Below are 116168 nucleotides of genomic sequence, written 5' to 3'. Positions count from 1 at the left end.
GGTGGATACTGGGACAAAGTGATTGGCCAAAACAAACACTTTAGGGCGGGACATAGAGGCTCAAAAGTACAGACACCTTCAGATCAACTATTTGCCCCTTTGGCATCTATCCAGGTAGTTGGGTTACAGTCTCTCACAAAACATTTTTTAAGAAAAGGTTATCTGTTTTTATTTATTGAGTGGTCCCAAGAACCCACAGCATCTTGACATATAATTATCATCACTGTCAGATAGAGGTAACATAATACCAAAACAGGAATTGCTTACTGTGGCAATAGTTAATAAGCAGCAATTACATTTTTTACAAGAGAGGGACATATATTGTGTTTTCATGCATTCTTAATTAAATATAAGTAAATAGATAATGCTGGTCCTTATTCACATCTGATAAAAAATAATTTCATGATTATGAATCTCTCATGCATCTGTGTGAAACTCCTTTGCACAACTCTTCAAACAGCAATCAGTCCTTATCCATCTATTAAAGATGTCACCTCTGTGTTGCTATTTGCAAGTAAGAGGCCAAAGGCATGTAATGAAAGGAAGAGATCATTATTAAGCATTTCTGAGTTGGAAAATGATGGAAACAAGACTAGGTCTCAACCTGGTATGTGGCTGTTGCGGTTCAGACAAAAAGAACAACATGGCATGGAAAAAATTGATTGAGTACAAAAATGTTTCTGGTTATTTGTGAGTTCAGGTTACATTCTGTATTGGCTCTTCTGTCAGTGAAGAATGTTGCATAAAAGCTGTACAAAATTGAATGTCCAACTTTGTCATGCCTAGATGATGATGAGACTGTAGGTCTTACATATCAACAACAATTGATGGACACGGAATGCATACAAAAATAATACAAATGACGATAACATTTTATACGGTATTTTAATATTATGTATTGTATTTAAAAAAGTGGAAAAGGTGCAGAATTCCACAAGATTTGTTTTCTCTTGTTAAACAATCTTTGTAGAAATGAAACAATACATGCTGTGATATGCCTCCTTGCCTGTTTTGGCACCTATTATATGTAAAGTATTAACAAATGACATAGGCAAAGCACAATTTGAGCTCATGCAGCTCATATTGATAGCTGTGCTTTATATTTTGTTTCTATTGTGTAATGACTGATTGAAATAATACATTAATTTGACAACAGGTTGTGTTGTTTGATGGAAATATTTGCTTTTGTTGCATGTTTTTAATGTTTTGTGAGTGTTAGAGCATTTCACTTTCACTTTCACCTCAGGCCTTTGTGTGAATTGTTTTTGAAAGTGTAACCTCTGAATGGACAACTGCAAGCAAATGAGAAAAATTGTAACTTGAAATGTCTGACATGTTCATCAAAGAGTATGTTTAGACATAATTTGTATGTGTGCGGCGAGTGTGAAAGTGGGTGTGTTGCATGGATAATTATCAGTTGCTCCAGTGGGCTAATTATAGTAGATATACAGTCTACGGTAATGACTGGAGTTTGGGTGTTTTATCACCTATTTAGCTGAGTACAACTGTCCTGACAGAAACAGCTTTATTATGCCTGGATGGCATTGCAGGTTTTTTTCCTGAATGCTCAAACACTAACAGTGACAAACATTTGGATACCTATGTGTACGTGTGTTTACTTGATGTTTATGAGCTGCACACAGAAAGAGCCAAAAGCCAAGTGGATTTCAATTATCCTATTAGTGTGTGTAGGGAGTGCTTTGTGTGCTTGTTCAAATGATGATTTGCATGTACTGGCACACAAATCAAAGCTTGTATTGACAAAAAGATTTTGAAGAATTTTGCAAGAATTGTTTGCTTTTGTTGGTTTTATGTAAGGTTTTGTGTAAGGTGTGTAGAACTTTGCAAAGACAGCATACAGTTTCAAACATAGTGCCCAAACAATCAGTGAAAACTGTAATGCCATAATCACTGGTTGAAAAAACATGTTGTAGAATATTTGTTGTTACAACAATTAACTAAATTAACTTAATGATGTTTTCACATTTGGGCAGTTTAACATTTTTATGTCAGCTCAGGGTGAATCAGCATCTTTTAGGCCATGATGTCTGGAGGTTGGCGAGTATGCTGATCAAGGATTAAAGGATTTATCTTTGTCATTATACAATACAGCATTGCATGATAAAATGCTACACTATGCACACAGAAAAAGATAAAAAGATGTTTAAAATATTTAAGTTAGAATAGGATACAAACTATAAAATACGCAATAAAATAGAACAAACTAATGACGTGATGGAGATATGTGATTAAATGATATATTGACCGCCCAACTGGATATGTTTCCAGTTTTCATTTCCAAATTCTGGTCACCTTATTCCATAGTGATAAGCCTACTGTTGACACATGAAAGATGTGCTCTCACTTGTGGAGCACACCAGAATAATCAATGTAACAGAAACAGCTGAACAGTTGTTAAATGGATAATTGCATCCTGTTGCAACTTTGTATGATTACATTGTGGAGTGTGCAATGGTGAAATTGAGCCACAATTAGTAACTGCATGTATAGTTCACTGCAAATCTATGTAATGAATGGTGGTAGAAATGCTTCTGCCTGGTCTCTTATTTAGACTACCTAACATCTATCATTTGCTCTTATACTGCACAAAACGTCTTATTAAATTTTAATTTAAAATGCATTCACCACATAATCACCAAATAGTGTGAATTGTAGTCCTGCAGGCTGACCTGAGTGGGCTGTCATCTTTGAGCATCTTGGTGGGCAATAGTGGGAGATCAGGCTGTAGAAGGAGCACACCCCAGGATTTCTGTGGAGACTTGTATGTGACAGAACATGTGGGCCACAGCGCCCTCTACAGGCTTTAAGTACCACATTACCTGCAGGCTGTTCTGCAGGCTGTTCCACCTGAGGGTGGTGGGTATTATAGTTCACTTTACATTGTCTGTCAAATAACTGGAAATAGAAATAACAGATACAGTATGAAACAGTAGATGAAGCAGACTTATTGTCTTGAAACTTCAGACAGGCCCATTCATATGTAGTGCAAATAATTTGTTTTTAAAATGAAGCAGTCAACATCCTGGATCATTCTGAGTTTCACAGAATACTCTCTTGTCTGTCCCACAGACACAAAGTCATATAGTGATGATTTATGACACAGTATGTGCACCTGTAAATATTAGTGGAGCATTGTCTTTTGTTTTGTTGTTTTTGGAAAAAGCTGAGACACTTAGAACTTGCTTGGTGTGAACAGCTGGTTCAGCACCACATGAAATGTATCCAGATAACAACAGCGACATCGTGTGGTGTAACTCTTAATTACAGCCAGGTTTGAGCACAGTTGTACTTAATTTGAGCATCATTATGAGTTTCTGAGAAACACCCAACAATTCCTTTTCTAGTATGAAAAGGATTACCAACTGAGCAATGTGGGCAACCCTAACCCCAAACTCCAAGGCCCCCAAAGGCCTCATATTATACTATTAATGGTTAAATAAATAAGTAGTTATAGTCATATTTCTTTTATTATTGCATCTGTCTGCCCTGGGAGAGGAACCCCTCCTCACTTGCTCTTCCTGAGGTTTCTTCCTTTATTCCCCCGAGTTTTTCCTTTACACTGTGAGGGTCCAAAAACAGAGGGTGTCATATGTTGTAAAGCCCTCTGAGGCAAATTGCGTTTGTGATTTTGGCCTATATGAATAAAATTAAAGTTTGTAGGTGATTTTTTTTTTTTAAATATCAGGTATTGTATTTGATATGTTTGTGGATATTCACCCATCCGAACAGTTGAAAATGAATAATCCACACACACAAATTGAAAGTATTTATTGAACAAATGGACATTGAACAATGAAGAAACAGTAGACAGATTAAGGATGTTGGCACCAAAATGGTCTTGCTCAGAGTTTGATGACTTACTGTATTTGGCTGATATCTCCAAACAGGCTTTAATTGTTAAGGCAACAGAAGATCTTTGCTCCAAGTCGTGTAAAAATGTGAGGTATTCTTAGCTCGTTTTAGTGTCTACAACAGATTTACAAAAAGAAGAAACAGTTTTCACATATTTGCATAATTCTTTTAAAACACAAGTTATAGTATAGCACAGAATCCTGGTACAGTACATGGTTGATTATCATATAGGAAAAAAAACAACATAAAGCAAAAATAACAAAAATTAAAAAAATAAAAGATAATTAACATTGCAATAAATTTGTTCTCTGGAGCCCCAAATTTACACATAAAAAAATCTATAAACTCCAAGACCAGTTGGGCGAACTGATATATAAAGTTGTCAGAAAGAGTAGTATTGCTTCAACCAACAGAACTTGCTCAGTCGGCAACCACGTTAACAACATTAAATAACATTAAATTAGCAAGAGGGGATCCACTGTATACAGCAAGGTTTGCACAATTATACACACTTGTGTCCAGCTACAACAAAGAAACTTTTTATTTTATTAAAACTATCTCCACTAGTTGTGTTTCTAAAAAATATTACATACAGCTGTGGGGGGCTTTGTACAGAGAAAAAGAAAACTTTATTCTTATGAAATACTTTAAACCCTGTGATTTATACTGGATACAAAAGGAGTTTTTAGGTTTTATATTTATCTCTAAAATATTTTTAATCAGAAGAAGCATCTTGGTAAATTGCAGCATTGAAAAAAAAGGGATCTATGTAGTTTGGGATGGGATATTACCATTATAGTGCATTATGGAAGCTATGGCAATATACTATATGGACTTTTTAAATTCATCTATGCAAGCATGCACTATAAACATCAGAATATTTCAGCAAAGTGGTGTAATTACAGCACTATGGTTAGCACCTTAGATAATCTTACTTAGCACCATGCACTAGAGAGAGGATGGGATAGAAGATGGGGGTTTTGTTTTGATGCATGGATCCACTCTCCTCTCTCCTGTGGCTCAGTTCTCCTCTAAGGAATGCCTGTACCTGTAGTGTGTCTACTGTAAGTGGGGTAGAGGAACTCCTGGTCCCAGAGACTCCTGGTCCCATGTGGTGCAGAGTAAATAATAATAATGATACCCTTCTATCTCTTATCCTAAGTAAAGAAGCAAGGGACTGATACTCCACACTCCACAGTTGTAAAGAAATTAATAAAACACTATGAGAACTCGAGCTCCACACTTGTATTTTCACTCTGACCGCTAATCTCCACAACCGCAGATATTCTCCCTAATCATCAGTGGCATCCGCTTCGATAATGTATGAGTTATAAGTATAGTAATAAGTATTTAATGCACTTACTCTCCACGTGGACGGCTTGTGTGCATCAGTGTGTGGCTTCCGACGCTACTTCTGAGAGATGACACTGATTTTCCCACGTTAGGGAGTAAACTGAAAGCCACAATCTCCCATTTGTATTCCTAGTAAATGCATATGCTCAGTTTAAGCACATGAGCCTGCCTCTGGATTAATTCACATGGGCAAAATCACAAAGTGATGAGCACCAAAGGCAAATAAAATGGCACCCCTGAAAAATCCTTCCATATAAGTTTAAAATAACAAATTATCTTCTCATTTTCTATTGCACTTGAAGATTATTTCTTTACATAAGATATACATGTATAAAAGTTAATAATAAGCATATGTACATTTAATTGATCCCAATTACTTAAATTCTTCTCTTCTAAAAGAATTGAATTCCTGGTATTTCCAAAAAAAAAGTACACACAGTATACAGACTGTATACAGTTATAAAAATAAGTTACTATAATGTCCGCTGATTAACTTGGCCTTGGTCTCCCTTCACTTAGCAATGTTCTCGAGAGAAAGTGTGGCATAGAGCCTTTTTTTCTCCAAGCAGGCGTACATATGGAAATCCTTCTTGAAGAGCCACATGGAGAAGCTATTAGTGCAAGAACTCCCCTGCTCCTCCTCAGCTCTTCTTTGTCCCCCCCAGCTTCCTCGTGCTCCCTCCCTCTGTGTCTGCAGTCCAATGGGAGTTTGGAAGAGTGAAGCAGGATCTGTTTGGAGGGAGGCTTGGATTATTCTGCCATGGCCTGGAGGAGACTGCGCCGATCTCCACGCCCGCATGAGGGTGTCATCTAGGGGTGATGATGCATCCCTCCATGCTCAGAACTGAAGCCCTCACAGGAAGCATACAGGACCTACTTCTAGGTGGTAGTGTGAGCCAGGTGAAGTCTTAGGAAGGTTGTAGATGTCGACCACAGGGAGCAGGGAGGGATCCAGGGAGTGGAACACAAAATGGGTTTGGTGCCAGCGGCCATCTTTTATCTGTAATCCAAATACACACGTTATGTTTTAGTCCAAAACATGGATGTTACAATTAGGGCAATAAGTCTGAATGTCAAAAATGATGTCAACTAAAGCGCACAACGCCAGATGACATCATGTCGGTCCTACCCAGCAGGAATCTTCTAGGACCTCTGGTTCAAGCTCTCCTCCCACTTCGAACACCTCCCCACTCCAAGCTTTGAATCTCACAGAGGACCGGGCAGCCGGCTGATTCTCAGCTGACCTCCAAACAGAGATGTTCAGGCAGTGGATGATGATGTGTTGTTCTGCTTCTGAGCTCAGCAGGTGCAGGAAGTTCATCTGGACACGACCAACGCTGATTACTGGCTGCTCAAACAGAGAGAAGAGGCGCTGGTTAACAAGTCTGGTATGTACTCATGTGCATAGTCATTCTCTAAATTGTGTAATCTTGTAGACTTTGCTGATGTCATTGGGGTTGTTTTTGTGTCTTAAATACCTTGGCCACCGTTATCGGTTTTAGGCAAGTCTGTCCACCTCCAGTAAAGTTGCAGGAGACTTCTATTGTATCTGACGAGCAGCCCAGGTTCGGGTCCATCCAATAAGTGCCTGAAAATACAAACACATTTGGGGTAATTAGTATCTAAACATGCAAACGCTCTCAGTCTTTGTCTCAAACACACACACGTCCTCACCATCGTTTAACTTCTGTTCACAGCTGTGCAGGTCCCTGCAGATGCGGGCGGGGTTGTCCCGAGTGCCCAGTGGGTTCTTCAGGCTCTGGATCAGGTTACTGAGGTAGTGGAGGGTCTTAAAGATCTCTGCGCCCTGGTCCAGCATCGGCAGGTCCATCACTGGCTTATTCTGGAGGACAAAAAAAAACGATGAGTCTGTACAGCTTGCAACACATTTAAAGATGTAACAAAACAGGGAAATGTCAACGTCACACTCCACTAACCTCAGTCCTGAGTGGGGTGTGTGAATCCATAAACAAAACACCATCTTCCTTCTGCAGCGAGATAACAGAATCTTATATCTTATTTCACCAGTGCCAGTCTATCTTTCTGGGCAACACATTACAGCATATTCTAACTGCTTTAAAGGAATAATTCATCCCCGAAATAACCATTTGTTTATCAATAACTCATCCGCTGTTATGTTGAATTCGTGAAGATAACCCTAACCCTTCTCACATGCCTCCACAGTGAACGAAGAATCCAAAAACTGAGAAAATTCTTAATGAATTGAAGTCATAGGAGTCCACATTAAACAACAGCAAAACTGGATTGAAACATCATTTACAAGCTCTTACACAACTCATGCAGTATTATCCAAGTCTCATATACCCAGTCGTGTGCTCAGTACTTCCCAAACAGACAGACCTTTCCGATGGGGAACAGAGCTGAAAGTAAAACTTAATGTATGCTTTCTTAAAAGCCAGACTACATTGAAACAAACAGTAATTTTACCTCGCTGAACACGGGAGCTGCTGGTTCACTCATTATTTGAACAGTTTGTGTTAATGTTTGACTTTGGTGAATCCTAACTAACCCATTAAAACACCAAAGTCACACAATAACACAAACAAACTAGCTGATCGAGGCAGCAGTGGGCCAGCTGCTCCTGTGATCAGCAAGGTAAAATGACTGTTTTTGTCAATGGAGTCTGGCTTTGAAGAGAGCATCGATAAGTTTCACTTTTAGTTCAGTTTCCTGTTGGAAAGGGCTGTCTGTTTGGGAAGCACTGAACATACAACTGGATAAATGAGACTTGGATTATACTGCACGAGTAGTGTGACAATTTGAAAACTGATGTTTTGATATAGTTTTGCTGTTGTTAAACGTGGACCCTATGACATCAACTCATCAAAAATGTTCTCAATTGTTTTTGGATTCTCCATTCACTGCGGAGTCATGCAAGAAAAACAAAGTTTTCTTCACAAATTCAATGTTACACAGTGTGAGTAATCAATATATACAAATGTTCATTTGGGTGTGAAGTATTCCTTTAAACCTTATTGGATATAATAAAAGAAGCAAAGATAAGGTGACTTACAAATGAAAGAGGGATGCCTGGGCGACCCTGAAGGGGGAAAAAAAGTTATTTAGACAATGAATGATGCAACTTAAATATATGACATTATCTTTGATTGACATTTAGTCAAACCTATAAAGGTGGATAACTTACTGGAGGTCCAGGGGGTCCACGAGGTCCAGGAGACCCCTAATAAAGTAGAAAAACACACATGATGCATGAGGTTTCCTGTTGTCCATCAAACATCCACAGAAAACACAAATGATCTGTAACAATAGGAAATGTCACACTGTGCAAACATACCCTCGGGCCCTGCAATCCCTGTTCAGAGAGAAAAAAGACACATTTTTAGCCTTAAAATACTGTCGTTAAATCAGCTTTTAACACAGTAGACAACGTAAAAAAGTGTAAAATAACAGAAAAGAATACATGTGGGAAGAAATCTAGAAGACTTACAGTTTCTCCACGATTGCCCTTCTCTCCTCTAGGACCCTGTAAAGAGACGTACACAGTAAGTTGGCTGAAGAATAACAGCAGAGAGGAATGTTAAAGCTTATCTAAATCTGTATAATACATACTGCGCTTCCATTGGGGCCAATAATTCCCATAGCACCTACAACTCCTCCTCTGCCCTGATGGAGAAAGAAAACAATGCATGAAATAAAACATGGGGTTCAGCGCATTTCAACAGTGTAATCTAGACCATTGCTCTACTTACCATTGCACCCTGAGGCCCCTTTGGTCCCCGTATGCCCTTTGGCCCGAAGTCTCCTGGAGGCCCCTGAAAAGAGCAAGGATAAATATTTATACAGTCTCATCACACACACACTGTACACCTGTTTAAAACTGTAGTACTTGATGTCAGCTTTGCAAAATGTCGTCTTACACACCGACTCCTATCTCTAACTATATCTACGTCTCATCATGGAAAATCTGACATCCACTAACTGTTTCCATGTTGAAGACAATGTTTCCAGCTGTCCTAACACATTTTGGCTTTGGGTTCTCTGAAGTGAATTCAATACAATAGGATAGCTTTGTTTTTTTACTGCCACTCAACTAGACACAGTTGGATTGTGTTCCTGTCACACGATGGAAACTTTGCTTCACACTAGCAGTTGTTTAAAATCATACAAAATTACATAGAAGCACACAAGGTTTTGACAGTGGTGATTGTCGGATTGTTTTAGAAAGGAGCAACACAAACTGGTCATTAGCAGGAAGAAAAGAGGACATTTTGTTGGCTTTCTTTAAAGTTTGCTGTTTGTCAATTGGATCTGGTGATGAGACAGAGCAGTCTGGCAACATGCTGATGCTGTCACATAGAGTAACTGTCAGTGTTTCCTTACTGAATATGTATAGTTACAGATTAGCTAATGTTAATTTATTTTAAGTAAGTGTAAAATGGGATGTATACCATTATGCAGTAACAGAACAGACAGGCAAAAGATAAATTATTGTCACTGTGACGAGCTCCTCTGAGCCAACACCAGGGGCTGGATGTATCGACGATGTGTACTGGTACTTGGTTGGTATTTATGAAGAATAAATGTATGGTGAGAATGTGCGCACTTAACGCATACTTCAGACCAGGCACGCACACGGTTTTAGCTGAGATAACTGCGGATCATGTGATGAGGGAGAAATTGAATATGAATTGAGAGACGGGCAGCATTTTTTTTAACGTTCATTTCCTTGGTTGTGTCATTATTTTAAAATTTACTTTTATCATTATTTTTATCCATATTTGAGCCATCATCATCCTGTTAATGACCTTTTAACTTTATCCTACAATGTGAAGTAGCTACTATGTACTGTCTGTTTCAGCATAAGCAATATGAATGAATCATAGATCATCTTCTTTGTTTGATGTGTAGTAATGGTGATGACTGACATTTTACCCCGATGAGGGTTGCAAAAACATTTGATTTGATAAGTGGATGCTACAAATACTCACGTGATGACAACTACTGTGGCACCACGACGATGTGACACCAGCCTATTAAGTGGTGGAGCGGGCACGGGTAACCATATGGAAATGGGGTTTTAAAGGGAGAGTTCACTCCCAAATCAAAAATATATTTTGTCCTCTTACCTGTAGTGCTATTTATCAATTTAGATAGTTTTGGTGTAAATTGCCAAGTGTTGGAGATATCTGCAGTAGAGATGCCTGCCTTCTCTCCAGTATAATGGAACTAGGTGGTGAATTTCTGTCTTTGTGCATACAGACAGTTTTAGTTGTAAATCTACACAGTTTTATGCATCTGGCCCAGGTGGTGCACTGTCAAAACTATAACTGAATTCCAAAACAAGCTATTTTTGCAAAGGTTAACTACTTAGACAGTAATCTACTTCCTGGAAAGACGCCCAGGTTTAATTACTGTCCAAAAAGGGCTCCTTCTAACAAAGCCATTTCTAAAGATATAACAATACTTCAGTGGTTCATTTAATGCTTAGTAGTCCCTCAGTGACTGATCTGTTTACCAAGAGGCAACAAAGGCTCTGTCAGCCCCTGTTGGCTGTGTTCCACTTTTTAAAGGTGAAGGTTTAGGATCAAAACACAGGTTGGTTTTAAATGGCCATGTTGTGGAGTTGAGTTTAAAATGTCTGTGTCTGCTTGGTGCTGAACGTACCCTTGGTCCAAAAACTCCCAGAATTCCCGGAAAACCTGGTTCCCCTGCATCACCCTGAACAAGAATTACATCAACAATTAGAAACACAGAATCTATAAAATGTCATAAAATCATATAATTTATGGTGTCTGTAAGTCATTGCCATCATTATGTTACTCACAGGTTGTCCTTTAGGTCCCTGGTCTCCCTTTGGCCCTGGCATTCCCATTCCACCTTTGAAGCCTCTTTTCCCTGAAGGTCCATTTTGGCCTCGAAGACCCTGCTCACCCTGGATAGATGAATAAATGATCAACCAACTGATGGGCAGTTAAATAATTATTTCTGCATTCATCTGATAATCGAAGCAGTCGTACCAAATTATCCCTAGCACAGCAGCACATTGTATCTTACTCACTCACTAACATGGCATTACAGTTATTCAGCATATTACTTATCCCTCCTACCTTTGGTCCAAAGGTCCCCTGATCTCCTGGGAGTCCTGGAACGCCAGTTTTACCACGTGAGCCAGCTTTGCCAGGGAGACCAGCCTCCCCATCATCACCATGTTCTCCCTAGATTCATATTAAGAAAGTAAAATGAGTAAAATTCATCGCAAAAATTAACAATTCATTATTTTATTTGATTTTTTAGGCAGGACCTATGGATGGATAAGAGCTTTCCATTTTGGTCACTCTTTAAGCTTTGTTTAACTTTTAACACAAGACATCTATTATTTAACACAGAGCCTGATAACATTCATGGGCCCAAGAGGATAAACCATTTAGAGTTTAAAGGGACAGTTCATCCCAAAATAAAAAATACCTATTTTTTTTAATTTTACCTGTTGTGTTATTTATCAGTCTAGATTGTTTTGGTGTGAGTTGCTGAGTGCTGGAGATATTGACTGCAGAGATTTCTGCTTTCTCTCTCATATAATGGAACTAGATGGCACTCGCTTGTGGTGCTCAAAGTGCAAAAAAAAAAAAAAATTGTAAATGTGGGAACTATTTCATTTCTACCGAACTACACAACCATATCACAGCGCTACTGTGAGCTCATCTGACACCACTAAGCTAGCTAATGTTACAGCTCAGCCGAGGAGAATGCTATTAATGTTTCCATCTGGCAGTGTCATGAACACGAGCCTCTCGTCCATAAGTAGATGCACTCTTCCTTCTGCGTGGTGATACAGTTGGCGGGTGTAGTTTGGCAGAAAGAAACTAGTTCCTAAATGAAACTGCTCACAACAAGGTCTGTGGATTATCTTGAGTAACCAGGTCATGATTTCTGGAATAAGACGTTATGGTTGAGTTTTTCGAACGTATTTTTTTGGTGCTTTGAGCACCACGAGCTGAGTGCCATCTAGTTCCATTATACTATATGAGAGAAGGCAGACATCTCTATGGCTGATATCTCCAACACTGCAACTCACACTAAAACAATCTAGATTGATAAATAGAGAAAAATAGACAAAAAATATGTATTTTTGATTTTAGGGTGAACTTTCCCTTTAATGTCTTTCCTCTAATACCATTCTAAGGACAAATGTTGTATTTTTTTCCAGCCCTATTACAGGTTAATTCTCTAAAAGCAAATTCATCACGTTGTTGTGTGTTCTGTCCAACACATTTGCAGAGATTTCTTTGTTTGTCTCACCGGCATGCCTTTACTGCCATCCTTTCCTGAAATTCCATCCGCCCCGGGCACACCCTCCAGTCCCTCGCGGCCCACCACACCTCTGGGACCCGGAGGACCACCTCCACCCTGAGGAGAAGGAAGGACTTATCAGAAACCTTGACCGAGCATGACAGTGTGGTCATCCATCTTTACTTGACTGAATTAACCTGTTGCCAGGTAACTCTATTCATAACATTTGTTTATGCCTCGTTCCCAAGTATTCTAGCCATGAATTCAAATTTTTTAAAGGCTGAGCAAAACATTTGTCTTTTGTAAGGATATATTACATAAGTCATGGAAGCAGGTTTGAAGAAGGTTGACTTACCTCTTGTCCTCTGGTTCCTTTCTGTCCCAGCTGACCCTTTTTGCCTTTCTGACCCTAAAGAGAGGGACAATGTTTTAAAGGTGAAAAAGGATTATTGGTTATAATGTCCCATGTAATGTTTGTCACTGCCAATGACCTACAGTCACATTTAACCAGGTGTTAGTACCCAGCATGGCATTTCTTTCTCAAGCCAAAAGAAGCAAATGACAGCATATTACTACTGTATTATTACAGTATTTTCAGGCTGATTAATGACCTCCTTATTAGATGTTTCTGTTGGAATTCTGCTACGTTAGCTAACTTTCTCACTTTGCCAAAGACATGCTGATGTTGTTGCTGGTAATGAATGTCAGTAAAATTGGTTACATAATGCTTTTTTAGTCCATTACTCCATAAATTAACAGTTCAAACATACCTAAAACTCCCATTAACCAAAGCTAATGCAATACAGACAATACATAGGGATGCATATAATTTTTAACTGTTCAAACATGCACGCAGAGGAACAATCACCTTCTGCCTCACACAGCAAAGACACAAAATGTTTTTATTTTGACATCCTTACTTGATCTCCTTTGGCACCTTTGGGTCCTTGTTGCCCACGAGGTCCAGGCTGACCCTGAAATTGCCAGTTATGTTAATGAAAGCACATAAAGACAACCTGTGTCAGCATGCTTGCTGGTTGTTTATCTAGACTTAATGACAGAACTGTGTATGGAAATCACAAGTTTTGACACTCACAGGTTGTCCAGGAGCTCCAGACCTGCCCCTCTCGCCATCCACACCAACTAGACCCTGAGAAAGAGTAACATAATATAATCTCATGAACTTGTATACCCAAATAAATCATTTTAAAACCACCTGCAGTGACGGTACTTACTACATATCCCGGATCTCCTGATTCCCCTCTTTCTCCTCTGTCACCTGGAGTACCCTGATAAAACAAGAAATATATGAGCAAACTGCAAATGACTTGATTTCTGCCATCTTATAGCAGACAAACAGTAGCAGGAGGGAGAAAAGTAAGTCAGGTGTGACTTACTATGTCACCTGGAGGACCAGGAGGACCCTCTACTTTCCCATCATCCCCCTGTTCGCCCTGTGGATAGAAGTCAGAACAATGAACATTTAGACATTTCATATGGAGGACAAGCATCCCTGACATTTCAGTACACTGTATCTAGCTTTTGAAACATCTCCTGAAATGTTGCTTATGCACACCTTCTTTTAGATGCGTTTATATCATTACAGGAAAAATCCGACAGCCTCCCGATGTGTGTAAAGTGACATCTCTTTGCCAAATAAAAGCTGCGATATTATAACAATGCACTGTCTTTGATGAAGGCACTAAGGCTTCAAATCAAGGGTGATCAGTACAAGCTGCTTACAGAGAGAGATGTATGCGAGATGCTTGTTTGTGATCAATCCAAGCTGGTGCTTGCATATACTTGGAACAGAATGAGCTCAGATGTAGGATATAGCATAAGATAAAGAGGATGTGTATGAGATCAGTGTTACGCATAAGTGAACGAGGTGTACCTTTTCACCTTTTGGTCCTGGAGGCCCCATGGGGCCCTGTGATCCCTGATGGCCCTGCAAAGACAGACACAATACATTATGTTATGTGAAATGATGCACTAAATACTAATAACCATAAGAGGCGTCTTTAATGTTTAATGTCCATCCACATGCAGACACCTACTTTTAATACGGTCATCTTACCTCATAACCTGCAATACCAGGTTCCCCCTGTTGACCCATTCGACCAGGAGCTCCCTAAAGACAACAAATGTTGTGTCCTCAGTCACATTATGTAGAAATTTAGATGGCATTCAAACATATTATGAAAACTGTTTACAAAAATGAATGATAAACATGTATATAATTACTGTTCCACTTTACCACGTGTCCGATGGTTCCTCTGGACCCCTTCGGCCCAACAAAACCTGGTGGTCCAGTCTTCCCCACTGTCCCAGTCTCCCCAAGGTGACCTTGTTGACCTTTTGCACCCTAAACATTCACAAAGAATAAGTTACAGAACAGCTAAACACACAGCATTTCTATGTCACTGCGTGTGTATACGTTTGGTTTCTGAGGGATTAAACTGCCATCAGAGAGTATTTGACTTTAATACCTTTGACCCTTGTTTGCCTCTTTCCCCGATTTTGCCAGGTTTCCCTTCTGGGCCCTTCAGAGAGAAAGCAAAATTAGGAAACAGCTTAAAGTGGAAAACGACAACTTTACAACATCCCGCCCAACACAGGACACACTGCATTTTGTTTTCCATAGTTACTTCGGTTGTTCCACAATACGCCATTTCCATTGTTGATAGAAACTGCAAAGAACTTAAACTGATATGATAGCTACTTTGGAAAACAAAAGCTCTTCCTGTTTTGGTTGGGCAAAATTGAGCCTTCATTTCCCGGGAGATCATACGCAGTGGCAGATATAATTGCAAATTGAAAGCAAGGCTAATAGAGAACCAGTCTAAATGCTGATGATGTCATTATTCTATAGCCATTACATTGTGCAATCAACATTTACTTCATTATGACAAGTTAAAGCAAAAAACGTGTGTTGAAATTGGACAGACCACTTACTCTAACGCCAGTGAGTCCAGGACTTCCAGGTGGGCCTTCCTTTCCCTTTAGCCCAATTTCACCTTTTTCTCCGTTGTCGCCCTCTTGACCCATGTCGCCTTTTTCACCCTGAGCGGACGCACATAAAAACATCTATTAAAGTTAAAATTACTAGTGCAGAACATGGCAGCATTTGGAGTTGTTGTCTTCATAATATCCTAATAACACAACATGAGGTATATTTAGGGTAACACGTCACCTTGGTTCCATCCGGACCAGCTGGACCAGCTTCTCCCTCTAGGCCTGGCTCTCCCTGTTATCATACACATATAAAAGTTAATGAAATGAATGGCTCCATCTGTTAGAAATGCAGAGTATTGGATAGTTCAACGTACCCTCTGTCCCATTAGTCCCTGCTCTCCGATGTTCCCAGCAGGTCCGATGGCTCCCTGACACACATGGACGCAAAAACATGAGCATCATTTATTTATCTGATATTAATCAATGTAGTTTTAAACCTGTCTTTGATCAGATTAGGCATGCAATAGTTTACATTCTAAGGTATATTTATATCCTGCAATGTAAAAACTGCAACAATATATTGTCTCACCTTCTCCCCTGGCTCGCCTGGCAGTCCTGGTTCCCCCACCTTGCCCGGAGGACCCTTTATAAATACATAGAGGATGGAAGATAGAAAAAAGTAGAATGATTTTGGATGAAAATTAAGGACTTATGAGTCTTTGGCATTAGATATGTACGATATGTCAAGGGTGAGTTCCATTACGGATTGTAATGGGAGAGAAAGAGAAAGTAGACATCTTTGTAATGTGGGTTAATTAGTGTAATTGGACAGATTTCCTTCAATCAGAGAGCGTTACTGATTTGCTGGGGTAGGGTGAACAACAGATGTCACATATTTAATCATTTAGCCTTCACAATGTCCTTTGTGTGAATGTGTGCGGATTAACGCCAGTAACCTTATCCACATGGAATATGCATGCATGCATGCGTCTAAATGTGTGTGCAGGCGTGTTTTTGCAAGATTTCTCACCTTTTGACCAATTTCTCCCAACAGTCCCAAAGTCCCTGGAGGCCCAGGTGGTCCCTATGAGATGGCAACACAAAAACTTGAATGACTAAAAACCAACTGGGGTTATTTCATGCTTATCAACATCAAATCTTCTTTATTAAAGACAAAAAATAGGAAATCTCTGGCTAATGTTGATTGCGGATGAGCCAACAGCAGATACATCAGTAAACCATCTGCACACAGTTTGGCTCTGAGTACAATGACTTAGTGTGTCACTAATTAGACTTCAAAAACTTTTAGACTTTGCCATGAATACTTCTTAATTTCAACGCATATGAATAATGCTTGCTCCCTGGTTGACTTTACTCCAGTCCAAACAATAGTGATGGTATAACTAAAGTCACCTGTGTGGTCTTTAATACGTGATATTTCAAAGATAGTTATCAACAGGGCTCAGAAGTGTATTTGTAAAAGCAGCTGTGCAACACAATACATGAGACAATGGAAAAATGATTAGGAGGAAAAAAGGTGATTTTGAACAATGTATATATGAGGGGGGATTCACATTTATAGAAGGTCGGCTGCGAAACTCCATTTTGTCGTCCTATTGTGACTAAATCTTTATTATCAACTTATTTAAAACAATAGACATAACTACCGTCTCTGTCAACTATAGAATTTTGGACTCCTGTTTTGAAGCCTCGAGTTCAGCATTTCAGCCGTCACCATCATTTTTTTTTGAGTCAGAAGTGACTATAATTTGAACGAGATAGTGAAAATGCAGAAGAGCGAGTGGTGGATGTGACTCGTAGAATGAAGCGATCCCTCACAGACAGCCAGTCACTCAAACCAGCCACACCCTTATATTTGTGTAACTTTGGGCCTTAATAAAATGTAAATGTGTCAGTTATATAAAAATTCACCCTTCGTACAGTTGTCATGAATGTTAGAATTAGCTATAGAGACCAAAACCATTGTATGTACCGGCTTGGAAACACGTTTATTTCTGTTTTAAAGTCTTAACATTTAACATGGGGGTCTGTAGGGATTTAATCCAATTTGGAGGCAGCCTCAAGTGGCCATTTGATGAACTGCAGTTTTTGGCACTTCTGCATTGATGTCATTTTCAGCCTTGGAGGTCGCCACCTGGTGCCAACATACCATCATATAAACTAAGCACAAAAAGTAAGGAAATTTGTGTTTGGTAGATTATTTCTTTGGTGTAACAATGCTTCTTGGCAATAAATCTTAAACCGTTGGAAAGCCTGTTTATTTGCCTTTTAAATGGTGCCACATGTGTAAGGAACATGCATTTGTGGGATGAGCAGCAGAGCTGAGTATGTGAGTTGCGCCCATGAAAAATTGGGCAATTGGGTCATGTTTTTTATTTAAAAGCCTCTGGGCTTTAGTTTTATAATAAATACATATTTTAATATTGATATGGCTTTGAGATGAAGGGTATCAGGTCATTATCAGTGCAAAGTTGAACTAAATCCAAAGAATATGTGAAAATTTAAATGAAATTAAGTAGACCCCCAACACTGAAATCCAACCTCTGTTTCTGTTGTAGGTATAAACACTCAGCTGCTCACTCAAACTGCTCAGTTGGCTTAATAAGATAGTAATAGTGGGTAACAGTGAGATAGTAATAGCTAGAGATCCATGTTTCGTTAATTGAAAACAGGAAAATATTTGCCTGTTATTCATTTGTATCAGAGAAAAAAAGGAATGGGTGCCTCTCTTTAAAAGTGCTGATGCATCATTTTTGTTTTAGTGTGCATCATATAAAACCACAAGAAGGACAGCAAGTCTTTTGCAGTAAATACTTTATCGGTCATGGCAATAATCACATATATTTTCCCTGCAAGATCAGCAATTTAGCAGTTCTCTTAAAGCTGTTTCTTTTTTTAATAACGACTCTATTCCGTCAGTCACCCTGCATGCCTGCAGTTCACTCTCCTGCCACTACACAGCAGATGTGTGAAGGATGAGACAAGCCTCTGGCTGCTCTAGAGGAAATATTTAATATAAGGGAATATATTTTTAATAACTACTAAAACATGTCTCGTAAAACTTCCCCCTGGCTGCGATATTTTGGAGCGCACAGGGCTGGGCAGAGAGAACCAGGGGGCTGTTTGTTGCCAGAGAGAATCTAATAAAACTAGTACTGTAAGTATGATTATGAAGAAAGGAAGGGAAAAGTTCGATGAGCTTGAGAGAGAATACTGTAAGAGACTGGGCCTAAACAAAGAAAACAGAAGGAGACAGGGAAAGAGACTGAGGTGGGTGAGCATGTTAAGATATGTCTGTTGTAAAGATGTAGAGAAGATGAGGTAAAAGGAGAGAAATATATCAAAGGATGGACAGGTGGTTGGAGGGTCATACCGGCTCGCCTGGCATTCCCTTGTCCCCGGGAGGCCCTGAGGGCCCTTGGATACCCTGGAGACAGAAGGGTCAGTGAGTTCAGAATACATGTAGATGCCCGCACATATCTCACATTCATAAAACACTACATGCATCCGTCAGCAACATAATATAGCTCACATAACAGTGTAGGTCTAGATTTGAATATGCATTTATAACAAAATAATATAAACTATTATACAGCATTCACAGACATTAAACTGTATACAGACTTTAAAGCTTGTTGTTCTGGGATCCATGTGTGCATTAAAGGAATACTTCACCCCTCAACTGACCATTTGTATCTAAATTACTCACCCTGGGTTACATTATATTTATGAAGAAAACTTAGCTTTTTGCATGCCTCCATGGTGAAAGAAAAATCCAAAAAATTGAGAAAATTCTTGATGAATTTAAGTTATGGGGGTCAGTGTTACACAACAGTAACACTATATCAAAACTTTTTTTAAACATTTTTTTTTTTACAAACTCTCACACCACTCGTGTAGTATAATCCTGCTGCTCCGGTGTTCAGTGAGGCAAAATGACTGTTTTTGTTAATGGAGTCTGGCTTTGAAGAGAGCATTCTTAAGTTTCACTTTCAGTTCAGTTCGCCGTCACGATCTGTCTGTTTGGGGAGTATTGGACATACGACTGGATAAATGAGACTTGGATTACACTGCACAAGTTGTGTGAGACTTGGTTAATGGATATTTCGATATAGTTTTGCTGTTGTTAAATGTGGACCCCTATGACTTCAATTCATCAAGAATTTTCTCCGCTTTTGGATTCTTTATTCACCGCAGGCATACAAGAAAATCAAAGTTTTCTTCACAAATTCAGTGTATCATGGGGTAATTAATTGATATACAAATGGTTATTTGGGGGGTGAACTATTCCTTTAAGTCTCTTAAGTAGTATATGTACATTATATCTATGTATATAGTGAACTCACAGGAAAACCTTTAGGCCCAGTGTCCCCTGGCTCTCCGATCTTTCCCTGTGGGGACACAGTAAAAGGAAGAATATGTCAGACAGGATAAAGACATGTTATTTATGTAACAATAATACATTAGTACAATATCTGACCATGGCACAGCACAAAGCAAAGAGGGGAGAGAGGAGTTGTGGCAGTGTGGTCACTAAAGCTTAACTTGACCTTGATTTTCACTGAGTGATGGCAAGTGCACTTGTTTGATAAACTACTGTAAAACCTTTCAGAATTTTTTATATAAAATCTTTTCTCTTATTTTTGTCATCCCATGTGTTTCTCTGTCTCTTTCTATTTGCCCATGAGTTAATGTGCTGATGCTGCATTCAAATTTTCGGCAATTTATGCTCAAATAAAATCCAAAAGTGGGGTTTAATAGCAGGCTGAGTAAATATTCTCTAATCGCACCACAGGGCAGTGCATTCAGTGCAGTCACGGATGTAAATCTGACCCACAGCCTGTAGAAACCTTCCAAGGACAGATCTCTCCTCCAAAGTCATATGTTGTATCTGACTGTGGGCCTCCACGCTGCTGGTACCATGTAGGTCTTGTAAATCACTCTGATGCTTCACCTCTCCAGGGGAACATAAGTACCAAAAATATATGAGATTAAGGAATGGAAAAGAAGAGAAGTACCCCACCTGTGGTCCAGGGAAACCTATTTTGCCTGGAGGACCATCAGCACCCTGTGGAGAGAGGGAAGGATGAGAGATAGCCGCGCACTGAGAAATGTCAGTTTACTGTATGTCCTGGTTGGAGAAGATGTGCAGCTTACTATTTTTGGTGAACAAATACATTTTCCGTCTTAAGAATCCATTATGCATGCAGGAGGAAGCATTAGAGCACGATTAAATGCTAATTTATGGTCATTACTCTTGTGTCTGCACAGTTTGACAGTGTGAAGATGTCTTGTTTTGTATATCAACAACGAAATTCCAATAAATGCACACAACCATGTCAGATTTCTTACCGGCTTGCCCTCTAACCCCATCTCTCCTGTTGGTCCGTCAGGCCCAATCGCTCCCTGTAACACAAGACAGCTGTCACTTCACCAACAGAGGTCACTGTAACACAGCCAGACAGCCGCAAAGTACTGTAAATAAACATCTTTGTATAGTGTGTGTGATGCCCTTAATACCCCCATGTCAGAGGCAGAGTGAGGGCCTGTAAACTACACTTATTAGGATAAATAAGGAAGTATGTGTGTAGAGGTGGATGTGTGGAGAGAGGGACAGTGTAGAAATAGCTACAGGTCTCTCTGTAGGGTGTTACACATGGCAGTGCAAGTTACTGGTCTATGACTTGCATTATTTTAATGATCAGGGCGCAAAGTCTGGGCACGCATAGATACATACCGTTCACACTGTAACACACACACACACACACACACACACACACACACACTGTCAAAACAGTCTGACTGTTTATATTACATGGTTGCAACTGTCAAACATAATCAATCTAAAGTGCTTAGAGGCCTGCTAGTCCAGTGAGCAGTGTTAATAAATGGGAGCCAGGCAGTGGACCAATACGTTCCATCTGCTCTGCACCTGCACAACTTTCTCATCTATACAGTGATGCTGGCTCACTGACGCTGTGAAGATCCTTTAATAATGTGATACTCTAAGGGTAAGGGTTAGCTAAAAGTAACTCTAAATAACAAGTGATTTTCTCAGGATTATCATGTTATTATTATATCCCAAGAGAGAGCCACACAGGCTGCCTTGCTGTGTGAGTAGTCGATGACTGGGCACAGTGGGAGTTTGGCCCGTGGAGAACGGCACTAGCTGAAGTGCTGTAAGCCTATTATACATAGAGCTGGATAAGCAGTGCTCATTAACATTCCTGTCTGGGGTACCTGCTACCCACTGCTTGAGTTTACATAGCTGGATTAACTGATGGATGTTTAGGGAAAATATTTCACCCGACCAGGCCACGGAAAGGCACATTCACTCAAATATTATGATTCAAAGTTAATTACCTGCATTGATTTGTAACACAAGTTTCAAACAAAAGGCGGAAAAAGGAGCACCAGGAGCACGGTTTCAAAACAATCAAAAACATCTATTTCAACTAGCTCAACATTAAGCGCCGAGAGGAAGGGATGATGAGATTAATATGCTCTTCAGTTTGGAAAACATTAAATGGGGATTTGTAGGTCAGGCGTCGTGAGGAGTTATTAGATACAAAGCACGATTCGTCACACTGGTGACTCCTCATGGCTGACATCCACAAATTTGAATCCACAAGGCTTTCATACAAGAAAATAAAACATGAACATAGAAAAACAGAGATGATAGTGGCTCCAGCTTCCTCACTGGTCTGATGCCAACATGCACTTTTATCTCTGCTCTCTGACTCAACAATATTTCCAACTTCCAGTGCTAATGTTTCTGAGAATGAGGCCAGATGTTGCATTGTTGTTAACATTCAAGCTTTGTGCCTCAAGGCAAGTAACTAACATTTAAAAGACATAATATGATGTTTAAGTCTATGTAAAGATTGTATAAAGTCATTTAGGAATATGTTTTTTTTTTTATTGAGTGGCGCCACCAAGGGGTGGCCAAGAGGGGCCACGGCAACCAGGATACAATCACTGCCCTCCACTGGCACCTCCTCGCAAAATAATCTAATATAATTGGAGGCATCTGTGTTGTGTTTTTAAATTTGAGTAGGCTCGTTCCCAGTAAATGTTTTTTCCTTACAATCAATCTACTCCTTCGAATCAAAGCTGTTTGTTTGCCTTTTTAACGTTCCCCCAGACATATTTTTAAAAATGTAAAAATACTCTGCTGTGATTAATATTTTGTTTAACATGGAGACAGGTCTGACTATAGGAGACTTGTGCTAAGTTGACTGGTGAAAAAAGCAGTGCAGATCAAGATGGCTGGAAACATCTGAGAGATGCAGCCACATATGTTGAAGCCTCAGTCAGACCCAGACTCAGATGAGGAGTCTTTTGTGCTTTAAATTTGGCGACAAGCAGATGTGTGTGAATGGCAAGTGTAGTAAGCATCTCCTGTTTGTTTATATAGTATGTTAGCTTGCATGTAAAGCTTGCAGTGGCTGACACAACGTTAGTGATTGTGAAAGATACAATAATATCTGCTGCAATGTCACGGTGTGTTCACATTGTCAGATTGTTATTATGCAATTATGTACTCGATGTGTAAACAACATTTGTAGAAAGATACACTCTGTCTGGCTGATGTTTTTATGTTACGTGTAATAGGTCCGCTCTGTGCTGGAGATTTCAGATTACTTTGCCTAAGCTGTGTCACAGTCTGTTTCCCTGTCAAATAATGTTAGATAGTAGACAGCGATTTGCTTCTGTATTTGTGACGCACCTAATCTAGCTCAAGATTTTAGGGAAGTGCACAAACATCACCCCTTTCAGTGGACAAATGTAAAGATAGAAGCCAGTACAGTCAAGGTCAGACATTTTAGGCGACATAAACAGAAGAAAAGGGCAACTAGCCTTTCTGAGGAACAATGAATCACTTAACACATGTATATTATACAGACACATGACGCATTTCAGCAGGGTTGTTTCAGATCTCAAAACTTTAACTGTACTGGTATTAGTCTATGCACATCAGATAATTAGTAACATTATTGTAAAATATGGAAACCAAAGTATATCAGTGTGCAACTCTCATATTGATGTAGTTTTCAAGCAGCCTTTATACTGCAACAGAATTCCTGAAAATCAGTTATGGTTTTGGGTTTTGGTGTGCCACCCAAAGATTTTCAGTTGCCCCATCTGGTCACATTTATGAAAAATTTCTTGGGGCACCACTTGTTTTATTCAGAGTTCAAATAACCTTATGAATGACACAAACCTTCATGGACGTCTGAAACTGTCTTAGCTTAGACTTTATAGTGTGTTGGTTCTTATAGACTCAGTGAGCAGATTAGCCCTCTTAGCATCTCTTAAATGAAGTTCTGTTTTTTTGTTTACTTGTTACATTAAATGGAAATTTGTTTGACCAGGCAAATAACGGATAAAAACTTAAACTCTAAAACCTGTGTCATCTCGTGTGCAGACTCAGCTTGTGTGGTGGTTGGGGGCTGGGGATGAGACGTCAGCGTGTGTCTGTGGCTGCACACATTTACTGTCTGTGAGGGAACCATCTCTGTCTCCTGGCTTGCAACACTCAGGTTTCTCAGCTTGGACTACCCAACATAAGTCATGAAGCAGCAGGCAGATTTACAGGCACTGGAAGCTGCTGACAGCAGTATTAATTGAAAACACAGCTTGAGACATGAGGGTGTGTCCAGGCCAACCACAGCGAGGCCCATCTCCCATGGACGCCTCAGATAGAAAAGTTCAAGCCAATTTATCCCACTTTCCAGCTGGCTTAGTGGACCACAGCGATAAAAGACATCTTTTAAAAACCTCTGAAAAAGGCTGGCTTCTGAAGAGAGCACAGAAAGGATGGAGGATATTATTACATCGCCAGTAGAAGCTGAGGTGTGACAGCTGACCCCAAAAACATCCATTTTACTTCGTTCTGCAACATTTCCATAGTTACAGCTATCACTGTTATTGTCATTAACTTCTTAGAGTCCACTTGAATATCCTCGCTCAACAAGAATTAATTCACTGTATGTTGTTCTACAGGTGTTATGTTGTTGGTGATATTTAGCCATCTAAAATTACAACTGACATCTTCTTGTTTTCATGTCTTGCAAAATATTCTGGGGTTGTATATGATTTCACTTTTATTGAGACTAAAAAAGATTTTGCTAAATCTCAGGTGATAACTGGCCTATGTATCTACAGTATATTCATCTTCTTTTTGTTGATGGCTCTTTGGTTATTTTACATTTATGCTGACAAACTTCTTTTCCACAGCAAACTGTTAAACATGTTTAAAAAGGAAAAGCACCAATGTATCTAATGACACTGACTGTTTCAATTGCTGTGCCAATTGAGCGCTGGTGAGCCACCAAAATGGAATGCGGCCATAATTAAAGCTTTTACTTAACCTGTGATTGACCAGTCAGAATTTCTTCAATGATTTCAATATTCATTATGTAAATGGGATACTCTACCCCTAAATGACCACTTGCAAACCAATTACTCACCCTGTGTTACACTGAATATGGGAAGAAAACGTTTTTCTCGTATGCCTAATCTAAATATGAAGAAAAATCTTGATGATTGAAGTCATAGGTTTCTGCATTTAACAACAGTGAAACTATACCAAAACATCTGTTTACAAACTCTCACAAAACTTGTGCAGTATAATCCAAGTCTCATTTACCCAGTCGTACACTCAGTACTTCCCAAACAGACAGCCTTGTCTGATGGGGGAAACTGAACTAAAAGTGAAACTTATTGCTACTCTCTTCAAAGCCAGACTCCATTGACAAAAACAATAATTTTTCCTTACTGAACACTAAAGCTGCTGGTGTACCACTGCCTTAATTGGTAGTATGTTTGTGTTAATGTGTGACTTTGATGAATCCAAACGTACTCTTTAAAATACCAAAGTCACACAGTAACACAAACAAACAAACTGATCGAGGCAGCTGCAGACCAGCAGCTGCCATGTTCATGTGATGTAAAATTACTGTTTTTGTCAACGGAGTTTGGCTTTGAATAGAGAGGCGATAAGTTGCACTTTTAGTTTAGTTCCCCGTTGGAGAAGGCTGTCTGTTTGGGAAGTACTCAGCATAGGACAGAATAAATGTGACTTGTTTATACTGAAGGAGTTGTGTGAGAGTTTATTAAGGGATGTTTTCAGATATTTTGACTTCTGTTCATTAAGAACTCTCACAATATTTGCATTCTCTGTTTACCAGTGGCATGCAAGTGACTAATTGATATACATATGGTCAGTTGTGGGGGTAATGTATTCCTTCAAGTTCCTGTATTTTGCATTTTCAGCTCTAATATGAGAGCACATATGATAATGTGCTCTCATATTAGAGCTGAAAATGCAAAATACAGTGATGTACAGTACAGACATAATGTGTTGTCAGTGTAGTGCTAATGTGAAGCAAGCACATTTGAGGATTTCATACATTAGATGTCTAAATGACTGTATATCGCTGTGATGTGATGAATAATTGTAAAATAAATGTTTATTTTTTAACATAAACTAACAGTCCTTTCAAAACTTGAGCACTTTTGGGAGAAATGAAAAATGACTTCTGTTCCAAAGCTGATTCTAAGTCTAAAAGCTGCTATTGTGGTTTTTCTGAATGGTGTTTTATGAGTTTGAAACCATCTGCTATCCCAGAATGATTCAAAATCTTTGCTTTGCTAATCCTCCCATAAATCACCTTTCCCCAGTTTACTAAATTTATCTGCAAAGCGAGCTCCAGAGTAGCCACAATCACATTTTCCACGACATGTCATGTAGCTGGATTGACAGCGGGTCCTTCCTTCAACCAGTAGTCATTGTTCCATTTTTATGGAATAAAAAAAAAAGCTGTTTGTTTTACATCACTGGAGCTCTTCCAGCAGTTATAATGAGCCCTGACTTCTGAAAGGATGGAACAAACTCAAGCTTTGACTCTGAACCCGAGAGCACGTTATGCAAGCGCGCATGTCCATTAAACACACATGACCTCAGTTCAGAGGCAGTTCCATATCACTTCATTATGTTCACCCACTACGGTTTTTCCAACGGCAGTAGCACATGGCTCCCACATACACACATTCACACACTACAGAATGCACAAAAACAGCAAAGAGATGTGTGTCCACACTCTTTTACAAACTGTATGAGGTGGAGAACTATGATACACTGACTGCAGAACACCAGTCAACAGCTAAGCTGCAAAAACAACAGGTGTGAGGCTTCTTTAAACGTACCCGTAAGCCTTTGGGTCCTCTGGTACCGGCTGGCCCAACTGCCCCAGAAGGGCCCTGACGAACAAAGAAAAGGGGAATAAAGAGGGGAAAAGGGAAGGAGAGATAAAGTGAAGGTTTACACTGACAGAGCACAGAGCCCCTTGGTTGTTGACCCAGGGGGGCAGCCTGACCTCGGGAACACACTATGGGGTTTGTTGTTAGATCTGTCACTCACACCAATTAAAGGGCTTGCTCTGGAATCCTGTCCTGCTGCACCCCAGAGCCCCATATTTATGTTTGTTTTGGTGGCTCAGTGGCCCCCACCTTCGACCAGTGCTCAGCCCACACTCTGTCAAACCTGACCGTGGCAAGGACAGAGCAAGAGAAGGCAAGGGCAGCTTCTAATTGGTTATAGGTGTTGCGCTTTTGACTGACAGGAGGGTAATGCAGGTTCAGCAGGAGGCTGCCAGCTCTCATAATGCTCAGAGAAACCTTTGCTGCAGACTGTGGCTTGTTGACACAACTGTCATCTAAAAAGATACCACAGTTACTCAAAGACATCTTTGTTCATCTGTTAACCTTCTAGCTATTATTTTTTTGGTCAGTTTTCTCTGACACAGCCATCTTTGCTAGTCTAAGCCTCGGGGAAAAAAACTACATATTTATTATCACACAGCTCATTGACAGTACACTGTCATCTGCAAAAATAATCAAGTGAAAAGAAGGGAGAAAAAAGCAAAACGGGCAAAAGAGTGGTGACTTACTGGTCTTCCTGGTGGTCCAGTAGGCCCGGTCTCACCTGGTGTCCCTGGGTGACCCTATTATATGTATACAGACAAACACACATGCAGCACATAGATTACAACTGACACAAAATACTTTTATATAAATTAAACTATGATACCGTAAACCTTCAAATGGGACTTTATTTTACAGGTTTTAGACACAAACGCTAAATAAACAAAAAGTGAGGGCAAAATATTTTGATTGTCCCCTGGTGACTAGCTACAGTATAGGTCATAAACCCTGCTCCCTACATGTTAGCGAATGAGACATGGGCCTAACTAAAAGTACACATCAAATAATTTTTGTCCAAAGACAGATTCTGTTAATTTAGGTAGTTGGGCTGATGTATGTTCAAATGTTCCTTTTTCTGATAAGTTTGGTTTTGCGTAGACATTTGATGCTAGTATGCTCGTAATCAATGGCGCTGCTCACAGTTGGGTCAGGTGGATGTATAGACGGGAACTCGATACCACGACTCCACCTCCCAATTGCTACTGTGCAGACCCTGGCTCCACATGACAAAAATGGCAGTGCTCATATCTGGGATATTTTGGCTTCATTCTTGGACGCTGGAAGGACGTGGAGACACGTTGTCCATCTTTATATACAGTCTACGGTACAAACATACATCTGCAGAAACGCTCAGCACACTGGAGAGCAAATCTACTGTAACAATAAGAGACAATGGGGAAAAGAGAAAAACAGACAGCCTGAGGAGATGATTTTATATCTGAAAACATACAGCTTTTGGCTGCTTTTCTTTCTCCTTTATTGGACCTCATTTTTTTGGCCGGACCATTTGTAAAAGCATAACTATGTAATAGGGACTATTTTCAGTCAGACCGCTCAGATCAGCTGAGTGCAATAAAACCTATCCAATATGTAAACCCACAGCACAGTAGACGGCTCTGATCTCACGCATCCACGGGAAAAGAAATCATAAATGCCTGCTGTGTGAGCTCTCTGTTAGCAGCTATAGACGTCTGCTGGTCAGCTCCCTTCACTTTGTATGATGCAGTCTTTTCCAGAGGGTCTGTTTCTGTTTTGCAGCTGAGAGAGTGGGACAACGGAGAACTTCCTTATGAGTGTGTGAGAGAGTGTGTGTGTTTGTGTGTGGTTATGTCCCGAGAGAAATCCAACTGGCTCTCGGCCAGCAGGAAACTTCTCTCTGTTTCAGCAAGAATGATGACTACATTTTTTATCCGCTCCAGCCGGTCATACAGTATACATTAGCCAGTCCATATCAGATATAGACACAACATGACAGAGAGGCCACTTGCTCCGTGTGGAAGGTGTGTGACAGCGGCAGAGTAAGGCCTACGGAACACAACACCTTTACGGGCGCTCAGGTGTTCTGTAAACTGAAGAAAAAATAGAAATCAATGTCTGAAAATGAGTCATAAGCTTTTTCCATTTCTAATTCTTTTCAGCTGATCCCAGTAGCATTTGGTGTTTCAGACTGAGAGGTCAGCACTTCCTGTGGCCATTAAATATCATCGTGGATGTATATCAATGGACATGATCCACTTAAACTATTTTCTTCTTTGTTTAAAACAGTCATGAGTTTTCCCAGCTAAAGGCCTCCTGCCAAGTGCTAGACCATTACTTTGAAATCATTGTCTGTAATCGTCCATGAGATGATGTACCGCCTTTCCCGCTCTGGCATATTCTTATGATTTATTCCCGTGGGAATAACACACGCAGTTTAGTTTAAGATGACCATTTCTTAGGATTTTCTCAATAAAATCGCTTCCAGAAAATCATGCGTATGCTCATATTTGATCCTTTTTACATGTTATAAAATATAAATCCCTCCACTCTGTCTTGCTCATTGTGTCTTACCGTTGATCCCTTTTCTCCAGGTGGCCCGGGATGGCCCATCTCCCCTCGATCCCCCTAAAGATACATTAGCACAACATTCAGTCTTCAAAGTCACCTTGTGGGGATTTAAAGGGACAGTTCACCCTAAAATCAAAAAATACATATTTTTTTCTCTTACCTGTAGAGCTATTTATCAATCTAGATTGTTTGGTGTGAGCTGTCAGGTGTCAGGAAAAATGTCTGCCTTCTCTTTAAAGTAATGGAACTAGATGGCACTAGGCTTGTGGTGCTCAAAGTGTCAAATATATAAATACATTTTAAAAACATTACAAAAACTCAACAGCAATGTCTTTTTCCAGAAATTATGACCCAGTTACTCCACAGACTTTCTTGTGAGCAGTTTTGAGTAGGAACTAACTAAGGTCTGTGGATTACCTTGGGTAACCAGGTCATGATTTCTGGAAAGAGGCGTTGCTGTTGAGTTTTTCAAATGTATTTTTGCCACTTTGAGCACCACAAGCTGAGTGTCATTGAGTTCCATAATATCTTAGAGAAGGCAGACATCTCTACAGCTGATATCTCCAACACTCAGTACCTCACACCAAAACAATCTAGACTGATAAATAGTACTACAGCTAGGAGGGAAAATGATGTAGTTTGATTTTAGGGTGTACTGTCCCTTTAAATGAATACATTTACAAGGAAGTAAGAAGTTATTCACCTTCTCTCCTGCCAGTCCTGCCTCTCCAACAGGTCCGATGAAACCCACCAAACCCTGAAATACACACACTCAGTGTTGGATGGACAAATGGACAGACACTGGGAAAAACGGATGTGGCTATGTCAGCATTTCTTACTCTTTCTCCCATGGCTCCAACTTTTCCTGTGACACCGGTCTCTCCCTGAAGGAACAAATTGATTACTTGTCAGTTTTCTGAATAATTATATAAATATTTTATATTTTTAGAAAAAGAGAGACAAATCAGGAGTGAGTATTGACTTTGTTTACCTTCACTCCCTCTGGCCCAACCTTCCCAGGAAATCCTTTTCTGCCCATTCTACCCTGAAAAAAGGACGAGGATGAATGGTGAATTACAGAAGTTTACCCGCATCATTGACATTGATCACAAATTCACGATGAATAAACAGGATCTACTTCCTATGAGATGATAGTTTGAGGAGAGAGCTGGGATGGAGGCCGCAGCTGTGCATGCTGCTGAAACGTGCAGTGGCGTGTACAGGTAATGCTGACAGTACATTCTGGCAGGCTGTGAAAGTCTTCAATGACTGTAATGTTCCTTTTGCACAGACAGTAATTCCCAGGGTTAAGAGGGGGGCTAAGTGCCTTTTGTTTTTTTACCAGCAATAAGTCCAGGTCAGAGATGTCTAAGCCAAACTCCTAAAGACTGAGTGACTCAACAATTCCAAAGTTTTAATCCAGAAAGGTTGGCAGCTTTCATAAGATAGTACAGGCTAACGCTGTATTTCACTCAGAAGCACACAATAAAAGCCGATTCTTGTAGCAACATGAGAATTAAAATGGGCTGTCACCTGATATAGATTTATGTCTGCGTGTGACCGCATTAACTACAAAAAGAAACAAAAGCCTGGGGAAAGAATAGAAACTGCATCAAGAAAGAGGGATGAGGAGCAACTGAGAAGGTGAGGGAGAGGGTAACAAAAAGGAGACAGAAGGTAAAGAGAGGGTGTCATTCGGTGCAGAGCAGTGAAGCTAAAAGACAGCTGGCTGAGGAGGAGGACGAGGTGGAGGAGGACCTGTGGCACCTGGCCAGAGATCAATCACAGCTCCTGAAGGAGTCATACACCACTTCCCCTCAGATGGAGGAGAGAGGGCGTTAGAGAATGAGACGAGTGGGTTGGAGACAGAGGGTGGAGGGGGCTAGAGTGAAGATAGTACAGGATGACTGGGAGGAGGTAGAGGTAAAGAGATAAATTGATGGAGAAAAACAGGTAGGATTTAAGAAATAAAGTCAAGAAATATTTTATTTCTGCAGTGGCCCATTAACATCTAGCACTTTATAGCAGCTATAAATCTTGCCACCTATAAACATGGGGATGGCAGCTATCACCCCCTGGTGGCCAAGAATATGGATTGCATGTAGTCCTTCATTGTGAGAGGACTGTCTCCCAGGTTGAGCTATAACGACCTCCATAAAACTCCAGCCGAACATATCTACAGCCTCTCTCCAAGCAAATCAAGAAAAACCCATAACCTCATCCATGACCTACTTTATTACCTCGGATAAATTTCAGATTAACTCTCACTGTGAAACACCAAACTTCTGAATGCACAATTGAAATGAAGCAATTAAATTATACTGTATACTGTATAGGGGGCTGGGATTTAAAGCAAGCTACACATGCTTTAGAGTGAGCCATATATTGATCGCAGCAGGCTGATACGACACATCCAATGCTTTTTCCATTTACTCATGTGGAGCTGCACCACATGTATGGATTTCATTGTTCTGCTAACTACAAGACGGTAAATTTGCTGCACTGCAAAGCATGCAAACAGATTTAGCTTTGTTTGGTTTCCACAGACTCAGCAATACTTTTATCCCTTCCTCTCTCGCTCTCTCTTTGATTTTTTTCCCCACAGGTACAAAAAGAATATGGATGGAAACCACAATGATGCACATGACAGATGATTGTCCTGCACCAGATACAGAACTTACATAACAGACCCAATGTTTCACCATGACTAAACACACATAACTGTTATTTTCTCACATGCTATACTAAGCTCTCTCCTTCTTCTCCTCCAGCCAGGCAACACCAGGTGTTTATCTTATAACTCACCTCCAGTCCTGTTGGGCCTGGTGGTCCGATCGGGCCCTCATCTCCCTGGAAACAGATGATATTGATCTTAGCATGAATTATGTTTGGGGACATAAAGCAGCCCTCAGCAAAGAGAAGCCTTGTGCCATAAAACTTTTAATGCTTCTCAGAGCTTTGGGGTCCCTCTGATGTGGGTAGTGTCTGATAGTCTTACCTCCAAGCCAGGCACCCCTCGTGGCCCCGGTAAACCTCTGGCCCCTGGTTTTCCCTAGATGGGTAAAGAGCGGTGATATTAATGCTAATGTGTAAAAGTAAATGTGCTATTTAAACAGATGTTATAACCACGAGTGGCATGGCCCACCACTTGAGTCCACGCTAAAATATCTCAACAACTATTGGATGGATTATGATGAAATTTTGTACAAACATTCACAGAGCAGGAGGAAACTATAAAGGTATACTATGCAGGATTTTCCCAAAGAACAATGTATAGACTTGTACAAGAGTAATCCCTCTCAATCATCACTTAAAACCCCCTAAAAGTGTGTGGCAATGTGTTTATCTGCATAGAGTCTGCACTTTGCCTGTATTTTCTTTTTTTTTCTTTTCTTTTTTTTACTATTTTAGCAGCATGCATCCCTGAGGAATTAACAAAAATCAGTAACCAACAATACCTGCAAAGTGTACCTTTAAGATTTTAGTGATCGCCTGACTTTTCCCTCCAACATCATCATCAGGTCAAATTATTACTTTGTCCCACACTTTGATTTACGACCAAATGCCTACAAAACTAATGACACTCCCTCAGCCTCAGCTGTAATTTGCTTTTAGCGCTAATTAGCAAACGTTAGCACACTAAAGTAGGATGGTGAACATTGTTACCCTGCTACATATCAGCATTGTAAGCATTATCATTGTGAGCGTGTTATCATGCTGATGTTAGCAGAGGTACTAATATGAGTGCAGACTCTCCGTCTTGTTATCCCTTATGTTTGTGAACATACTCCAGTTAATCAATTACTTAGCCACAATGATGGTTTACTAACCTTTGCTCCTTCAAGACCGTTCTCTCCTGGTGGTCCCATGTCACCAGGGAAACCCTGTCATCGTCAATTACAAAAAAAAAAGAGATTTCTATTGTGTGTCTGAAATATAGAATCACACATACAATCCAGCCATGTAAATACAAACCTCAGGGCCTGGTGGACCAGGTGGACCAGTAGGGCCTCTATCCCCTTGCTTGCCCTGTGACAATGAAAACAGAAAAGAAGAAGACAAAAAAAGTCTTAATGTAATACTTTGCACAATACAGTCATTCGCTTTCTTGCCAAGACTTTTGTGAGAAGATCTTTACCCTGCCTATACTTTTAGAGCTTTAGAGGTGATGGTAGGTGGATTTTGTCACCCTCAGGTAGAGCCAGGCTAAACTTCCTTCCACACCAAGAATGATAATTATAATAATAACTAGAAATTTCATAAATTGGGGTGTGAATGTGAGCTTTAATGGTTGTCTGTCTCTATGTGTCAGCCCTGTGATAGTCTGGATCTGTCCAGGGTGTACCCATCCTCTTGTCCAATGTCAACTGGGATAGGCTCCAGCCCCCACGTGACGCTGACAAGGACAAGTGGCCACAAATAATAGATAAATGGATTTTAAAAATTGTTCTGACTCAAGTGGATGGTTGAGTCCACAGCACAATGAGCGATTGAATGAATGATAGGAACACTGACACTGAAATCCAGCTGGAATGTGCAGTGTGTGCACGGCGGCATTGTTTCCAGAACGTAATTGTTCATCAGTGTGGATGCTCACATCATTATTGTTACAGTCATCATACTTGGTGTGGATGGCCCTTAACTCTTTCCCCTTGCTTCTGGTCTTTATGCTAAGCTAAGCTAACCATCTACTGGCTGTAGCCTTAAATTAAACGGACACATAAGTGAGTGATGTCGATCTTCAATGAAATACTCAGCAAGAAAGTAAGAAAACAAAGAAACATGTATCCCAAGATCTTTTACATAAAAAGCATTGCGTCCACATTTAAGCGATTTAATATATGTCTGGTCATTAAAGCCAGAGCTAACCTGCGGTCCTGGTTTCCCACGGATGCCTGGTAACCCTGGAGCCCCCTGTGTGCCCTGTCCAATACAAACACAACACATGAAAACTGAGACAGACAGTCAGACAGTATTCAGAAGCAAAAAGCAGAACTCTGGTTTCTTTTCTGGGGAAGCAGACATTAGACATGCATGACTCTGCTCAGTGTGTCTGTTATCTCTCGGGAGCACTCTGTTCTTTCGCATACAGAAAGTAGACAATAAGTATTTCCTTCTCTACAAAAAGGGTCAGATTTTGCCAACACACACAGAAAGACAAGTAAGGACGGTTTATGTTAGAATTTCCCTAAACTGAGCTGCACACATCCGGTGAAGTCATTCTGCAAAGGTGCAGTTCTGCGTGAGAACATTTATGACATATACATATGTGCTGCAGGGATGATCTACCTTGTCTCCGATGTACCCGATTTCCCCTTGCTCTCCGGGAATCCCGACGTCACCCTGATGGCGGACAAGGTGAACAGGAGGAAGTATGGACAGAAAGAAAGAGAAATGAAGAACATTAGGGAGAATTGTCACTTCCTATTTTGCCAATTAAATGCAGCTTTTTCAACAGACACTACTAATTACTGCTCACTGTGCATTATAAACATTCACACACAGAGAGACTAGTTCATTGCACTAGCCAAATTCTTCATATGGCGTCAATCTGTCTAATGAAAGGCACTGGCTGATGGCAGTTATTCCATCCTGTACACCTTACAAATCTTTTAGAATGAGCCAAGGTTTAACAGGTTAGTAATTACAGATAATTTATCATTTTAACTCTGGTCTGTGTAGTCTCCTTACAAGTGTAAAGTGCATAATGTTGATGTATTCTTTTATTCAGAACTGTCAGTAGAAGCTCCTGTAACTAAAGTGGAACAATCAAGTTTTATTGCTCAGATCTTTTTTGTTGTTTTTGAATCTGGAAAATCTCCTTTATGCTCTTATCTCTATCAGGTTTCATTACTGTAAAGCACAATTGTCTGGTTGTAGAGGGAGAAACATCAACTGACTACAGCTAATGCAGAGTGATTTTAGGGGAGCTTAAATCTGTGATTGTATCTATGAGTTCAATCAGTTCTTGAGATTCTCCTTCAAGCAGTTGGCCCACACTGGCCTTGTCAAGGTTGCATTTTGCTGTACTAAGTTGTGAATCACCTTGCTTAAAGATCTCGGATGAACAAAATCAAATGTTCCTGTTACAAATCTCCTGTTATCATTCTAATATTCTAGTTTTCTTTGAAATACTCTTATGTGCTTTCTTGCTGAGAGTTAGTCGAGACGTTTAATGCCACTCTCATGTCTGTAGAGTAAAAATAGAGCTGGAGCCAAGAGCTGGTTAGCTTAGCTTAGCTTGAAGACTAGAAACACTTAGCCTGGCTCTGTCCAAAGCTTAAAATCTGCCTACCAATGCCTCTAAAGCTCATTATTTAACACTTCATATCTTGTTTGTTTAATTTGCACCAAAAACCACAATGTGCTGGACTATTTCTTTGCCAGGTGCTGTGACTTCCTGAAGTTTTGTTGTCACTGTGAGGTTGCCAGGCAACCAGTAGTCCCCAGTAAGTCGCTGCACCCAGCCAAGAAACAGTCCCGCACACACGCACCCCATAAAAACTACAAATAGAAGTTCTTCTAACCAATAAATCAAACAAGATATAGAGTGCCACTTAGTGAGCTGCTGAGCTGCTGGTAAGCAGATTTTGTTTGGACAGAGCCAAGGCTAGTTGCTTCCCCCTGTTTTCAATCTTCATGCTAAGCTAAGCTAACCTTCTTCTGACAGACATGAGAGTGGTGTCGATCTTCTCATCTAACTCTCATAAAGAAATCAGACAAGCATATTTCTCAAAATGTCAACCTATTTCTTTATGACTGCCTCCTTGTTGACTGCCAAAACTGACTTAGTGTTTATCAAAACACTAAGTCATTTTCTGGGGTGAAACATTATATTTAAAGGATTTACATGTATGAAATAAATACGATATATAAAATATTTTGATCTGCTAAATCCCACCCTGTGTCAGAAAACACCCTTGTCCCAGATCAGAATTCACAAAGTTAAACAATTAGAATGTGCTAAAAGCCTTCAAACACTAAAGTTAAAAGTACGTAATGATCAGTGTAAAAAAGTAAAGGTTTTATTTTATTTATTTTAATTTTTTGTGTGTAAAAAAGTTGGCCTTTTAAAGATGTCCCAGATTTTGTCAACTCAGACTCAACTCAGATTTCTACAAATACATCATTTAATCAGGCATATAAGGGGTTAGCTATATGCTATGGGCTCCTGTCTCACTTCCTGGTTTCCAAAAAAGGCAGGAGTACTGCTCAAGTACTGGTAAGTTTTCTATTTTTTGATAAATTCATTAAATACTATTGCTATTGAGTGTTTCTCCACCATAACAGGTAAGTAATCTCCTTAGCCCTTCTAAATCAAAACTTAATAAGACTTGTGGCTTAAAAATTTGCATTTTAATTAGCATTAAAAGAACTCGAGTAACTTTGAAAATTAAAATGATCCTCACTATTATCCTCACTGTGACTGCTGTAAAGTTAATAAATATATAACTTTTTTTTGACTCCATAAGATGTTTACTCTTGCCAGATCCTTCCTCTGACATCCATTATCTATGCCTTTTAAGAAAAAAATGAAATCACTGGGAGGTTGGACCATTACAAGGTTTAATAATCAAGACTTTCATGCTTTTAAATGTATTTTCCCAGCTTAATTAAAGAATAAAAATCAATAACCCCCCCAAAAAGGACTCATGTTAGTGAAAATTAGAGAAACCTGTCACATCTCATGCTTTAAATGAGTATATGAAAAAAACATCAGCTGTTTGTATCTGTGTGTTTGAAGGTGGGACCTAATGGGAGCATGCTCTATGTCTAAAGGTTGAACAGAGATGGTGACAGTAGGATGCAAAGGAGTACATATCCATTACATGCTGTCTCAAACACAGGCCAATAACAGGAATATTCAGATCACCTTATCACCTTTCAGTCCTGGTTCTCCTGGATTTCCCGGCACCCCCTGAAACAAGCGCCAACAGATGGGTTAGAAAAGGACGACCAAAACCAAACCTCATCTAAAATTCACCCATATGGGAATAAAAGCTACCAAAAACTGTCTCCAAACTCTTGGTTAACTTAACGGCAGGCAAACAAGACAATACAAGCTACAACAGTGAAGGTAATAGTTTCTGTGTGTGTGTTACCTTCAATCCATTAGGTCCCGGAAGGCCCATCTCTCCAACAGGTCCCATATCACCCTGCCACCAGACGAAGGGACACATAAGAGATTCAGATTCAGTGATATCATTCACAGTACAGATGAACACATGTCTCAGACCCCTGACTTTCATTAAACAAACAATCACACACACACACACACACACACACACACACACACACACACACAATGAGTACAATTCATTTCACTTTGGCATTCATCAAACGTGAAAATAAGCCTCATTGTCTCGCTTCCAGATTATCCATGCGGCCATCACATTGCACACAACACAAAACAATGGATGATAATATACGACCAAATACGAGGAGATAAAGACGAGATCTTGCCGCCTGAAGCCAAGATCGCGTCTCATCTGAGGCCTGAATGATGTGGATATAACGAATAAATGCTCAAAGTAACATCTGTTCCACCACTGGAGAAAAAGAACCAGCGCTGGGATTCACGGCCCAGAGCAGAAGAAAAGCCGTATTGACAAGGGAGAACTGGGTTTCATTTCATTCAGTAAGGGACGATCATACAGAGCGATTAAAGACTTGATTGGATCATCTGCTTTCTTGTCAGAGTGAGAGGAAGAGAGACTATTGTGTCACAGCATTACAGGCTGCTAGTGGTTATCTTATTTTCTTTCTCTTCTGCTCTGCATTAAATGTTTGCAAAGACTTACAGGGTGGCCTTTGGCTCAGTGTGTTAAATATTTGTTTTTCTGTGAAAACTGTAGTAACTGTATGTGCGGCAGAGGATGTTATTTTTAAACTGCAAAAATGTCCCTCACAACAAGTCACTGAGTTTGGTGTCGAGGATTGAAAAGGTTAAAACATCTTATCTGCTTCAGCTGGGAAACTTTAATGCATTCCAGTTATTGAAAATAAAAAAGTTTTATTCATGACTCAACTGGAGTAATTTACTTAAAAAACACAACAAACGTATCTGTTCTATGGCTGTGCTTATCAGCCACATATTTCCTGCTTACCTGTCCAAATTGCAGACATGCATGAAGAAATACAATATGTTATACTGTCTAATGTGTTTAATTGAATTCAGATTTCTAGGTTTGTTATGAATGCATGCCACAGGGGGCGCCCACGTTCAATTCTGGCCAGCACCACAACTTTTTCAACTTCCATTTCAAAGCAGGATATGAAGAAGAAGTGAGTGTAAAATATATATTACACTACTACCTGTTGTAGATCTCCAAAGTACGGAGAAAAAAAGAAATTTAGAAAGATAGAAACAACAAAATAAAATAGTACTGCTGGTCAGAAAGCCCCTCCACTTCCCTTTTGATAAGTTGTCTAAACACAAAATGTTCCCTTCTCCAGCAGTGACCTGCCTTCACCCAAAGTTGAGGCCTGCAGTCCCCAGAGGAGGGTGTTTGTATATTTATATCTTTGATGTGCAGCTCAGTTGCTGCTGGTGCACACTGTACAGTGTGCTGTCGGGTCAGATGGATGCAGAGGACACGGAGCTCAGAGCAGAGCTGTAATCAGAGAGTCCTCCAATTACAGGCCTACTACCACCACCGGTGGCCTAGAATAGACCGGGAGGAGCGGCAGCGACGGATGAAGACGGGACACGACAAGAGAAACCAGGGAGACGTTATAATCAGACACAATTATGTGGCTGTCAGGGCGGGCAGGCGTGGAGGGCAAGGTGATGGGTGGGCGGGGGGAGTTCCTGTTCAAAAATAGTTAATAAGAGAGAGATTCAAGAGGAAAACAAGATGGCTCGTTAAGGTCTGTTTGATTGATCAGTGGATCCCTGTTGTGTATGTCATGAGAGGAAGTGGGCAGAAGGAAATGCATAATTCTGGCTTTTACAGTTATGGTGAAAAATAACTTTCTCTTCCGTCTTGGATTCCAAAACCCATCCACTCTGACTATTTTAGATATGTTTACAGTGGTAAAGAACCTACGGAGAGTGGTTAGTTTTCCATCAAAGTGGCTGGCAGTGTAAATGATGATGAGAGCTAATTGAGTTTTTTCAATTAAGCAGGTATATTGTGTTTCATTTAAACACAGTCCTTTACAGCTATGTATTTTTGGAATAAGTGTCTGGGAAAATAGGATGTTTAGACCGAAGAGAACAGCACACAAACTACACACAGAAACACACACAAACTGCTACTCACAATAAGTCCAAGAACTCCGTTTGGACCGGGGGCTCCCAGCTCTCCCTGTTGAGAGAGGAGGAGAGCGAGTTAGTGAGATGAAGGGAGAGGGAGAAGGAGCAAGTTTCTGGGGTTATTGGCTCTTTTTAAAACAAACATGCTCAGAAGAGTGGCTCAGTGTTCATCACAGCTTATGAGAGGGGGCTGTGTGCATGTGCGTGTGTGTGTGCGTCTGAGGTCAAGGTGGAGGGGGATGTGAGCCCATCGTCCCACTGAGGCTTTTTTAAATTTGCAGGTTCGTTCTCCCTCCCAAAAATGAAAGAGATAGACAGAATTTTGTGCAGACGTTCGTGGTCCTCAGAAGATGACTCCTAATGACTTTGATGATTCCTTGACTTATATGCTAGCGCAGGGAAACTCAACTTGCTTTGCCAAGGGGGCACAAAATGACAGGAGACCAGGCCAGTAAACAAACATTAATATTTATTAGTATAAATGAATTGCCTCTTTTAAACCTTTTAAAGTTTGCTGTTCTGACTCATCTTTGCCAGGAGGTGGACCCAGTCACAGCAGCCAAGCAGAGGTCAGGTGTACACAGGGGTGTTTCAAGGGTTTGAGGGCATTTGGGGTTTAACCCGACCTCTGTCAGGGGGTCCAGGGTTCCTCAGCACTTTTAAGCACTCTGGCACTTTATTTAAAAATGATCCAGCAATCCACCCGGCACCCTGTCGTGGGCCAGATTTGGGTCTTAAATTGAGTATCACTGCTCTGCATCACTATTTAAACATCCACCAGATGAAGTGGTGCAAACATTCATGGTTTTAAGACCATGTATCCTTGTGACTCCTGACTTTTCCTCTAGCGCCACCACTAGGTTGACATTTCTGGTGTTCCCCTCACATTTCACTGAGTGCCACTATTATTAGTTTATGACCAAATACTCTCAAAACGAATAACTTTCCCATCAACCTCAGCTGTACTTTGTGTTTGGTACCAATTAGCAAATGTTAGCATGCTAACACGCTAATCTAAGATGGTGGAGATGGTAAATATTATACCTGCTAAACATTAGCATTACTTTGAGCATGTTAAGATGCTGGTGTTGTGTCTAAGTACAGCCTCACAGAGCTCTTCGCACAGCTGCAGGGTCTTGTTTGTTAAGCATTCATCCGGTACATTTTGGAAGCTGAGGCCATACATCAGTAAAAACAAAAGCAGCAGGGCTAAGACAGAATTTATTAGGAATTCAGTTCCCTGAACTACAAGACTGAAACTCTAGAAAAGTCAGGGATGTTTGAGCAAAGACTTTCTTCAAACATAAACGTGCTTTACGTTTATGAGAGTGTTAAAGAGCAGCTTGCTGATGTGTTTATGTTTTCATTTCATTCATCTCAGTTTACCACTCTAACTGATGAGGTGCTACATTTGTCAGAAGGACAATATCCAGGAAAAGTAAAAATGCTGATATCAAATAATTTGATGGTCTTCCATGTGCATGTAGACATGGGACAGGCTGGCCAACAGTCTTTGCTGACCTGTCGTTTCTGAATTGGGAACAATTACTTAAAACAACATCCTCTTACATCATTTACTATTCTTGGATATCACCTCTAATAATACTGCCTGTGTGTATGTGTGTGTTGGTGGCCAGGTTACACTGGTGAATGGAAAAGGTTGTATGTAAATGCCAGCTCACTGTTCCCTCCTAAATACTGCAGGTTTTTGAAAACGAATGCCAAGTAAAATTATCGGAATGGGATGAAATTAAATACAGCAGTAAAACTTGTCCGGTGCAAAAAACTAATGTCATATGAAAGAGAAAAACAGAGGCAAACTGCTGGACTGTCAGGTGATTTACTCACCAGCGCTGCCAAGATGTCAGTACTAAAACAGCAGGGGGTTCGTGTGTGAGTGAAACCACTGCACTCAGTTGAGCGTGCGTGTGGGGGGGCTGTGTGCTTGTGTGTGTGTGTGCGAGCATGTGGATTGGTTATGTATTTAGGTGTGCGACTGTTTGTGAACAACATACGGGCTCTCCATCTGGTCCAGGTGGTCCTCTCTCCCCAAAGTCCCCTGGAAACCCCTGAGGACAGAGAGAAAGTAGCTTTTATGTTTGGCTGCACACAGACAAGACAATCAAACTCAGACATCCATTGAATTAAATGGGTTCGGTTGATTTATATAAGCACTGTCTTGCTTTATTATACATGTGATATCTAACTTTTGGCCACTTTGTTGGCAAACAGTTGCTTATTTGAAGTTGTGTTTCTAGTCACCTTTTCAGCTCTGTTTAGTCTCTACAATCTCCTGAGTAAAATATCTGACTCTTCAGCTGTTAAATGCTCCACTATGTTCATCAGCTAGTTTCTTGTCTGTCTGCTGTTTGGTTTGTTTTTTTAAGATTTTTTTTTTTTTTAAGAAAAAAGCTGCCTGCTGCCTCTGAAAAACAAACTGTGAGAGCACTGAGAGTGAATCAAAACAGTAAAGTTATGGAAAGAAAAACCAAAACAATGAGCTGAAAGCTGCTATAAATCTCCACAGAGCTAAGGGGAACATAATTCACATAAAAATAATAATTTAATCTATTGTTTATGTAAAAATATTTTTGGTTATAGCCGTTTTAATGTACAATAACCACACTTAAATGCAATACTAATTTCATTCATTCTGCAAAAACTGCTGCAGTAATAAAAACCACACTCCTCAATTACAGAATTGTTGTAAAATATGACAAAAATGTGTTTCTCATTGGAGGAGGGTGCGTTTAAATTATATAACTTCAGCACCATCAAATGTCAAGTAAACCATTATGTCTTTAACCATGGAGTCAAATTCACGCTGTGTGTTTTCACAAATACCGCTGACTGCTACACAACCAAGAGTGCTGCTACTGTAATTGCACCGCAATTATAACAATTTAAGTCAAACGTAACATTAGACATAATGTAATCTGAAATATGTACAAAATAAGAGCATAATTGCTCCATTATAGGCATTAAATCTATCAGCTGTAGGGTGTGGGCAACCAACTGTTGTGCTGAGGCTGAGTATGCTTCCTAAATGCAACAAGGGAGCCAAGTCATTACTCCGTCCATTTAGCAGTAAACGGGATGCTAATCTGAGCTATGCTAACAGTTGGTGGTGCTGCAAAGACCATCTGCAGAAGGCACGAGGGCCAATGCGTCTTAAGCACCGACCATCAAGAAACGCTCGTAATGACTGGGTCCTGCTGCTGTGGCCTCAAAATGCTAATTACTGCAGATACCTCCAGAATAAGGCAGTTATTTTTGTAATAGTAGAGATGTTTTAGATATGAAGCATGTATATTTACTTTAATCTGTGACTTAGAAATAGAATCTGCTGAGTAAATGTAACTCTTTGTATTTGAGTCTGGAGTTTTTTCTAAACTGGGATAATTTTGGCTTTAAACAATACCGTATCTATGTGACTGATGGTATGTTAATGTTCACCTATCGTTCAGTCTGCTGACACATCCCATCAGGTCAATGGCACAAACGTAACTGCACTAAATGCTGTAATCGTACAGTGTATCCAAATGCTTCTTTTTGTTCTTTCTAGGCTATTGGATGACATTTGGGATCCCTCCCAAAAAACTGCATGGGACTGCTTTATGATTCTAAGAGATTGTACGCACAGGGGGAAGCACAAGTGCAAAAGAAATCTATGAAGCATGACAGTGGCCCAAAGGATGAATCATACAGCTGTCACCGCTGCCGTACAAACTAAGGACAAATGTGGGAAACATAGCCTCGCCAAGTACAGCACTTTAATAAAAGGCCTTTGATGAGAGTCATATGAGCCTTTAGTGTATGTCCGCTTTTACATGATGTCAGAGAACCCTGTTCTTCAGCTTTGAGCTCAAATAGTACCACACAGCAGCAGCACTCACTGCCAGATACCAGGTTGATGTGAGAGAACTGCCAGGATGAGCCTTATTAAAATAACCTCAAAAAGACAAACAAACCCTACACAGTGCAAAATAAAAGTTAAACTGAAATGCAGACCTGTTGGCGATGCACTTCGGAAACTTTTTACATGCTCCACTGTTTTAGATATATCTGTTCCCTCATCACTCTTTGGTAGATGGCGGTCTGATTGTGTGTGTGTGTATTTCCTCGACAGAGCTCAAGCACCGCGGTTACAGACATTAAAATGTCTGGCTCCCGTACAGGTGCTTCTTCTGTTCTTTCTCCTCCGTCAGGGAGAAGAGGTATGATCTCTTAGGGATCATCTTGTAAGTGTCCGAGCTTTCCACTTTCCATGCAGGAGCACTGGAATCAAATGACGACAATAAGATGTGTGTTTTCCACTTGCGTTTGCAGGTCAGTTATAAAAGGCGATTGCAGTTAAATGGCCTTTTACAGAATTTTAAATGAACAAATTTATAGGACTCTGTTGCTCCTCTATTCTGTTAGTATTAAACTGCCTAAACAATGATATGGATTGCTATACACTGTCATAAATTTGTTGTTGACCTTGAATAACGGGGCTGCTGCTGCTGCTGCTGTCGTAAAGTCACCCGGGTTCTGCTTGGAGCAGGAAAAGACCAACTGTGATGACAGTACTTACATATGAATACTTTTAGTTTTGCATAACTTGTGCCAAAGCTGTGAAATGGCCTTAAAGGAACAGCTTACCCCAAAATCAAAAGTACATGTTTTTGGTTTTGAGGTCACCCGAAGTGCTATTTATCAGTGTAGACTGTTTTGGTGTGAGCTGCAAAGTGTTGGAGGTATCAGCAGTTGAGATGCCTGCCTTTTCTTGTTTCCTTTTAACTGAATTACACTCACCAACCATATCATCACGCAGAAGGAAGTGTGCGTCTACTCATTGATGAGAGGCTTGTTCTTGTGACAGTGCAAGATGTAAATATCGGAGGTGGGACCAAGTCATTGTTTTGCAAATCACAAGTAAGTCTCAAGTCTTTGCACTCAAATCCCAAGTCAAGACAGGCAATAACCAAGTCCTTAACTTTAAGTTAAATAAGTCATAATGCACTTTTTTGCCAATCTTATTGGCCATTTTAACAACGAAATAATAATATAGTGAATTTACAAAAATCATAAATGCTTTTTAAAAATTGTATTTATTTGTTAAAACAAGAAAAAGTAATGCTGACAAGGATTTTCATAGCATAACCGCACTATTAACTGGAACCACAACAGAATGAATTTTGTATATTTCTGTCCTGTCTCGTTGTATTTAATGATCTCATATTGGAAATTGGCTACAACTCTCTCTTCCCAAATTGGCTATGGGGAAGTATAAAGAATTTTCAAGTCAAAAGGCTCAAGTCCAATTTATGTCACAAGTCACTGGTGTTAGAGTCCCAGTCCAGTAACTGTCTTTTTTGGATTTGTCAAATCAAATTTGTGACTCGAGTCTAACCTGAGTCCAAGTTGTGTGACTCAAGTCAACATGCCCCTGGTAAACATTAATGGCATCCTCCTCAGCTGAGCTGTGACATTTGCTCGCTCAGTGGTGCTAGGTGAGCGACCAGTAGATGCACACTTCATCTGTACAAGGATACAGTTTGGGGATGTAGTTTGGTAGTGAGAAAATAATAATAATCACAACAAGGTCTGTGGATTATCTTGAGTAACCACATCATGATTTCTGGAAAGACACATTACTGTTAAGTTTTTTTTAATGTTTTTTTTTTTGTTTTTGTTTTTTGAGCACCACAAGCTGAGTGCCATCTAGGCCCATTATATTTGAGAGAAGGCATACATCTCTATGGCAGATATCTCCAACACTCAACAACCCACACCACAACAGTCTAGACTGATAATTACCACTACAGGTAGGATGAAAGATATGTATTTTGGATTTTGGGGATGAACTGTCTCTTTAACATGTTCTGTGTAGCAGAAAAGTGTCTTAAAAAACTAAATCAGCTCAAGATTCTTAGGATACAGCCCCTTTCTGAGTGGGAAGAACACACACATACAACACAAAAACCCAATGCAAACACGATTCAAAGCCTCACACATGGTGAATCCGCATCCACGGCTTCCTCCTAAACATTTCTCTAATTACAGAATAAGCTGCAGTTCTCAAAACCTCACACTAAGCGGACACTGGCTCGCGTGTTGGTCTATAAATGCCTTATTTACTGAAAAGCCAATAAGCAACAGCTGCAGAATGATCTCAGCAGTGAGTTTCAGGGTTACACAGTCTTTATGACACAGTCTGTCAAACTGACTTTGAACACTATCTGACACACACAACAGAACCGACGGCTTCCTCCAAATGGCTTGGCTCCATGCTGGGGGGGACCAAAAGCCCTTAATTTCAACAAAAGCCTTTTTCTTGTTGCATCCAAGACCCCGACGTGCGGCTGGTGGGATTCCACATGTATTCAGGCTGCAGTTAACCCTTCCAACAGCTATGGAAATACTGAGCTGACACAATGACGTAAATCCAGACCTTATAAATTTTCACATATGTAGTGTAGGTGCTGGAGTCTTTCCGCCGAAAGCTCTAAATTTGACCTACATAGAAGAATGAATTTTAAAACTTAATTGTGTTTTTAATTCATATCATTGCCTCATTTGAATGTTGTTTGATATCTGTCACCACCTCCCCAACTCAGTCAATCATAACAGATTATACATTCACAGTCAGCTGCGCACAATTCATCACACTTTGAAAAGATTATCTGTAAAGTATGTTGAGACAAAACTTTACCGGCCTACCCATCTTGCCCCTCTTCCCTGGTTCACCGGGAATGCCCTGAAAACAAATCAAGAGAGAGCGGAGGTGGAATAGAAAAACAAAACAGAAGAGGGAAAAGGACAGGGTTCAAGAAAGACAGAAAGAAAAAGAAGAAAGACAGACATTATGTAAAAACCATATCAAAACCAAAGCATAACCCTTTTGGGCATAACTGATTCAAGCCCAAAACACACAATTAAAAAGCCATAGCTGCGAGCTTCTCTCAACTCTTGCTTCAACAGATGTGAGGAACAGCTGACTGCAGCCTTCCCAACATTTTCCCAGCCTATTATAAGGGATTTAGGCCCCCATCTAAGACATATATGTTAAATAAACACCAGTTTCTCCTGGGAGAAGACAGGCAGACACCGTCTGTTGTGTGCTGCAAAGGTATGAGCCATCTTGCTAACTGGCTGGCTGGCTGGCTGGCTGGCTGGCTGGCTGAAGGGGTCCTGATTACAGCCTGCCCTGCGCTGACGCAACCTCCTGGAGCATGTCATAAGTAGGCTAATCGCTTCATGTTTTAGAGGCTATACAGAAGGAGGTGGCCTTGATGAGTTCAGGCAGTTCAAAGGCTCTAAGAGGGGGCTTTTATCATATGAGTCATCAACACTCCCACACAGCCTTGTACAGCAGCGTCTCGGACAGCTGGGGACTGTTTCCAGCATTATAACAACAACAAGACAGCTGAATGAAATGGCAAGAGAGGCAGTGTTTTCATCTCAAAGGACCCATTAGCTGGTTTCAGTTAGTCACTGTACATTTTCTGCAATTATTGACTGTGCTTGAGAGAAAATACACATTTGATAAGAACTCACTCTTTCGCCATCAGGCCCAGGCAGGCCAAAAAGCCCCGGGATTCCAATGAAACCCTGCAGGAGAGGAGAGGAGAGGAGAGAGGAAGACAGGACAAAGAGGAAAGAGGAGGAATATGAAGATGTGAGTATTTGGACGCCAAAAAAGCAGCAGGAAGAACAGCAACTCCCCATTGGCTCTAGGGATGGGTTTCAAGGGCCGAGGGTCCAGCATGGATAGCGTGGGCTTCTATGAAGAACCAAGCCATGAGGCAAGTGTATATGCCCATGGACTGCATGGTGCTGGCTTCCACGATGTAGTCCAAGGGCACATACCCTCACGCCAGGGATCTCTGAAGATAGCCAGGACATCACAGTGAGCTGTAGGTGCAGGGGGAGACACACACAGAGGAACAGGAGCACAAACACAACAATAGTAGAACACCGGAGAAACAGTTGGATGATAGTTTGAGTAGAGTTGGTTGACGTGCATACAATATGGCTGCAAAAGGGAGTGCAGAATATTTGGAAAGGTGGCTCAGTGAGAGAGCGAGAGGACTAGAATGCCTCCTTAAGACAGCAGGGCCTCATACGGAGCTTAAACAGGAAATTCCAGCCAGTGGGGGCAGGGGAGGCTTTGGAGCAGCCAAGGGGAGCTGATAAAGAACCTTTATTGGAACGCAACATAAAAATCACTGTTTGTGTCTGTGAGTGTGTGTTTCTTTGTTTGTGTACCTTAAGGGTGTGTGTTTGTATGCAGAGGCTTATCAACAGCCAGTCCCTCAGTAAGTGTCTGTATACAGTAATACCATGTTTACATTATGAGTAAAGGCTCCTAAGTTTAGCATACTATTAATAGTGGAACACACTGGTTGAACGAGCATGTATGAATGTGTGTATGTGTGCAGAGGTGGATGCTGGGGCGCCAAAGTGCATGCATGCTCTCCCACATGCATGCACTTCGGATGTTGTTGCATCTACGTGCACATGCATGTTTTCATGCAACACCAGGTTTACAGCACAGAATGCCAACAGTCTGCAACCTTCAATTAAACAACTTTCTGCATGTTTTAGCTGAGTCTCCTTCTATAAATATTGTGTAATAAAAAGTGTCAGAAAGCTGTCAGGCTGACCGCCATCCCTATAAACAGAGTCACTGGTCCTGTCAAAGCACCAATGTTAGTAATTTAGACTGATAAAATCAAACTTGAGCAGCACATTTGTAGAGAAGATGTTGAGTTAACTTACCCGAACGCCTTTAGGCCCCAATGGTCCTATTGGCCCTGGTAAACCCTTAAAAACAAAGAGAGGAACTTTATTTCTACAGTTCAGCACTTTTCTGGTTTGTACCTAAAATTGTGTTTTTCCAAAATACACTGTGAATGTGTTTCACTTTTGCATTTTTAAAATGTAAAATTGCATTCAATTAATTTAATTCTTAAATCATTTATACAAATAGTTGTAAAGATGTCAGTGAGCCCACATGCTGTAAAGGGGACAGACACAATAACAGGTACTCCTGTACAGTATAATACATTTAAGTATGGTAGCTCTGTAATAAATGTCCCCATTCAGCTTCATGGTAATTTCTGAGGCTGTAGCTTCATTTCTTTTTAAATATTCCAACTCCTCCATACAGTGTTTACCCAAATATTTTCCTCCAAATCAGCTGTTCAACATAACCTAATTCCACTTGGCCCTCAGCCCTTACTATGGCCCTGACTACAACTGTACCAGTCACAGCAGAGGATTTACTGCACCTGCCTGCCAGGATAACCTTTGGCACCTGGGCTTCCGACTGGACCTTGCTCTCCCTGCAGGGAAGAGAGAGACGGAGAGAGAGAGAGGGAGAGACAGACAGAGAAAGAGAGAGGTGGGGGGGGTGATCAAAATTACAGTAATACAAACACACAGTCAGGCCATTCTGCACAGCAGCAGACAGTTTCAGAGAGGGAGACAGAGTAGAGGGGATGGACTACACTAAAAGGAGCCAGCTACTGTATAATAAGGAGATGACTGTGTTTGCTTCACCTAAAAATGGACCTCTGTGTTGAAAGCACAAGAACAGTCATCTGGCACAGTTGAACATGACTTTGTCTACAGTATGTAAATCAATAAGGAGGACTTATTCTGTATAAATTCTGTATAAATTATTTAAACTCACTCTTACTCACTCTTACTATCACTTTGCTACCAATCTTGCCATTTTGTCTTTCAACTTAGTTTAAAAACCAACAAACAAACAAACAAAACCACTATATCTCTTTATACTGAAATACCCTGATTAGAGGTGTTGCAAAATAATGATATTGACGATAACCTTGATATTTATATATGAAATATTGACATAGTTGATAATATTCATATGATAATATCATGTAAATAATCAGTGCCTCTTAAAATCATTTCCGTTTCTTTCTGTTCTCACTTTGTCTCCTCCCAGCACCATCAGGTTGCCTTTTCACATCCATTAAGTGTAATTGTTTTTGCCGGCTTTTGTACAGTTATGGTTACAGACTTCCTCTCCAGCTCCCTACACTTGTATTTTGAGTGTAATTTATTTGCCAATACAAGACACAAAACACACAATCAGCTACGTTTAAGCTGAATTTGACTGATAGATGTGGTAAAATCGTTATCATGAACTCTTTTGGTCTTATTAATCCTGTACTGAAAATCTGATATCACGTCAGACCTCACCATAATAAAGGACTTTATCCATACGGCCTGTGTTACAGAATTGATTCAGATACTTTGCTTAAAGGAGCAATGTGTGGATTTAGCGGCATCTAGCGGTAAGAACTGCTAATTGCAGCGAGCTGAAACTTCAACCACGTGCCCCACATGAACTCCTGGTTAGAACTCCTTCAGTATTCATTGTTCAGGACATATTTACCAGGAGCTTAATTATTCGCAGAGGTCTTCAAAACAAACAGACCAGGTAATCTGAACCGGTAAACACACCGAAAAAGTAATTTCATGTTACAGAGCTGTGTTTCTCAGACACTTTTCAGCTGTTACAGATGGGCTGCTGGCCCAACACCTGCTAATGTGTGCTCACTTTTTATCTTTGATAACTTAACAGCCAGACGTTCAGGAGGTTTTTACTGGGCGCCAAATTATCCTCAGAGGTCTCTTTCGCTCCAACACAAACAGGCCCAGTGATTTAAATCAGTAAAAACAATGAATAAAGCAGCTTCGTGTTAAAACATCTGTGTTTTTACAACACCGCTCGTCGCAGAGAGTGTGCTAACTATGGTGGCTGGAACAATAACGCCATTGGTCCTTTCTAAAGCCACTGTTTGGCTTGTCCATTCTGGGCTACTGTAGAAACATGGCAGTGCAACATGGTGATCTCCGTAGACTAGGACCCTCTCTATTTAGATATAAATGGCTCTTTCAAAGGTAACAAAAACACATTTCAAATGAATACACACTAAAGAAAAAATACTTATATTAGATTTAACTTCTTCCAATATATCCCCCTAAACCCTACAGATTGTACCTTTAAGCAAATTAGTAATATTGCACTGTTAAAATACTCCAATACAAGAAAAAGTTGCAAATGTTACTTAAGTAAAAGTATGTGCTGTATTATTGGCAAAAAGAACTTAAAAGTATAAAAAGTAAAGCACTCAATTAAGTGGAGCAAAAATTATAATACTTAGAACTAAAAAGCGGCGTGAAATGAAAATATTTACGTAAAGTACATGTGCCTCAAACCTGAGCTTAAGGACAATCATTCCTGACAACTACATCTGTTGGTTACCAGGATTCATGGTTACTGTGTATAGAAGCTAATTAGGAGTTTGATTTATGTGTGTGTGAGTGTGCATAACACACACACCACAGCAGCTTGTGTCCAAAATTTCTCAGAGCACAAGTGTTCATGTATAACTTCCTTTGACACACTCCGGACGTGCAGCCATGTGCACTGCTTGCCATTCCCCCTCTCTTGGATAAATATAGTGCATAATGCAGCCAGTTAAAACCAGACAAGAATTTGGCTGAGTGAGGTTTGGAGTGGGACTCCGAGCACGGCCCATGGTGTATTACAGTAACAAAGAGTCATCAACACTTTATGCACACCAGCTGGCCTTTGCTCTCAAAGGCCCACACTGCCAAACAGTTGTACTTATTACTTTGTCACTGGTACTGCGGTGATTCAGACTCAAGGCTAGAGCTGTGGTCATCATCTGCAGTGGCTCTGTGGGAAAGAGGGGGGCGTTTGAGGATGGACAGAGTGGAAGGACATGATGGTGTGAGAGAAAGAGTACTCCTTCTTCATGATGAGTAGTGCGGGAACTCCCTGCACTGGTGACGTCACCCGGAGAACGGGGACTTACTTAAAACTGTGTGACAATGAGGAGAATGTTCCACTCTGCTTTCCATGACTCAGGCCTTTCCTTAATACCAACAGTAGTATGACCCAGCCCGACTGAAAATAGCTCTGGACATGCGGCTGGATGCTCCACACTTAAAATAGTTCTTTTGGGCTGGACTGAACAGCCAAAGTCATGTCTCCTCCTACTTGTACCAGTGAATAAAGAGTTCATTGAACTGATTTTAAAGACAGAGGGACAGCCAAAGGAGTATCAGAGACATGAAATGCACAAACAAGATTAAGCATCAGTATAAAATGCTGGAGGAGAGGCCGAACATTGCGGCAGGGAACGGTCCAGAGAAAGAAAGTCACACAAAGGAAAACTTTCTCCAAAGCTGCAGTGTAATAGCCGTGAGTGTGTCACTGTTGGCCTAGTTGGCTTGCTCCTGTTTCTCTTCTCTCTATTTTCCCTCTCTTTGGCATCACTTTCTGATATCCTGGAGAGCATCGCTGCAGCACAGCACTTTGGCCAGATGTCTGTCCTCACCAGTTCTTCATAACAGGCTAATCTAATCTGGCTACACTGCAGGCATGCTCGGTACGCGCACACAAACACACACACATGCACACAGACTGGCTGGATGACGACTGAGCTTTAAAAGAATGAGGTGAGATGTGAGAATATGAGGGATTAGTCATCAAGAAGGGCCTTGGTGGTGGACTCTAGAGCAAAACATTCAACACTCATGAAGGCATAAAGTGCAGGTAATGGGGTGTGCAACAGTTAGAGGGATGCTTTATCTATAAGCAAGAAACACAGATAATAACATTACATCATTTAGCATGAGTTGCAAGATATGGGAGAGTTGGACTTTTATTAAGTGTGGTATTAATAGAGGTGTGAAGAATAACAGTGGTGTGGGAGAACGACATGTACAGAGCATCAAAGCGAAGGGAAAAGAAATGTAAAAAGATACTTACAGGCTCTCCAGGGAGTCCAGGTGGACCAGGGTAACCTTTCTGTCCCTGCAGACACAAACATAAAGAGACATGGGTAGTTAGCCAAAGTATGAAATAATGTACAGGTGAAAGGAAACACACACAATGTGAAACAGTTCACAGACGAGGAAAAACCTGACAAGCACAGGGGCATTTCTCCCTCTGTGTGTGTATGACAAGTGGAGTTTTGTGCAGAGTAAAACATGCATGTTGCCGGCCCTGACAGACATGTTCTGTGCCATATGCAAGGAATCAATCTGCCCTTCTGTCAAGGGGATCAGACTTTCCACTGGCCGCGCTCATAGAGAAATGGTGCCAGGATCATGGCATGTCGAGGATATAAATGCCTTCCTGTTTGAGTCAGATAGCAGGTCCCTCCCTCCGCCTGCAGAGCAGACTACAACACTGAAGACAGCCTGACATAGTGGTTTTCTGCGGTTCTGCTGACTGCAGCAACACAGACCCCCAACAAAGAGTGGAGGGAAGCTAAATCAAAGGTGGGAGGGCATGCCTTTCTAGACCACAGTTTGATAGAGTGAAAGAGCAAGAGAGAAAGGAAAGGAAAGAGGGGGGGGGGAATAAAACAAAAACAGAAGGGCAAAGAAAGGAAAGACTCCTGTTGTCCCGTTTTCCTAAACCACAGCTCCAGAGTACCAAGCCAAGGCTCCCTGAGTTCCTGTAAACCATCCTTTAACCCTGACATCTGACTGCAGCAGGGAGAGGACACAGCATCCCTCGTCTCATTATGTTACATGATCACTCTCACTGGCTTACACCTTCGTACCAGCACTTTAAACTGCCACTGTCAGCATCGTACTCCATGTTCAGTGCTCAAATAGGAGCAGCAACTGTGTCAACAATATATCTGTCACCAAAATTACAGTTAAAATAAAAGAGACACATGCTTTAGATAACTTTTTCATCACAGACCTATAAGCCACTTAATTTACAGCCTGTTGACCATTTTCTAATTAACAATGAAAATAAACTCAAGGTTAAGCTCCGAATGTCCTCAAATCCTAGAGACACCCCTATACCTGACCTGAATGGGGCTACTGCGACTGCATTTGCCTCTTTGCGAGGATGAGTGAGGACAGCAAGGACTAAAAGGTTGAAAACAGGCCTACTGTTTATTAACTGGCCCTCAGGCAAAGCAAGTTGTGTATCCCTGCCTCAAACATTAAACCATTGTCTCTGGATCTAAGATACATCCAAGCTTTCTGTTGGAGCCCTTCTCTCTCTGGCTGTCACCTCACATCATCTGTTGCACATCATCAAAAGACCACTAGGAGGAGACGCTTGGAGCTGGGATTAAAATGCATGAGTAATACATATTAAACAAACAGAGATGTCACCAGGTGCTGACAGATCGCTGCGGTAACGCAAGCAGAAATGTGTGTGTTTTCCATAATTTTGTGAAAGCCCTGTTGGTAAGCAGTTTTGCAAAGAGAACAGTATTTGTAGACACATGGCGCCTGTGTTTGACCTTCTGAAAATTTCCATTTGATGTTGGCCTGTTGGGCACAATAACGTGTTGATGAATTTGTGTTTGTCTGTCTCGCCTACATGTGTCTGAATGTCCATCTGTCGCTTAATTTTCTCTTTTAACTTGACTTTTCTTTTCCATCCACTTCTCCACTTTTCAGGAGATGTGATGACACGTTGCCATTCTCATGGCACGCAAACACAAGCAAAAACAAGAGAAGGAACACACACACATTCACACACAAAGATACATCTACATAGTCATCTTATTACATGGCTTACGTATAGTACAAACATGTGTAGCGGCTTATGTTCCCAGGCTGTGCTGTGAGGTCTACAAGCCACACACACATACACATACACATACACATACACATGCTGTGGGTCCTGGGTATTAACCATACCCTCCCAACCCCAGCCAGACCATCTCAGATCCTTATCTCACTCATTATGAGCTTGCTAATGAGAGCCGCCATTCCCACCAGCCCCCCCTTGTGTTTACAATGCCACTTGCCTAACAAGCATGTGTGTTCAATCAGATAAACCCACCAGAATGCTTTTCATTTACAACAGCTCCCCGGTAGCACCCTCCAACAATTTTCCCCCCCTCCATCCCACAACACTAAGCCGAGGAGTGCCTCAGGGAACGTTAAGCGCATTTTGGGCAGAAATAAAATAAAAGACATATTGTGTCTGCAGAGGACATGTCATTCCTCTGACTTGTTACCAGTCTCTCTGTACACACTTAACTTTGTGGGTGTTCAAATGAACACAGGCCTCATGTCTGTTAACAACTGCACACCACAAAATGATGAATATGTGTCTTCCACTGTCTGCCTCCACTGGACAGCGCCTTGGTAGCAGTAATGTACCCCTCACCTCATTAATCTTTGCTTTCATCTTTCCACCTCTCAAATCCCCTCTGCAGCGTGGAGCCGGATGATTGCTCAGAGCAACCGTCTGGCTCCACGCATGTGCTGCATGTACAGCAGAACATAAACCCTACACGCCGATGTCTGGCGGGGACAGACTAACAAACAACTGCATGAACCTAACCGGACAATTTGCTTGAAATCCATCCGGCGGAAAAACATCCCTCATCTCATCCCTGTCTGAACCGCAATTTCAGCAGCGTGTTGTGCTTGCATGCAGTATCACTATTTAACTGCTAGCACGGTGGAAGACAGGGCAGTGATTTGTTGTTCGTCTTGAGAAACATGCAAAGAAAATGATGGTTGATTTGAATTCTCCCATAATTACAATGATGATGAGCATGTGGATTTGTTAATTTGAACAGTGGGCAGGAGCTAAATGGAGAGAGTTTGGTTTGGAACAGGTCTTGGGAGCTTCAGACAGATTAATGTCTACAATACACTGTCTTGCATAAATGAGGGAAATGAGTATGATTAATACACTGTCTAGCCCCTGCAGGGAAATTACAGAAGATCATTCTGCTTTGTATTTGTAGGATTTTTCTTGTTAGGGAGAACTATGGTTTGGACGTAGTTTAAAGGGAAAATTATCTGTATAAAATTCAAACTAGTCAGCAATAAAGACTGAGCTATCCACTATGAGGATTAATTCATAGTACATTTACATAATAGAATTGTTTCACTGTGTGCTTAGAGGCAATGTATAGAAGTGTATGCACAGTGTTGACCATCACTGACCCTGAAATTCTCACACATGTATATATGGCACATACTGTATGTGAAAAGCACTTCTTATAAACAAGTACCGAACATAATGTGTCTCAGGACAGTCATATTTTCCCAAAAGGGAACATAACAGAAACTGAGTCTCCCTGAGTGTTTATTGATTAGTTGACTATGGTAGCTGCATACTGACTCTCTAACTGACCTTTTGGGACAACACTATTACGCGTGTAGACTTCATAACTGCCTGCTTCTCTGACTTAATAGATTTTTAAATAGATAACTCCTAAAGTGAACTGATGGCTGTGATATACACTGCATGTTCAAGTTGATTATTTCCATTAGATATTGTGCAGCTAGATCAACACAAAAAGAATATTTCTACAAAAACAATTTTGCTATTCCAAGTTGTTTAAATGTGTTGATGCCATAGTTTCTGGCTAAACTACATGGGACAAGCAGATAAAGAAAACTTTGATGCATTTAAACAAAAAAACCCACAACATTTTGGATAAAAATATCTGCTTTCTTGCCAAGCATTAGATGAGTGGATCAATCCCAATCTCGAGTCTGTTTGTTAAGCGTGGAGCTTGGGACATGATGCTGCTATTTTAGTTATAAAACCAATTTGACATAGTGGCCAAAGTGTGGAACTACAACTTCAGAGTCTGTAACGTAATGCCACTGGGCCAAAAAAGACTTTTCCAATAGACTGACATTGTGAAGACGTCTGTGTATTAGCAGATAATTTAGGTTCATCAATGTCCAGGTATAAACACTTAAATAGCTCTGATTTAAATCCTTCTGTGTTTCAGTTTTAAACTTCAGTTTTAGCTAAATACAGAGTTATTTTGCGACTGTCAATCATGTAAGTGAGGCCAAAGCCGAGCAGATGGAAGGCAGAACTAAAGGAAAAGCTAGTGCATTTGCTCTATGGACCCCAGAATGCATGAGATCCAGGTAATTTTACACCTGGAAATGTAACTTTTTTTGTCTTTTTACCAGCGCCTCCCACGCTGTTCTCTTTATATACTCATTGGATGAACAGCGAACCTGGCTCTCTCCAGATCTTAGAAATACACTTACCAGCACCCCTAAATGTGTGTCCAGACCACAAGTATTAGATGCGTTTTTCCCTTGTACCTCTCATGAAACACATTTTTGTCTCATTTTAATCTCTGCAGCTGTCTGCACTGGCTCCCTGCAGGATCTCGTCTCAGTTGTGTCTAGTTTATTTACACTTCATCTATTTTTCAGACAATATGTGTAAACACCAGGTTGATGCCCCAAAAAAGGCACTGAACAAATATATTTGTCTACATTTTGCAACATAGACAGAGCAGAGCGTGCTGTTTCTGGACAGAGCCAGAGAACAGTACACCCTGCTCCAGTTTGTAATCCCATTTACGCTCCTCTTCACTTTTGCCCAGCAGCTGAGAAGCAAGACACCGTAACTTCTTGGATGCTGAGGAGCTCCGATGTTTATTCATGAGCAAACTGTAAGCTATACCGTACATTTACTGCAAATGCTTCGCACTGCACAGAAAGTTTGGCCGCTCGTCTGCTGTTCAATGCTTTGAAATTTGTGGACAAAACTAAACTAGTACAGACAGTCACTTAAGTTACAGCGTGAACTGTCCTTTTGAGAGTGCAACCGTGACATGACATTTGGGCTCTCGACAGGGGATGTGAAAGTAAACCACAAGGGTGTATATTTAACATCCTGCAAAGCTAAGTTACAATGCTACCGTACAGTACGTCTTGGTTTCAAGGGTAAAAAAAAAGCAGTCTTAGTGTGAAAGACAGATGTAGAAAAGGCAAACAGTGAGAAGACACAGATCAACTCGCAGTGGGAATAGACATAGAAGAACGAAGGATGGAGGCAGTAAGGTAAGACGTGTGGCTTGTAATGTGGCCTTGTACTTGAGGTTTGGCCCCGTGTGTGTCCCCTCTCCCTGACCCTGCCTACCATACTGAAAATCTATTCAGTGTCTGCTCGGTAGAACAAATGTTGTACAGAGCGGAACATGCTTGGCTTGCCTGACGGTGTAAAATCACACTCTCCTATCGCACGTTCAAAGCACCACTGCTTTCCCCATTAAAGTTTTTCCATGGAAAACCAGCAGCCAAATTCCAGAATTCCCGGATGAAGTGTCAAGCTAAGGCTGATAAAGGGCCTGTGTGTATGTGTGTGTGTGTGGATGTGGGTGTGTGTGAGAGAGACAGAGAAGTTGGAAGGGAAAAACACGGAGCAGAACAGAGGAAAAGCTGCTGTTGTCCCGTTTTCCTAAACCACAGGTTCAAAGTAACGAGCCGTGTGAGCGAGACGAACAGCTTGAGAGGTATGAAGAGGAAGAAACAGCACATGGGTGTTTCAGGGTGGCCTGCTACTGGGATGTAATTGCAATGAAGGTCCTCATTGCTTTTCAGTATTGCATTGACCTTGCAGTGTCTCAGTGGAGAGACCTACATCAGGACAGGACATGCCTGGGACTTTCCACCTGAGCTGTCCGAAAACGAACAGAACAAAACAAAGCCTGTTTCTAGACAGTCTGCGCTACCACAGAACAGTGTGGACATTGACTCACATCTCTGTCATAGTGGTGTAATGTGCAGGCATGTAGAATCAGGATTCATGAACAGTAACTGTGTGAAGTACAGCTGAGACCTGTGAGAAGTTATTGTACAGTGTTTAGCGCAAATAGGATAATTAACTCCGTATTTGTGTATGGAGGGGAAGCTGACTCCTTGTGGCTTATTTAACAAGTTTCCTCTACAATCATCATGTCTGTGGTTCATTGACCAATACCTGAGGCATGCTGTGGTGATGTCAGAGTGTGTGTTGATGAAGAGGCCATGGCAACAACTTCCCAGACATGATGATGTGATGTCATCCTAATGTACTCCTAAGGGGCAGTAATAATGTACCCCTGTGGTTCATGAAGACAATTGACTGAGCATCTGCACTGCTCATCTCAGTGCAAACAGCTAGGGAGTATGCACTTACAGTTTCTGTCCCTGCCAGATGATTTTATGCTAAACCATCATTCGTGGCTAATCTCAGAGCAGTATAAGAGGTCATTCAACTGTCTGTCTTACACTCTCACCTGCAGCTCTCATTCACATGTCACTGACTTTCTGATAGGCCATCAAATCACTGCCAAGACTCATTAAGCTTGAAAGAAATCCCCGAATGTTTTCCACCAGCTTTACATTTTCCATTTTGTCTGAGTGTGTGAAAGAGAGACATACAACTGGACAAAGAGACACACACACACAGAGTAGAGCTGACTCCTAACAAAAGCCATATGTTGAGTTTGAGGCAGCCATCCAACCAAAGCCCGACACTCTGTTACTGAGCACTGTGGCTCTGGGAAGTCAGTGAATACATGCAGAGGCACTTTACACCTCTGCTGAAATGCATACAGTCTATCTGCTATACTCAATCACTCAATTAATTATGCTACTGTGTTTGAAATGTGTGCATAGCTCAATTTAATTGGACACAGAATGAGACTGAGAGCAGTCTGAGCTGCCACCACGAGACCTTAGTTTAAATCTGATTGTTAAAGAATAGGTGAAAAAGACGATTTTAGTTCATACCTGAGGAGCACACATTACTCAGCAAGCAATAAGACAGTTATGATGATCATGTCTGATATTGCAGCAGTTCCCAGACTGGTCAGATGATCCCAAGTACCCCCTCATCAACACCATCTGCCATGTTCAAAATGTGTTAATTTCAATTTATTTTAATCTATTTGTTGTTAAACTACTAGATAAGGCAATTTCTTTAAAACAGAATTGAACTAATCTGTGTTAGTTTGGTGATTTGCATTTATCCTACTACCACTTGGAGTGGCAGAAGCTGGATATTTCAACCATTTATCCATTACTTTTAGCCAACTTTTATCACTGTTTAATACTTGTAGCTATATTTCAAACATGTATCCATTGTTTTTTTGCGAACTTTGCTGACTGTTTAATACTTTTAGCTATATTTCAAGCATTTATCCATAATTTTCAATTCACTTTTTAACTGCTTAATAATTTTAGCTACATTTTAAACATTAATCCATTACTTTTAGCTGTCAACTATCAAATACTATATACTTAAAGCATTTTTCCATGTTTTTTTAGCTAACTTTGTCAACTGTTTAATACTTTTAGTTATAATTCAAACATTTGTCCACTATTTTTTAGCTAACTTGGCCGACTGTTTAATACTTTTAGCTATATTTCAAGCATTTATCCATTATTTTTTTAGCTAACGTTGTCAACTGTTTAATACTTTTAGCTATATTTTAAAACACTTATCCATGGTTTTTTAAGCTAACTTTGTCAACTGTCTAGTACTTTTAGCCATGTTTCAAGCATTTTTCCATTATCTTTTAGCTAACCTTTTCAAGTTTTAAATACGTCTAGCTAGCTACCAACCTAAGACATTTACCACTAGCTATTTCAACAATTTAAACTCTAAGCTAACTATTTAAACCACTTATCCATTGCTTTTATTAAACACTTTAGGCTGCTTATTGTGATTACTTAAAGTATTTCAACTATTAAAACATTACTTTTAGCTAACTGTTTAGACTTCTGCCAGATTGCTAACTAGTTGCTAACTAGAGAGCTAGTTAGCTAGCTTGTAAGCTAACTAGTTGTTTATTTCTACATTTTTTCCCCTCTAATTGACAAAACTAGATTTTTTCACCATACCTCAGACTGGCAACTGCAGTAATTCCCCTTGGAGTGAAGGTACCCATGGTTGGGAATAACTTCTGTATTGTGTCTAATTGATGTGCACATACACTAACATGCATGCAGGAATGTACGCACACAGGCATGAACACAGACACATAGACAACTCAACAACTCAAACTTTCCCCTTGGACTCGCTCTTGGTCTGTGCCATGAATCACTCAAGTTGTGACATAAGTAACATCTGAGACACTGGTGATTTTGTATTTGAGCACATGAGTGCATGATCCCCATCCTCGTCTCGCTGATGACAAAAACCTCCCCCTTCATGACATCCTTCTTGCCAACATTAAAACCTCTGTGCTGGATCCAGCCAATGCAGATGGAAGAAATGGTGAGCACAGCACAAAAGGAGAAAGAGAGATGGAGAGAATTAAGGAGGAGGGGATATGGAGAGATCTATACAAAGATGAGTGGGTTTACACACACAAGCACACACACAGATGCATAATAACATCACAACAGATACAACAGAAAAACAAAGGGGTTATGAAATGGTTACAATGACTCATGCAAACATTCTTTCCTGGGCTTTCCCAAACTTTTCAAGGGCCTCACTATTCAAAGTTTGCAGATGAGGGCACTTTGCTCACTCAAGACATCATCGGGTACGTGGGAGCTCTTTTGGCCAGCATTTATGAACACTGAATTTAATTTCATTGGAAGGAATTTGGTGCTTGTGTCAGGTGTATTGTTGGCGCTTACCTTCCGACCTTCTTGGCCAGTCAGGCCGACCGGGCCAAGAATTCCTGTGTCTCCCTAAAACAGAAAGCAAGAACGTCAGAGGGCACAAGTTGAGCAAACTGGACGTTGTTATAAATTAATGTAGCGTGTAATAAAAGGTCAGGCACAATACCTTCTCTCCTTTAGGTGCTGGCCCAGGTGAGATGCCAGGGTCTCCTTTTCTCCCCTGATAAAAAGATAAGCACAATGGAGGACTTTGTATGAATGAAAATTACCCAAATTTTCTTCAGTCTCTAAAAGTAGCTGCCTTGAAATCCCATTAACAAAATAATTTCACTGGCCAACACCTTCCATTTGCACTAGGGAAAAGGTTAAGGCCACCAAAGCTTGCCTTTATAAATCCCATTAGTAAATAATAAAAAGCTACACTTGATGAAAAACAACAGGATTGAGTTATCATGTGGTTGACAGACTCACAGCAGGGACGCCTTTCTTAGGGAACAGTGCATTACGTGGGCTCGGTGCCCCTCCAGTCACACACACAGCAGGCTTCATTGTCAGCAGGTAACAATAAAGGGGCTTCAGCACATCAAAGCTACAGATCGGAAATTAGACTGAGTGCTGAGTGCATGGACCCCCGCTATTTACAACTGTGTTTCATTTATTAACGATGAAAGAGCAAAGATCGCAGTGCACCCTGCGACTTCAAACACTTGAGGATCATTCTCTCAACACACCTGCCAGGTATGGGAAGTCTGCTCTGCACCACACTGCCGAGAATTTATTAAGTGTTCATTCACTGAGTCAGGGTTTCAAATATTTGACTTGGAGTGTATATCTACTCCACATTCACTCCATTAGCGTTCATTGACTGTTTTTGGACGTGGCATTTTTAATTGAGTATAACTAAGATAACTTTTATTATCTACCAATTTTTGTATAATTATACAAATTTCTACATGGTTACATGACAAGTATCTTAAAGGAATAGTTCAACCTTTTTGGGAAACACTAACAAAATCTAATACAAACTCTACTCACTAAGTGCCTGTGCTCTTGCCTGATATTTAGACAGAATTGTCAACTTGTTACACTCCATTTCTATCTTCAGTCTGACATTGCGTACACTTGAACCAAGGGAACCAAGGATTCGATATTCCCGAACCAATTACAAGAGAGCAACATAACTGCATTACTCTGACGTCATTTAAGTCCACATTGTTGCGTGGCAAAGGCCATTGTACTTGTTTAGTCTGGGTTTTAAGAGTAGAGTAGAGCAAAGTAAAACAAAATACGATATCAGACGATATTGAGAAGACATGTTGATTTAGAACAGCCTCGATAGCAGCGTCTATCTTGTCTATAGCCCTCGCTATTGTTGTTACCTCTGATTGGTTCTAGTACGCCGCTTGACAACAGCTCGGCTAATCATTAGTCTCCCCAGCAGCAATTATTGGTCATAATTTATTCTAAATGAGGAAAACGCTGTTTCATGTCACAATGCCAGACAAATCAGTCAACTCAAACTTCATAGAGAGGGTGGATTCCAGGGTTTGGACCCTGGCAACCTATGCGCAATAATCACTCTGTTGGCCAGGCATAGTGATTTCCTAGAGACTCCAGGAGGTCACTGCTCCCAGCCAAGAAACAGGCACACAACTTACCATGAAACCACAAACTGTGACTGTTTACAATCTGGTTTTTGTATGGATTATCAAATAAAATGTAACATGTTCATTAGTGAGGTTTAGATGCTCCAGTAAGAAAAATTTGTTAGTTTGGAGCTGGGCCAGTTGAGCTACTTCAAAGTTACGAAGCTACCGTAACTTCTGATTTGAGCTTTATTAGTGATGGATGTTGTTAATTCTTAAAGGAAGAGTTCAAAATCTGGGGATAAATTCGCTCTTGCTGAGAGCTGAATGAAAAATTGATACCACTTGCCTGTGTGAGTGCGGTATCTTGCAAGTAAACTATTCCTTTAGGTAAATAAGAGATAAGCAGGTAGCAGATAAGGGTGAGAATTAGGTGCATAATGATGGGAAGACGATCGTAAAAGTGAGGAATGCAACAAGAAATAATATAAATAACACCAGAGAGCCAAGGACAAACACAATTCCTTTGGTTGACCCGGGGGAGGTCAGGGCTCTGGGGCAGGCAGCTGCACAGTTGTCATTTATGCAAGGCATTTTTATAATGCACTTTAAATACAGGTAGGGCTCATCACTATGTACTCTGAGCACACAGTGCCAGAGGTCAAGGGTGTTTGCTAAAGCATACATCAGTCCAGACAATCAGATGGGGGACGCAGAGAAGTTTTCTTGCGCGGGGTCATCTCCTGTTCACGCGTTAAAATTAGACAGATTTATCTGGACTTTTCACTTTCCGACTTGTTATGGGTTTCCCTGGAGCTCTGATAAATCACTTTAACTCCCCTGGTGTCCAACTACCCTTCTCTCTCTGCTCGACTTGCTGTGGTAGCACATAGCATTCATTTTACCAAGCACATAAATGCATAAACATACACCTATATTTGGAGCTTATACCGAGCGGATCTCCAAGAATCTGAACAACCTTGGTGAACTTTAAATATAAATGAAGGTCCTGACATTCACCTCCGCAGCACACATGTTTAAGTGATACAGCTCTTCAGTATTAAGTGCTGTGGTGTTTGCGGAGTCTCAGACTGCCAGGTGAGGCCGCACTGCTATGAACTTATGTGGCCCTGATTCTTCAGCCACAAAGCTCCATTACTCTTGCTGCTTTTTATGGATTCCAGCTGATATAGAAAAACTGAAAATCTAAGACATCCTTGCGGGATTATCATTCCCCTTAGAGACAAGAGACATAACCTTCTTATTAAATTAGCGGTAGAGGCAGGTACATAACCTGTAATGGAAAAATCAATATGGCTGCTGGGTGCTTGACAAAAAAAAAGAAAGGCTGACTTGTGATCATGAGTTAGACCAAGAGTGTGTAAGTTACCTTGAGCCCGGGTGGACCAGATCGGCCAGGGTTTCCATGGGGACCAGGGGGGCCCTATGGAAAAGCCAAAGAGAGAAAAACATAATCAAACTGTGTTCGAGATTTCAGTCAATCATCATATTTGGGATAGAGCTGATACAGACTGTGGCTTTGCTACTGTGAACGAGACCAGAGAAGGGAGGGGGCAAAGTCTGTCTGGAGAACCTCAGCTTTCATGCTACTTCAACCTATTTTCCTATACATCAGCTGTGTGTGAGTTGGGTGGTGAGGTATTTGGGGTTGGTGTAGGGGGTAGAAGCTTATGGAAAATGGGGCTCTGTGGAGCTGCTTCACCATATGGATGTGGTTTTCCTGCCCCCTGTTGCCTCCACAATCCACACACACCCCCCTCCTCCACACACACAAACACACATTTGCCAGGCATCTTAATGAGTAATGCAGATCATCTTGTGTCATAACATTTTGAAATTCCTCCACTGGTGTGTGTTTCTGTCCGCATTGGCTGTTGCTGAGGAAATGTGTCTGAAAGCAAACAAAGCGAGATCTACAGTAGCAGTCTATTGGTAATGTGAACCATCTCACCCTTCCAGCAGCCCCCATGAGACAGTTTAGCAGAAAACTCTTTGGAAGCCACAGAATGAATCTGCACCATTTTTTCTGTGGTTTAAATAGCAGCCATCAGACAGAAACAAAGGGGTTGTTGCTACATCCCCGCCATCCATCTATCTGTCTGCCTGTCTACCTTTTCTTCATCTGAGCGACTTTTTCCGCAGGTCTCTGACCTCACTCATGCCCTACACGTGGAGTGGCACCCATGGGCCCCTAACCTACCCCTGCTGTGGGTCAAGGGTCGAGCGAGTCAGAGAGGGCGGAAAAAGAGTCACAATTGCTTTAAGAGCCGGGTCAGCTAGTTTCACTGAGGTGAGTCAAAACAAATCAGGGCACCATTATGTTAGTGATTTGGTCTGTAGCATCAAAAAACAACATCAAGTGACACCCAGACAGGCTTTTTATTATCCAACAGAAAAAAGAAAAGTAATGTGGGCTGGGTTATACTGCTCAACAAAACAGTCCTTTGAGCAAAGCTTAAAAACAGACACTGGTCGGATGCAGACATGACAACATAAATGCCTTTTGCTGTAACTGCTCTTCCTTTCAAAGGGTGTTTTGATGACAGTCATGTCTGATTCACTTCAGACAGAGCTTTTCATGAATGAACAGGATGTTACCAAGCATATGTACAGGTGTTGTTATCTCTGATGTGGAACACAGAACACTCAGGATTTCCACCCTCCAAACTGATATCAAAAATAATTCACAGGACACAAAATGATCATTTGTATATCAGTTACTCACCCCATGTTATGTTGAGAGTTTACACACTTTGTGTTTACAAACATGTTACTTGTGCAGTATAATCGATGACTTATTTATCAAGCAATATGCTCAGGACTGCTCAATCACATCCACTTTTCCTAAAGCCTTACTATTTAAAACACTTCCACATAGACAGTCTCAGGCAAGGACGAATAGTGAGCCTTGGCAAGCATGTGCGCTTGAATTTTGTTCAATGGAATGCAAAAGCAAAATTCAAACACATTTGCCCAGACATGCTACTTGAAGGCAGAAGTGTTTTTTAAGTAGTAAAGTGAAGGAAAATGCATGTGGTTGGGAAGTACTGAGTATACGACTGGATAAATTAGGTAAAATTACTGTTTTTGTTAATGGAATCTGGCTATAAAGAGAGCATAGATACGTTTTACTTTTACTTTAGTTCCCCCTCAGAAAAGGCAGTCTGTTTGAGAAGTACTAAGCATACAACTGGATAAATGAGACTTTAATTATACTGTACGAGTTGTGTGAGAGTTTGTAAACAAATGTCTTGATGTAGTTTTTGATGTTGTTAAACCTGGACCCCTATGACTTTCATTCATAAAGAATTTTCTCAGTTTTCTGATTCATCACTCACTGTGGAAGCATGCAAGAAAAACAAAGTTTTCTTCATGCATTTAATGTAACTAGGGGTGAGTAACTGATATAGAAGTTGTTATTTTCTTGGTGAAGTGCTCCTTTAAAAATGCAGTTTTGATAAGATCTTGAATATTCATAAGCCTGCTCTGTTTTTAACTTGTTATGTTTTACAAATTATATTTTCATTCCAAGGATTCTCAAGTTTTAAAGGTCTTGCCTGTTTTCCTCCCACTCTCTCTTCCCCCTTTCATTTTCGGTTTGCGCTCAGCTGGCGTCCCCTCAAGAGTCAGTGCGTCCAGACAGTGTTAAGGGGACGCTGTTGTGCCCTAAATAAACTTAAGCAAACTAGACATGTTTCAATTACATGCTTCAAAATTAACCCTGTGGCTTACCACAGCTTGGGCAGTACACTGGTAGGCACGGGCTGGCACCAACATTTGGTACTTTGCTCTTGCCTCCATGTCGTGTCCCTCTCTCGCACAACAGGTGTCTAATTAGAGAAGACCAGGGTGGGGCACACACAAGCTGAGAGCTATCAAATGAAAAACCACCAACCTCTGAACAGCGACACAGGGCGTTACTGTGGTTCCTGTGGTAATATTGCTGCTAGCTCTGCACAATTCATTACCATTCTAACTTGAGAAAATGGTCAAAATCTAAAGAAATGATAGTTCCTAATGTTTCGTGTTATGGTAACATGCGTACTGCCTCCTCTGAGGTATATAAATATCTGTGCTTGAATCTACAAATTCTATATCAACACCATATGTGCAACTTAAAGCCAAGAAATACTGTATATGCACTTGTGGATCTTAAATCTAGACGCATGACATCACCCCAAAGGCTATGTTCCCACACAGAATATTTTAGACGATGTCTTTTAATGGGCGATGCTGTAAACATAGTCTAACTTTCAACACGGCCTTGTAAAAGATAGTTTAAATGTATACACGGTCACCGTATTAAAGATAAAAGAGATTCTGTATGATGCCGTGCCAAATGAGAGCCGAAGGGGCAATGTCTGATAAACTAACATTAGATCAAGAGCATATGAAACCGCTGGACGTCTTCTTAATTAAAGATCCCAGTCAACACACACGGGCTTGAAACTTTGCGTCTGCGGAGTCAGGGAAATATTTCACTGTTCATTAAAGTCACAACAGCATACTTTGCTGTCGCTGAGTGAAAAGCTCAGAATTCAAAGGCCAGTGCCATATAAATTACAGTAAAACTTCATAATAACAGAAGCAGACGGGGTGAATGAATTAAGCTGTGCTGGTAAAAAGCCAACCATTTAAATTTATTTGCTTGGAAAGCCAACATTTTTAAAGCTAAATACATCATGCAGTGACCAGAGCATATGAAAAGGAAATGGTAAGTTATCCAAAGTATTATTTAGGCATTTACAACAATAACAGTAATAGCTCATAATGACCGTGACAAGTTTGAAAATTACGATGGAAACCTAGGACTGACTTTATGCCAAACATTAAAAAAATCTGGTATTAAAAAAATATTAAAGTGCCCAAAGGGAGATTGCGAAAATAGTCAACTGGAGCGTGGACTGTGATTTTTCCTGTCCTGGAGCTTATTACAGTAATGTTCCAGAGGAGAGATCCATATACACAGTTTACACCTGGGATTATACAGACCCTTAAAGAGCTGATCTGTCGCCTGGTGCTACCAAAACAGCCCAACACACTGCCCGAAGAAGAACTCAACACCTTTACTCATTTAAAAGTGCTTTATAGTCGTAGTTTTATATGTTTCTATATGAAATGCCCATCTGGGATCTGAATTTACGTGCAGGTGAAGCAAGTAGGGGGATTTCGTCTAATGACGGAGGAGTAGTTTGGAGGGAATGTATGAGGAGAGATGGGCGACAGAGATTTTTTTCGCTCAGACAAAGACCCTTTTGACCCAGCAGGCTCCAGACGAATCCATGCAGCCAGTCTTCAGATAGATAGCAGCCTGTGTACCCACGATGCATCCATTTCCTCTCACACCCTCCTACCACCGTCGTCATTATACACCTACAAACAGACTCGAAAGAGCTCACCCCGACTATGCATGGACACCTAGCACAGGCTTTTGTACTGACAGCGGTTGCCGTAGCGACAGCGTCTCACACTCACATGTGTGGGATCAGAGGTCAAGGTTCATGGGTGGTGCTTGGTGGGCTCAATGGTGCTCTGTGTGTCATCATGCAGACTTCCAGTAATCCAAGGCTACGGAGGGTCATGCAAAAAAAAAAGAAAAAAAGGCAGAGCTCTCTCTTCAGCAAAAACCCTCTGACTGGAATTTAGTTTTGCACATAAAGAGATGATGCTCATGATCAAATCATGCCACGCCACCTGTGAGCCTGCAGCCTCAGCAGCCTGTGGCGTAAATTCAGATTTCCAGTTAATTTATTTCAGTGATGAACAAGTGAATTTCTTTTCCCAAATTAAAACCACACTCTTATCTGGCCAAGTGGGGACACGTATTTGTGAGTGCGAGTTTGCAAGTGCGTATATACAGCTCATTGTTTGCACACACATGGCAGTGGCAATTAAACTTGATAAATGCTTTTGTTTACAGGAAAGCTCCATAATCTGTCTCACTCTTTATATAGGCAGGTCATAAACACAGCCACATATGTGTATGTCTGTGCCACACAGACGTGGGATTGGTGCTGTAGCGTGTATGCACTTCTGTTTGAGGGCCGATGTGTTCTTGTGTGCGCGTTAAACAGAATGACTGTGAGGTCAGAGTCAGACACTGGCGGCGTGTTTGCAAGCGACCTCTGTTAAGTGGCATCAAAACCAAAGGCCTTTACAAGTGCTTTTTTATTGAACACGCTTGTTTTCATTGTTTGCGCTCTGCAAACCAACCACTTCCACTGACAATGCCACAGGCAGTTCAACAGCTGGTTTGCTGTGGTTGACAAAGGCCTTGTCTACGCCATCAGGATGTAAATCAGTAGGAAGTGATTAGGCAACGCATACTGCTGATGAATGAGGTTTGGACAGGCAGACTGGCTTTACCAAGTTTTAGTAGTAACCGCATCTGTCCAGGCTCCAACCTTAGCTGGAGGAATTGTGTCGCAGTGCAGATTTATAAGTCTTGAAAAGAGAAATCCTTCTTAAGACCTTCAAGTTAAATATTCTGCATATTTTGAGAAAAGCTGCTGCCTGGTCAAACAAAAATAGTTCCACTCAGTCACACTTATATAACACCTGAAAAAGTTAACACAGCTCTGTGCTTACATCTTTACGCCCAATTAAAGCTCTATTCCAGGTAAGTTTGATTTGGATCATAAGAAATCCACCTAAGTGAGCCTGATGTTGTGGAACTGCTACTAGAGACGGGATGGGAGGTGCTGCTGGGGCTTAAATAGCTTTAATTAGAGCCAGACAAAGACCTCCCTATACATCTATAGTAGTGGGGGATCACAGAGACTTAAGCTTAAAAGTCCCTCAGACACAGACAGACACAAACAGTAAGTAATAATTTGAAAACACACATAAAAGACACAGGCACATGCACCCATGGACATGAAGCATCAATCGTTTATATTTGATGCAGCTAGATTGTCCTGTGGTCTGGACTGAGTGAGTGGCTTGTTTGTAGTGTTTGTCTATTAATTTAAATTGTAAAACAAGGATCAGATGGCTTCTGTAGTCTGTAATAAATATTAAAAAAAGCCATTCTAGCAATTTTGTGAGGTTGTACTTAGGCGCAGCAGTGCTTTGAGCCAAGGCCAACATGCCACCATTCACAAAATGATAACACTAAAATGCTGATGTTTAGCAGGTGTAATGTTTAGCATGTTTAATATCTTACTTAGTTTAGAGTGTCAGCATGCTAAAATTTGCTCAGTAGTATTGAACACAATGTAGACCTACAGCTGAAGCTGATGGGAATGACAATAGTTTTGATAGAAGCCTATTCGGTCTGAAACTGAAGTTTTCAGTAAATGGCTCATGGCCTCAGACCAGTGATACTCAACTTACAACCCGTGAGCAAAATTTGGCCTGCGATAGTGATAGTTGCCCCCCTAGGCAAAGCAGGTATCCCAGATCATCCCTGTTCTAAAGAGAAACTGAGGGGATCACCAAAGGAATTGCAGTCCATCCTGCAGGGAACATGAATGTGTGCACAAACATTCATGGCAACCCATACAATAGTTGTGGAAACGTTTCACTCTAAACCACAAATGTCACCCTCATGGTGGTGCTAGAGTAAAAGTCCAGGGATCACCAAAGACAGCAAGATTCATCCTCTGGAGAACATAAATGTGTATATGAAATTTCAGTGGAAGTCATCTGACAGTTGTTGATTTACTTAGAAACAAAACCGGTCTGAATCCATACATCAGAGGGATACAGAGGAAGTCAAAGAGAATTCCTCAAAGAAGACCCAAGAAAATTTAACTGCCTCGGAGAAAGAGGCCTTTCATTAGTCCAGAATGGGAATCCTATGAAGTGTCGGTGCAGCCTGCTGCAACAGCTCAGTGAGGAGAAGAAAGTCCAGTGGAGCCATGTGTTCTCTGTCTGTTTACAGTGCTTTTATTAGGCATCCTGTGGCACAGCCAGCCTTTTGAAAGGCCGTCTTTATAGGAGCTTTCCTGTTTATGCTTAGGGGTGGGAGGTCACCGCTCGCAGCCCCGTGCTGAATATGGTCAATCTGTTGCATAGGAAAACTTTGTGTGTGAGTATGTGAGTGTGTGTGTGTGTGTGTGTCAGCTGGGAGATGGGAGGGATTTAAAGTGATGTGGGAGCCCGGCTTGGCAGGTTATTATTGTAACTTTAGAAAATGGTCCGGGACTTTGCCTTCCAGGCTGGAACACACAGATACAGTCCTCTCTGTCCTTGTCTGTTTGTCTGTCTGTCTTTCTGAGTCACCTCCTGCCAAGGGGAGTTATTCACTGAATGTTTGTGTTTGAGCTTTCATTGACATATACGTCAGCAGCAGTAACAAAAACACAAACAAACATGTGTACATGCAGAGAGATAGCCACTGTAAAACTAAATAAAGGCACGCTTGTTAATGTGGTTCCATAAAAGAACATATATCGGGATCAAATAACAGATAACATAATTTCTACAGGTTACAAATTAAAGTGTGTGATGTGGCTGGAGATGTTTGAGCGGAGACTCACCCGAGGACCCCTCTTGCCTGACAGGCCTGGCTTCCCTGGAGGTCCTGGCAATCCCTGAAGAAAGAGACAGGGTATTAAGTGACAGCATACAGATGATCTAATTCAAAACCCAAGCAATCCAGTTCTATAGTCTATCAGAACCATCAGGTCATTAAGGCTCCTTTGTGTGTTTCCACAGACAGATTTCACAGTGGCTGCAGGGACACCTTTTCCCCCCTGAAGTAATTCCATTTCAAGGTGATGAGAGTTCAGCTTTATCCATCAGGAAGTTCTGAGCTTGTGTGGCAGGAAACCGTAGAAATAACAGGTCATTTCCTGCACCACTCAATGCCACTGTGTGGCCTTATCAGCCTTGCGCTCATTCGTTTTCTTTTAATCAAAAAAGAGGAAAAGGAGAAGTGAGGAAAAGCAGTGGGCCTGTGGGTTGCTATGCGCTACCTGCAGTGCCTTGGATCCTGATGTAAATGCGTGTTAAAGCAGATATATGGCATTTTTAGAATGCTTTCTTCACTGTGAATGCATTACAGAGCTGTTAAATTGGATGCCACAGATAACATAGATATGAGGATCTAGTAAAAAGGCAGTAGCATCCACCATAAAGTGCAGTTATTGTAGTGTGAAAGTTGTACCTTTCTGTAGTTTCCTCAGCTCATTTTTCACAAGGCTATGAACTTTAAGAGACAACTTCAAAAACAATTCAACTTCAAAACAACACCAACCTGAGTCTAAAGGTTATTGTGATCCTAGCCATATATATAAATATGTGTGAGCATGTTTGTCTGAGCTCTGACAAATCACTGTGAGGATTATCACTGGCCCCCCACTATCTCTTCCAGGATGACCTCCATGGTTGAGACCACCCCCACTGTTACAGGTGGCATGCTCTGTGGTGGCCTCAGGACCTGTCAGCATCAACACACACTCCTGTCCATCTTCACATTTCCACCCCCTGCTTTGGTCCTTCTTCCCTACACTTGTTTGTTTACTCCGACTGTCTTTCCCTGTTTGCACCTGTCCATCTTCACCCTATTTCTTTCTTCAGTAGAAAATGTGTTGGTTGACTGCTCCCCAGCCAAGAAGGTAGCAGTCTCACAAATCCGTCAGCATTTTCGAATCACCACATTTCACACGCAGTCTAATGGCGAAGCCTGGTTTCAGTTATGAGGTTTAGACTTGCTGACTTAGCCTGTGAGGAAGTCAGGGCATGATTTGTGCCACCTGACAACTGAATCTGAATTTTGTGCTCAGGGTTGTGCTGCTATCTGTGAAAGCAATTGTTTCAAAGTTAAAAAAAATATTACTTAAAGTTAAAAAAAACTTTTTATAATACTTGAATTTGACTTTCATTAAAGAATTCTCAAAACAAAGTACAAAATTGCAAACTCTCCCTTTAATTTTTGCCATAATTTCAAAGCAAACTGCTAAAAGTTCTTATTGAGGCAACAGTTAAGTACTCAGGCAGCTTGCAGGTACAATTTAACTGAATACAGGAGCCTAGTTATGAAGAGTTATTAGAGTTCAGGTTTAAATCAAATTTAAACTCGCTGCCGGTTCAGCTCCAATTAAATGCTAATCAGATTAAAACTCCAACTCTCACTTTCAGCAGTCACATACAACTTCAGAGCATTTAAATCACATTCAGGTGTGCAGCAGAACAGGCTCTCAAAGCAGCAGTGCCAAAGGTGCTTCAGATGGGGAACTGTGCCACATCTATTCCTGCACTGGATGTTTCTATTGGCAGCCAGAGTGCAGACTCTGCACAGCGGAGACAAGAGTCCGAATCACAGTTCTGTTGTGTCTTTCAGTAGAAGACTCTTAATGCTTTAGGCAGAAACAGTGATGAATGATTAAGCTATTAGCTGAAATCTCAGTGAATGCAATGCTTTTCATTGGCTTCTAACTTACATATTTGTCAAAATGTGTGTATGAGTGCGTGTGTTTGCATGTGTGTTTGCACAAGACTGTCCCATGGGAAGGAGTGAGAGACAGAGTAGTATGCACATGGCATGTGTGTTTATAAAATCCAAGCTACGTTGAAAAGCAAGCATGGCTGGGTTCATCTGGGATCTCCCGAGGCACTACATGGCAGCATAGAGACACACACACACACACACACACACACACACAGATCAGCCAAAACATTAAAACCACCGATGTGAATAACACTGATCATCTTGTTGCAATGCAACTTTCTGCTGGGTAACCTTGGGTCCTGGTATTTATGTGGATGCCAGTTGATATGTTCCAACGGCACTCCCTGATGGCAGCAGCCCCCCAGCAGGACAATGCACCATGCCACACTGCAAAAACTGCTCATGAATGACACGAAGCCCGTGACAAAGACCTCAGGGCATCAACCTGGCCTTCAAATATCCCAGATCCCAATCCGATTGAGCATCTGTGGGATGTGCTGGTACCCCACCTCACAACCAAAAGGTCTCCACCACCAATGCCCTGGTGCCAGACACAACAGGACACCGCCATCCTGTGTCCATGCCTTGACATGTCAGAGCCAAGTCCGATCCAAGGAGGCCCCAACGCGGATCAGGGGTACCTCTGGGGTACACGTCCCCCTAATGCTCAATCAGATTGGGCTCTGGGGAAACTGGTGGCCTGTTTGACACCTTGAGCTCTTTGCCATGTTCTTCAGGCCATTCCTGAGAAGTTTTTGCATTCTAGCATGGCACATTGTCCTGCTGGGGGGAGGGCATTGCCATAGGGCAGTGACGTTGCCATGAGGTGAGTTACTTGGTCTGCAACAGTGTTTGGGTGGTTGGTGTGTGTAGAGTGGCATCTACATGAATGCCAGGACCACAAGTTTCCCAGCAGAACATTGCATTGTAATAAAAAGAATGATCAATGATATTCACTTCACATGCCAGTGGTTTAAATGGTTTGGCTGATCGGTGTATGCGTAGAAAGACACTGACACACTTTGACAGGAAGCACCTGTTAAGGTGCTGACTCTAATGACTTTCAGATTTTTATTTTGATTGGCCATGACTGTATATGGCTGATTAGTCTCAGCGCTCCACTAACTTGAATGGGGAAAAAATGATTTAATCTTGCGTCTCTTTAGACTTTCCAGATGTTATCTTGAAGGGTAAATCTTGATAGTGGACTGAATAAAAAAATGTAGCCACTGATTCATAGACCTCTCTTGCCCAATGTAAGTCTATGGGAAAAATTATTTTCAAAGCAACTGGGGTCTGGGTATACCAACCCGATCTCTATTTATCACAAAGTTGGTAAGTAGCTCAAAAGTGCAGCATAGCAAAGCTAATCTACTTGTTTCATATAAGTGGATGGAAGATGCCAAAACACTTAGCTTCTTAGTCCAGCAGCTATTACTCAATAAAAACACAAATATGGGTGGTCTACCCTGGTGTGCTAGTTAGCAGATTTGTGAAGATAATTAGTGGACTGCTGGGGTAGTTAATAATAAGCTTTAAAGTTTCACATAAAAAAGCTAATGCTAACCATTTCATTGTAAGTAAAGGAAAATGCTCAAATGATTAGTACCATATACAAAGTATAGTTAAATGAAAACAGATTTAGGTGGTCTAACCTAGTTTGCTACTTAGTTTAGTTAACTTTCTTACCAAGTAGGTTCCATTTGATAGATTTGGTGGGTTATTCCATGACAGCAAAACCTTTTAACGTGAGTGTTTGAAAGGAAAATAAAGTTACTTGAGCTGAAAGGGATCTGATCACTCCCCCACAATCCTGAGAAATGGACTGAGCAGCCAAATTAGCTATTTTTGACCTAGGTTTTCTAATACTTAGGAACATTTATTTTCACTTAGATTTTTGTGGATGCTCCATGAGACACTCATCTTTAATATCACATATCTTTTTTAATATTTCAAGTCAAGTTTCCAATGGCTCTAAAGGACAGTTCAAAATATGTTTGTGTATGGTGTCAATTATAGTTCTTGGAGAGAAAGAAAAACAGAATGGGTCAAAATTGGTAGCGGCAGGACAGACTTTTAAAAAAAGAAAAGAGAAATCGGAATAAGCCAAGTAAATCTTTACTTTTCTGTACTAGATTGCAGCACTTCATGGTGAGATTGCAGGTAGTGCTTTCTAAATGGCACTCATTTAGTTCACTGTAATGACAGTCAAGTCTGGGGTGGACATCAGCAAAGATGTGAAGTAGCCAACCCTTGACACAGCACAGTCTGCAATCTACAGCAGCAAATTACAGACCACTACAAAGAATAAGCAAGGCACACATATCAAACACAGGCCATGCTCACACCTTACACTATAATGACTCAGTCACAAGCCTTAAATACATGTACAAACCCACCCAGAATGTGCTGACGAGACACTGAGGTTGGATTACTCAGGTCACATTTGGAGATGAAGCACTGTGTAGACAATTATGCACAGCTTGAAACATGACAAAGCTCACGTTCACAGTTGATCTGTCTGTGGAAAGCAACTTGGAAAAAGTTTACTCACAAATATATCAACTATGAAGCAAAATTTAATCTCAAGTGGCCAGTCAAGATGCAACTAAGATGCACTCTGATGCTGGGTGTGAAAATGGAAAAGGTGAAAGTCGACCCGCCTGGCTCAGTGTCCTCACTCCTTGTGATATACTATAGCCTTTCTTTCCTGTAGCCTGCTTTGAGAAGCTGAATGATGATGTTTACAGACCGCTTTGACCCTTGACCTAGCTTTGAAAGGGGGCCATGAGACCTCCACTGGCCCTCTATGACAGAGGAATCTGGTGCAGAGACGGCAAGGCGTCAGACCTAACACGTCACACCCAGCCTTGAGGGCTCTGTGCACAGAGGAAGGAGGAAAGGAAAGAAAGGAGGGAAAAAATAGGGTTTCTAATGTGTGTGAGAAAGGAGATAGTGCCACATTAGCCTACATATCTCTGTGGTTTCTTATTTCCAGCCCCAGAGCACGAGAATCAAACCTGGTCTTTCATTGGTGACAAAGACCAGCACAGACTGGGATGTCCCTAATAGAACGTGCTTCACTCATTTTCACCACTTTACTAACATAAACCATCAAACTCGCCACCCACAACTGCCAGCACAAACAGCCAAGACATAGACTGAATGTGTGTATTCTCATGTTATCTCTGTCTCACCAAATATGCTACATCCAGGCTCAATCTTAAGTTCTATACTGGCACCTTGTCAGATTCAGAAACAATTTTATAATGCTTTTTCAATCATAGCCTTGACCCCATCCACCCAGTGGTGGACTGTTCCCCACCAAGCAGGCACCTTACGTTAAAGCATGTACTGTTAGCAAGCCCTTGATCCAAGTTAAAAAAGTGCTCAAACACATAAACACATGTGTCTGATATTCTTCATTTGCCTTTTTTGTGGCACAGACACACAAACACACTCACAAACCAATCCAACAGACCAAAGGGGCTTACCCATGGGCCCACCTCTCCCTTCTGTCCTCTAGGTCCATCCAGCAGGGAGAACTGAGTAGGTGGCACCTCCCAGCTTTGGAAGCCATCAGTAGCAGGTGGTGTTACTGCGTTGAATGAAGGTCTGGTTGGTCGCGGGGTGACTGTAGCCTTGGTGGTTCTGGCTGACTTTGTGGGTTTGATGACCTGTTTGGAGACTGGCTTGGATGTTTTAGCAGTCGTAGTTTTGACTGTTGATTTTGAGGGGTTGACCTTGGATATTGTTGGTTTAGAAGGGACAACTTTGACAGAATTTGTTTTGGGTTTGGACGGAGTGGCTTTGGATGGTGTAACTTTAGGCTTGGGAGATGTTTTCTTGGCTGTGGTGGGTTGTGGTTTTTTTGGGACTGCATCTTGGTTTGATAAGGCAGAGTCAGGCTTTGTCTTGGAGGGTTTGGTGCTGGTAGTGGCTGGAACAGTAGGTTTCTTCTTGTTATCTGTTCCTGTAATTGTCTTTTTGGAGCTGTTATGAGGAGTAGGCTTTGGGGGAGTGGGTTTGGAGGGTTTCTGATTTGAAGCTTTAGAGGTGGTGGGTCTTGGGTTTGGTGGTTTTGTCGGGGGTTCTCTTGTCCTGAGTGGCACTGTGACAGTTTCAGTCCTTGCCTTGGGAGGCGGGGAGGCCAAACCAAGCTGGACTGTGACTGGCATCACAGTTCCCACAAGGGGTGTAGGAATTGTCCCAGGGGTGGGCTTTAATGTTTGGGCGGAGGCCACATATCTGACAGCAGAGGCAGCAGCGGCAACACTCCTGGCAAGGCTCAGCCCTGTGGTCTTCCTGGGTGTTGTAGGGCCACCACGTTTAGGGGTAGCAGCGGTAGCTGTGACGTTTCTTTCTCGTGGTAGGATAGGCAACAAGGGAGAAAGGTTAGGCCTGTATGTGTCGGCTTCCCTGCACTGTTTCTTAATGTACCTGCAGTAGTTGTGAGCTGCCTGTGCAGAAGGGACCAGGTCAAACTGGCAGATGGCTCCTTCAAAGTGTGCTGAGGCTTGCTGCTGGCTTGTCCGCCCCAGCAGGAAGGAGCCCTGGAGCTCTGGAGCCAGTCCCTCCTCACTGTCCCACCCAAAGTCTGCATGAACACTCTGCTCTCCGCAGGAGGCATATAGAGTCACTCTCTGTCCATTAATTCCCACCGCCAGCTGGTGCCACTGACCATCATGGGGCTCATAGGGCAGTGCCACCGAGGTGTTAGGCCCTGTGTGCAGGACCAGATTGCCCGGTGTAAGCTGCAGACCAAGAAGAAGCTTCTTGCGGCCTGAGAGCAGGGTGAAGAGGAAAGCACTGTTGACACGGTGTGAGCGTACACTCAGGACCAGTGCCAGGTTGGGCCAGATGGCCGCTGGGAAGACTGAGCGCAATGGAGTTTCAATGTGCGCCCGCTGGTTGAGGATGATCCCCGATCTGAAAGGAATGACCCCTGCTGGCACCGAGCGTGACGGTTTCTCTCCCTTGAGCCCCAACTTTTGGAGGATGTCCACATCTGGAAAAAAGGGAAAGTAGTGTTAGAGGTGCAAATAGTTATGACAGGTTTGTTTTTGAAGTTTACACATCAGTGCAGTTAGACAAAAGTGAAAATGAAAGCTTATTATTATGTGCTCGCTTTAGTACCTGAAGTATATTTAAAGAATTATTTTAAGTTTTAAGACTTTACATTATCCTTCTGACCACATCCATTTTGTTGATCCTTCACCATTCTTTTCATTATAAGTCTGTCCATGTTCTGTAACCTCACTATACACAGATGGAAATATTTTCTGCCATAGTCAGGAACCTGGAAATACATCATCAAGGACAAAGTACATCCTCTTACATTTTCCTTGTGAAATCGTCCATGTTAAGTAGGAGTGAAACACAGGGGAAAACGGGCAGAATACAAGCCCCAGTTTTGTTGATATAGTAACACATAGAAACATGGCCACTTCAGCAACAATCTCACACACATCAACATTGACAGTTAGCAGATATGGGTGAGTGTAATCATGCTAGGGAAAAATTAAAATTATTAATAGGACATGCTGGACTCATTGTGAGAATTTGCAATTCCTGAGACAAGTGAGGCTCAGCAAAATGTTTTAGCTTTCTTTGCCAGTGGCAATGGTTGGACTGACTACACTGACTTATGAGCCAATTTTCCAATAAATTCCCATTACCAAAATAAAGCTAGTCTATTTTTGCTATCACAGGCATCATAGCCATACATTCATGTCAGACTGGTCTTTCAGCCAACACTCAGCTGAGCTCAAACACTGCAGGGTAAAGAGATGTGGAAAAAAAGATGGTTGAAGCAAAAAATGAAACACAAAGAATAATAAACTCGCTGGGTTTTGAGGCTACCAAACTGCTTCTGTAGGCTGTCTAGTACAACTTTAGGCCAAAAGAAAAGACTATATATAGATGTACAAACATAAGCTGATGATAGAGTATGGAGTGACCTTGCACCCTGCTCTCTGGGTGGGTGGATGTTGCACAGAGGTACTGTGGTGGCCTTTGTTTCAAATGTCAGCGGTTTGCAGCCTCACGCTTCTCTCCAATATGGCAAGTTGTGACATAGTTTTGACTGTGTGTCCCGAGTGAAGCATAAAATAGCTGTAAGCATGCCCACAGCAGATGGCCTCTGAATATAACATGTTTATTGCTATACAGGTCTGCCAATTATTAAAGGTGCTGCTCACCACAAAATGTAAGCCTAATGTGGCCACATTTTTACAAGTCCAGAGGGTGAAAAATTCCGCTCAGTTTATTTATTGCACAAAAACAGTTAAAACACAAGAACAATTCACAAGACATAAAATGGGACACCATGATAAGCTACCTGTGGCTTGGGAATAGGGGCCCAGACACTAAGCAGATGGTATTTAAAATTTGATATGTTCAAAAATGATTTCAAAGCCAAACCAAAGCACTCTGGTTCCAAAAGTATGACCTTTAACCAATTTTGCCTACCTGTTTTTGGTCATTAAATTTAGAGGGCTGTCAGGTTTATTATTTGAGGGGGCTAAATGAATGTCCTATATACTTTAAACAATTTTCGGGTTGCATGCAGCAAAAAAAAAATTAAATATGAACATGAGAAAGTTGACTTTCAGTTACATCATGCAAATTGATGAAATAGCTATTCAAACAGAATAATGTCCAGCTTATGGTGCTTTTTTCTACTGATAATCGAGTTACAAATATTCACGAACATTCAACTATTAGTGCATTTTCCGAGTATTTACACAATTAGATGTTTGATCCATAATTATCAGTAATGTAGAGCTGCAACAATTATTTTTTATTTGAAAAGTTGTCAACTATTAAAATAATCGCCAGCTAATTTCATAATTAATTAATCAGTTTTGGGTCATTTTTTAGAAAAAAAAAAAAAAGTAAAAATTCTCAGATTCCAACTAAACAGTCCTACAGTTTACAGAATTATCTTTGGGTTGTCAACAAAACGAGACATTTGAGGATGTCATCAGGCAGTTGGGAAACACTGATGGACATTTTTCACCATTTTATGACATTTTATTCATAAATTAATTGAGGAACGTATCAACAGATTAATTGATGATGATGAAAACAGTTGCTAATTGCAGACCTGCAGTTATGTGGATATAAGGACTAAGTCGTTAAAGGCAAATAACAGAACAGCTCTGGTGAGTTCAGTTCATCTTACTGTAATGCAGCCTTTAACCCTTTATCCCCATGGTAATGTGTGGCACAGAGCAAGACAACACTCTGTCATTGGTGTTAGAAACATGATAGAAACATGACGGCTGGTGGAGCTAATTGTGAAGGGAGCTCAGTCAAGGCCAACGCAGCCAGTACCAGGAACGCAGGGCTAAAGGACCTAATCCTCTCTTATAACCATCTGACCAACGCTCTACCCAACAGAGAGACTGCTGGACACTGTATAAAGCTAACAATATGTGTCTGTGAATTTCGAGGCACAAGGGACAGAGTTCAGGTTCTAAATGTACATTTGGTGGCATGTTATATAACTTCCACACCAATTAGCACATCGGAGTGCTTGCTGTACTGTATGTTAAAGTATATGTGCTGTCTGCTTCACTGATATCAGGTCATGGCCTCTTTGTTTTAAGGCTATAGGGGATTACTGAACCAAAGGACATCGGCATCATCAGAGAGCCTCCCCTCTTCCCTGCTCCTCTCTGTCCTTCTCATCAATAGAGTCAGTTTGGAAATTCAGAACATGACCACAGTAACCGCAAGTGAGTACAGCATCTCCCCGCCTGGAGGCAGAATACAGTTTCCAGCCTTTCCGCCAACTTTGACTCTCTATTCAGCGCTTCAGTCTCGGGGGTCCAGCCGCGCGTTCCCTATATGACCTGTGATCTCAGACCCAGGCCCCTCGACATCTTTATTGTCTCCGGGCTCACTCTGACCTGTGGTCACTGGGCCTTGTCTAATGGGGACATGTGTATAGAAGCCCTGCTTGTGAAAAGACAGAAACGTGGGCAAGCAATGTTGATGACATGACAGAAAGTGGGAAAGATGAGGGGAAAGACAGATGGTATGGCCTAACAGTTGCTGTACTGGTAAGCCATGGAGAGAAAGGACTTCAATGAGATGCTTGTCTTTCTATAATACGAGGCTTGCTTCATTAGACCACTGATGGGGGGACGCAGACTTTGGAAATATATAATTGCATGGAAAGTTAAAAAAAAGAGCAGGAATGTGATCCCTGGTAGTCGTGGTAGTGATCAAGGAATTAGACCTAAGGGAGGAAGCTGCTTCAAACTCATGTTTTTTGCAGACAGAGTTCTCACATGCATCATGTCAAACAAAAACCAATCTGTCAAGTCGGGAATTATTGAGTGCTACTGATGCATAGCAGGTTTTAACACAATTTAATATAAAACACTGGACTCAATAACATCTAAAACAATCTGTTTTGCACAGTGAAAAGCAGTGCAAATGTAGATGTGCTTCTGCTATGCAGACAGTTCTTTATAATGTTTCCATGCTCTGTATAGGACTGTAAGATTTTCCTTACCTCGAAACATTGGGGTTTTATAAAATAGCCAGAGGAAACAAGACCTACATGGGATATAGTGTATACCAATGCACACAGTGAATTCTCCTCTCTGTGTGGTCTCTCCTGCAGTAAAGGACAACAGGACTTGGCAGTGAAGCCGGGGGGTGTATTATATGTATCTGTTCTGTACATAGACTCCTGTCTCCAAATTTCTTTATTTAAATACCACTTGTACTATTACTGGGGCATGCATCAACCATGTGGTTTTAGATATACAGCGTACTGTATGGATGTGAACACACACACACACACACACACACACACACACACACACATGCACACGCACACACACAGACAGCCTTGTGTTTAACACATGGCTGGAGTTCATAGCCTTGCACTGTGCCAAGTCACTCAAGTAGGACAGAGAGAAAGTCCAAGGCTCTTCATTCTGTAATGTTATCCCTTGTAGAGGATGAAGTCACCGATTTGTTCGAACACACTCAAAAAAATCGCTCTTTGGCTGGCCTGCCCTGGTCTACAGTGAGCCATTTACAGTAGAATAACTCTGAACGGAAAAAAAATCATCCCCACAGCAATAAATGGTGTGAACTCCCACAATGTCAGATTTGGAATCATGATTTATGATTCATGACTTGAATACGAGAAAAAACATGGTCAAATATTGTTTCTTTACTTTTTACCTCTTGTTTTGTAGAATTGTTTTTTGGCATTTTGCCTCTATTTGGTCTTCTCCTCGCTCTGTTTCTGGTCTCTGCCAACACCTGAGGGAAATATTTGGCTCTTTGGCTGCTAAATGCTCGACTCTGTTTACTAGCTAGTCTCTAGCTGTGCCTGTTTGGTGCTGAGCAGGTAGTGAACAGTGACTTTTTTGAGCTTTTCTTTGGAAATAGTTACCTGCTGGGACTGAAAACGATGCAATGAGAGTGGCGAGAGTGAACCAGAAGCATTAAGTTGCAGCCGAACAGTTAAATAATGAGCTGAAGCTAGTTATAGAGCTCCATCCAGGTGATAATTCTCTGTAGGTTCATCAAGCGACCCTTCCATGCTGTCACATTTGATATATTATGATTATGAAATATTAAATGGTTATCTTGTGTCTGGAACAGTGACCTTTACATTCCGTCTCCTGAATGTTATAAATCAAAGAACCGAGACAGGAGTGTTGTGAGACTAACATTTCTCCATAATGGTCAGCTTTGAATCTATGATCTGATCACTCCCTTGCTCACTCAGCTTACTCAACACTTGTCGTCATGGCAACGGCTGGCCCCAATTCTCAAAGCAATGTGTTTACGTGCTTGGGCAATGACCAAACAGGCGAAGAATTACTCCAAAATCTCCCCAGTGCTCTGAGAAGTTTTACAGTTTTTTCCACTGGTAAATTTTTCAGTGAGGAATACAGAGGTGAGAGAGAGTGAAGTGACTGAGAGTGAGAGAAGTGGAGGTGACATTCAGTCAGGTCTTACCTTCAGGGTGTACTTGCGTAAGTCCCAGGTAACAAGTACAATATAATACGGTACAGAGCAATAGGGCTCTCCTGGGGGAAGAGAAGAGAGGACGTTAGAAAGAGGCAGCTGTAACACGACATTAAATCACACAATTGTCAATTTCTTAAAATAATTTGGTACCATTTTGTAATAAGGAACCCTTTATAAAGCTTTAATACATCATTTAAATGATAAATCATTAAGAATGCTTTATTTATAATCCATAAACAGGAACTTATTTTGCTTTGCCAAATATATTCCATTTATAAATGTTGGTTATCAATTAATAAAGGTTGATGGGTTTCTCATTCTCTAATAAACCATAAATTACAAATTATGTAGGTCTAGGTCATAATATCTCATTTATTAAGGGTTCGAATCATCAAGTCTGCAGTAATATGTTATCTAGTTATCTAATATGTTACCACTTGGACTTTGGTCCAAGTGGTCGAAAAGTCCAAAAAGTCCAAGGCATATTGTTCTTATTGATGCATGTAACAGATCTTTAAAACATTAGTGAATGATTTATTACCTTTAATATAACCATTAGTTTTTTTAAACCACTTTATAAAAATTGGCTTTGTATCGGAATTGCTTGTATTTGGCCAATAGAGGAACATCTTAAAGGTCTAGCATGTAGGGTTTAATGCCATCTAGAGGTGAGGTTGCACATTGCAACCAACTGAAACTTCTCAAATGTGCCAAGAATGAAGAACTACAGTTGCCAACTCAAATGACCCTATTTAGAGCCAGTGTTTAGTTTGTTTGGCCTGGGCTACTGTAGAAACAACATGGTGGACTCGGTGGAAGAGGGCCCACTCTGTATGTAGATATAAACGGCTCATTCTAAGGTAACGAAAACACAACGATTCTTAGCTTCAGGTAATTATAAATATAGATTATAATATAAATAGAAAACATTGTTATGAACATTGTATTCCATTTCTGCCAACATATCCAGCAAAATCCTACACACTGAACCTTTAAGGTATGTTTGAATAAAAGCAAAACTGCTGATATTGGGAAATTTAAGGTATAAGTCTTAGTAATGCTGCAGGAATGAGTCCTAAAATATGGAAATGAGTTTGCATTTTTGCACTCCCGGTTTTCTCGTCATGAAGTCAATGGATTTTTGAATGGGTTTTTGGTTAGATGCCAGAAATAACGTCTGGCACAAGCCAGACACAAGCTTAAGTTTTTTATATTTTGTAAATATATTTTATAAATGTAAATACCCCACTTGTGAATTTTAAAGCTTTTACGTGTAAAAGGGGCGACTGCAAGTGGCTAAACGGGACCACAGAGTTATCCCTGAATATTGCTTTGGTCTCATTGTGGTCCCATTAGCCATCAAGTGGCTAATGGGACTACGGAACTTCATCACAACGAAAACACCGCATTAGAACCTTGCTGTGGGGGGGACATTGAAGTCATGCAACCATGATATAGTTTGTTTATAGCCACACGCTAGCCTTTCACTTCTGGCGATTGTATTTATGCTTCAAAAATCATAAAAGTGGTGTATATTTGTTGGATAAAATGTGTAAATGCAGGACAAAATGTGTAAGTATGATATTTTTTTGTTTGTGACAGAGCAAATTTTCTACAATAATCAGAAATACAATGGAAAAATTCCAATGGCTTTTTCTTGAGGGAACCAGGACTGTGTGAACTTACAGATTGGCCTACAACTGCAGCACTCTACAGACCCCAAAATCATCAAATAGACTGAGATTAAAAAACTGGAGTCTTAAGGGTCATGAAAGGTTAAACTCAAAATAATCTGTAAACACTTGCATCACACCAAAACACATATTCAAACAAGCCCATATGCTTCGCATCTGAGCTACTGATACCATGTGAATAACAAATGGGACCTGAATTCTGCAAAAGCACTTACATCTCAGAGCAAGGAAGAGCTCTCCAAAACACACACACACAAACACACAGCTTCAGGTTGTGGTTTTGAAGACAGAAATACTACAGTAGACTTATCCATCAACTCTCCACCCAAAACCAACATGTGTATACACACACACACACACACACACACACACACACACACACACACACACACAGAAAACAAAAACGAAGTGGTCTCAACACCCTCACTGCATGCAGGTGTGCAGCAGAGCTGAGAAGACTGATTGGAAAGTGGACTGAGCGCTCAGCGGGGGACTGAGATCTGGTGACAGGCAGGGGAGCCACTGTTTACCGCTGGAGGTCATCTAGACACACATGGTCACACACACACATTTGAGGAGGAAATGTGTATAGCAGCTGTAGCCGGAGGGCCGGAGCGGAGCAGGCAGTCGGGGGCGTGGGCCCACGGCTCCAAATACATAAAATGTGGGAAAGACGGTAAATGTTGCATACACATATTTACCTGCGCTATCCCAGGCTGAGATCTCTTTAGAAAGCAAACAACCTCCACACTAACCCGCGGCCGCTTCCTCCACTGGCCTGAATGATGTTGTTTAACATATTCAAGTGTGTGTGAGTGATGGTGTGTGTTTGTGGTGTCTGTGTCTGCCTCTCTAACAGTTCCTCGTTGCTAATAAAGCTTCATCACAATCAACCCCACACACAGCTGGCTGTGGTTACTCAGGATGCTTAGTGTGTGTGTGAGTGTGTGTGTGTGTGTGTGTGTGTGTGTGAGAGAGAGAGAGAGAGAGAGAGAGATCTCCCAGACTACCAGCTGGTAACAGTCTGATTCAGTGTCTTATCAGCTGAGGAAAGATCCGCTTTCTGAAAATGAGTCATGAATGCTGAGATTTTTTTTTTTTTTTTTTACTGCAGCGAAAATGACTCTCATTTTGTCCCTCGGGCTGTTTACATCTGTGCAAACTGGACCAAGTTTCCTGGGAAACCAACGCCGCTGTTTTCTTTGGCTTTTCATATTAAAAGCTCTCGGTAGCTTGTTAAGATTTTCATTAGGGTGCTTTTTGAAGTGTATGTGACAGGTTGGGATTTTTCTTCTGTGGAGCGGTTGAAGGCGTTTGCACTGAGGTGGATCTGTGCACAGTGGACATTTAAATCAGCGGGGCTGACATCTGTACACTGACCCTGTCTGGTGTGGTTTTCATACTGCAACAGTGAGCTATGACATGACTCCCTGAGGGGTTTCTCAGCTAAGCTGAGTGGACAAAATAGAGGCCAGATGAACAATTCCTCCTCCTAAGCCATCCATTAAAGCAGACAATCTAACCTATATATTTGCTGTGAGCCACTGAACTAACATTACAAAGACAGGAGAACACTGCCCTGTTATAACATCTTCTTCCCACTGAGCTTCAACTCATCTTAACTGTGATTAGCACATGCATCTCATCCACCATCAAAAAGCCAAGTCATTTTTATGAAAAAAGAAACTGCAGATGACTTATCAACAAAGGCAAAAATCATATTTTAGACCAAATACCTTGATGTCTATATTGGATGACATTGTAGGGTTGACTATTGGTGCTTTGTGCAATGAGATTTTGGATAAGTATAATCATCGATAATGTGGATATAATGACTAAGTAAGTAAAGAACAGAACAGCTAGAAAGTTTAGAAAATTACATCACTTTACTGTAATTCAGTCTTTAAAACCAGGAAAAGACAACACTTCTGATATGATATCCAAAATCTAAGACAATCCCTCGTCTCTTATCTCAATATTGGTATAATATGGACATATTACCCAGCTCTACAAAGGATTGTGACTGAGCAGACTGAGATTGAGTCAGAGTATCTGAATTTTGATAATAATATTGGCAAAATCTGCCTGAGTGTCAAAGAAACTGAGCCATTAAGATATATGGTGCCACATTGTACAATCTCTTCCTAAACCTGCAAAATCCATAAACTAACTCTGATTCTAACCTCTCGACCCCCAAAACCACAGCCGCTGCCCCCTCTCCACTGACTCAAACAGCAGTCCGTCTGTAGGCCAGTGACCAGTCAAAGGTTCAGGAAAACACACACACACACACACACACACACACACACACACACACACACACACACACACACTGAGAAGCCTTCCGTTCCTTTTCACAAGTTTGGACAACTCAATGATTCCCTGAAAGGATTTCCCAAAGGAGATCCTGCCCCCCTGAGCACTAACACAGAGGGATACTCACACCTAGACACACACAGTGGAAAATTCCTATGGGTGAGTTGACACTAACAGAGGCTGATGAGGAAGAGAGGGGAGCTGACATCTCCTAAGACCAGTGGTACTTGAATGTCCACCACCTGATCTGTAAACAGTCAAGTAATCCCCCCCTTCAGAGTGTTTACCTCCAGGCCAAGTTCTACTTATCAAATTGCATCCACCCATCATGTTCCAACTCTTATTATGATTAAGAGCAGATAAAATTATGTGTGACTCATTGTGATATCCTGCTCTACTTGGAATTAGTGGCTACTGAAACTACAAGTTAGAGCAAGACAATAGATTGTCTGTGTGTCCATATATTATATAAATATAAATATTATATTGTATTTCAAAATTAAACTCTATAGTTGGTTTTTTATTTCCAGTATAAAAAAAATATACCGACGCTTTGCCCAAGAATAATTGGATGCGCAAAGCCAAGAGTTAGACATAAAGGGCGACACCATGTGGTGACTGATGCTCCATGCAGCTGACACCTCGCAGGTAGACTCCTCACTATATCACAGTCCCTGCACATCTCAAATGAAAGATGTAGTGGCAGCAACACTGTTGGGAGGTGTCTAAATTACTAGACAGCCATTTTTTAAAGTTTCTGAATTTATGACGGTTCCTGCAAAACATCCAGTCAGGTGTGATAAATAAAGCTGATACCATTTGGCCAACTTGCCTTCATGAAACACTGCAGGGACTGGGGCTCAAATCTCCGGACATTCCTGCTCCCTAAATGACCGAATCCTCTCTATCTCGCCACGGATCCATTCACTAAAACAGATGTTCACTGCGCAATAAAACCAAATATTGTATTGCATATATAAATTAATGAATGCACCAGTGAAAGCATGGATGACTTTTTTGGCTGCTGCATGCACTTCCCTAAAAAATACAACACTGTAGCCTATTTTGAGACCAAATATCTCGCTCCATATATTACAATAGCTTGTCTGTGTAAACACATGCAGAAAACATCTGCATTTTATGTCTCAGAGTAGTAAAACTCATGTCAGTTGCAGATGTTGCACATCTTATATAAATTGATAAGAGGATGTTGCCGGGGAAACTACTGCAAAAGCTGATGTCGTTTGGACTACATAACTGTAGTAGTGTTTTCTGTTGAGTTGTGTATCTAGTCCACCTTTAAAAAAAAACCCTTTTAACGACCGTGCGTAAATGCGCCTGAATGCGTAAAAACATGGAAAGCATCCTAACACATCCAGCCAATGTTCCAGAGGATGCTGGTCAACTTCTCGTGAAACTTTCTGAACACTTGCCAGTTTTGCTCACTTTATCAGATGATTTGGTTTAGTAAACACTACATGGCGAAGTTCCTGCATTCGCCCATTGTGGGCTATGTTTGCCAAACAACACTTGAATGCGCTATATTTCTGTGAGCAATCACAATCTTTCTTGCACAGAAGCATTAATGTAGCCTTCACAAACTCTTTCTGAATGAATCTGGTGATAATGTTTTGTCTTATGTTCAGTTTAATAAACATTAAAAATAAGGGAGAGTTGGGAAGCAAACATTTGGACACATTGACTACTTTTGGCACAGGTATGGTAAATGTTAAACAAATGGCAGTCATGCTCCAAACGGACCCCATACAGAGCCTCAGTAGTCCCCAGTGGATACCACTCCTGCATGGTGAGCTGGACCACAGCCAGCCGGCACTTCACAGGTACGCACATGGAGGCATGCAGCTCCTTCAATTGTAACTCAGTCCCCGCCAGTGATCCGTCTCACCTCAGCTCTTTCCAACATCCTCTCAGCAGCACACAGACACACACAATAAAATAAAAATAAATGGCACTTACTTTGTGTCTAGATGAGAGGTTCTGCAATCTCTCCTTCGGGTGCCTAAATTCATTTGTATTCATTTGTCCTGGCAGTCAAAAACCTGACCGTTAATCACAGCGTGACTCCTTTGCGAGGGGGGCGGAAGACACCGGTCGCCGTTTTACACATTTGACAAGCTTGAGATGAAGTTCCAGAGGGAAAAACTCATGTTGATTTGCCTGTCAAGCCCGACATAAATTCCTCCTGGCAGGCTGGTTTGACAGAGAGTTTTCCTGTGCGATTGTCTGTCGATATTCCCCTGTGTTTCATTCATTTATGCCGATCCAGATTGAGGGACGCGCAGCCGGAGAGAAAGCTGGGTTTCTTTTGGAGGGGGGTTACGGAGTCAGGAGCGTTGGACTCATCCCTTTCCTTTTTAAATAGGCTTTCAGTGGGTAAAGCGATGGCAAATGCACCGCACGGCCAGGTGTCAAGTTACAACCCAGCGGTTGCATCGAGCAACTACACGCCTTCTCCAGGGGGTGGCCACATGGATCTTACCCAAAGCCTCATGCACCGGTAAACCATATGAATGAACCACGGTGAGACACGGTGGGCAGCGCTTCACAGACTCAAACTGTCTCACAGGGACGCCTGCAGCTCCTCCAGAGGCTCTCCTTTAGGTATCCACCTCATTATCTCTCAGTGTGTGGGAGAATTTGAGTGATTGCAAATCATTTATGATGGCCTTGAGTCATTCAAGCTACTTCTTTGGAAGAGAGATGGTGTGTCAGACTTTGTGTGTCTCATCTCCCCTTGGAATATGAAAAGCACTGCAAGCATGGGCGGATTATAAAACAATGGGCCCCTGGGCATAGATACGAAAAGGGCCCCACCCCCTTTCTGACACAAGCAAGAAACACAGACTTTGTGGTGGTTTTGCCTTTTTTGTTGTTGTTGTTTTGCATCTCTTTGTTGTTGTTATGCATCTGCCTGTGGTTCCGTGTATCTCTGTAGTCATTTTGTGGCTCTTTGTGGTTGTTCTGTTCTTTTTTGTAGTTATTTTGTGTGTCTTTGAGGTCATTTTGTGTCAGTTTTTAGTTATTTTTGTGTCTCTTTTCAGTTTCTTTGCATCTTTTGGGAGTCATTTTGAGTGTCTTCCTGGTCAATACATGTCTCTTCAAGTGACATTTTGCAGGTAAATGCCAGGGGAGGGGCCCTGACAATTTGGGCCCCTGGGCCTATGCCTGATAGGCCCCTTTAGTAATCCCTCCATGACTGCAAAGCATTCACAATGATGTTTAAGCTCTTTTCAATAGTCATTTCTGGAATGATCTCTCTCTTATTTTGTTACACACACAAACACACACACATATCATAATGTGGTTTGAACACTGTGCAAAGTTTGGACTATGTCTTGTTGCAGCATTTCCCTATGTGAGACATCAGCGCTGACATCAGTCTTGAGCATTGTGTTAGAGAAGTATTAATGGAGAGGCACCTGGATCAGCTCCCATTACCTTGAGAGGGGTCGTGGCCCACCACAGGATAAGGCCTACCAAAAGACCCCCACACAGCCACAAGAGCCAGTAATTACTACCTGGCATTTGTTTGAGATCTTCATGAGCACACAGGCTTAACAAGGTGATAAGACATTTTGTGCTCCTAAAAAAACTGTGGAAAAAGGAGAAGCTGACGGTTTTCACAGGGACCTTTTTTTATGATTTTAATGTGGTTCAGATGAAAATTGCTCACAGGAAGGTCTGTGGATTATCCAGAGTGACAGGAACATAGTTCCCCTAGAGAGATGTTGAATTTTTAAAAAGTAATTTCTCAACGCTGGGAACACCACAAACAAATTTCCATCCACCTCCATCATATTAGGGTGGATGCAAAAATCTCAAAGCCTCAAAAAAGTATTATGGCTAGATGACGCTAGTTTTGAATGACAAAATGTGTTTTTTTTTTCTTCTTCCTTCTTGTAATTTCCGTGAATAGATCCTTAAAGTAACAGGGCAAATGAACAAACAGTGCTAACACCTCCCACATCATGTGAACTCATTACCTTGGGCATTTCTGAGAAAAAAAACAACCCACCTGCTTGGACCTCAGCCCATCATCTCTTTTCTAAATAAGGACTAATCGTTTTTAAATCCTGTTTTTATTTCAATTAAATCAATTTGCAGTGGAGGCGTGTGTAATTCCTGACATAGGAGGATCTTATCACCTTAAACTTACTAAATCTGAATGAAAATTGCGAAACACTTACTAAAGCAAAATGCTTGTTCTGATGAATGCTGCATACGGTAACATCAATGGACAACCAACTAGCCGAGGAGGCTGCAGAATAAGGTTGTTAGTGACGGGTCTTTTAGCACTGACCCTTTGAGCTGACTGGCCAGAGGCCTTAAGCACTGAAAAGGTTGCCTTGATTGACACTCTGTCCGGGCGGAGCCAACTGCGTGTGTCAGCTATGGATCTCTGTGCATTTCAGCCTAAGGCCGTTGCTAAGCGTAGCCTCAGGGGCGGGTGCTAATGGACGCAAGTCATTAACATCTTCTTTACAGTCCCCTTCACACACTCTGTCCCTTGTGTTTCAGCACTGGGTGCCACCCGACCCTCCCATGTACTTCCAATGAGCCACAGCGACTCTGCCCCCTTCTTCCAAATTACAAACTCTGCGCTTGCTAGCGCGCTCACTGCCACCCCTTAAAGCTGCTTAATTATGGTCATTGGCACCAAGTCTGAAAGCTCCCTTTATCCCCCCCACGCTCCAGAAATAGGCCCTACTGAAGCACACAGGCAGCCCAGATCAAACGCGCCCCATAGGGAAGGGGTCATTACTGGTGCGCAGGGCGGACACAGCCCAATGGGTGCTGGGCCACGCCTTGAGCCCAAATTGCAGCCTGGGCCTAGTGAGGACACAAGACTGTTCTTTGATGCACGGCAAGAGTAACAGCAACACAGGCTGTTTGGATATCAGTGTTTACAGTGAGCTGTGTACTGTACATACATATAAACAGCCAATACAGTGTTTTGCAGACTAAAAGCCACGAAAATTGGGCTCTGGGCTTGGTTGGGTGTTCACATGTTTCTGTTGGTTTATATTTATCTAGATGTCATCACCGTTTTACATAAGCAGCATGTTGAGAGTTGTTTCAAGGCGACAAAGACCTTAAGTAGTGACAACGACTGAAATCGTGCAAGGGCTTTGATTAAATGTATTACATTGCCTGTGTAGTTTTCTCAGTTTAAAACACCCAAGCAAAGTAGCGTAAGCAGCGGTGTTTTCACAGCACGTGTGGACATAAAATAACCTCATGTCACCCAACAAATAAATAGGTTGTAAAGACAGTCACCTCTGTGTAGGTGTGTTTTCACGCTGGGCAGTGGCAGAGGTTACGGAGGTGGTGGCGGTGAACCAGACAGTGCTGTCTCTCTCAGCTCCACTGCACACAAGTAGACTGTTCATACAAGGAATGTGTGTGTATGCCGAGTGGGTGAACGCACATGTGCATGTGTGTGTATGTGGAGTGTCTCTGTGGTTTGTGTTTTTCCTTTACAGGTGGTTGTGTCCACTTGTTTGTGTTCCTGGTTCTGTCTCCTTCCTGTGTAAAGGGACAGTTTGGTGATGCACTGGGTGGTGGAAAGTGGTCAAACAAGCTACTGTCTGCTGTGATTTGTGTTATGCTCAGATTCTTGTCGAAGTCTTTCTCTTTCTGCTTTTATTTCTCTCTGTCTTTTCCCTTTTATCTGTCTCACCCTACTCTACGCTCACTCCTTTATCTTCTTTCGTCTTTGTGCTTTTGTCTGCTAAATCCTCTCCATCTCTCCCCGTTTCCTTTCGCTCTCCTCTTTCTCTCGCTCCCCCTCGCTCCCTGTCATTCCTTCACCACAAGCATTTCCAGTGCTGGCACACCAGAGTAGACAGCCACCCCGAAAGCAGTGCCACAACCATAATGAGCATGTTGAGTTCTCATAATAACACCAGAATAACCTGCTGGGGGAGACAAGCTCTTTTGGGGGCAGGCTCTCAGACCTGGCTACCCTGGATTCAAAGTGTCAACACCACACAGACCCATGCCTGTTGAAGTGTGAAATATGGAGTTGAGTTTCCGCACTACGTGCTGTTTTTAGATTGATTTCTGCAGTGTTTGCTATTTTCTTGCAGTATTTTTGTGTTCAGGGCTGAGGTGTTGTTATAAGGTGCTAAAATGATGCACGTTTACTGTAATCGTAACACAGTGCCTTTCACAACATGCTCTGTGTTTAGGGACTGTACAAAAATTATTAGGGGGGAGGGAGGTAGGTAATGTACTTTTTGTTTTTGCTGAAGGGAGGGTAGTCTTATTTATTTGCAAGACTCAGGGAGTGGTTGAAACTTTATCTCTCCAGAGAGCAAGTTATTTTTTACTGCACTGTAGCAGCTCCTACCTTCACTTAATGCTGCATCTGAACTGAAAACAGAGCTGCAATATAGTAAAATGTGTTTAAACAAATGTCAATGGAAATAAATATTTGGTAAACTGGATGTATAATTGTGTGTTTGTGTTTCATAGTAATAGCATCATAATTTTATCACTTGCTAATTTCACATTCATTATGCAATTTGGTGGCTATCTGAAAATGGTTATTCCATTAACATTACTGACGTGTATATTGGAATACACTATCTTACTTGCAATAGGTGGGTTGTTTTTTTTTGGGGGGGGGGCAGAAACAAATTTGTCAGCATAATCTCACCCAACAGTTCGTATGATATCTTATGAAACTGCACACACTACAGTTTGTACGAAGTCCCACGAATTAGCGCCCCACAGATGACATTACATGCTCAAAGCTTAAAGTTATGTAATTCATGTAAAGTTACAGAGGTTAGGTTCAGACACGTAAAGTTGCCATGGGTAGGTTTAGGAAAATAAACATGGTGAAGAAGTATGTTAAAATTACTCAAAGGTCACTCAAAGTTCACACAGTTCCGAACATCGGTCTCCTGTGGAAAGTCCAGAATGAAAGTCCTATATTTTATGACCCATCCGCTACCCCAACTTGCGTCCTTACAGTGCAGCTCGGGACTGCTTCCTTCTTTTCTCCCCTCAGTGCATTGGTCATGTGATCGCAGCCGACCAAAATATGTGGGTTATGCACAAATTACTGGCTCATCCCTGCGTGGGATACGTATGAATTTTGGTGCATTACTTTTTGTAGGAGAATGGACAAACAGTGCATGAGAACAGCCTGAGTTTGAACACAATATTGACATATTACCACCAGCTTGTTAGCAAGTAGTTGCTTTTTTACACATCCAGCAGTTAAGGAGTCACTTATTTAGAGACATGTTTCTGGCTACCTGGTGAATGTTAGTCCAATATGCACTTTCTTTTAGCTCTGTTGTTGGTCTGCATCAAGTCTAGATGGAAATATCTGGCTCTGCTATATGCTCCTCTCTGTTCACCAGCTAGTTGCTAGATTTGTCTGTCTGCCAAAAAGGTGTTATGCAGTCACTTTTTAGAGCTTTTTTTTTCTGCAGCCTAAAAACAACACTGAGAGTGCACCAGAACACTAAAGTTGTTGGTTGGACAGTTAAACAATGAGCTGAAACTTGCCATAAAACTGTGTAAAGCAGCAAGGGGCTGAAGCTCTAGGTCAATTGCTTCTAAAAAAACTAATATTATAACCACTTTAAAGGAAAATTTCAGTCCCAAATGAACATTTTTATATTATATATTCATGAAATTTTACTTACCCCATGTTATGCTGAATTTGTGAAGAAAACATGTTTCTTGGATGCATTCAGTGAATGAAGAATCCAAATATGGAGTAAATTCCACATTTAACGACAGCAACTCTACATCGAAACATTTGTTTACAAACTCTCACACAACTCCTGCAGTATAATCCCAGTCTCATTCATCCAGTTGTACGCTCAGTACTTCCCAAACAGTCAGCCCTTTCTGACGGGGAACTGAACTAAAAGTGAATCTATGCTCTCCTCAAAGCCAGACTCCATTGACAAAAACAGCAATTTTAACTCGTTAACACAGGAGCTGCAGGTCTACTGCTGCCTCGATTGGTAGTTTGTTTGTGTTATTGTGTGACTTTGTTGTTTTAAAGGGTTATCTTGGGTTCAGCAAAGTCACACAAACAAACTACCAATCAAGGCAGCAGTAGACCAGCACTTCCTGTGTTCAGTGAGGTAAAATTATTGTTTTTGTCAATGGAGTCTGGCTTTGTATTGATATACAAATAGTCATTTGGGTGGGTTAAGTATTCTTTTAATTTTTTAGTGGACTTATGAATGTCAAAATTAATTGTATCTAGTGATATATTCCTCTGAGATCTTGTAGAGAGGGTGCAGAGGGGAGGGTCCAAAGAAAATACCAATAACACTAGGGAGGGCCTTACATTTTAAAAAGTGACCTATAATGTTTAGCCACCCTCCCCTCCCCATCTTGATCATTTCCATACAGTCCCCTACACTTTCCTTTTAGGAAAATCTTTGTGTAGGTAAGGCTAGTTTGCCTGCAGGAGAAATATTTTTCAATATGTAAAAGTGGAGCAGAGGAGTCTTTTGCCTCTTTTCATTCCTGACACATTTTTTGGCAGTCAGAGAGAATATTGACACAGGACCAACTTGGCACCATCGAAAAGGCGCAACACACTAGGAAGTTAGTCCGCACCTGTGTGAGTATATAGAAGATGTACTGTACATACATACTGTAAGTGTGTGCACAGGTATGCAGGGTCTTAGATGTGAGAGAGAAATTGGCTGGATTGGGTGCTGTGAAATTCCACCTTCCAAGCTCCTCCCTCCATAAACAGTGCAGCCCGACAGCATGTACAGTAGGAAAAACCCTTATTTTAAATTCCAGGCCAGTTTTTCATTGAATTCACAGTATAATGAAATCCCACCTGAGTGTGCAATTCACCTCCTGATTAAATCCAACTTCAATTTCCGACTCACTGCTTATCATGTGTCAAACAGAGCCATAATTCATTCTTATTCTGGACACAAGGCTCTGTATTGAATTTGGATTGGGCCACCAGAGACCAGGGTAGCCTAAGTGGAAACAGCAGAGCCTAGTGAAACCTGCTCTCTCTGGCATAAAATCAGTGTCCAGATTCCAATGATGCCCTCTGTAAAAGGACTTCATTATGCTCTCAGAATATGGACTAGACAAATATTTGGCTTGGTCATTATGATGCTGTATCCACTCCCCCCATGGAACCAGGTCCTACACCAGGCTCAGTGTTTCTGCATCCCAGAGATGGCTCACCCTACCCCCCATCAGCCACTCTCTGTCTGCTTCCTGACACGAGCCAAATGGGAAGAAATACAATATGTATTTTCCGCATTACTGGAATATAAAAAGAAACAGAAACTGCCATTAGAGAATCATTGAACATTAGGAGGAGAATATCAATGGTTTTGATAATCAGAGGAGACTGGTACTGAGTGCTAGGGGGGCATTTTGAGGAAGCGCTCCCCTCAACTTTTAAATTACCCTGCAGTGCCTCTGTCTTTATCATTCTGACATAATTCAGAAGTGGTCAGGAAGTGTCACTCCCTCAGACCCCCAGATCCCTCCAAACAGATGGTCTTTCACTCAGATTTCTCAGCTACTGCTCCACTACTCCCCTCTGCACCCTCCCTCCCTCCTTCCTCTCTTCACATACACATACACATACACACACATAAACACACGCACACTTCTACCCCAGATTCCACTGATGAACAGCTAGAGCCATCTTTTTCCTACCTACAGTAAACTGTTTCCCCTTCACAAGGAGGGAAACTCTGTACATATCTTTTGATGTAAAGGTCCTGCTCTAGATTTTAAAGGAATAGTTTGGCTTTTTTTTTTTTTTGCGCCTGGCAATTTCTGTAACTTCTCAAAACCAACAAACATTCATGCCCACTTCATGCAACAACTAGCCAGCTGTGTGGAGGTCAGAAAGGAAGAAGGTTCTCGACTTCTCTACCCTCATTTTTCATTCATTACACAACAATTCTTTTTTGTACAAATGAGTACAACTCTATAAATGCCTTGCAGGAAAGACAATGTGTGCAGTTATCTACCTTTTTAAATAATGATTGCATCTCACCCACACTATGATGGTTGGCTTTTCACTCCTCCTTTGGATCATTCAGAACAATGAGAAACACTTGTGCAGAATTAAGCACAAGGGATTGGAGACCAGGTTGGCTGGGGTGGCTGTGACTCAGTTGGTAGAGCGTGTGTTCCACTTATTGGAAGATTGGCAGTTTAATCCCCAGCTCCTCAAGTCTGCAGGTCAAAGTATCCTTGGGCAAGATAGTGGACCCCAAAGTGTGAGTGCGTGTGAATGATTAACTGATGAGCAGGTGGCACCTTCTATAGTATCCTCGGCCACCAGTGTGAATGTGGCATACAGTATAAAGTGCTTTGAGTGGTTGGAAGACTAGGTGCTATATAAATGCAGTCCATTACTGCCAACTCAACTGCCAGGAAAATATTGGCATTGTATATTTCATCAAATCACAGGTATGTGTTATATTTGTAGATTTTATTTGAAGCAGATATGTTAAAACTTTCGAAGAAGAAGAAGAAAATACACTTAGAGAGGAGAGGAAAATTCTACTTTTTCACTCTGTTGTCATATGAACACAGGCCCAAAATACACACATATGCACAAACAGGACCTATACATGCATTAAATGGAGAGGTGTCAGAGTGAGGGGGCCGCCCATGGACAGGTTTCCTGGGCCGTTGGGGGTTTGGTGCCTTGCTCAGGGGCACCTCGGCAGTGCCCAGTAGGCAAACTGGCACCTCTCCAGCGACCAGTCCACACTCCATATTTGGTCGGGACGGGGACGTGATCTGGCAACCCTCTGGTTCCCAACCTATGTTCCCAACCCAGGTTCCTATGGCCTGGGCCACTGCTGCCCCAATATTTCAGTTTTCAGATTTATATTGTGACAATGCTGTGGTTAACGTGTGGTTAGGTTTAGGCACAAAAACCGCTTGGTAAGGGTTTGGAAAACAGCACGTTTTGGCTTAAAATACCCTTTTTGGTCACCACAAACACAGTTGTACACATACCAAACTGTCATTGCTGATCTTGAACAGTGGTCTGCCGCTGTCTGAAGCCTGGCATCCATCTCACCCATCTTGCCCAGGTGTCACACCATCCACCACCCACTCCTCCTCCTTATGGACTCATGCATGTATTCGGAACTACATGATACGTATAACAAACAAATGTAACATATCTGTGGTTTGCAGAAACGTACAATGTCAGCATTTTTTCGTGTATATACACAGTGTGTGTGTGTGTTTGTGTGTGTATGTGTGTGTGTGTGTGTGTGTGTGTGTGTGTGTTTGAATTATTGCCGTTAACTGTCCTGTAAAGCAGAACTGCCTTGGAATCACTCTCAGATGGTCCTGATAATGGGATATTATCTGACTCACTGTGGCCGCAGTGACTGCAGGAAATTGGGGAATTTTCCTATGGACACTAGTCATGGGGCCATATGACCCTGTGTCCTGTCCATACCAGTGAGATAACTTCCTCTTCTGGACAGTGACACAAGCCATGACTATTAGTATGGCCAAGCTGTTTCTTCTTATCAAAGAGACCCTAACTTGGAGCTTGGAGTCCTGACACAGCAAAATGTGGCTTACTGTACCGCTCTTAGCCCGAAGCAAAGGGCTTTCCATTTATGACATCTCCAGCATATTTCATAGGTTTACAGATAAGAGGACTATATTTTCTCAGATCTGCTGTTGAGAGAGATAAACGGGGTTTCCTGTGGCAAAGCAAGCCCTGTGGCAAATCTTCCTCATTCTTTCCCATTAAATGCATTTATTTCTAAATCTATCAGCTTGGCCTCCATTTATCAAAACCTCTTTAGGAAAAGAGAGAGAGAGTGGACAGATTTAGGATTCATCCATTCAAATTTAAGCCTCCCAGCTGGGATGTCATGAGGCTTTAACGTGCTGCAGAGCTGTCCCAGGTGAGTGGAAGGGCTTATTTGAGCAGATGTACTTGTGCTCAGCTTTGTTGCATCCAGCAGAGCACATAGGCTAAGGCCCATGCAGGAGATTGGCAGAGCTCTGACTTTACTGCCAATCTTAACTCCTTTACCCCCTCTTTCCTGCTCTTTTACTTCTAATGCTGGCTCTCTTTTACTATTTCTGTGACCCTACCTCTACCTCCTGCCTTTCATATGCCACGGGAGGAATCCAAGTTTGGAAGGGAGAGAGGAAGAGCTTATCCTTTCTGAAGTCCACGAAACTCTCACTGCAAAAGCCCTCAGGGCTATATAATAAACATTTCATTTCCTCTGGCAAGCAATAGGAAGGCTTATATCATGTAAAAGGGTAGAAATAGCGTCTGAAAAATGCTTGTCACTCTGTGTTTCTCAGGCCAGGTTCATTCCTCCAACTGAAGGTTGGATCACTGCATGAAGAGGCTTTTCATTTTGAAGGACATTTGGTTATCTTATTACAGAGGGATATAAGTGCCTTATTTTAAACAGAGTAAATAAAGAAGGACATGTTTTATTCAAAGATATAGGGCCAGATGAATCACATAAGGAATATTGTATCTAGGTCAGGGTATGATCTAAAGAAATCCCTCTTGACAGGGTCTGTTATGAGAGATGACTGCACAATGTTGATGAACGAATTTAATACCCAAATAAAAGCAGTAAAAATTTAAAACCTTTTTGTATCAGACTTTTTATGTCACTTCTCAAAGTACCCTCTTACAAACTTTACAAAAAAATCACATGCAATAATTTGTATAATATTGAACAAACTAGCACCCAACAAATGGCATCACCATGTTATGTACTTAATGTAAAGTTATGGAGGTTAAGTTTAGGAAAAGAAACATGGTTAGGTATCATAAAGTTATGTAGGCTAGGTTTAGGTGAGTAAAGTTAAATAGGTTAGGTTATGGAAAAGAAAAATGGTTTGGCATGGTAAAGTTACGTAAGTTAGGTTTAGGAAAATAAAGGGGTCAGGCATAGCAAAGTAGGTTAGGTTTGGACAAAAAATGGTCAGGCGTCGTTAAGTTATGTAGGTTAGGTTTAGGACAAGAAAAGTGGTGGGGCATGGTAAAGTTACGTAGATTAGGTTCAAGACAAAAAACATGGCCGGGTGTGGTAAAGTTATGTAGGTTAGGCTTAGGAAAAGAAAAGTGGTCGGGCGTGGTAAAATTACATAGATCAGGGTTAGGACAAGAAAAATGGTCTGGTGTGGTAAAGTTACGTAGGTTAGGTATAGGGCAAGAAAAATGGTTGAGTGTAGTTAAGTTATGTAGGTTAGGTTAGGACAAGAAAAATGGTCGAATGTGGTTAAGTTAAGGATAGGTTTAGGAGAAGAAAAATCGTTGTGCTTGGTAAAGTTACATAGATTAGGTTTAGAAAAAAGAAAAGTAGTCAGGTCTGCTGAAGTTATGTCGGTTAGGTTCACGAAGAAATGGTTGGGAGTGGTAAAGTTACGTAGATTAGTTTTAGGAAAAGAAAAGTGGTTTGGTGTGGTAAAATTACGTAGGTTAGGTGTGGGAGAAGAAAAATGGTTAGGCGTGATAAAGTTACGAGGAGGTTGGGTTTAGGAAAAGAAATGGTGATGATTAAAATAGCTCAAAGTTCATGTGGTTTCACACTTTCCCAAACATTGGTCTCCTGGGGGAAAGTCCTGTGTTTATTTGACCCACCTTCTTAAGTGGACATGTGCTATTTATACTACTTCCTTCTTTGCTTCTGTCAGCGCATTGGTCATGTGATCACAGCCTTCCTGATTATGTTAAGTCATACACAAATTACTGGCTCATCATTACTGCATTACATATGAATGGTGGTGCAATACTTTTTGTAGGTATACATATGAACAGTGCATGAGAACAGCCCGAACTACTCCAGTTGTTTAATCATTGTCAGTAATATTAAGCAAAACTTTTCTTGACCTGCTTTAATTGTTTATATGTGATATTCCAGTCAATTGGAATATTCATCTTTTGACATTTGGTCATAAAAACGGGTTCAAAAGACCTTTCACAAACCTTTTACCTATTATTAAATATTATTACAGAGTTTGGTTGGCAGATGGGATTTTTTTTTTTGGGATACAGTAAGTTTTTGGATCTGTACTTCTGTGCGAAGAAGCCAAGCCACACATCCCATAGTGGTGGGAATAAGACCACACTGATTTTTTAATCTGTCTTCCTAGAAGGAGACTTTGGATCACTTTGAAGTACTTGGTGAGAGAACCCTTGCTCTGTGCTTTTTCCCATTCGTCCTCCATCATCTTGACACTAAGATCCTCCCATCTTCGTGTAGTTTTAAAAAATATTAAGGAAGCCACCCCATCCCGTCAACATGCCTCAGGCTGAACTTAATGACCCTAAATTGTACCTTTGGAGCATATATTAAAAACTCAAGGTATATTTTCCATGAAAATCAAAGCGACATGAACAGCAGTGATTGAATCATAAGCCAGAAAAACATGGGAAAAAGTAGAACAAAGCAGCTCTGTCAGCTGTAGTGATTTTTCATGCCGGTGCAAAGATGCTCGCCTGCAGCTCTGACAAGCTGGTATTTTCCTGACTTTCAAATGTTCATTTGGCAACCTTTGCCTGCTCATTTAGCAGTATTGTGCCCTTTGAAGTGGGCATGGCGTAGGAGTGGGTGGTGCTTGAGATGCACCAGAGTGGGAGTTCCAACTAAATGTGGTAGCCCAAGGTGAGGCGTCAGTATGGTGGAAATTGAGTATGACGCTGGACTCTATACGAAGACCACATCTTTCAGACAATAATTTAATAGTCCTTTAATAATGTAGATATTTGCAGCAGGTCCTATATAAGTGCTCTGCCCCCTCTTTGGCTAGAATAACACAGGGACCCTTTACACTTTTCTCCCCTTAGCGCCAGACTGTCAATTATTCTAACAGATTGTTACACCCAACACACATTACCATTTGCTCCCCAGCCAAAATAAATACTAGTAATGATAATACTTAGGTTTCCTGCATTTACCTGCAGTGTATTTAGGCATGAAACACAGCCATCTTCCATGCTGCTGCTAAACCATCACACAGTATGCGGGATGGCTGGAGGATCAGAGGAATATGATGTTTCCATCAGACTGTATGCTTATTTTCTTCTGGACAAATAAGCACCCATTGCTGCTCTTACCCCTTCATTCTTACAGTTTCTAATCTGAGAGCTGCACCTTGCCCTTAGCTCCCATCTTCAAGGTTTGATTGTTGAATTACGTAGTCTCCATGTCCCTGGATTACTTCATCCTTGTAGCCACGCTAACAGTGTGGCTCTGGGGATGGCAATGTCAGTCTGTTGGTTAGTGAGTTGGTTCACCACTTTGGTACAGACTGAAATATTTAAAAAACTACTGAATGGATTTCCATAAAGTTTTGTACAAACATTCATGATCTCCAGATAATGTTCCTAGCTGATTTTGGTGATCTTCAGACTTCAGCAGATTAACATTTGAGTTTCATAATGAAGTATCTTGACAAATATTTAACAGATGAAATTTGCTTCAGGTAGGCCCATTCAAGCTCTCTTGAGGATGAATCCTAGTGACACTGATGACTGACTTTTGACTTTTTCTCCAGCAGCCCCAGTGGGTCAAAGTTTTCATTGATTCTATGAAGTGAAATCATCAATATCTACCAGAGGGACTGGCTCAAAATTCTGCACAGACATTCATGGTTTCCAGATGCTAGATGCTCGTGGGTGCTGTGAACCTCTGACCTTTTCTCTAGTGCCACCAGCAGGTTGACATTTTTGGTTCAGAGTGAAATTTCTATGTGCACTATGTGATGGATCGCCATGACATTTGGCACAGATATTCATGTTCCCCACAGGATGAATCCTACTGACTTTGGTGATACCCTGACTTTTCATCTTGTGCCATCATCAAGTCAAAGTCCGTCCTTTGGTGTATGACCAAATACAAGCAAAAGTAATGACATCCCCATTGACCCAAGTTGTACTTTGTATTCAGTGCTAATTAGCAGATGTTACGCAGCTATGCTAAACCTGGCTCATAAAACGTCATCATTTAAGGATAGCAGGTCCTTAACTTAGTGCGTCTCCCTACATGTTGCATTAGATGTGAGACATCTGCCTGGACTTCCCTGGCTGATTGCGACCTTCCCTATCTGGGGGTGTGTGGGTGGTTGACTCACCACCAGGCCACTGCTCTTGCTCCTCGCGACCAGCTCGCTTGGATGGGACGATTCTGCAGGACACCCCTCGGGTGCTGTTTCATCGGACTAGTCAGCTGGCCAGCTCTCTCTTCTTGGTTGTTCAGAGTGAATGTGTATTTACACAGATAATTTGTGGGGTCAAATGGTTTCTCAGTCTCTTTTGTCTTCAGAGTGTCTTTCCTCCGGCATCTCCCTTGTGACGTGTCCGTTCAGCTCAATGGCCTCCCTAGCTCTCGCTCCAGGTGCAGCTAATAACAGCTAATGAGTCATTACCACCAACCCCCAAGTGTGATGTCACCTGCCTAAACCACAGCCACAAAACATTCACTAAACTACCAATAAAGCTATCATAACACACGTTAGCATGCTAACATGCTGACCTAAGATAGTGAACCTTGTAAATATTACCTGCCAAACATCAGCATGTTAGCGTTGTCACTGTGACCATGTTAGCATGCTGATGTTGGCATTTAGTTAAGTGCACACAACAGCTTGCTTAGCTGTTAACTCTTGAGCTGTGTTCAAAATATCATAGTAACATAGTATACATACTAAGTATGATGTAAAATTGAGTGGGTAGTGCGTTCACACAGCATAGTATGTGGATTCTGTGTATGCCCATATACAGTATATAGGCTACTTACATTAGCCACAATTTCTGAAAATGAGACATGAGCATAGATAATATGATAATACCTAGATACAGAACCCCAGGATGGTGCCAGTTCAGTTCAATGGAATTGCTCACCAAAAAAAGTTTCTAGTTTGCCGGTTTACTTTCATGGTGAGCAGCCCACTGAATATGCACAGTAGTATTTCTCCTGCTGGCCCTCCCGCGAGTTCCCGCTGGGCTCATAGACGAGGAAATTTTTTCAAATATAAAACCTCCATAGATCAAAATTTTGTAGTACATGGAGTCATAATTGTCCTTGTGTGCAGTTCGAGGTGTCCTGTAAACAGTTTTACAGGCATCTCTTTTACAGTGGTGGTTCCTGTGGAAAATGCTTTTCGGGCCGCACAGGATTTTTTCACTGCAGTGGCCACTGGGAAAAATTGGAAGCAAGGATGAGCTGTGTTCGCGATGGCCAGGCCGTGAGCAAGGCTATTTAATGAAGGCTGGGACATGGTCTTTGACCCCATGGGAGCTATGGAGTATGACACATGCACAATGGAACTTGAGCTGTGATATTGGAGGGTTACAGAAGATGGTGCTAGAAATAAAGGGATGGGATCTGCTCAGGTGCTCTTTGGGTGCACTCTTTTTAACCTCCTTGGGTGCACTTGGCCTGACAGAACTTTGGTTAGGCCTTGGCTTGAATGGACAGCAGCCAATATACAATAGTCCTTTAGTCTTTTTCACAGTGGTCTTTTATTAAGGACTTTTTCAGTAACTGCGGAATTGTAATTCTCACCCATATCTTTATTTTTCATATAAAATATGTTCCAACCCGAGGCTGACTGCGGAGGCCTCAGTGAAACGAATCAGTCATCCCCACAGTGACTTCTTCTCCTTTTTAAATTCCTTGGACAAGTCTGTGTTGTTTTGGATCGTAATAAGTTTTTGACCGACAGTCATGTGATGCATGTGTCTTGCTTGAGTATACTTCGGTGTGAACAGTCTGTTGTTGCTGTTTAATTATTCATTTAGAAGGCAGTACACAGTACATACAGATTGAGTATGCAATAGGCATATGCAATTATGAACATGGTGTTGTTATGTTGTTGACGTTGTTGTGGTATGCTGTTTCTGAGAACATATAGTACCTTCCCGGACAGCTCTAAACACTTTGCGTGTTTCTCTCTTTCTTTTTTTTAAAGACCTATCATTCCTTTATCCGAAAACCCGTTTGTTTTGTTGTAAAATAAGAGAAGTATTTTCATTTTGCCAGAGGAATGTACAGAGGCACGTCGTTGTGAGCCCGTATAAATGATAATGATACAGCAGAATCCGACCTTTAGGATGCAGAGATTCTGTGAGAACGCAGGGAGAATTGCTGGGTGTGGATGGTAGGCCCAGCTTGATGTGCCCACAAAGACATCTGTGAAAAGGACTGAGGGCTATTGGATTGAAGGATGACAAAATATTTTCGTTGATTAAAAGCACCACAATTGCACTAATTTCTAGAGGATGTTTTGCAGCTATTTATGTCATTCCAATAACACCTGTTCCAAATGTTTCATCATCCCATGCCTAATAACCAAGTATGTCATGTCAAGAGTCAGATCATTTCGGTTCCAGCTGAAAACATTATGATATTAAAGACACAAAGACTGTTTGTATATGCCTGCAGTGGTCAAATTAAATCTGCATAATTTCCTTCCTGTAAAACATTGTTGAATGGTTTTATGACTCAATAAGTGTTAGAATCTGGAAACGATCATTTTTAAAACTCAGCATTAAAACAGATGCAAGTTTGGAGGCGAGTAATACCTCATCAGAATATTTAGGAAATAATTACAACACAGTATGAATAACTGCCTCTCTTGGACAGAATAAATGAGCTTGTTCCATAACATCACTGTAACTGTAACTGCTTTTATTGCACATTTCCACCGTCTGGCCTCACATTGTCTTCATTGTGCTTTTCTGCTGGTTTCCACTTTCTCATCCAGCGAGTGACACATGAGAAGATTTACGGTAATGGGCAGGGTTAATCTGAAAGAGACCATTTGGATGTCATGAACCTTAAAGCATGTGCATTGGTGTGTAATGCACCAAAACTCCAATTTATTCGTTAGTTTACCTACTTTTTAAAAAATTGTCTTACTGCTGGTCTTTCAATGGTTTCTCAACCTTCTGTGGGATGTGGCCCCATTTTTAGGTCCCTAAAACCTCATAAACTCAGCAATTCAAATGTTTTCCTGCATGTGGAGTTTAACATACTTTTCTATTCTATTTCAGGAGAACTTTATACACCCTGATTTATAAGATAAAGGCTGAAACTTGTAGCCTGAGAGGAGGATTGTAAAGCTGTTTAGTCAGAGTTGTTTATACTGTGGTCACGTTAAGGTCAAGTTAAACTGACACAAAGCAGGAAAAAGCACAAATTACCACAGTAGCAGACACATACTACAAGTCATCCCAGTTTCTGCAGTGAAGGTTTTTCTATGAGTCACAATTTTGGAAATGAAAATCCAGGATTTCCCTAAATTTCTACTGAACGAGTAAGGTTAACTCTCTGCACTCCTTTACTGGAATAACACCTCTAGTTTTATCTTCAATTCTTCAAGTTGACACTTTCTGCTTTTAGTGGAATATCTTGACAACTATCAGAATGATTGCCACGGAATTTGGTTAGGACATTCATACTTCCAAGATGATGTATCCTGATAACTTTGGTGATCCCTGGACTTTTCCTCTAGTGCCATCATAGGGTCAACACTTTGATGTACCTGATACTTTGGTTTATGACCAAATACCTGGAAAAAATAATGACTTCCTATCAACTTCAGCACTTTGTGTTTAGTGCTAATTAACAGATGTTGTCTTCTGCCATCTTTTTGTGTAGATGCACAGCTACACAGGGCACTAAACACAATTTCAGCAAAAGGTTGAAGGTTTCACTGGAAGCAAGTCTGAAACTCTGAAAAGAATATTGGCAGTAGTGGAAGAAGTATTCAGATCTTACAGAAGTAACAATACTACACTGTAACACACTAATCATAAAGTCCTGCATTCAAAACTCTACCTGAGTAAAAGTATAGAAGTATTACTTGCAAAATGTACTTAAAGTGCCAAAAAACAAGTACCAGAAGCAAAAGTATTTACTATAAATGGCCTCTTCCATAGTGTTAAATAATGGAGCCTTCAAAGGTCCCGAAAGATTTTTTTTATGTTATTCACACAAGATATTAAATTATTATCATATGCTTAAATAGAATTAAAAATATATGTTCTGTAGAACTTTTGTGAGAGGGCAATTTACAACTTTAACATTCTTAGAAATGCAACCTATCCGCAGCGTAACGGTGGAGGTTTGTGGGACCTTTGATCTACAACAGTGCATAACATTTATTGAGTTGATCTGTAATTTGTATGTGAAATTAAAGTAACTGTAAAATAAATGCAAGAGTGAAAAAAAATATATTTCCCTCTGAACTGTTGTGTAATAAAAGTTTAAAGTAGCATGGAACTGGAAAAGAAAATGGAAAGACTAAGGTCAAAAATAAATACAGAGGAATAAACATGCACTTTGAGTCATCAGTGCTGTTGGGATGGTACTTTTGCAGCAGGAGGACCGGAAACTTTATTGACTCCTTCAAAATAAAAGATCATTTACACAAGTAAGAGCACTCTCTTCAAACATGCCAAAAAAACAGCATTGAGTAAATGTACTTAGTTTCTTTGCACCACTGAGTATTGGGCAACACATTTAATGATAGTAATTGCAAATCATTAAACAGTGAGGGAAAAATAACAGCAACACCCCATCCCCTGCTTGGCTCTCCCTGAGGGTGCTGGGTGCATGGTGTGCTCTGTGCTTCCATGGGAGAGTCTCCTTTCCCTGTTTAATGTGTGTGTGTCATTGTAATGTTGCTGTCAGAAAAAACAAACTAACAAACCAGCAAACAAACAAAAAACCCACTGAGATTCCATAAAGAAGAGTTGAACCAAAGGTTCACTAAAAAAAGTACTTATTGCAGGTTTAATTTGTGCATAGGTGTCTTAGTAGTTCAGGTTTTCCAATCAAAAATTCAAATTCAGAGTTATTTTTAGGCATATTTTATCAAGGGAAAATACCAGAGTGTACCTATTAAGCATCATCGTGCATCTATATGCCATAGCACCATGGAAGGATTACTGAATGGGCTTTCCAGGTGCAGGCCCAGGGGCCCAAAGCGTCAAGGGTCCCCTGGCCTTCACTTGCAAAATGTCAAATGTGAAATTAATATGTACTGACCAGATGGAGAGTGAAAATGACCACAACACAACACAAATCCTCTAAATGATGCAAAACAACTATTAAGAGATGCAAAACCACCACAATGTCTTTGAGCCTTTGCATATCTGTGCCCTGTAGCCTACTGCCTTATAATCCACCTAACACAATATCGGCATCTTCCTCATCAGCCACTGACACCGCCTTAACAGAGTTGAGTACTTTGCTCAAAAGAATTTAAAAAAAAAAGTAACTGATTAAAGTCATAGCATTTCCCTTTAATTCTACATTTCATCAGCCAGATTTGCACTGGAGATATTTAACCTCCTGGTCTCTCAGTGGGCTTCTCTGACCTCTGGGATATTTTAAGACATGACATCAGCTCCCACTGTGATTCTCTACGTTAGGATAAAGCTCTATATACAGTTAAAGAGTGAATTGGTCTTTATGGAAAAGCAGTGTCCACGCTAATGACAGACAGTATGATTCTCCTCCAAACAAACAGTCTCTCAGAGCTCATGACTTGCTTTGTGTTGGACCGGACTCCCACTGTACACGGAGCCATGTTAATCTGCGGCTCTGGCACATGTGACTGACTGTAGCTGGGGTGACTTATACTTACATTGAATACAGTCTCTATGTGCCTCTGTTATTTCTGTGGGAGGGAGGGAGCCAAGGAGAGACGGGCCATTCCAGTGCCATTTCCAGTGGCAGTCAACGAACGCTAGAACCTCTCGGAGAACAGGAGGCTGTGAAACGCTTAGAGCTCCTTGCGTGTTCGAGTAAACACCCTCTTTTGGTCTGGGGCCCCTCCAAGGGTCAATACACTGTTACATCACAAAAGCTGGATTCATGGTTAGTTGCTCCAAGGTCTAGAGGAGGAGAAGAAGGGCACAGTGCTGCTTCTCATGTGCTCTTTGTCACGTTTATATGACTCTCTTATGCAGCTATCTCCTCACATCGTTATTCTTGTCATTCTAATCTCTCACTCACTTCCTGTCTAATTAAATTAATGTCTCCTCTTTCAGTTTTAATGTTCCCACCTGTCATTCAAGCTGCTCCTTTCCTGTCTCTTCATTTTTAGCACAACACACACCCTTTCACTATTTCTGCCTGTCTTCCATTTTTTTCCTGGATCCAGGTAAATGAAGGCTCTGAGAGAAAGTTTGGTGACTGCGGACACCGGCTGCCCACACCACAACGTAAAATGCGCAAACCCTTAGGTGGAGGCGGAAGTGTAGGAGGAATAAGATGTTTGTCTTCTGTTGACCAACAAACCAGCAGCATCACAACTGGAGTTTCAAACTTAGAAACCTGCTTTGGACACATCTGAATCTTCTGCTAGAAAATAAATGAGAGACATATTCACGTAAAAGTTTGTCTTTTCACATATGTTTTACAAATTGTAGATTTTGTTTGATATGCCTAAACACAGATCAGCCTGCACAAATTCCTGTGATGCTTCAGAGTGATGGGCACATAGAGGCACAATGCTACCTCTAGTGGTTGTATGTGCACAATGCATGCTGCAGAATCAGTCAGTTCATTCATTCCAGGTTTAGATATTAGAAAAAAGAATTGTCCAACTTTGCACAGAACATAGTTCAATATGACAGAGCAGGATTCCCACACATTTTCACTTTTCCATGACTTTTCAATGCCCCATAATAAATTTTCCATGACCATTTACAACGCATAACATGGACAGACTGTATAATTTACTTTGCTCCAAATGTTAAGTATATTATTATAGGCAGTCCATGAACACGGAGCAGTAGAGTTGTCAGAGTGTGGGAGTTACAGCCAACACTTCGGTAGTCCCATTGGTTAATTCAGCCCGTTTTTATTCCTAACTTGTCAAATACTGCCGCTTTGTCAGTGATTTCAATGAGAAATATCAATGCAAATAGGCACACTTTTGTTGTGGTATGCTATGCACTGGGCGGCTGCAGTTTTTGACACAGCAGGCAACAAACTAACTTGTCTAATATAGCCTCTTTGTCAGTGGATGTGCGCTTCAGAAAACGATGCACAAAGGCACCTTTTGCAGCATCATAAAACGCACTGGCGGCCAGTGACTACCGTACAATATAAAGTGAGAAAGTCCCCATTGGGTGGATGGGAAAGACGGTGGATGGGACAATCAAAGTCTGGACTTTCACCTGGGAGGTCGCTGTTTGTTTCCCATGTAAAAACCAAAAGTCAATTAAGTTATTTTAATTACAACATAATGTGCTAGTATGTGTGGCATTCTATATTAGTGATGTATATCACATAACATTACACATGACATAAGTAACAATCACACTTATTTAAAGCCAAACCATGATGTTTTTTTCTAAACTTGACCATGTGCTTTTGTTGCCTAAATTTAGGGAAATAAACATAAAAACGAAATGTTACACCGACATAAGTTTATGCATGTAACGAGCTAAAATTGTACGTTTCCATTGAAAACTGAAGTGTATTTTGAAAAGACACAATGCATTAAACAACAGTAAACTGACACGCCTTCCTAGAACGTCCAGCGTATCATATTTTGACGTTTAGGTCCACTGACAAAGCAGAGGTATTTGAAGAGTCAGGATGAGAACACATTGCAGTGGTTAATTGAATAAGGAATACTCTGTGCCTTTGAACTTCCATGCTCTTCTTTCAAAGCAAGCTCCAAGTGACAACTGAATGCCCTACGCTGCCCATGTCAATAGCTCGATCACAAAAATACAGCATGATTTAAAAGTAGTAGTAGTAGCATTAAGTCAACAGCTGCAGAAAATAAATTTGCTGTTATGAATTATATAGATTATCCATAAGGGTTAATGTAAACATTAATTTTATAACACACTTCCATGACTTTTCCAAAACTTATCATTATTGTGTTTTTTACTTGTTTTTATGACTTTTCCAAGCCTGAAAAACATGATTGTGGAATTCATGACTTTTCAAGGTTTTCCATGACCGTGGCAACCCTGAAAGTGATTTATGGAAAGAAAATCAGCATTCAGTCAGACACAACGTATATGAACCTAAAAAAAGAGAGGGAAAAAAGTGATAATATTTCTACAACATGAAGTGACCAAACAAATAGAATCCAGTAATCCACTTGTACATGGAGAGGGCTTGTTACTGAAAGTCTAATAGTCAAGAGACAGAAAGAAAATTAGTAGCTAGCAGCAGCCTACTATATTTTTCTTCGAGCATATACAATAATTAACTTTATATATACGTTCCCAAACCCAATGCTTAGCGATCTCCAGCTGTGTATTTTTGGTGCCAGCAAGCAGGCGGAGGCCACTGTCATTTCCCAACAAGTATTCAGTCTTATGCAGCCTTGTCTCATATGAAGCCTCCTGGCTTTAACCGCCACACTTGTCCCAGTAAACCAAACCTTAATGACAGGCTTGTCTAAAGCTGGAGTCTGTAAAAATGCCTCTGGGTATTTGTCTATGTCTATTTCCTATATCTTCTGTTCTGTGTTTATGTGCACTTTTCTTCTATATCCCTGGTTTTTTGCTTCCGGTTATGGGAGAAAATGTTATTTCAGCCATAAAAAAACTGGCAGCGGGACACTTGTCCTGAGCTGTTTCTGGTTCCAGCAGCTGAAATAGAAGATAAGTGTGCAATTTATAAAATTTGATTTCACTCCTTCCTTCTCCGAGAGGCAGGCAGGATGCAAGCTCAACTGAAATCCCGGTGGGGCCATGTTTTTTTCTCTTTTTTTTCAGGGCCTATTTTGAATGGGGCCTTTCTACAAAACTCATTAATATCATAGTACAGTCACACCTATATTCGCTAGCTGAACTTCCTGCAGAAATCCAAACAGGTCAGAAAGAGACAGATGGACTTTTGAGAATTCCTCATGTTTGCCTCCCACTAGAACAGCAGGCCTGTGTAGAGCCAGGGCTCTGCCTTATGAAGGGCACTCACTAAGGCATCACTGAGACTCGTTTCACAGAAAACATCCATCAAAAGGCTTCATTTAACTAGAGATGAAAGATGAGCCTTTTAACTCCTTCCTCTACCCTAAGCCTGGCCTGTTGACTCTCTCATCTGTTTACGTTCCGACGCATAAACAGCGAAAGCGCCTTCTGTGTACGAGGGTCCTTCCTTCACATGATTAGTAATAGTCTGCATGCAGTCCTCATACTTTCTGCATGATGAAAAAATATGGCCCCCACCACTGGATGAAATGCTCGCTCTGTTCTGCATAGGCCACTCCTCCCTATGAGATAATGCGTGCTTGTATGTGCTCATATGTAAACAAATTTGCATCACTTTTTTCATATGCACAGTACTTCAATTCCTGGACAGATTTCCTAGAGAGTCAGTATTTCTGTATATGCCTGTATGTGTGCAGTGTCATATCGAGTAATTATGTCAAAATCTCCAAGGAAACGGATGACACACAAAACATCATGTGTGACTTTTTTCTTGTTTAATTTCAGACCAACTTATACTGTTTTACTGTTTGTATCCTGATTATGTGGCAATACTGTTCTCAACTATGAAACCAGTGAAACCTACTGAATTGAAAGAAGTCATGATTAATCATTAATGTGTTAAATTTTGTGTTTGATCTAATATCACTTAGCAAACTAAGGTGGGAAAGGAACGACAGCATCAGAATTTAGCTGCTACAAAGAGGCAGCTACATATTTGTCCTCTTACCTGTAGTGCTGTGTGTCAGTCTAAATTGTTTTGTGTTGAGTTGCAGAGTGTTAGTGATAACGGCCATAGAGATGTCCTTCTTCTTTCCATTATAATGAAACTAGATGGCACTTCACTTGTGATGCTCAAAGCGCCAAAAAATACATTTGAAAAACTCAACAGCAATGTCTCTTTCCAGAAATCATGACCCAGTTACTCAAGATAATCCACAGACCTTGTTGTGAGCAGTTTCATGAAGGAACTATTTTCTTTCTACCAAACTACTTCGACCATATTACTGCGCAGAAGGAAGCGTGCATCTCCTGCTAGCTCACATAGCACCACTGAGCTAGCTAACGTTACAGCTCAGCAGAGGAGGGTGCCATTAATGTTAACATTTTGCACCATCACAAGCACGAGCCTCTCTTCTATAAGTAGATGCACGCTTCCTTCTGTGTGGTGATATGGTGGGTGTAGTTTGACAGAAAGAAAATTGTTCCTACATAAAACTGTTCACAACAAAGTCTGTGGATTATCTTGAGTAACCAGGTCATGATTTCTGGAAAGAGACATTGCTGTTGACAAATGTTTTTTCTGGTGCTTTGAGCACCACAAGCCGAGTGCCATCTAGTTCCATTACACTGGAGAGATGGCAGACATCTCTACGGCCGATATCTCCAACACTCAGCAACTCACACTAAAACAATCTAGACATCTTAAAAAATGATTAGCTGGATGATGAACACAGTTCCTACAGTTATGTTAATAACTGCAGATGTTGAGTCACCTCTTCCAGTTCTTAGTCAACCACAGCCTGAGAGCCTGAAACTGCACCACAGATAAGAGGAAAAATATGTGTGGGGTGGACTGTCTTTTTAAATTCAAATGAATATGATTGACCTCATTGCAACAACAGATGTTTGATCCCCGGCTTCACCTTTGTGCATGCCAAAGTGTCCTTAAGCAAGACTCTGAACCCTAGTTGATTATGATGGTTTAGGCCAGTGCCTTGCATGGTACCTTGCTGCCATTGTGAGTGTGTGTGGGTGAGTAAATGGTAAAATGATTAAAAATGCAAAATGAATGCAGTTCACTTACCATCACTTATCTGTTAAACCACATAAAGAAGAAAGCAGTCACAAGTGTTTCCTCCTTTATGGTCAAGCTAGGCCTGTGTCAACTAAAGATGACAGTGTAGTTATTCTTATGTTCAGTGTGGTCCCAATGCATCTCTCACACCTGTACAGAGGCATTTAGGTAATTGAACAATTATGTGTATGTATGGTAATTTAATGGCACACCATAATACTGTTTATGATCATTTGGGATCATGGGGTGTCCACAAGGTGTCAATCAGTTGTGCATGTATGAGGTTAGATTATCCAGACTCCTTAGGACTCTAACAACAGTTGTGGGCTAGAGCAGTGGTTCCCCATTGGTCCATCCACGGGGTCCAGATTTCTTCTAAGTCATTTGTTCAAGGTCCACACAGTTTAACACATGCAGCATCAGACTTTCATTTGGCCGTGTTGTTGAGCTAGTTTTCTGTCTCTGTCAAGTATCTGTCCATTAGTCACTCAATCTACAGCAGGGAATGGCACTTCAGAATGAAAGCTCTGTGCCGGAAATTTACTGTACTTAAAAATTAAGTGTGTTTTTTACAAACTTGGCAGGTTTGATAGTCGCTTGCGGTCCATTCAGAATGGACCAGAGACCCACTTTTGGAAACCACCGGGCAAGAAGTAAATTCCCCATTTAAAACTCAACAGCCATTTTTTTCCACACTTCTCACATCCATTTCCAGATTAAAAACTAATTTTGAAATATTGCATCTTGTAATCAGGTGTCTTTTGGATTGCTGGAAACACCTCCCATTTCGAGTGTTTTCGTCTGTAAAAAAAATTCAGTTAACATTAAGTTGCCATATGGAAACATTTTGGCACAGCAAGATCACAGCCTTCAGCCTCAGATGGTCAGAAACATCACAATCATCAACATACCGTCACAGGGTTGACACGTGTGACATGAAATTAAGGTTCTTTTACTGAGGAGAGAACATACAGTATCCAACATATTCATAAAATCTACAACTTTATACTTAAAAGGGTGGAACCCTTCCTGCTATTAAAAGACTACATTCAGTCTGCCACAGGGCAAGCAGGAATGCATGTGGGTGCGTCTGGTGCGTCCACACTGTATGTATAACATAAACTGTAAACATGCATCAAAGGAAGTGGCACCCCTGAAGCTAAATATTGCACCCCCTGCTACAGAAGACACAACACTGCTCACACACGCACAGCCGACACTGAACTGGTACAAAGTGACTTTATTTTCTATAAATATTTCTAAAGCTAAACTCATTTCTACTAAATAACTATTGGAGAAAAATATAGAGGAAGGGAATATTTAAAATAACAAGGTTGAAACAAAAAAACACAGTACATTCTTAACCCTGGATTAATCTTCAACTCTGAGATTAGTGGTTTATATTAACTTACTGAGAAATGGATCTCCTTTGTAGATATCTCCATAACTCCTTTTTTACATGAGAGTTGTAATCCTAATGTTTGTACCACATTTCTCTATCCCATAGTTTCATTTACTCAAAGCCACAAATGTCAAAGTAGTGGTGACGCTAAAGGGGAGGTAAGGGGATCAACAAATTCATCAGGGTTCACTGTCTGACATTTTGCCTTCCCTTATGCTACGCTGCTAGCAGCAAGAAAATGATGTTCAGTCAGGAACACTTTGGTCAAAGAAAACTTTATTTCCATTTGCAGTATATATTTGGCAGTATGGCTCTGTTCTGGGGCCCCTTTGCCTTTCTTAGGCCTACGCAGAAAGCCTCTTCCACACGCCTGCGTGGAAAGCCTAAGGCAGATGGCGCACACCTCTCTGCCCTTCAAAGTGCAAACGAGGAAAGCCTGAGGCAGAAAGAGCAGTAGCAAAGACCCCCGGGAACAGAACAGAGCCAGCATCAATGACAAAACAGAAGTGACACTGATAAATCAGATACAGCATAGAAAGGAGGAGCTGGGGTGGAGGCAGGGTTGCAAAGCAGCTTGCAGCAGCAGTAGGCAGGCCAGAGCAGTTTAAGTAGGGCACCCTGAATGAAATTCACTAATTGGTTGCATGGAAAGGAATCACGTGATCTATCAGCTGACTCCCTTCCATCCTTCCATGCATAGCCTAATGCAAATGATTCTTAGCATCATTCTTCCAACTGGTGCTCAGTAACGTAACATTAGTTCTTTGTTGTTCTGTCCTGCAACTTGATTAGAGGCTGTCAGATTGGTTCACACCATAGACTGTAAAAATAAGGCATCTTGAATTTTTGAAGCCAGAAGTGACCATATTTAGACGAGAGGCTGGCGCTGAGGAGGAGTGAGGGGTGGATCTGACTGAGAGGCCGAGGGTACATGGCAGATTGCCTGTCACTCAAAGTGGCCCTGCTCTTAATTATGTGTAAGTTAAAGCCTTAAA

The 116168-nt window shown here is 41.2% G+C and overlaps 1 protein-coding gene across 1 annotated transcript; it reads right to left on the bottom strand.

Annotated features, from left to right (window-relative positions):
* Positions 1-3773: 3773 nt before the first annotated feature.
* Positions 3774-89351, bottom strand: col27a1a (collagen, type XXVII, alpha 1a). The gene is made up of 61 exons (XM_050053378.1): positions 88975-89351; positions 82976-83046; positions 76474-77987; positions 71067-71120; positions 63953-64006; positions 61143-61196; positions 60992-61045; positions 52371-52415; positions 48826-48879; positions 48314-48358; positions 47090-47143; positions 46245-46289; positions 41563-41616; positions 39555-39599; positions 37392-37445; positions 37163-37207; positions 34579-34632; positions 34159-34212; positions 33265-33318; positions 33120-33173; positions 32288-32341; positions 32095-32139; positions 30281-30334; positions 30129-30173; positions 29993-30046; positions 29293-29346; positions 27429-27482; positions 26686-26739; positions 20827-20880; positions 20498-20542; positions 19821-19865; positions 18848-18901; positions 16484-16537; positions 16043-16096; positions 15828-15881; positions 15692-15745; positions 15454-15561; positions 14988-15041; positions 14756-14863; positions 14576-14629; positions 14393-14446; positions 13896-13952; positions 13734-13787; positions 13595-13648; positions 13419-13472; positions 12854-12907; positions 12508-12615; positions 11316-11423; positions 11033-11140; positions 10873-10926; positions 8958-9020; positions 8818-8871; positions 8696-8731; positions 8543-8560; positions 8393-8428; positions 8261-8287; positions 7164-7214; positions 6901-7069; positions 6705-6814; positions 6356-6574; positions 3774-6226 (listed from the first exon to the last, which is right to left on the bottom strand). Exons 1-61 carry the CDS (start codon positions 89025-89027, stop codon positions 6080-6082), a joined length of 5298 nt encoding a protein of 1765 aa, XP_049909335.1. The 5' UTR covers positions 89028-89351; the 3' UTR covers positions 3774-6079.
* Positions 89352-116168: the final 26817 nt, after the last annotated feature.

Source organism: Epinephelus moara, chromosome 9 (genome assembly GCF_006386435.1).
Source record: "Epinephelus moara isolate mb chromosome 9, YSFRI_EMoa_1.0, whole genome shotgun sequence".
NCBI lineage: Eukaryota > Metazoa > Chordata > Actinopteri > Perciformes > Serranidae > Epinephelus > Epinephelus moara.
Note: the sequence above shows the minus strand (reverse complement) of the source record. Positions and strands in the feature narration are given on the sequence as shown.

Excerpts from the sequence above, each read along its gene's own strand:
- col27a1a (XM_050053378.1), bottom strand. The coding sequence starts at position 89,027 with ATGAATTTAGGCACCCGAAGGAGAGATTGCAGAACCTCTCATCTAGAC. Across the intron at positions 64,007-71,066 it reads CAGGCAAGAGGGGTCCTCGG|GGCCCCCCTGGTCCCCATGG; the intron begins GTGAGTCTCCGC and ends GCTTTTCCATAG. Across the intron at positions 8,872-8,957 it reads AGGGGCCTCAGGGTGCAATG|GGCAGAGGAGGAGTTGTAGG; the intron begins GTAAGTAGAGCA and ends TTTCTCCATCAG.